The sequence below is a fragment of the Chiroxiphia lanceolata genome, chromosome 3, assembly GCF_009829145.1.
Source record: "Chiroxiphia lanceolata isolate bChiLan1 chromosome 3, bChiLan1.pri, whole genome shotgun sequence".
Classification (NCBI taxonomy): Eukaryota; Metazoa; Chordata; class Aves; order Passeriformes; family Pipridae; genus Chiroxiphia; species Chiroxiphia lanceolata.
Genome location: NC_045639.1, coordinates 2,250,682 through 2,394,860, shown reverse-complemented (window position 1 = coordinate 2,394,860; position 144,179 = coordinate 2,250,682). Strand labels below are relative to the sequence as shown.

At 41.7% G+C, this 144,179-nt stretch overlaps 2 protein-coding genes and 2 long non-coding RNA genes across 11 annotated transcripts; 2 read left to right on the top strand and 2 right to left on the bottom strand.

Annotated features, from left to right (window-relative positions):
• Positions 1 to 31,870: 31,870 nt before the first annotated feature.
• LOC116783785 lies at positions 31,871 to 51,806 on the bottom strand. Its single transcript, XR_004355832.1, has 4 exons — positions 51,540 to 51,806; positions 48,561 to 51,218; positions 40,657 to 40,787; positions 31,871 to 32,017 (listed from the first exon to the last, which is right to left on the bottom strand). It is a non-coding gene; the product is annotated as an uncharacterized LOC116783785 (long non-coding RNA).
• A 415-nt stretch (positions 51,807 to 52,221) lies between these two features.
• On the top strand, positions 52,222 to 72,619 carry FANCL (FA complementation group L). Of its 3 annotated transcripts, none has more exons than XM_032681877.1 (14): positions 52,222 to 52,357; positions 54,523 to 54,581; positions 55,514 to 55,574; positions 56,146 to 56,202; positions 57,743 to 57,840; positions 60,970 to 61,066; positions 63,680 to 63,748; positions 69,122 to 69,272; positions 69,841 to 69,924; positions 70,023 to 70,068; positions 70,158 to 70,239; positions 71,013 to 71,129; positions 71,412 to 71,483; positions 71,969 to 72,619. In XM_032681877.1, exons 1-14 carry the CDS (start codon positions 52,265 to 52,267, stop codon positions 72,002 to 72,004), a joined length of 1,122 nt encoding a protein of 373 aa, XP_032537768.1. In that variant the 5' UTR covers positions 52,222 to 52,264; the 3' UTR covers positions 72,005 to 72,619. The 3 variants fall into 3 exon arrangements, with proteins under 3 accessions (XP_032537768.1, XP_032537769.1, XP_032537770.1); XM_032681879.1 differs by having other exon boundaries at positions 52,291 to 52,371; positions 56,084 to 56,202; XM_032681878.1 differs by lacking the exon at positions 63,680 to 63,748.
• VRK2 (VRK serine/threonine kinase 2) lies at positions 71,764 to 107,349 on the bottom strand. Of its 3 annotated transcripts, none has more exons than XM_032681875.1 (15): positions 107,127 to 107,349; positions 106,846 to 106,986; positions 97,305 to 97,360; positions 96,750 to 96,819; positions 96,231 to 96,318; positions 95,985 to 96,093; positions 94,805 to 94,897; positions 88,883 to 89,015; positions 80,304 to 80,424; positions 78,739 to 78,797; positions 77,428 to 77,609; positions 74,134 to 74,307; positions 73,660 to 73,836; positions 73,051 to 73,145; positions 72,191 to 72,304 (listed from the first exon to the last, which is right to left on the bottom strand). In XM_032681875.1, the coding sequence occupies exons 2-14, from the start codon at positions 106,979 to 106,981 to the stop codon at positions 73,071 to 73,073; spliced, it is 1,473 nt and encodes a 490-aa protein (XP_032537766.1). In that variant the 5' UTR covers positions 106,982 to 106,986; positions 107,127 to 107,349; the 3' UTR covers positions 72,191 to 72,304; positions 73,051 to 73,070. The 3 variants fall into 3 exon arrangements, with proteins under 3 accessions (XP_032537765.1, XP_032537766.1, XP_032537767.1); XM_032681876.1 differs by having other exon boundaries at positions 73,051 to 73,142; positions 107,127 to 107,348; XM_032681874.1 differs by lacking the exon at positions 73,051 to 73,145 and having other exon boundaries at positions 71,764 to 72,304; positions 107,127 to 107,348.
• Positions 107,350 to 107,848: 499 nt separating this feature from the next.
• Positions 107,849 to 131,699, top strand: LOC116783903. Of its 4 annotated transcripts, none has more exons than XR_004355891.1 (5): positions 107,849 to 108,478; positions 109,907 to 110,017; positions 110,766 to 110,852; positions 113,731 to 113,789; positions 116,124 to 116,985. It is a non-coding gene; the product is annotated as an uncharacterized LOC116783903 (long non-coding RNA). The 4 variants fall into 4 exon arrangements; XR_004355889.1 differs by having other exon boundaries at positions 109,802 to 110,017; XR_004355890.1 differs by lacking the exons at positions 107,849 to 108,478; positions 116,124 to 116,985 and adding exons at positions 128,143 to 128,235; positions 128,645 to 131,699 and having other exon boundaries at positions 108,485 to 110,017.
• The last annotated feature ends 12,480 nt before the right edge of the window (positions 131,700 to 144,179 follow it).

The following is a 144,179-nucleotide window of genomic DNA, read 5'->3' as shown; positions in this document are numbered from 1 at the left end:
CAGCAACCTACAAAAGAGAGTCAGGAATCCAGGGCAAAAAATTGTTAAGGTTGGAGATTTCAGCCTGGCTGGGCAGCCTGTTCCAGCATTGGCCAGCTCCCCAGGAGAAATTCTTCCTAAACCCTAATCAGAATTTCCCCTGTTGCAGCTCATGCCCGTTGCCTCTTCCCCTTTCCCTGAGCACTTCTGAATAAAGTCTGGCTCTGTCTCCTCAAAAGGACACATCCTCTCCCATCACACACTTGAAGACAGAAATAAAGTCTCACTTTAACCTCAAATCTAATTTTTCAAGAACAGTCCAAAATACCATGTGAGACAAATTACTCTGAACTAAATTTATGTATCTCTGAAGGAGAAAGTGTTGTGTCAATCCAACCGGGATTTTAACTTTTCCTAGAGACACTTCTGATAGAATTACTCATTGATAATTGATGAATTTAAATTACTTCTGACAATTAACAAAATTACAAGTGCAAAGTCCTGCTTATTGGCAAATATAATGTGCTGGAATCTGCCTTCCTTTTTCATGTAATATTCCCTGTGCTGGCTCCCCGGTGGGATTTTTCACAATAAAATGAGCTGGTTTGTGCCCAAAAAGCATATTATAATAAAGCTTTCCCTTTATAAAGCTTATGCTGTGCAACACATCCTCTTGAGTTGTGTAAATTTATATTGTGCACTTCTGGAGGTATCCAGCCTGCGGGCAGAATTATCAGAGAACTGCCACACTTAGAGGAACACAAAATCTTTCCTTAGCAGTAACAGGTCACAGAACTCCTGGCAGATAACGGGGGTGGATGGATACAAGGATGGATGCAAATCAAAAAGGGTGGGAGAAGGGAAGACTCTTCAACATCCACCTGGTGAAAAGCTGCAGATGGACAAAACCTTCCCAGAATCTGAGTAAGTCCCAGGCACAGGGTGCATATGTGAAAGATGACAACTGTGGGTGAACTCAAGTGTAAAGCTCGGAAGTGTTACAAACCCAGAGCGTGGTTCTGTGTGTGTGTTTTAATGGAAAACAGAGCAGAGAAATGACAGGCATCTGACCCTGACAGCTTCACAGGGATAGCACTTCCATGAGGAGGATTGGTTATTCCCACTGAGTGCCACAGGGCTGTCCAACAGGACAGGCAGCTCTTCCAATTTGTACTTCTCAAATGCAAGAATTCATTGTGGAGAATGCAAAACTGGAGATGCTTTTAAATTTAAACCGTTTAAATATGGTTTCTCCATAACCTGAAACTACCACTCTCCTGTTTGGTTCTCTAATCCCACATATCCTTTGTTTCCATTTCAGGGTTTCAAAAACTGACCAGCCAGGTAATGTGATTTCTCTGTTTCACACAGGTAAAAAGCACCTTTACAGAGGTAAAAAGCACCATGGAAGAGATAAGAATTAGGCTCCTGCTATTTAATAACTTCTTCCATTAGCTTTGTAATTTTAACAAAGGGTTGATTCTGACTTTCCCTTTGGCTTTGGAAGCACCAGGTTACTTAACCAAAGAGCCAAATGTGTGCAGTGGTGTCAGTAACAACATCTGGGGAGATACATAGTAAAAAATAGCAGAAATGTATCTTGCTGAGGCTTTTCTTTCCCTGTGTGAGTCATTTTCTGCATATTTCGCTTGACAAAAAGTCATCTTTATTTCTGACGAGATATTTCCTTGCCAAATTTGATGCTGTTGGTTGCCAAGGAAAGACAAAACCTTCTGCCCCTTTACCTGATGCTTTCAGTCAAAATATGTGACCAGCAACCGAACACCTGGACCTCAAGCCCCTGTTAAAACATACCTGCATTATTTCATCACCTTTATGGCAAGGCTTAAATGGGGCTCCCGACAGCTGAAATTCTCTCAACTCCAATGTTTTAATGAAACTACCAGTGGGGATCAAAGGTTTCTCTCATACTCTGCTTCCTTACTAAATGCATAAGGTCCGGCTGAGCTAAATGTCACATTCTGACTTGCTTGATTTAGCCCTGCTATTTAGTAGTAATTATGGACAGAAGTCTCATTTAGGGGTATTGATCCAGTCTTTAACATGAGGAATAAATTCAGCGGCTGAGCGATGGAAAACACCGGAGGAATTCTCAATTCCTGGATCTCTCCGAAGAACAAAGGAGCGGCGGCACGTTTGCCACGGCGCCGTTTCTCACACGCGTGTCTGGAGTTAAACACCCTCAAAAAGCTTTTCCTCAGGGAGGAGCCACATCCTTGGAACACATGAACCACATCATGAACCACAAAAAAAACCCCCGTGGCCCATCAGGAAGCCACGTGTGCAGGAGGTTCCAGTTCTGCCTTCCTGGAAGTCAGTAGCCCAATCCAGGAAAGCATTTAATCACATGTTTCGGTCCATCAGGATTCATGAGAGTCCTTAAGTATGTGCTTATTTTTAAAAGATGCTTAAGTGCCATTGATTTCAAGTACATGTTTAAGTGCTGTCCTCAATATAAATGATTTCTGAAACCAGGGTTGATGGGAGTTTTATCACTGATTTTAATAAGAGCAGAACAGGAACGAAGGAATTTTAAGAATCCCAACTGCTTATCCAAATTGAATGTCTACATGGCAGTAAGGGAAGTATAATCATATAACGTTGCATATTTATATTTCTGCTACCTAAGTAAAGACATTCTGAAATTAATGAAAAAGCCTAAGCTCCTCATACTAACAAAAGACATTTATTACTGAAGGGATAAGAACTTCTCTATCTCTATATCACTCTAAATTTTTACCTTTGTGCATATTTTCTTATTTTAGAGGTTTGTGGAGGACTTTTTTCAGACTAACAATACAATTTTCTGGTTAAATATACTTATTTTATAAGTTATAAAAAAATCCATAATATAATTCTATGAGAGTTACCATAATAGACTGTAACAGCTGCTATGGTCTATTGTGTAAATAAGTAATTACAGAATTTACAGACTATCATGTAAATATGTAATTATGGACTTTTTAAAATGTGCATTATTTCCTCGATAGTCTATCGCTTAAATATGTAATTATGGACTTTAAAACATGTATTATTTACTCAGACTGCAACAGCTCCTTGGGACAGAGCTGTTCTGGCCTATTGGGTAAACATGTAATTACAGAAATTTTAAAAATCTGTATTATTTATTTGTAGTGCTGCTGTCAATACATCATGGCAGCCATTTTTAAATGGGTATCATATAGTCAATATTCTGCCCATTTGGTCATTTGAAGTGAAGTGACTCTGCATGTTCTGGGCTGGTCCAATGGAAGAAATAGTCCCAAGGATGTGCACCCAGATAATAGACCTTCTTGGTTTAATCCAAGAGGAATCCAGTCGTTGTTCTGGGGGAATCACGGTGCTGGAAGTGGGCCTGACCCCTTCCAAACATTATTCTTGATCTCAGTAAAACATTAAGGTAGGAACATCCACAGAATAAACTCCCTCGTGCCACTTGCTTCCCAGTTTCTGGGCGTCTTAAGCAGGAGACAGGTTGGAGCAAACAGTTCTGCAATTTATGAAATGTGGCCTTTTTCAATGTACAGAACTATGAATTCCAGAAATGCTTCCAATGACAAGAGAATATTCTTCAAAGTGGTGAGGAAAAAAATTACTGAGGGGGTTTCACTCATCCAAGATGGAACTTCAAAGACATTTTTATCCTGGAAAAAGGGTAATTACCATTACCATTAAATATTTATGTGTCTAAACTACCCATAGGCCCCAACCAGAGAAGAATTCTAGGTGCTCTGCAAACATTTATGAATATCCCAACCTCAAAGACTTCACAATTTAAGAAATATTATCAAATATATTATACTTTCTAGAATGCCTTTTAGAAGCAAAATGAATGTGGTCTCAGGCCAAAATGTATGCACTGAGCTTATGATCTGCTGTGTCTGCATCTATTTGTCAATAATTCTAACATTTAGGCACTATTTTCCTAATAGACCACAGCAAAAAGCAGAACCAGAATAACTTATTCTTGTAAATATATAGGACAGTTATGCAGCGTGGGACTGTGTTACACTACAAACAATTCTATCCTTGCATTGGAAATGGGAGTGCAATTGTCATTTACCTAAAATTATCTCCTCAGCCAGAAAAGGAGAGAGAAGAAAGATAAAACTCATAAAGGGAAAAATATTTTACAGATCAGGTAGGTTGCCATATTAAGATATATTCATTATTCATTTTTACTAATGCTATTTCTCCATAGTCTACGAGCCTCAAGGAATAGTAAAGCCCTAAGAATTGAACCTGAAGAGAAAGCAGCACATTGGGATGTTTAAACAAGAATACTGACAAATCCACAACAATTTCCACCCTGATGAGAAATGTTGGAGTTAGACTGAGTCCAGCTGTCAGCTCAACCCTTCAGGATGGGCCTGGACTAACCAGAGGGAGTCTGGAACTTGACCTCTGAGGAACAAGCAAAGCAACTGGATTGCTTAGCCCTGAGAGGGAATAACTGGCAGGGACACGGTGATGTTCTTGGGATCCATGAAAAGACAGAGAGAAGTGAACAGACTCCTCTTTATGTCCAATTTAGACAGAACAAGTGGTAATGAAACTCAATATGTCAAGGGAGATTTAGGTCACTCGGGTGCCCAGACAGACTGAAAAATCTTTGTGGCAGAAGGTTCCTAAGAGTGGAGTGAACAAACTTTCCCCAGTAACGGCACAGTTGCCCTGCCCTTGAGAAAGGAAGATGGACTCTTGACATCTTTTATTGTCTGGTTTCTACAGGGCTTTGTGCTCCAGAACTAACCACAAGTCAGTAGGCTGTAAACCACAAGCGTAGAGTCAGTTTTATATCTAAAAAGCCAATGAAACCCACTGAAATTTTAAACAACAAAGAACTCAAAAATATACTAAATAATATGCATCTTTGATACAGTCTAAATAAATATCCTATTTCATATCAGTTCTCCCAAACAAGAATGTCCTGCCCCCTCCCCAGGGGTGCGGCTGCCCATGCTCGAGGACAGCTCTGATAAGGGGTCAGATTGCACCAGGTTGTTCTAAACTGTGAGAAAGAAAGGGGTGGGAAGACACTTTCTCATCTCTGCATATGTATCAGGAACAGAGATGTTATTTTCAACTTTAAAAAGGTCACAGTTTATTTCTGAAAGGCAGAAAAAAAAAATGTTTCATCCCAATCTATCGTTCATTTAGCAAGAGAAAAAACCTGGCAAGAAAAAAAGAGAGAGGAATGACAGCCCAAACAAGTGATCAGTACAGGCCCTGTTGCAACGAGATCCAACACTCCACATCTGGAATGCAGGAGCTTGGAAATCTGCAGCCAGGAAGAGGATCTTCAGCTCTCTGTGATGAGTTCCACTATCACGGATTTTATGTGATAATAACCCTGCCTTTCGAACAGCACTTGGAAATCTTTGTTCTCTGGGCCATGTAAAGCAGGTAAGTTTTAGGAACTTCTCGGAAGATCTGCATTGCTGCTCTCTGCAGGCTTGGAACCAACGATGGGATTTCCTTCCAGACCCTGGGAATCTGCTCCACTCCTTGCTCTTTTGAGCTGTTTATTCTGGAGCTCAGCCTGCATTTGCAAGGTCATGCCGGATACTACTCGTCACACTGTGCTGCTTATGCGTGAAATCCTCGTTTTGTGCAAAGCTCACAAATATATATTCATGTCACAGTACCTTTAATGTCCAGGGGTAGTGGGAGCGTGGCAAAGCCGGGGGGGTGCCACGTTACTGTGGCAAAATAAGGCCACGTGGAAAGTTGTCGCTTTGAGACTGGAAATCCTACAGGAGGGTCTCTGGTAAAATAAGATCATGCCTTCTGCGTCTGCAATTGGTTACGTGTGAAGTAGACACACCAAAATGGGAAGCAGTGTCCATTTTGGAAGAGCAATTACTGCTGTGAAGCCATTTTCCAGGTGGGATTATGGGCACTAAACCGCTGGGACCGACTGTGCTGCCCATGCGTTAAATTCTCATTTTGTGCAGACTTAATGAAAAAGATAGTTCCTTGTAATATGTCCTGGTTTGTCACTTGCTCCTACACAGCAGTATAGGGATGTTTTTTTCCTGCTTAATACATGCAGTGATAATTTTTTCCCATGCTCTTTCTGTAAATGTTCCACCACAAAACCTTCTGTTAAACTGGAATTAAGGTTGTAAATATGCATTAATAAGTTGGAGCAAATTCTGCACTAATTGCCTGCCCATGTGCCACCTCAGTGCCATCGATGGAGGAAAAGCTGCTGAGGAACACTGAGAGCTGGATTCTCATCCCAGAAATGTTGCTCTATCTCCACACACAGGAGTATGACAGAATCAAATCCTGTGCTGAAGTTTATAAGGGACACATTCTTGAGTATCAGGAACACAAGACTGAACTCCCACTTGACGAACATAAAGGCCAGGATTGCAAAAGCTGTTGTCAGTGGCCTAAACTTGCTCTCCTTGGAGTAAATGGCATTGTCCCCACTGTTAGTGACAGCAGAACCAAGCCAGCAATCAGCCCTTTTGGAAAGCCTGTCCTGTGTGATCTGAATGAAACAAATCCTCTCCTTTGTGATTCGAAATAAACAAAACACTTCGGGTTTCTTTTTGTTCCCTCAGCCTCATCAGCCTTTCACCTACAGTTACATCATGGCATGAACCACACATCACAGTGTTCCCAAATTTACTGTGTGTTCCAGCCACATAAGACACATCCTACTGGTAAAATCCCTGTTAATTCCTTCAGAAATAAAGGCAGTATTAATTTCCCCCTTAGCCTGAACAGATCTGTCCATTCCTGTGGCTGAAATTAATTCTTCTTTTTCAGTTTCATAAGATCATATTTTATTGTTAACATATTAGGAGAGAGAACAGTATCAGACAGTAAGCAAATTAGATAATAATTAATAGAAAGTTAAATAACAATAATTAATAATGATACCTTCCAACTAATCTCTGAATGATAATAAAAAAATTCACAATGGTGTTGTGAAGCTTGGTTTATTCCTGCCTGTAATTTACTTTGAGGTCTTAGCATAAAAGGTGCTTAGAATTGAAAAATATCATTATTAGCATAAAAATGAGGTATGTTCTATTTATTTTGTGTATTAATTTAGCAGAATATATTATTACACAACTTTATACTGTAAGCACAAGGTCACACAGGATATGACTTGTCACACTGTGTTGCCTATGCATGAAATCCTCATTTTGTGCAGAGCTCTGAAATATATATTCATGTCAGAATATCTTACTGTCCAGCCACAGCCCCAGAGTTTCATTCTATTACAGACTGGGGAAACAGATTCAGCATCATTTGAGAGGTCTCTTCTTCTCTCAATACCCGAATGAACTCTCATTAATCAAAAACCTACAAACACTCACCGAGAGAGCCCCGGCCCCGGGAATGCTCCCTGCAGCCTGAGACACGACGAGATCCACCCCACAGCTTTGTTTTACCATTGCTGGGGGACTGAACACGGCACTGATCTCACAGTTACCAGAAAACAGAGCCTGATTTTACTAAATACAGCAAATTAAAGAAATTGGTTTAGGGATGGAATTTCTCTGGCACTGCCACTGTTGCATTGAACTGCAGAGATCTTGACACAGCCCTGGAGACAACATGCCCTTCTCCAAACTTGCAGTCAGCCTGGAAACACATTAGAAGTTCAAGCTCTGCTTGCACTGAACACACTGATGTTTGCAGTTTGAGAAGCAGGAGTTCCTATCGAACTGCGTTACCCACCCACCCATCAGCTCCTCATTCTTTTTACCAGCTTTAAATGTTTTTCTCCTCTAAACACATCCATATTGGAGAACAAGAAACTACAAAAGTCTCTGATTACTAAGTCTCAGAGATTTTTTTTTTTTACCAGCCATAAAATGGAGATTTTTGTATAAGCAGTTTCAAGTGGGACACCTTGCTCAACAAAATCCTTAAACCTAAGGAAATGTCGGTTTGCATTAAGAAAAGAAATATTACCTTGGTCTTCAATAGCACAGCAGAAAGCAGCAGCAGTTTAGAGATCAGAGCAGATCACCAGTGTAGCCTCCAGACCAGAGCTGCGGGTTTGACATGATACTCAAGCAAATAGCCAGAACTGAACAGCAATTAACAGTTAACAGGCCACTTAAATTAAGAGCTTTCCTTGAAAAAACAGCCTCGGACCTTCAGAGACTCTAGGAAGTAAAGATCGAAGTGTGGGGGGAATTTTCTCACCAGGCCTTTTATCCCCAGAATGTACAAAGCCAGAAATGCCTGGCCAAAATGCAGATGGAGGGGAATGTGGCTGCAGAGAGGAGGGAATAACCAGAGGAAAGGAAACAAGAGATTTTGAGTAATGACCTTCTAAGCAACGAAAACATAACTTTCTTTGTTGATGTCTCCAGAGCCAAAATTTTGTAAGGTGTCACACTTGGTACTAAGCTGTGCTTTTTACCCTTGTCATGCAACTTGCACCAAAACACCTGGGAATGCAAGACAGATATGAAGGGTTTGCAGCCAGCCACAGACCTTGCTTGGGCCACTGCCCCTCCCTGAGTGTCCTGTGCCTCCCAGACCCGGCAAAAGGGACCCACACACCCAGAACTGAACCCACAGTCCCTGGACAAGCACACCCAGCCATGGCACCCACAGGCACCTCGACATTTCTGTATCCCTCACTGTTTCAGTGCCCCACCACCACGTGGATCTGAACGCAGGTTTCTCACCATCACACAGCACACGGCTGTAAAACCCACTCCCAGGGACAAACATGAAAGTGGAGATGTCTCAAAGTCCCAGTCCCACACCCTTTTTGCTCACAGCGCCTCATAACTCCACGATATTTTTCTTTCATTCATGAATTTGACCTCCATGAACTCTTTAAGTCAAGCAGTTCAAAGAGTTAATAAAGAAAGATGTATCTTTGCTCCCTCTCTCAATCTCACATAGCTCAATGCACTCGGAATTTGGGACATGTGGGAGCACAGCCGCAGAAATATTCCCAGGTACAGCACTGTGACAGAAAAAGCCTGGCACCAGCCAGCTGCCTTCCCCAGCCCCTCCGTCCTACTACCTCAGGAGTTGTTTTGCTGGTCCTCCTGCTGCCAGAACAAAACAGCCTGCAAAGCCCTGGAAGCAACACACGCACGGTGCCACCTCCCAGACACTGGGATACAGGGCTGAGTGTGGTCCAGCAGGACACACAGCCCCTGTGCTCGGGTCACAGCACCAGGGGGAGGCCACTGCCCGTTAGCCGGATCCGGGAGGGCAGAGGTGCCAAATTAGTTTTACAGCTTTCCAGCACTGAGATGTGTCTGGGGCCGGGGGACTTTTTGATGGACGCAAGGGAGCAACACTTGCAGTCTGCTTGAAAGGGTCATTTCCACATTTCACAGCAGTGGCCTGTGGAGGGGGGGCAGTGTCAGATCAGCATCTGGGGGCTGCTGTTGGCAGGGGGAGGGACCCAGCCGCCTTTCTGGCTGTTTCTGGGGAGGTTTGGGGTGGGGGGGAACACACATGACACCGTTTGGAGCAACACCAAAAGCAGCTAAACCCTTTACTTGATTGAGGGAGACTGGGGGCAAGAGGATTTGCAGGTGAAAAGATTTAGGAGCACGGATGTTTTAGTGCAAGGAAGATCGGGGTTGGTGCTGTTTGGAGGTGAAGCTGCTCGCAAACAAGGGCGTTTGGGAGCGAGGGAAACTAAACAAAAGCATTGGGGGCAAGGATGTTTGGGATCAAGGGCAAGGACCACTGAAGGTGAGGGTGTTGGAGGCTGAAGGCACTAGGGGGGCAAAAGAGATAACAGCGTTTGCAGATTAAAAGCATTTGAGGGAGAGGGCATTTGGGCCAAGGGTATTTGGCAGGTGTTTTGGGGAGAGGGGTTCTGCGCTGCTGCCAGCTCCCGACCGCCTCCGCCGGTGCCCACGCTCGCTCTGCGCTGCGGCTCTCGGACACCGGGCGCAGGAGCCGCATCGAGCCCCCCCTCCCTCCTCTCCCCCCCCGCTCTGCCCATGCCGGGGCCTCTGTCTCCCCGGGAGCGGAGCCCCCCCGGCCCGTGCGGGCAGCTCCCCGCGCCCGGCGGGGCACGGCGGCGGCGGCGGGCGGGGGGCGCGGGGGGCGGCCGCGGGGGCGGAGCCGCCAGTCAGCGCCGGGCGCCGTGACCCCGGGGCGGGGACGGGCACAGGGACAGCGACAGCGGCGGGGACGGGCAGAGGCGGCGAGCGCAGCTCGTGTTCCCCCCCGCGACACCGACACACAGACACGCACACAGACACGCTCCGGGCGGGGGCGGCCGCTCGCCCCCGCCCCAGCGCCCGCCCGGTCCGGCCGCCGCTCGCCCCGCACTTACCCGGGCCGCGGAGAGGTGTCGGCGGGCGGGCTCCGGCGAGCACCGACTGCGGGGGACCGGGGGGGCCGCCGGGGTTTGGGGGGGGCTCCGTAATCCAGCAGGCTTTGGGCTGCCAAATGTAAACACTCCGCCATGATTTCTTTGTTTAGATAATTGAACCTGCCTCCCTCTCCCTCGCCGACTCCCGCTCGCTCTTATTTATTTATTTATTTCCCCCCCCCCTCCCGTCATCATCATCATCATCGTTATGGCTTGTGTGGGGTGTTTTTCTTTTCTTTCTTTCTTTTTTTTTTTTTTAAGGGTTGTTATTTAGTAGCTGCATTTACCCACTGCTGGTTTTACAAATATTTATATATATATATATACATATATATATATATTTATCTGTAAATATATATCCCTCTGCAGGGGAGGCGATGGGAGGATTTAAGGAGGGGGAGTTGTTCCCGCAGGTTTCGGGGGTTTGCTGCTGTTCCCCCTTCCTTTGCTGCCGGGGCCGGCGGGATCGGGGGCAGCGGCCCCTTCCCGCAGCGCCCGGCGCTCCCCGGGAAACGGCAGCGTTTCCAAACGGGAAGGGAAGGGAGCAGCGTGCAACGGGGGAGACGGATGGAAACTTCCAGACTTAAGTTTTATCCCTGCATTTCCTGAAAAGTCAAGCTCGACGTGAATGCAACCTTGTTATTATTTTCTGTTATAATAATAATAATAATTACTATTATTATTATTATTATTATGCGGGAATTCCCTGTCAGGAAATAGAGTTTTGTTATAGGAAATGTACAGGAAGCGTTAACATGACTCAAACACGTTCCACCTGCATTCCTGCTTTGGCAGCAAGTTTCTCCATTTGGAAACACAAATGTATTTCCTGTCAGTACTACTTGAAAAAGACTGCAGTGCACTTCATCAATGTCCATAAATCCCTTTTCACAGACCTGATCCTATCAGATCCTAGCTTCCCAGGAATCCGGTGGAAGTGCCCAGGGAGGAAGCAGGAGGCTGAGTTGCAGTGCCAGACATGTCAACCACCCAGCAGGGACCTGGCTCCCCACAGTTCCCGTGGGACATTTGAGGAGTTTTAGGCACCACTTCACTCAGGAATTGTGTCAAAGACTAGAAATTGTCTCGGACTTGTATTTTGTTGCTTTTTGCACTAAGTAAGAGCACTGCCTCCTGATTTCTCCTTGCTTAACCCTCACTCCTTTCAAATGCCACAGAACACACAGCATTTGCAGAGGTACCTTTGCAACTGATGTGTAGAACGAGTAATACTGCAAAGACAATATTAAAAAATCATTATATACAAAACCAAGGTGATTTATGGAGCAGTAAAGATAAAATGCTCTGTGGCAACATTCCAGTCATCAAACAGATTCCCGATCCACTGTGCCCTGAGACTGTTAGTACAACAATAATCACCATTCCCAGAGCCAACCACGCTGGCTTTGAGAATACACCTACAGCTTGTGCCCTACTGCAACTTAACTCTTGTGTCTGCCTAATTGGCAGAGGTCCTAGTTCTGCAAAGGGGTCACCACTTTGGACCCCCAAACCTTCCCTAAGTGTCATTAATCCCTTGTAAAACCAATATTAGTTCTCTCAGGCCACCCCTTATGGGTTGACATCACTCCTGAATTCCAGGCACCAAAACAAACACCATCACTTAGTTTTTCGCAGTGACCTTATCTCTGCTGTCCTACTTTTTTCTAGTTCTTTTAAAGAGAAGTTTGAGAATATTTCCCAGTTTCTGCTTTCTCTTCTTCCTTCTTTAAGGTTATGCTATTTGCTTATGATGCTATTTTTATTTCCCTGCTAGGATTTCATTGCAATCTCCCCTTTGTGGAATTTTTACTTGTGGCCATTTAAATTCATTTCAGGCTAGAACTTGGCATAAAGGTTTGCAGCTTCTCAGCCAGATTTGAATTACTATATTTAATCCATACTCAGCTCTTAGGCTTTTTTTTTTTTTTTCTAAATGAGAGTGAAGATAGAAATAATTTTGTTGTGGTTCCAAATGGTGGCATCATGCTGTACTGCTTTCAGATCTTGTCTTCATTCCACTAGCTTTTCAAAAGGACATGCCAGAGCATTTGAGACGTGACTTTAGAAACATGTTGCTTTGCAATCCTTTAGAAACGGGCCATTTCAGCATCAAACTTCATGAAAATGAAGCTTTGTAGGTGCAAAAGGGTATTTTTATTGCACTCTTAGGTATGGCTCGCTGAACAGCAAAGCCAGTTTTCATGTGGGCAAAAAGAGGGCAAAAGTCTTTGTTATGCTTTGAAAGACAGTTTTGCACAATTGTGGGGTTTTTATCAATTTTTGTGAATATTCAGGCTGTGCTCTGTTGGCCTCTGCAGCCATGAAGAAGAGATAATGACACAGAGATTTTTATTAAACTAGATTACATTGGATAGCTTAAATTTCCTTCCTCTATTCACCAATTTAAAAAACAAATGCAGTATGTAATCCAAGATGAATTCCATTGTATAAGTCCAGCTGAGTAATGGCTTGGGAAATATTTCTGCCAAGTCAAACTTTAGTTTGCTTTGGGGTTTTTTATTTTTTAACTTTTATATTGCAGTGCCCAGCATGGTAGACAATGGCAGGGCTACTGGTAATATCATGACTGAGTAGGATCAAGAGATCTTAAAAGAGGATGGCAGATCTTAAGGAGGGGACTAATTAGTGGCCCAGGTGGGGCTGGAAGTAGAGGGATGGGTTGTGATGTGAAGGATCATAGGAGAAAGTGGGCAAAGATCTGTACCAATATGATCCTACTCGAGTATCTTTATGATCTCTGGTACTATAATGTAATATCTCATGCTGGAAATGGGCACTCTAAAAGTCAGGTTTTCAAAGTTTGAAAGAATGCTGCAGTTTTGTAAAACTACCAAGAAAAGCTCAAATAAAGAGAATATGCCCTTTTTTCCTCCGTTCTTCTCACTTGAGGGTTAAGTATTTATGCTAAAGTAACCAGTTCCTTTGCAAAGCTGTTTTCTGTATTAGTTTACCTTGCCTGAGATTGCATTTGAAATGTGTGGAGAAAAGCAGTGATGTGTAGACTGGGAGTATTTTAATCAATGCAATATGACAATGGATCCCCCAGTCAGAAAATGGTTGCAATGTGAGAGCTGTGTAATAAGCTGCACTGTTGTAGAAGGGAGTAGGAAAAAAACTCTTTAAAACAGCAATACAAGTCTGTTGCCTAAAAAGATAACGTCCAGATCCTAAAATAAGGTTGAGATTAAATGTGTTAGTCTAAGAACATGCATCTACTGGGCCAAAAAGAAAAGATCCAGGTGCCGACTTTCTTTTTTGCAAGCAGGTATTTCCATTGTAAACATGGGTAAAAGCAATTATGGAAGAAAATATGAAAAATAAAGTTTTCTTTGAGTGCTTTGCACTGAGTTAACAAATTGCTATTGCACAATAGTAACACTGCATTAATTATGTCACTATTTTTCCTTCGTGATAGATTATTGTTAGTAATTCATCACTGTAACATATTAATAGTGGTATTAGTTTTTAAACAGAACAATCATATTAGTAGCATACTTGTCATATTAGTGAAAATTAACAAAATGATGAAAAATTGCTACCAAGGCTCTGGGGCTCTACCACTGCAAGGAAATCACTTTTTTCCCAATCCAGCAGTTTTTCAATGAGCATGTATTTTCTTGCAAAGATAAAAAGGTTGTTTTACAGAGTTCTCTGTCCAAGCCTCAGGAGCCATTTCAAAATACTTGTGCCACCCTTTTAATGCCAAATGTGTGTATTCTTGTATGATTCTAATACTGTATATTCTGCATTTTTAAAAGCCTGAGTGCTGTCGTTCACAACCCCTGGCACGAGGTTTGAGGCCGTTAACTCCCTTTTTGTTGGGCACTGGGAGTCTGTAGTGTCTGGTGAACTTCTGCAACCCAATATCTCTAAGAGAAGCCACCTGAATTAGGTAACAGGGTTATAGAGTGGATTTCCTGCTCCCTCACTTGCGAACATCCTGTGCCTCAGAATCAAAAAAAGATAAAACTTTGCCCAAATCCCAAGAATCCAGTTTGGAACTGGAGTCACTGGTTTTACCCAGTGCTTTGTGAAACTAAGAGGCAAATCTCCAACCTCTCCTCTGTTTAGAAGCCAGCAAAACACAACATTTATGCATCTACTTTGCATTGGCTGTTTTCTCATTTCCTGAGCAGTTTCTTTGGCTTAAATCTGCTAATTTAATGGAAGACGTGAATAGCTTTCATTTGATTAACAACAGCATGTCACACAGGAAAAACAGGTATTTATGGCCAAGCAATAGGCCACAATGAAGTCAAGGGTCAAATTGGAGGTACCTTGCATTCAATAACGTGTTGAACCCAGTCATTCAAATGCAAATGAAATGATAAACATATTGAGTTTTCAGAATGACCAAAAAATGCCTTTATATTCAAGGCTTGTCCCTGTGCAAGATTTCTTCCTTTAACCACATGATTCCCCAATGAAAGTATTTTGGGAGTTTAGAAGCCCAATTAGAAGCAGAATTCCCAATATTTTTCCAACAATCCTCGGTCTGTTTTTTGCTAAACTCTCTCTAGACAAAATCCCTACTGCCTTAAGCTGGAGCTGTCCTGGGGGAGTCAGACCCTCAGACCCCTGAAGGAGACTGCAACCAACCACAGATGTGACCCACACACGAGTGGGCTAATGACAACGACCTCATTGCAAAGATTAATTAATGCTTATAAAAAGCTTTTTTTCTCAAAACTGCTCTTGGATTAGCCAGGCCACAGCATCTCTGTGAGCAAAAGTGTGTGCAACTGTGACACCCAGGCTGTGCTTGGCTGGAAAAAATTCCTCAGGAAACATCCATGCTGATGTTGGCACCAGCTTTACAGTGACCCCAAAGACCATGTGTGCTGCCCATCTGCCCTGAAAGCCTCTCAGCTTCTCCCTTGGCAGCAAGTGTGTCTAGGATTGGAAGTGCTGCCGAGCTCCGAGCTCTCAGCTGGGGCTGCCCCTCTGCCCACCTTTCCCACTCCTGTGTGCAGAACTCCCCCAGGCAGGCACGGGTCACACGGGGGGCACGGTGGCAATGCCAGGGCCCCCTGCTCTGCAGTCCCTGCTTTGGGAAATCACTTTGCTCTGTGTTTTTCTGAACAGCACACGAGCCATGGGGAGAAGCAGTGGCTTAGCTGACCTCCCCCTGCTATGTGACTAACAACAGAGAAGTAGAGTTGGCATTTTACTGTCCTTTTTCTGAATTTTAATTTTCTAAGTAACTCTAAGCTCTTCAGGTGTTATGCAAAAGGCAGCTGCAAGCAGCTGCAGCACTTTAAAAATGAAAACCTCCCCAGTGATGTTTATGAAGTTGTGCACATTTTGTGGCACTGATTTTAATACAAAACATTAGATTGACACCCGATCTACACGTAACGTGCATTTGACTGACACAGGCATTTTTTATACATTGATGTGACATATGCCAAGCATAACAACAGCTCTGAGTGACAACACAGCAAAAGAGGACTTGTGTTATCCATGTTCCATTCAGAATGTTTCCAGCCTTCCCTGTTTAGTGGTAATAAGTGTGCTACTCATACGAGGAGATATTTTTGGAGTAATACAGCACTGCAAATTGGCCCGAGTGGCACTGAAGTCCACGGCAGAAAGAGCAAGAGGTCTTTTTAGTCTCTAAGCATTTAGAAAAGATAACATAACTAGGGCTCCAGTGAATTGGAGTTGTCAAAATTCACACCTAAGAGAAAGGGGGTGTTGGGCCTGTTGCCAGGAAACAGCATCTGGTATCACATTTCTAAGAGGATCCATGCATATGAATGCAAGTGGGAGCTGCAGCATGATAAATCTATCACAGAAATTGCACCTCCTCACTCTGCGCTGTGGCACCCGCCCATACCGACTGCCTTGCCCTCATTCCTCAACAGTCCTTTACTCAACAGCCAGAGACATGCAGGCTGTGTGTCTGCAGGACCAGGTCAGCTGCAGGACCAGCTACAAGTTCATCTCCAGGGTGGCCAGAGCCTCAGAATGTGCCCTGGGCCAGAGAGAAGCTTGGCTGCTCTCCATAACATGAACTGCTTGCTCAATACCTAACTTGCTCCTGACTCACCTCTGAGGCCACACTTGGACATGATTTGAGGGACAGCACATGGAAGGAGCCATTCCCAGCAGGTTGTGTGGACAGGACTGCTCTGAGCTTCCCTCCCACCACCCTTCAGTCCTCCAGCACTGTCCCACCTCTAATTTTTCTGTGCCCTGATGCCATTCTTCGTGATACGGCAACAAACTCCCAAAGTGTTCCAGTTCCTGTGAGCAAGGACACACTCACACAAGGATGACTCTGTTGTGTGGACGTGGGGACATCACACAGAGCTCAGAGGGGATCCAGCATCAAGGGCTAAGCACCATGGTCATGGTCTGCCAGGCAGAAGGTGTGTCTGCCCCTTGCTTTATCCAAGGGGGATGGATACAGCCCTAGCAAATGGAAGAAAACAAAGGGAGGAATACTGGAAGTATCCAGGGCACTGGATAGCTCAGTAGCAGAGATTAGAAATATTCACTCTAATTTTATCAAACCTGTGGAGTTTCTTTGTAGGACAGAAATCTCCAAAATATATTAAGGTTATGAGGGCAAAATCTTTACTGGAAACTCCGGTCCCTGAGCAGGCTCTCCACTCCCACTGTGAGAGACAACCAAGGACTGTGGGAACATCTGGTGTCTTGATAAAGTTCCCAGGACAGTTTTATGATGTGATAATGTAATTGTAATAGCTAATATTGAATGGACAGCATATTTACTGAGTTGTCATAGGTTTACAGATTTACAGGTATTTTGTAGTTCAACAAATTGGTTAGTCCGGGGTAAGAGAGGAAAAGCTGGCTGAGGAAGGTATACAATTAGTTGTATTACTAATTTTAATAATATTATCCTTTTATGTTTATAATCTCCTAAACTGTGCTTTGTAATAAAGCATCCAGGTACTCCTTGGGCAGCAGCTTGTACAGGCACATTTTCTGAACAGAGAATTCATCATATATTGTGATTATTTACATCACATCTGAAGTTTGTCAAGTTATTAGAGTTTTCTGGTCTTATTTACACTATTATTAACAGGAAGAGTCAAGGATTTTTGAGTGGAGAATCATTGCTTTATTTTAGAATCTATCCATAGCAGGCCAGTATTGCATTCCAAGTTGGAATTCCTGTCACTACCATGACTGTCACAGAACAGGTGAGCAAGCAAACAATAATGTGGGGCAGCAAAATCTGCCTGGAAAGATGCCTTGAATTTCTGCAGAGAAAGGCAAGAGAACTTCTGGAAATATTTTTGAAAGGAGAAGTTTTAGCTGAAGGTAAAAAGACAGCAAATACATTTTTATGGTAAGATTCCAATTCTTCCTCACAGCAGCCCACTGATTTCTTGGCCAAGAAAATCTGTTCTAATATAAATCTAGTGCATTCAAAAGGGTTACAGACCAATCAATTTTGATTTAATTTTATAGCGTTCCCAAGCCAACTTTGCTGTAAAGAATAAATAATATACATTGAGAGCATCAATTGGGATGTGTTTTTGAGGGCTTATTCTATTCTATTGAAGTCTGCTAAGACCTTTTTTCACTATTTCTGGACATAAAAGTTTAAACTGGATCATACAGAAGATTTTTCAACTACAGAGGCAAAGTAATTTCTTTGCTTGGTACTTCTGTTCAGTTGTTTTAGGATTCAGTCCTGTAAGGACTGATTTATTTGAATCTTATTTTCTGTGCCATTCATGGAGCTCTTGTCACATGATGCCAATTTATTGTGGCTGTTAAATACTTTCTGTTGATGCTGAATATTTGCCCACAGTAAAATTCTGCAGATACAAAGATCTCATATCAGCTGAAGGAATTTGTGAAGTTTTCAATTTTAAGTATGTATTGCAAAATAACAGGTGTGTTGCAATTATTAAAAATGTCCAATGTTCAGTTTCCATAATGCATTTCATGAAATATTTGAAAGTAATTAGTAACTGATACTTTTGAAATATACTGCTTTGTTGGTAATTGCCAGCAATGATCCCTATCACTTACTATGGAGAAGTGGGTCAGTTTTTAGTGCATATGAAAATTGCAAATTAGAACAGAAGTTTTATGTTGTTATGGTGAGTAAATACATTTCCTTGTAGGTCTGTTGAATGAAAACAATAGCGGAGTGAAGTTTATATATCTTATTTCACTTAGATTTTTTTTTTTAAATTGTGCCTACAATAATATTATTTAGCAAGAGCCTTTTAATTAATTAGTATAATTCAAATTAATTATGGACTTTTTTTTCTTCAAACCAGCCTTACAAGTCTGTTGCTTTAAATTTTCTGAGTTCTGGATGGACAAGCCATATTTCCATATTTTCCAGATTTTTCCCCAGATTTTCCCTCCATTTTGTGTTATTTGGGCTGTTTTTTTCTTCCAGAGGGCACAGAAGAGTTTTGAATTTCAGAAAGAGATGCTGGGAAGCAAGAATATCCCAAAGTGGGCAAGGCAGTGTGCTCAATCCCACAGGCTCCCTCAGCTCTCATATCAGCACAGCTAAAAGAATACAGGCCTGCTAAGATTTTATATTGATGTGGAGCTCATGAAAAATAGAGATTAACAACAGCACTGCGTGGTGACCCCTCAAATAAATGCCGTGTTTGGAGAGGTTTTAGTGTGTCTTGTGTGGCTTCTCTAAAACTGTAAATTAGCTGATGTGTGAAAACCCAAAAACCTGCTGGTGAGTGGGTTGCAAGAGGCCACAAATAAATGCAAGGTTTGCTCTGCAATTACCTTGATTTCTTTTGGAAAACATGCAAAAAAAAATCAGTTCTCCGAAGAAACTTCTTACACTTGTCAGCAAAAACTGCCTTTTGGATAATACTTTGGGAACTCAAATTGTCAGAACATGTTTGGAATTGAGAACCTAAGTCTCTGGTTTAGTTGTAGAAACTTCTTTTTGTTTTAAGTTTGTCCAGTGTTTAACTGAAGTTCAGGTCACTCTCACAACTTGAATGTGATCTTATTGAGGAAGATTTATTAATACTGAAAAAATGTGCATATAAAGACAATTTTTTGAGTCTCTGTTGTGCAAGAGAAATACAAGAGCTAGAATCTCCTCCAGGTTGTGCCTGCCTTGACCAGAGGCAGGAAGGTATTAAGTGGTTTGTGTTAAATACAAACTGGTAAGGGACAGCCTACAATTCAGCTTTTGCAGTCTGAGATGCAGAATATTATTTAAAGTCTCACTCACAGCTCTCAGCAAACTTCTGTCCCTTTGCAGTGCTCAGAAGATCCTATTATATGGTTATCCCTGCACAAAATAATTGCACATGGTGTGGAAATTCACTGTGGTTGTGGTGTGTGTCCAAAAGGGGACTCATTGGGCAATCAGAGTTAATTTAATGTAGAACTTCAGGTAGGGTTTAGCTTTTCTGTTTGGAAATCCTAATTACTCTAATCTACATGTTACAGTCAGATACTTAATCAAAAGTAGTTTTATATCCAGCCACAGACTGCACAGAGCACACCAGAAACACTGTCCTGTGGTTGGCACTGTCAAATAAATTCAGTCATTTGGAAAGGAGCATTTGGGAGGGTGGTAAACTTTGCAGATAACACAGAATTATTTCAGTTAGTCAGCACTACAGAGACGTTCAGTGAGACCTAATAAGCCTGCATGGTGGCAGCCAAATTCAGCATTGACAAATATGAAAATACATATTGGAGGGAACAGATTGAATTGCTCATGCACATTGCTGGGTTCTAAATTAACTGTAACAACTTGGGAAAAGGACCTGAGGGTCACTGCGGGCAGCTCAATTAAACATCTGATCAATGAGCAGTGGAGGTTAAAAAAGCAAACAAAATGTGAGGATGTGGAAAGAATGGGATGGAAAACAATGACAATATTGTAATTGTGCAATTATACACATTGTTGGCACCCTCTCCCCCAGTACAATATTTATTTCTGGTCACGCCATCTTAAAATACGTGGTGGAAGTAGAGGAAGCCCAAAGTTAGGCAACAGAAGGGAACAGGAACAAGGGGAAACCTCCATATTGAGAGAGATTTAAAAGATGAGAAGTGTTCAGCTGGAAGAGGAAATTAATAAGTGGGGACATGATAGAGAGATATAAAATAATTAATGGTATGGAGAAGGTCAATTGGATGCTCCTATTTACTCTTCCCCATAATGTAAGAACAAAGTGACATCCATTAAACTGAAAAGAAACAAATTTAAAACTGATAAGAAGAAATACTTTTTTACACAATGCATAATTAGCCTGTTGAACTCACTGCAACAAGCTATCATTATGCCCAAGAGCTTAGTAGGATTCAAAAAGGATTATACACTTATTTGGATAATGAGAGCGCCCAGGGATACCTTAGATAGGATAAAAATGGTTGGGGGTGGAGATGTATGAACCCTCATGCTTCAGGGCATAAACCAATCATTAGCTGTCTGGGATTAGGGAGAAACTTCCCCTATGAGAAAATTATTCAATAATTGTCCATTATGGGGTTTCTTGCAAATTCCACTGAAGCATCTGGGCCCGGGCACTCACTGTAGGGCCGGGGCATTGGGCCCCTGGCGTGATCCAGGGTGGGATTTACGCTTCCCAAATCTCCACGTGAGCTGGGAAAGCCCCTCTGCACCAAGAGGAACAGTTCTCTCTGCTCTGTGACCTCCTGCTGCCCAGCAGTCACTGAGCAGTTCCTTGTGGGTTTATTTGGGAAACACCAGGACAGGATCAGGTTCCATTTGAAATGCATCCCGCCCAGCTGGCTCTGACGCCAACACGGGAGAGCATTTTACCTTTCTAAGTTCTCCAGAGCCTTTTGTGAGATTCCCTGATAGTCAAAAGAGCAGGTGATTTCACTGAAGTGTTATTATCTCTATTTTGTTTGTTATTTCGTTCCTTTTGATAGTTCACTTGACAGATTTTTCTCCTCCTTGCACTTTCTCCACGAGTGGGAAACGCATCCTGAAACAATGTCTTAAGGAAACAGTATTCCAGTCTTTTATTGTACTAGTCTTGTGACAGTCTAGGTTAGATTATCCAAGGAAAGAACCTCAATTTACCTGTCCTGGAAAATCAGTCAGATACACAAAGTTACTTTCTAGGGGTGCTTTGCCCATAGCAAAGTAAAACCTGCCAAATTTTCCTGCTGTGTAATATATTAAAAATGAGATGCCATTGAGATACTTTTGCATCTATTTTCATTTTATGGTTTGTTCTCTGCCATTTACCCTGTTTTTAATTCATTCACTGCATCTTATGATCAAGTTTTACTATTACTATCTAATTTTACTATTTTACTATTACCATCTAGGCTTTTTTACTATCCCTTTTTCCCCCTACTATTACTATCTACTATTTTACTATTACTATATAGTTTTACTATTACTGTTATTTACTATCAAGTTTTACTGTACCATTTTACTACATGAAATTCTGCAACAAAGAGAGTGTCAGATGAAAGTAGAATTTCTGCATTAAACCAGCCAGAAGAACGTTGGAGTACAAAACACAGAACTGGCACCATCCTTCTGGAATATCCCTTTCCTGCATTTGGGACTTCCCAGTGAACCTCTGGAACTGCTGATAAGATCCAGTTGAGTCAAGTGATGACTAAATGCAACCTTACAACTTTGTCAGGTTTTTTATGGTACTGTGACCTGACAATATTGAAAACAAAAGGATAAAGATGTTTCAAAGACAAACTGTTTGTGGAGGTGCAGGGAATAAAACAAGGTAGATTAATTTGAGGGAGTAAATTCTTAAACTCAACAGAAAAACAACCTAAAAACATGTAATTGTTTCATTATGCTGCATAAAAATCATCCTTCAACCACACAATTATAATACCATGTTCCACACAAGAACTATGTAAATGTATTTAAAATCCAGCTTATGGAAAACAGACACGATGAGTCCTTGTAATGGTGAAATAGCTTTTATGTTTTAAACCCAATAGAATGAAAGTTTTGTAAGTTTGCTTAGAGTTTTGAAAATTTGGAATCAGGTTTTCATGCAGGAAAAAAAAAATGTTTTCCCCATATGTAACTTATTAGTCTGCACTATTTATGTGTGTATTTTAATGATACATTTTCCTTAAATAATAATAGCAACCAATCTGACTTTGAAACTTTAGGAGCCCTTAGGAGATATATCCAGTGTTTATCAATCTACAAGTAGCAGATGCAATTTTAGATGGAGTATAATGGAGAAAATGGATGATGAGGTTAAGTGCAAGGATCAGCACTTCCAGAAAGCCTCATGAATAATGACAACTAGGTTGGAAGTATAGTTTGAGAAAACTATATCCAGGGAGAGCAGCTGGATTGAGTTAATACTTTACAAGATGAATATAGAAAGTTTGTAAGCCTTGGGGTTGAACTCAGCCACATTTAGCAGTGACCAGGAGGAGTTACCATCTAACAACTGTCCCAAACCCAGATGAGTGAGTTTTCTGGTTTTGGTCCCCTTCCTATCCCCCAGGTGTTCCCACTGCAGGAGTGGGAGTGCATTTGGAGTGATCCTGGTTGGCATCCTTGCTGGGCAGTCTCCCATGGGGAGGGATTGACTGGGCATGGAGAATGAGCAGTGCTGGAGCCCCACGTGGGCTCCTCTGGGTCGTGCTGGGGGCTCTGCAGGGCAAACAAAGGGAGCTGCTGCCTGTGCTCTGTCACTCAGGTAAATGGGGGTCACCAGCCTCCAGGAATGCCAATCAGAGCCTTTCTCAGTGGGGATTGCACACTGACAGCTGTGTTTCCTGGCTCCTAAAGGCCTGGAGGACTTCAGGTATTCCTGTGAGCAAAGTATGGCAGAAAGCAATACAACCAGTATGAAATAAGGAAACATTTCCTCTCTGTTTCCTTGAGAAAGGCTTTGTAACACTGTTGAATGGCCTTTGTTGCAATTGCTGGAGCATCAGTCAATACAGGCCTCAGAGGGGTTTCTGCTGTGGAGTCTCAGGTCTGTGCCTGTTCTGGGGCACAAACAGTGCTGATGTTGAAACTGCTTTCACAGCAGGGATGTGGTGAGTGACTGTCACTTCGTTGGACTTTGAGAACACTGCTTTTCAAACTTCACCCTTCAGGTGAGTCCTCACAGAAGTTCAGGCCATCCTTTAGTGCTCACTTGCACCAGTCCAATGCTGTTGGCATTGGCAAAGATTTTCCTTGGAGAAGCTCCACCCCCTGATGACTCTCATGCAGGCCTGAGAGCTCTCCTGTGACAGCTGAGAATCAGGGCCATTGAATGGTGGTGGTGTTTAGAATCTTTCCCAACAGCTTTTGTATCAAAAGAAAATACACAATTAAATGTATTAGAATGGATATATAGAGAGAATCACATATAAGGGACCTAAAAATGCACTGCTCAAGACTCTATTAAAAAAGTAGTCACATAAAGACTCATTGCTACAGCATATTTTCTTCATTATTTCTGCCTCATTGTATGTGAGACTATATTAGTATAATGAAGTGAGAAATAGTAGGACATTGGATATTATATTTCCTGCCTAGCAGCTTTGGAGAATTTAGCTCAAGGCAAGAGAAAATGCAGCCTTTCTGCCCCGAAGAATAAACAAAAACCTGTTAGAGAAATAAAAGTGTCAGTAAGAACTCAGATGGTCTCTCCACGTGCATCGGTGCATTTCTTACTGTGGCTTTATAGAGACCTGCTTAGAGTTTAGTTTGGGTTGATTTGGTTTGGTTTAGACACACTCTTGTTTCTTACACAGTGATGTGTAACTTTCTTCTTTATAAAGAGTGGGAACATTTGGGATGTGGAGTAATCAAGCTGCCATTTATCAAGCTTGAATGTCAGAGGAGCCTGTGCTGTCAGGGAGAGGAGGATCTCAAAGCCACAGATACCAACAGTTGTATTTAACAGTAGAAAATACAGGTATCCAACCTTAAACTTACACTCCTTTTAGGGTAACAGAACTAGATGTCACTTACAGAGGTTTCTGGATTTCCTGATGATTAAAGTATTCCAGTTTTACAGGATCACCACAGCAGATTTATTTAAAAGGATTTTATGATAGTTAAAGCCTTATTCAAGCATTTGGGGATCTACACAGAGCTGCTGATGGGTGATTTAGTAAACAGGCAGAGCTATTTATAGGAAGTTAAGGGAACTCTTCAGAAGGATGGAGCAGGCAGTGTAACAGAATACACATATGTGCACTTAAATTACATGTATATGGCATGAGATAAAGCATCCCAGACACCAGAGTAGCCATTCACCTGCATCATAACCAAGAGGAACCGAATCACCAAACTATTGATAACAGCACAACTCTAGAAAATGACATAATAAGAAAAATTAAAGTTACAAAATAGCAGAGGATCAGTGCTGCTGGATGACTATTAGTGAACAGAAGTCCTGCTTCTAGCAAAGACATCTTGCATTCTTTTTACATAAGCTGTTTTTAATGTATAGCACTGGTGCACACTTTGTTCAGCAGAATTTCACTCAATAGGTTCAGGTCAGAGTTACTGTATTCCAGCAGCTGGTTTTCAGAGATTTTGTAATTTATGAAGCTTATTAATTTACCAGGTGTTTGTTTAAAATGTCACTTTACCAGGTCTTAACAATAAAACAAAAATATCTTCTCAAAACAGCGGATCTTCCAGAACTTTCCACATTATTCAGCAAAATCCGTAAAATTGGACAAAATTCTCTAGACAAAAAAGTTGCTCCTGGTGTTGTGCAAAAAGAATTGAAAAGACCTGATACTGAAACAGCCTTTGAGGGCAGTATGTCCTAAAGGAGGCAGGCAGAGGGCATAATTCCAGCAAGGACTCAGCATCTCATGCCCTTGGAGACAGGGCTGCTGCACTCCTGAGGAAGGTGTGACTCCCATTAGCTTGAGGAGCACAGTGGGTTTCATTGTAAAGCTCCTGCTTCAACATTCCCCCCTCAAGGCAAAGCAGCTCCTGCTGTTCCAGCAGACAGGGCTGTACCTCCCAGGAAGGATCTAACACCTCAGCTGTGGCCTCGTAAAGAAGGATGGTGCTGAGCAGAACATGAATGCTCTTGGGTTTAACCTTCCTTCAGGAAGAATTCTGATATTCTTAAATGTCAAATGCACTGACTTTCTGCTGGATCTTGGGCTTGGGCAAGTGAAGACAGTGCACCTATAAAGGGATAAGTATCCCTTTCATTTGAGAGCTCACAGCTGTAAATAATAAATATCACCCTCCCAGGAGGAAGGGAACAGAAACTGGTTGCAGCTTAGACAAAACTTCATTCTGGTTTTGTCTCTGGACCATGATGTCCTCCCAAGCTGCTCTATGAGCCTGGACCCCTTCAGAATTGCCTGCTGATCTCTGGAAGTTCCTTCTCCTTCCTTTCCAGCCCTCTTAGCCCTTCAAATAGAGATCCAGTGGTTGCTGGATCTCCCTGCACATCTCACTTCATTAATTCACATTAAAACAATTGCAAAGCTTACAAACTGTAATTTCTTTTCACCCTGTTACAGTTTCCTCTATAGCAGTTACTTCACTGTCTGGATCTGTCACTGGCAGTTCCTTGGTGACACAACTTGTACCAAAATCACTTTGTTTTACCTTATAGCCCAAACTAAATCACTTTAAATGAAGTTCCCAGTACAGATACCAGCCTGTTCTATTCTTTAAGGGTGACCAAAGGACAGTACTACTTCAGCAGCTGCCTCCAAACTCCATGCTTTGCATATATCCCAGAAAGGAAACTTATCCTGGGGTCAGATGATCAGTTTGGCTGGAAAAAGACATTCAGCCTTCAGCTAAGGCTTTCTTTTCTATCAAGAGCTCTGCTATGAACCGAGTTTTCTTTCTGATAACTTTTCACATTGTTTTATATGAGATTTCTATGTTTTCCTCCCAACACAATCATTCTGTCTGTGTTTCAGGGATAAGGGGGGTAATGTATTCTCATGTTTGCCACAGAGCAAGCACAGATTCATCTCAGATATGACAACCAGCACACTCTCTTATCTACAGAGAGGGTCATCTCTTGGGCTTGAGAATATGGTGCAAATGATTGCACCAGTATATTGCTAATGCTTAAATCTACATTTCTATGTAAAATAATTTTCTCTTTTGTCTGTAGTTGCAACTTGGAACGCTTTCCTTATATGTACTATAAAATGTTAATAGCAAAATTTAGTGTGACTTTATGACTGTGGTGTCATTTTTCTCAGCTTGATCAGCTCTTTCAAATGGCATCATTATGATGGAAGTTGTTTACAGTAATAAAGCAAGAATAGTTCCAATAAAATAGTAGGTGCCTTTACAGTTAAAGAGTAGCTGGCACTTAAGAACACAGCAGCTACTCATTCTGGGGGTGCAGAATCCCACGAGCCCACAATATAATGGAGTTAATGCAGGTAATTACAAGATTGCCCCCCTCAGGACTTGGGGGTGTTGAGAGAGACAACAGGAAATACATTATGGATTGGAAAGGGGGAAAAGTAGCAAAATGGTATATATTGACAATGGAAGGAGAAACAACTATGTACTGAAGCTTTGAAGTCTCCAGAATTGTGGATTATTCTATTGCAATGTTATTCTTCACTAGTAATTTGTCACCAGTTATTGACTTATGAGAATAAAGTGGTGATACTTTAAGATTCATTTATAAGGATTTTGCTAATGCTACATGATTAATAGAAATTACTTTAAAACTAACTTATTGTAGGTATGCTTTAACATCTGGGAATACATATGGATGATGCTTCAAAAGATGTTTAATAAATGATGTTCTAACTACCAGCCATAAACACTAAAGCTGTGGGACATGGGAAATAATTTATAAACCATAGGTCTCTATAAACACCTTAAAGAAAACTTTGTAGCAATACGAAAATAATCAGTGATGGTGATTTACACCTACTTCACCCCCTGTAAAGCATAATGCTGAATAAGACCTTCAGCTCAAGGATTCAGTGTCCAGTCTGTAAAATGAGGTTACAGTGCAACTGTGTAACCTGACGGGAAAACAGCTCAGCTGGGAGGAAAAGCTGCAAGAAACCTCACAGAGGCTTTGAAAGCTGCATCAGGCCAAAAATAGAAATTGGTGTTTGCTTGGTTAACAGTGATAACTGGCAAAGTCTGGGTCAAGGTTAAACAAGTGAAACCTCCTGTGGAATGCTCATCCCCTTGGCAATAATTTATTAGCAAAGGTTTTACCCGGGACAGCAACAAGTAAATCCCAGACTGGTCGTTGCTGTCCTACAATGAAATCTGGTAACAGCACTGATTCCATTTGAAGGCTGTACTTCAAGATTGCAGTTCCCTGCCAGAGAACTGAGGGTGTGATTGATTTACATGACAGTGTTTTAACTGAGAACCCTGTAAAATAATTCAAACCCAGTTTGACATCCTGCAAGACAACCTTATATTAAGAAACGCCAGGATTGTAGAGCACAGAAAGAGAAGGCTGTGATATATTTTTTCAATGACTACCAGAAGTGGTGGGGATACACACCTATAAAACTCCCCAACAATGTGTTGCAGCACATTGTATCCTTGGAAAGGCCAATCAAGTAGCACATTATGTGGTACTTGTGAAATGTTGCAAGTCTTGGAATGAGGAGCAGAAATTTGAAACAGGCACATAAATCTGAGTCAGGCTGTTAGGGCTGAAGAATTTTCTTTTATCTGGATTACCCTGCTGTTCTTATTTGATGTTGAAAGGTGTTTATAACTGTTAAACTGGGAATGAAAAATAAAAGCCAAGATAATGTGGTGCCACATTCACCCAGGAAGAAGGATCATTGAGGAAATCAAAGTTACCTTTGACTCATGGGATAAGGAAAGGAGATTTGTGCCTGGACAGGGGCAGATCCTGTGTGTTCACGGGAAGAACAGCCTTGCTAAAATGATTGCCTAATGTTTTCTGTTGGTAAACTACACCCTTGTTACATAATTGATTTTTGAAAATGTACAGGGCTGCATTCTCCTCTTTTAATCTTACAGATGTTTAGTGACTCTGCCTTTTAGAGCAGTTTTAATCACTAGGGATTCGTGTCTATGGGGTGCATAACACTGTGGTTGTAACACACTACGCCACACAAACAGCATTTTTTTGGCTTCATCCTTCCTGTGCACAGAGAGAACAAATTCAGGTCTGAGCCTTTAGATGCTCATTATCAGACAGATTTGTACAAATGATTGTCTGTACATGTGGTTGGCAGTTCTACCAAAATGGAATGCAGTGCAGGAAGGTAAATCTGTCCATAAATCTATGCAAGATTTGGGTCATAATAACAAACTCACATGTAAGGTTTTTTTTGAACAAAACCCCCTCATTTCATCAGGAGAATTTTCTCCACATCCATTTCACCCATATGTTCCCCTTAATTCAGCATTATTTGGAATGGTAGGGGTGTTATTCTTCCCCCTCTCCTGGCTTGCACAAGGGTGGAGCAAAGGGGCGTAATCTGATTAATTCTTTTCAAACTGGAGGGCTTTGCAATTTTATTCCAGGACCAAATTATTATGAACAGCTCAACCTGGAAATACTCTTTGATAGGGAGAAAAGTATTTCAAAGTTTGCCTGCACTGCCTGGTAAGGCCAGAGCTGGACTATTTGAATGATCCCTTTGAAGCTTGCAGCTCCCTGGGCTCATTGTCATCCAGAGCTGCAGTCCCAGAGGACTGGAGCTGCTCCAGGCTTTGCAAACTTATTACAAGCACAGGTGAGTTGCTGTCATCAAATTGGAGTGTCCATTAAAACGTCAAAGGAGAAGCTTGATCTAAGTTTTCCTTGACATAATGTGTAATACTTATTACAGAGAGATTTATTAAGCTTCTCTCATTTTATAGGTTGAATCTAGTGGAGGGTCATGGAACATATTAAGGTTTTGACCAACAGTAAAGAGCTGAAATTTTCATATTTTGCTATTCATGACCTTGGGACTACCTAAAATGGCAGCCACCTGTAATTCAGTGCAATTGTGCCTAAGCACATCTGTACTTTCCCCTCCACTGATGTTTCAAGAGACAAAAAACCCATGAAAAGATGAATGTTGGGTGGGTTTAGGAGGCATTTGAAAAGCCAGGCACTGTGCTGGGCCAGAAATGAGGGACCTTGCCATGTAAAATAGTCTTACACTCAGCTGGCAATGCTATAAATGGAGGGGGAAAAAAATACATGCTTTAGTAAATTAAGTGTGAGTGCTCTGTCCTATCCTGAGCTAAGCCACTGGAGTTATTCTGGGTTTACAATAATGTAACTATGAGCAGAATATGAGCATGAATTTGTGCCTTATTCCATTTTTATATGCACTTCTCACTGTTTTGTTTTGACATTATTTGCCAGACTGGGAGGGCCAATGGGATCAATGTGGCAGGCAAGAGGGAAATATTCATCTTCCTGGTATCTGACAGTACACTGAGAATGTGGTCCCAGTGAGGAGGTCAGACTCCAAAAGCTTCCTGTAAAATCCATGCTGGAAGAAAAGCTCCTGCAGAGAGAGCACCTGAACTGGGGTTCTGCTCTGACCTGCTGTGTGGAGGGTCCTTTCCCTCTCTTCTCATGCAGGGATATTGCCTTTCCCCCAGTACACACATATATCAGGAGCCTGAATTTACATGGAGGTGAAGGACCTCCCTGGAAAATCTATTTTGTGTGTGTATTTTTGTGCACAGACTACATGACTAGGTGGAGGAAGCTTTTTATTTGAGGGGGTTAATTTGGACTGCTGTACAACTGTATTTAAATCTTTTTGCAAAGAACAACCTTTTGCCTACTGTCCTAAAGAATTTATTTGTTTTCATGAGTTTGCCTCAGCCTTCAAGTTATTGTAACAGTTTTGTGTATTTAATATACAGTGTGTGTTAATATCACAGACAGTTTTATAACAGCATTATAACTTACACCATTCCCTCCAGCTTTTTATGGACATCTACGCTCCTGCATTAAACTACTGTAGCTTGTGGAATTTACAGTAGAAATCAAGAATGAAGCCCGATGAAAAGCCTTTTAAATTGTGTTGTAGACATCCACTGCATCCACCTTGCAAAAGGACTCAAATGAAGAGAACTCTCAGGTGGTAATTTCTAGCAAGAGTCCAGGATTACCATCCTGCCAGCCAAGCCATAAAGGAAAAATGATTGGAGTACAGTAGGAAGGCTAACTTCATCTTTTTACTTGAAGTCAAGTTTAATTATTTATGTTTCCCGAGGAAAATAAAACCAGAATGGTAACTATGCATTCTTAGTTTAATAGAGGACTCATTTCAGATTCTGCAGCATTAAAATACAACCAGTATATCCTGTCTAGAAAAATAAAAGCAGGAGAGACCCACTAGATAGATAGAAGCACAGAGAGACAGATAAATACATCTCTCCCTACCTCTGCAAAAAAAGGAGCTAAATAATGAGGAATTTTATAATTACAAAGAGGTCTAATTATTTATTGTACTTTGAAGATAGATTAATTCTTAATTTAAGAATTGCTATATAGTTTTTAATGCAAGCTGTATGGAAGTGATAGAAGTTCTTATTATGTTATCAACCAAAAAGACAAGACAGGAAAAAACTGGGCTGTTCTTTTAAAGGTAGAAATGCTCTGAATTTCTACTGCAAAATCTAATAGGTGACACAAGTTATACTTCACATTATCAGTAAATACTACCGTAAACTCACCATGAGGCAACACAGGTTGTCATATCTAGTTACTATTTTCTTAAGAAATAAATGACTTCTGGTTATCATGGGCCGATGTGACATGACAGTGTAAAATCCTATTGCAGTCTGTGGTGAGCAGGATGATAACATATGTCACCACTCTACTAAACCTGTGAAAATCCCTTGGAATTCCTATTTATTAAACCTCATGTTTGCCACTCTGTGCAGTGCAGGGCTCCTTCTCTGGTTGCAGTGCAGAGCTGCTGACTGTTAATTGCTTCTGTGGGTTCCATTTCAATAGCAATCAACCTTAAACAGACCAGTGCAAACTCTCTTCCAAGAAATGCTGGGAGCATTTTTCGGAAGGAGAAGTGTGCTGCTGAATTACCTCAAGGACAGCTCTTTAGCCAGCTGTGTCACCTGCTTGCAGTCTCCTAATTCAACTAAATTTAGCTCACAATTACAGCACAGCTGACCCATGCTAAAAGTCCATTACCTGCATTTAGGCTCTATTTACCTAACAGTTCTTATCCTTTCTATCACTCTATCTCTCAGTTTTAGTCTTCTTTTTCTTACTGCAGATGTTCTTACTGGGGAATTATCCTGAAGAAATACTGTGAGGAAAATTATGATTAACCAGAAGCAATGGAAGCAATTCCTGCAGAACTGTCTTTGCAAAGCAAAGCAAAAGGCAAACTGAAAAATTCAACTCCAGAGTTAAAAACCTCTGAGTTCATACAAATGTCCAATCCCTTTTTTCACCTTTGCCAGAGTGATGTCCCACAGCAACAAGCTCCACAGTGTTTGAGGAGGATGTGTCCTGCTTAAAATTTCCCTGGGTGTTCTTATCATCCATGACAAGATCCCAACCATCCTTATCAAGGTGTTATTTCGTTTTTGTATCATATATATCATATATTATGTTTGTATCTCATCTACCCTGCAGCCTTTCTGGGAAGCTGGTGATACCAATTGGCCCAATCTTTTCTCCTTATCCTTTGCATTCTTTTGCATGGAGCTGCTTCTACTTTTGCAAACCTTCTGCCTGGAGCTGGTGACCAGGATGGCATTTGCTGTTTGAAATGCAGAGGACAATCAATTTAATGACTTTAAAGAGGTTTTCGTATTATTCTTCCTTCCTGTACTAAAATTTTCTCCTATAGCTGCATGCCAAGTGGAGGCCACTGTTGCACTCTTGACAATGCTCTCTGGGTCCTTTGCCTTTGATACAATTAATTTAGAACACACCAAGGTGTAAAAATAGATTTTTAAAAACCCCAACCTTGTAAATTACATTAATTTGTATATATCAACACGGAACTTAACCTGCCATCAGACTGATCATTCACCTAACTTGTTTATTTTCTTCTGAAGTTTCTTATTACCCTCTCCAGATTTGATTAACCTGAATAATTTTGTGTCACCTGCAAATTTTATCACCTCAATGCTCATCCCTTTTTCCAGTTCATTAAAAAAATATATTAAACTGTGACAGTCCTGCTGCAGAAAAGGACACACTTGATGTCAAATTCTACTGTAGTGAAAACTGAGAAGTCATTCTTGCCTCCTCCTTTTTATAGCTCTGGGTTGGACTGATCCATGACAAAATCTAAGTGAAAGCTTTTTGGTCTGATAGCTATGGGAAGTTTGCTGGGCATGGAGTTTCTGGTTTTGTTTCCAGCTTTGTGACTGCTTAATTTCTTTACATTTTGGGAGGGTTAGAAAGGCTAGACTTAAATGATTAAGCAGCTTATCCATATTTTTATGACATATCCAATGAGTTCCAATAGCTAAATTGAAAAGGGGATGTCCTGATGTACATGGAAAATCAGAAAGACAATTTTTATTTACCAGATCAGGTTCATTTAAAAGTAGTGCTTCTGTTATCCCAGCTTTGGGAGTATTGTTCTGAGACTTTTGGACATTTCAAAATGCATCTTTATGTAGAATATTCATCTGAAGGGGCTAATTTAGTTCCTTCAGAATATTTGTCATTTGTGTTTGAGAGGACACTCAGCACACTTGGAGCCTCTTTTATCCCTTTCAGAAACAAGCAACTTGGGGATTTAGTAGATGGAAGCTAAACAAGTTTCACTGATGCTTCCCTAAAAGTGGAAAGTAATCCTCTAAGTTATATTAATCTTTAACTCCACATCTTGATGCTCTGTAATTCCTTTAAAAGGAAACTGTGTTATTATTTTCCCAAGAACATGGGTCACATTGTATCACACACAGAATTAGTATGTCTGCCTGATAATTACGTAACCTCACCTCACCTTACATCTGCCTGGAACCCACGTTACAGAATTTTTTCCATGTGTTAGATTTTCGGAGCTCTTTGAACTCTGAGAGCTCAATATGAAGAGTGGAAGTATTTTTACACAAAGGAGTCCTTTCACAAGAAGGAGTCTGAACCTCTTTGCTGGATTATCTGCCTTATACACGATCACTGACAGAAAAATTCCCAGCCGAGGGTTGCACATACCATGTTTTGGGTTCTAAATCCCTTGAAAATGTACATTGCTTTATGCAAATGGTTTCAAGATACCTACACTGAAATTCTTTTGGTGAGCTGATGACTTAAGGACATCTGTTCATATGGGAAGAGAAGGTTTGGGGAGGGGAATCTCAATGTGCATAAACATGTGATCAGAGGGAATGAAGAATAAAGAGCCAGACTTTTCCCAGCAGTGCCCACTGCCAGGACAAAAGTGTGATAATGGATGCAAAAAGTGTAATGTGCAGTCTGAACACAAGAAAACCTTTGCCCTGTGAGGATGCACAAACACTAGAACAGGCTGCTGAGAGGTTGGGGAGTTCATTGGTGGAGACTGGGAACAGTCCTGGGCAACCAGCTCCTGCCAACCCTGTCTGAGCCAAGGACTTGGACTAGATGATCCAAGAGGTCCCTTCCAACCTCCACAATCCTGTGGAACTGCATACAGAACATTGAAAGATTATTATTTAAAATGATTTCATGATAGCTATGACTACCAGTGGACAGTCTAAACACAGAAACTAATTAACAATTCAAACAGAATTCACAACCAGCCAAGCCAAACACTAGAAGGGAGTAACTGAGTCTTTGGTGAAGCTCTGAATTTCCAAACCACTTAACTCTCTTTGAAGATGGTCCTTCAAAACCTCTGAGATGCTTCTACACATTTACAAAGTTTATACCTAGTACCTCTTCTCTGTGCATAGATTGAGTCCGATCTTACAGGTCCAGTGAGGAATACGAACTGTCAGAATTTCAAAACATTTCTCTCTCAAGCAGTGAGAGAGGTGATAAATCCACCATTTACTGGTTCCATCAGCAACAATTCAGTTCCTTGTCTCGGTGTAGTTACATCCCCGAGACATGATTTTGTGGGTGAGAATGTGAGAAACCCTTTAATAAGAGCTAATGCCTCATTATTTTTCCCAGTAAAATCATAGACTAGTCCTAATTAAATCATTAAACCCTCGTGCTCTTTTGTACAGACTACCTTTTTCAGAGTACAAATGATGAAAATGTTTCAACAATGGGACTTGAAATATTTTTGAAGGAATCTTTCTCCCATTGTTGCACATTAGACACGTTTTATGAACTATTAGTGCTCAGGGTGTGAAGAAGAGACTTCTCACTTCTTCCAAAGCAACAAAAGTGACATCTGGAAGCAGAACACAACAGAGAGGAAATGTTTATGAGTTAGAGGAGCACGTGCTACCAGCACCAACTTAAATAAGAGGTATCAGACATTTCTGATGAGGAAAATCTTTGTGTAAGGTGAAATGGGCTCCATTCTGTTCCTTTTGTTCCAAAGATGAGATGGATTTGAAAAACCTACCTGGCTCCTTGATGCAAGGACTCGCCACATGAGATAATCTCCAGCACATTCCTATTGGCAAGTAGATCTTTCACCCTTTTTTCTCCATGCATTACAGAAAATATTAAATCAGTTTGGTGTCCATAAAAACTTTTGATCCTAGGAACAGCCTAGGGTACTATCATTATCTTCAGGAGAACCATTTGTAGATCTTCAGTAGGTAGCACTAATTTAATTTCTTTGCTAGAGAAAAAGTGGCTGATTTTCTAGATCAATATTTGATTGAATATGTTTGAAATGGCAGCAGATAAAGGCCCCTTTTTCTGGCCCAAAGAGTTTTTGAACCACAGAGGTATACTGTTCTAGCTCCCCTGGGATCTGACTGCAAGGAGGTCTCAAAGATCTGTTAGAAACCTTCCTGCTGTTCCTTGTGTTCTTCCAGCAAGACTTTCTAAGGGTTGAGATGAGAAGAAAGAAGATCAAGAACCAAAATGTCTTTATATCCATTTTTTAATCTTTCCTGGTGCTTCTCTTAACTAAAAATAATCGTTTATAACACCAGTTTACAAAAAAACTCCTCTAATAGGATCATGTGAAAGGAAGGAAAAAAGTGAGGGCCAGGCCTTCAGATTTGCTTTAAGAAGATGCTCCAACAACTTTTGCAAGCCATTGACATTTGAGGGCCTTTTTCTCTTTCATGACACTAATTAAAGCAGAATATCAATGTATCATCACCTTGAAAGTGATCTATTAAAGAGACGTGCTCAAGGCTGGAAAACCAGGGCGATGGACACATGTTTTAGAACTTCAGAAGAAAAGTTGCCCAGTTATGTTAAATAACTAGAGAAAAGCATGAAAGCGAAAAGATATTCTTAAACAATGATAAGAGGTGCTGTTGAAAAGGGTGGCACGATGTGAGACCCTGCACCAGTACATTCCACAGGAATTCCTGCCAAACCCGTGCACACACAGGCCTCCCCCTCCCTCAGCCCCACAGAGAGCAGTGCTCGTGCTCGTGCTGTGCACACGGAGAGGTTTCTTTAAATCTTCAGGACCCGGAGGAACATTCCTCAGAACGAGACAATGAAATATTGTGGATGGAAACTTCTTGTACAATTGAGATAAGAAATGCAGCCAAAGAGTAAACCATATTGCCTGTCTTGACTACACGGATGGCTTGATGTTACATGATTAACAGCCTGTGTACCTCCACGTAATAAAATCCATTCGTCTTAACACTAAAATGTAATTTTTGCTTCGTAATACTTTACTTAGAGCGTTGATTTTGCTTTTAAAATAAGTATGTTTAACTTGCTAATAGTGTGGATGGACTCTCTTAATATACAAATTAGAAAGAAAACTGTATCAAAGATAGTGAAAGCATGTGGTGCCCTATCAGTCCTGATGATAGAGGTTCTTACTCATCTGCTGCAGCGTCTAATATCAGTTTTTCTGTGAGCTTTATAAATATTATATTATTTGCAGGGATCCAAAGTCCCCTGGTTTAAAAATGCCTTTTCAATTACTCAGTATTTGAGCAACATTGAATACTACTTTAATTTATTTCACTGTGAAGTAAAACCCATCCCCATAAGTCAAAACTGTGTAAGATGCACCAGTAGCTGTTCTGTATGTCATTTCAGTGACCCTGGCAAAGACTTTCAGTCTTTTAATTTCTTTTAGAAGCAGCAAAAATGCACCAACATTTCTGTTAATCTCTTGGGAAATAAAAGGAGAAAAAAAAATCACCACCAGTCTCGTATCTACCCTGTAATTTAGAAAGGTAGCTCTGGTAACTCCAGTGCTTTGTACGTAAATAAATTGTTGGTTGCTCATTACTTCGCAAAAAAAAAAAAATAAAAATTAGCAGCTTTGCCACCCACTATTTCTGCATCAGAGCTGAATGAATAGATAATATCAGAAACACCTCATCCAGTTGCTGTACCAGGTTCTGCTAACCGAAACCATAAGCCTCCAGCAGCGAAGTCAGATACCCAATAGTCTCTGCATGGATCAAAGTAAGCCAAACAAAATCTATGTTTTGTACCTGCTCCCAATACGTCTGGGAAGCACTGTTAATGAAAAATGAGGTTGATGTACCTATTGCACACTTTTGGATTATTGTTCACTGCCATCAATCTGAAACCTAATGAAACAGAGACCACCTACAGTGGAGGGATATTGTGTCCATCTGACAAACTGCATCCAATTTACGAAGTGATGGGATGGCATAAGCTGCCACTGGTCAGATGATTTCCAGCTCCTGATTGGTCATACATTAAGCGTTGGGAACAGGGCAGTGCCATTTCCACTCTCGTTCTCTGGCAAGAGTAAAAGCATCACACAGTCCCCCATAACTCTGGGATAATGATGGCACGCAAAGTGCCCGTTTCTCCCCGCTGCGGACACAGAAATCGTAGGAGACTTGGCTTCTCCAGCCTGTCTTTACGGAATTAACAAAGAAATACGCTCGCCATGGCATATATTGAACCTTCGCAGCGCCTTTCCGGGGAACTTTACGGGCACATGTGTTATGTGTGTCACAACCAAACTCTGCAGGAAGAGATAAAATAGTGCACACATCACACAATGGGTATAAGCAATGGGCAACCCAGGCTCCAACCTGCACAGCATACAGAGGTTTTTCCAAAGAAAAATGCTGACTCTCTAAATGGAAGGCGTTTTAGTTTCTGCACCTGTTCTGCTCGGTATCTTGTTAGGCTGCTTCTACTTCTACTATATGTCATACTAATAGGGAGAAGCAAAACAGGGAGAAATTATGATGGATATTAGTTGATCCTCTTGTTATTGCTAGATGTGATTATTGCTTTTTCCTGCTTGGGCTCCCTCAGTGTACTCCTAACAGAGTGCAGCTTATTAAAAAGCTCTGCTGTTTAAGTTTTACTGGCATAATAACCAGCTCTCTCTTTATGGTTGTTCTGAAGTCGATTCACTGGCCACCTGTCAGTTTGTGAAATAAATGCTAGGTTTTCCTAATGACTATTAAGATTTTTCATGGCTTTTTCTCCCGTCCTATCTCTCTGAACTTGTCCAGTGCTGTGCTCCTGCTCGTGATTTATGCTTAGCAGGTGTTTGTTTGCTATGGGTTTCTAAATGTTGGCTTCCTACTGCAAGAAAGGAATGGGAAGGTGGGAATGGCTTTATTATATTCTGTATATTGTTCCACAACTCTGCAATGGATTTCCAGCTGACACTCTCTGTGCTGCCTCGTATTAAGCCACAAAACCCTGTCTGTATCAGCAATATACCAACTAATGCAAGGGAATTCACAGTTAAGACTGAAGCTCTGTTATTAACTTGCTATATTGTGCCTGGGTATTGCTGCACAGATTGTTTGGTACATCCCAGGATTGCTGCAGTAGGTAAACAGAAGCAGGTGAACCCACAATACAGCTTCAGTCTTCTCCAGGAGATTCTGTGCCCGACTGTTTCAAACAGACCTTTTATCTTTCGCTGAATTTTGGAAACCTGAATTTTATCTATTTCAATTTCAGTTTTTCAGCTTTAAAATGTTTGTTTTGTGATCCGGTACAAAATATCCTTAGTGATCTCTTGTGCAAATACATAAAAGGTTTAGCTAACTTGTTTTAATTTACATAATTCACATAATAGTTTAGATCTACAATGCTAAAAATCACTGCAATTAGTTAATTAGAGCAACCCAATTTTAAAATCATATTACTTACCTGATAAAGTGTAAAAATTCTTGTCAGGAAACATTCTAGTGTTTGGCATAAGTGCTTTTTGCCCCTAATTCTCACAGGCATTATTCACTCTAGAGAGGATAATTGCTGCTGTGAAGTTGTGGATTGTTCAGCAGTACTACTTGTTTTCGATCCTGTACCTTTACAAACGGTGCAATACTGTAAAAAACTTACCTTTCCTTAGGCTGCAAAAGCTTCTGAGGCTGCTGCTGTCACCTGTGGGTTCATTCTCCGACGCCTCCCGAATCAGCAGAAACAAATTTTATAGCCTTCACTGGGCTTTGGGTTATTCTGCATTTTAATACACCTTTCCCAGCTGGGGTTGACACATGCACAGCTCCCCCTTTTCCCCAGACAGGTCCTCCTTAGCCAGCAGTCATCATTTTTTTCTGTCCTGCAGGGGCTCTGTGGCATTTTGGTCACCTTTTTCCCCCAAGTCAGGTTTTGTTTTTTCCCAGTGCTGCTGACTGAGCATGATTTGGGGCCTCCTCTTATTATGACATTCTCCTGTTGTTGCTCGTGTTACCTCAGCAGTCACTGGCATGGTCTGTAGTTGACTCCTACAGTTTTATAAAGTTTTGACTTTTTTCCTGGTGACTTGCAGTGCCTACAAGTTTATTTACCATCTAACTTCCCTTCATATCATTGAGATATACACTAGAGCCAAGACTGGCTGTCATTTACCAGCAAAAGGTTGTTATTTTCGTTGTTAAGTGTGTGCCTGCTGTTTTGACAATAACTCTTCTGTTTCCTTGTCTCCTCTGCTTAAACTTCAGAGCATAATTTAGAAGGTCTTCTGAAGACTGCTGCTTATCAATATTTGTTAGCTCCATTTTGTAACTCTCGTTTGAGGGAGGTGTCATTTGATTTATTTCTTTATTTGGATATTTACTGCTCTCTAATAAGAGTACCCAGTCAATGCTCTGGGCTCCACTGACAACCTTTTAAACATGCACATAAATAAATAGAATTTCCAGTTGTCACAGGATCCATCAGAGAGTCCAACAACAAAATGGATGTAACAAAAATAATTTGTCCCTACAAAGTGACTGATAGTTCCAGTGACCCCAATGGAACAGGAGCTGTATATCATCACCATGGAACCACAATGACATCACCAAACCCTTCCACTTCTTACAGGACAGGGAGAAGGAATGGGCTGGAGGTGACAAAATGTGATTTTATAACCTGAGGGAAGGCACCTTGCAACAGTTCTAAGAGGGATGTTCCTAATATCTGTAGGAAAACTTGAGAAAGAAATCTGAATGTGAGAGACCCTGATTGTGTCACTTTAATCATTAGTCTTCACGTGCTGCATCAATTTAGGTGGATTTTCCCATAATTTTATTGGTTTGAAAAGAGGACAGCTAAGCTTATAACAGGCCTAGTTGGTGTTATAACAACAGATGTAACAAACCACAGCCAGACACAATCACACACACGTGTGGGTTTGTAAAACCTGAGCTCTGGTGTTGTACCACAGTGGAATCCTATTTTTCTCCCAAAGTTTGCAACGATGCTGAATTGAGCAGAGAGACTGCACTGAGAGAGGGACTTTTTTATATAGTGTTTGAATCACCTCCCTTTTAAAATGCTGCTAAGTGTGAAATTAGTGTTGTCCCTCAAAGTGCATCAGAATAATTGTCAGTAATTGAACACAGTTTGGGGGCTAATTACACAAAAATTGATATTAAAAGAATACTACAGGATTGATTGAGTTTTGCAGTTCATATTTAGTTTGCAAATTACTAGAGTTGAAAGGCTGTGGTAAGAAACAATAAAAATCCATTCAAAGCTGCTAAAGCAAATTAAGGTTTACTACTCCTTTGAAAGACAAATGATCCAAGTGAGGTAATGTAGGGAGAACACTAAAAATGTTCCTGAAATTTACCATAGATTTTAAATATCAGGTGTTTTAGGATGGTGTTGTTGAACACATTTAATTTTCCCGACGAATTTCTGTTTAAATGGTTGGGGGTTTTGCTTTGGGTTGTCTTTAAAATGGGAAGAAATACTTTCTTTATGTGTTTTGTTGAGGATCTGTGAGTCAGAACATGCCAAGATGTGAGACATCAGTTTGGGGAAGAATTTTTGAACACCAGTTGATCAAATTATATACGAAGTGTCATAAATAAATGGGATTTTGACAAAAGTAGAGCTTTTCAAGTACGAACTTACCACTGTTCCTCGTGCTGGAAGGAATTTTGTGACCCCAGAAGCAGTTGAGGCGCTCCCAAATTTTCCTGGAAGAAGTCAGAAGCACGGAGGGTTTCGAGGTCTGTTGAGTATTTCGTTGCAACCAGAAATTGCTGGAGAGTTAGGGGAAAAAAGGAAGTCAAATAAAACATTCATCTACCCCAAAAATTTATTGAAACAGAAACATTTTCTTTTTAAACTGGAAGCATGGGAAAACCACTATTTTGAGCATACGTGTGACAGTGCAGAATGTTTAAGATGTGAATATCTCACTCATGGAACGTTTGAAAGGCTGGAACAAAACCATTTATTTCTGTTTTGTTTTTTTTAATTGAGGCTTATAAATATTGTAAAGAAGATAATAACCTTTTCAGATTTATTTTCCTATAAAAATGTTATTTGCTCTTTATAAAAATATCTAGAGGAAGTTTGTCAGAATGATTGCTGATATTTTTCTCTTACTGAAAAATGGTAACTCTAGAAAAGAAATTATTACAATAACATTTTAAATAAATACAGTCTAGAGAAGTATAAAATAAATATTATTGTAAAATATTTTAAAAATCTAGTAAATTTTGTGGTGCATGTAATTGTGTGGAGGGTGAATATCTTGGTATAATTACTTATCATTTTACAGGGTTATTGTATCAAGTAATTTGGATATTACAAAAACAGTGAATATTTACATTAAGAACAGCAATATTTCTAAATGAAATAGCAAGTTTTGGGAAAATAACTGGAAAGCATCTGAGTTAAAAAAAAACCCAAAACATTTCTCTTAATAAATACAAAGTTCTAGGCTAAACAATTAAAAAAAAAAAAAAGCAAAGAGAAATAATCCTATCAGGATGAAGAGATATGGGGAAAGACTGCATAATACTTGCAACCTCTAAATGAGCATAAATAAGGAATTCAGAAATAGTTTGTGATGTTATAAATAAAGGCAACATGATAATAGTTTTACAAGTGGTGTGAAATGTCACAGTGGTAAATACACGCAGCAAATCTAACAGCCACTCACTGCTCAGATACTCAGCTACTAAATACTAAGGTAACAGAATTCTCAAACTTCTTTTAGTTCAGACAAGTTTCTTGCCTAATGCCCAAGAAATCAGGATTATTTTAAAACAAAGAACATCCCCTATACAAATGATTATTTTGACAAATCCCGCTGTCCTCGCCGAAACCTTATTTTATGTTAACGCTTCTGTTTCGAGAAATTGGTAAGTTATTGTGAGTGTTCTATTTATCACTGCCATTTTAAAACAGGCTTAACTGAGATTTGAATGTTACATTCCTGGCAGCAATTTGCACTGCTGTGAATGTTGCCTTCTCTTCAGCTGCCTTAGAAATACGAATCCAAGGTCAAGCTGAAAACAGATTTTCCTTAAAAATAATCCTTCCTTACAAACAGCTCACACAGATCACTGACTAGTACAACATAACTGTAAAATTACACAGTTTCACCAGGAAAATCTTTCAAGCTTTCAATAGCTTCAAGGCCATGTGGTTTGAAGAAGGAAACTTCAAAGATCATCCCCAAATCCTAGTCCCTCTATATGACTGCACTCATAGCAAAGCCCCTCCCTGTTTTCTTCGTGGTCTTTCATGATTTAATTAGAAACATCTTTAAAAAATGACTTTTTTTTTTTTTTTTTTTACTGTAGTAGTATAACATCTGCATTTTCAGCAGTATGTTGTTTAATCACATTGGGTTATAAAGTGAAATTCTTAGTGCTCAGTGTAATATCTTGTAGAACCCAAGCGTTTGGTCTTTTAGTGTCCCTGACTCATCATCTTACAGTCTTTCATCAACATTTTAATAGCCATTCTTAAAAGTGTAATTTGATGGATAATTCTCTAAACCTGTTTCAGTTTTGTTGTTTCTGTATAAAGTTATATCCCTGCACGTGTTTTCTTTCTGTGATTACTGCACCTCAAACTAATTTCAAGCGCGGACTTAAACCCAGGGCCAGAACAAGCTCAGAAGGTGATAGAGCTGTGTTGGGTTGTTGTGTTCTGAGTCCTGGGCAAGAAAATTTTGTCACTGTCAAGAATTTGACTTTTAGCTCTGATTGAAATGTGCTTTTTTATTATATACCTCTAATATTATATATCCAATGCATTGTATGTAGTGTCATTCGAGTATAAAGGAGTGAACCCTGGTTTAACCCCATGCTCAGTCCCTTTGTGCTTTGCTGGATGTGGCTCTTGCTGTTGACAGTTTCTGTCTCTGTTCCCTTGTAGACTCTGAAGATCAACTGCCAGCACATGATCTGGGGAGAGCATTTATTCACTTACTTCACCTCTTCCTAGGTAATGGGATTGAAATAAAAATCCCTGCAGTAAAGTGAGGTATCTACGAATTTTGGATCAAAGTTTCTCTGAGGATAGCACCTACTTAAACCTGTACCTGATCTGGGCAGCTCTGAAATAAATATTTTTTACATGTTTACTTAAATATTTTGCTTGGATGTAGGGAAGGGTAAATAGCCATGGTAATGGGCTCCTTAACACAAGCAAGTTAAATATAAGAATAATTATTTCCTTATTCTCAATTCACAAGTAGTTGTCATAAAAACCAGGGGACTGACTGAGGAAGTCCAAAAGAGTATCACTACCATTTTTTTCTTTTGCCCAGTCTTTAAAATTTTTTTGTTTGTTTTGTTTCTTTTTCCCTAGGGAAATTTGAACTGGACTCCCTGAAAAATACCAATAAGGAGGGGGGGAAAAAAAAAAGACAAAAGAGAACTAGCACTGAATTATTTGTGAGATCTAACATTACTGAACTGCAAAAAGTTTTAAAAATCTGAAAAAATCCCCCCAAAATCAAAACCCTCAACCACATAAAAACATTTGATGTTGAACCTAAAACTTGCAAACGTACTTTAAGTTCTGATTTGAAAAGTGACTATGAAGTACTGACTTTTTCAGTAGCTGTGTGCACTATGGAAGCCATGTGTGCCTACTTGGGTTTTTTAACCACATTCTGCAAAAAGGCCAAAAAATGAGAGGGTGTTTTCTTCCTAAGTGTTAAAAAAAAAAACAACAAACCAACCCAACCCAAACTGCATATAGATTTCTATTACATATTTAATGACACAAATACGTTGCCATAAGAATAAAGGAATGTACTGGGAAAGGAAAAACCAAAATCAAAATTTTTGTCCTTATTTTCACATGGTGTTGCTGAAATCTTCATGTCTTGGCGTGCTCACCTTTCACTTTCTTGAGTAAAATCTTTAAAGCACTTTGGTCCTTGAAGCACTGTTGGACTGAATATATGCTTTTGACCCACAAGTGACAATTATGAAGCCTTGTTTCAGAGGTGGAAGGACTGTATTGCAGCTTACATTACTAGTTAATTCTTTGAAAAGTAATAATCAGAGCCATTGTCTGAACTCAATTTCATTACACATGAGGAAATCTGGAATAAAGCTACTGCAGGCAGGTTAAAGGCAATGAACTAGATCAGATTTATATTGGCTTGGCTGAGATCATAAATTGGACCTGTAATTGGACCTTTAGTTTTAAATAAAACATTTGCAATTGGCTGTTCTGCCCAGGGAACAGACAACTGTATCTTGCCAGAGTTCTGAACCTGTTAGAATTAGCTGGGAGAGAGTGGCTAGGTGATGAACAAGGAATTCCAGAAAAGAGAGAGAAGAAAAACTGGAAATAGGAAAGTGATGAATTTGAAGTAGATCATCCTTAAACTTGCATCTGCATTAACAGTGTTTATGGACCAGGAGGAGTGTGAATTTAAAGTAAAATATGTGTTGATGAGGGTGTGATGTCCATGTCACATTTTTCCTCTTTTTGCTTTAAAAAAGCTGTAGTTGGGTTCATTTGACTGAATGGCCATTTGCAGCTGGACTGCATTAGGTGCATTTCAGCATTTTCCACTTCAGTTTAATCCAAAAGGAATTTGGTTCATGTGCTTCAATACCACATGATGATGTGAATCAAAGTACAGGACACCAGGACAATCAGAGATTCACTTCAAAAGCACAATGCTGATGTGAACTGAAATGGCTCTAAAATGAGAAGAACTCTCAGGTACAGAGAGGTGTTTGTAGGCTTTGTTGAAGGTTGTTTATACTCTCGGTGGAAACTCTTAGAAAAAGGCCTTGAGTGAACCTTTTCTGTCTTCCTTAGAAGAAGACAGGGCAAGACAGCCTGTAAATGTACTGCTTTAAACAAAGAAATAAAATTATCTTGTCAAGATCAAACTGTGCTTGCTGGTTTTTATCCAGCCAATGTAAGAACGGTGTATAAGACATCTCTTAGGACTGAATTTCTCCTAAAGGAATTTTTTTTTTTTAAGAAACAAGGACTATGTGAAATAACATTCATTCTCCTGCTGCCCTTGAAGAGAAAACATCAATTGCAGTGCAGATACTTTTGGCCCAAACCAGCTAACCTGGTTAAGGGCTGACAGAGAGGCTTTTGCTCCCTTTCACAAGACATTTTCCATGTGCAGGGCAGTTGAAAGCCCTGATGTGCTGATGCTGCTCTTACACCCAGACGGGCCAGCAAGTCGACTTGCAGAAGAATCCCAAGTTGGTTGATAACAGGTCATCTCCAGGGCAAGGCAGGAACCAAGGAATCCTTCAAAGAGAGAAGGCTTGATAGGATGCTCACGTGGTGACCGGACTGTCTTGCCCATGCACCTGCTGCAGGCACCTCAGCTCTGGATTTGTGCTTCCAGAGCTTGTCTGGAAAAGGCCACGTCATCTGTTTGAAGTGCCTTCATCAAGTATTTAAATCAGCCTGCATGGCTTTGGCAGAAGCAGGAAGATCTACTGTGTTCTGAAGAAGAAGGGGTTTGGGCACAGAAGGCACAGCTGAGCCAACAGTGTCCTCAGCACTTCCACCAGTGCAGCTCTGCATGGAAGGGGTGTCTGTCTGTCCTGGTCTGACACGGGAGCACAAATCTGGGAGTTAACTGTGCCCTGCAGAGACAGCCTAGATGGAATTAGTTCTTTTGTTTAAGAATAAACTGAGTCTAACCTCTGCCTGGGGATGTGGTTCCTTCAAGACAAAAAGGCAAATAACTCAGTTACATTTAGAAAAATGGCTTTAATGAAGAGGAAAATGGCATTTAATCTTTCGGTGCATCCTGCATTTTATGAGTAAATTTCATGGGAAACTGTGTAAATGGAACATAATTATTTTTAAAATAGAATCCTTTCTTATTAGCTACATAACTGTCGTGTGTACATAAAGCACCCTGCTGAACAGACAAAAGACTGGAAAAGTTTCCTGGAGAGTTTCTGCTATTGAAAGAATAAAAATTGAAGCAGTGGGATGAACTTTTGGTTCACAGACTCAAATACTGAATGTTAAACCTGGCTGAGAGAAAATCACTTTATTCTGATAACCGGATTAGTTAGAACAAAAATAGAGAAAATTAAGAACTGAAGAGCAGAAAATTAAGGTGAAATGCAATTTAAAGAGTAAGTAGATGATGTAGGCTTTCATTTTCATCCCCCCTAGTGTCCAGCTAATTAAAATTACAATCAAAATGAAAGTCTAAACTTGTAAATATCTTTAGCTAATGATTTTGTCTTTTTAATCATCTTCACATTCAAAGACTTTATTTTATTCATTTAGAGCTTTACAATAAAATGAAATTGTTTTCCTCCAGTAAAATCCTTTTAATTTTCGTTATCTGTTTCTTTTTTACATCATACATTATGTATTTTTCTCCTTTCTAATTTCTGCACAGTATTCTCTGCTCTTATAGTCTGTGCTCCTCTTAGGCACTTACTTAAAACAGTTATAGCACTTTATTACATTTAACTTTATAATATAAACTCTTTGCTTAGTGTAAAATCACTGGAGTTGCATGTTCTGGCTTTCTTAATTTAGACAAAGAGTAACTTTCTTCATAAGGTGCATATACAGTGAATTTTTAAGCCATAATCCCATAATATTATTTTTCTGTCTACATTTAAAATTTCTTTGTTTCTGAGGCAAATAAAATGGATTTTCCCCAATTTATCAATGGCTATTTGTCAATAATGGCTGGTTTTTTTCTGTGAGTTTTGAGGCAACTCTTTAAAATGGTTCAAGAGTTAAAAGTAGTTAAAGATAATCTTAATGGGCTGGGTAGCAAGGACTTACCTTTCTGCCCTTGATGTTCTAAAAATCCTGACCTTAGTGTTCTGAAAATTAGTGTGTGCTGAGAGGATACTTAGCACTTCCCAACAATCTGGGAATAGGGAGTAGTTTTATCCTTTAAAAATGTAAAGTTAGGTCCTTTTAGTTTTGCGTGCTTATTTCACCGTGCAGTTTATAAAAACATACTTTGTTTCGCTTCTAAATTTGTTTTTATTATGTAAGTTTTCTAAATTGTGGTGAAGAAACCTGGGAAATGATGCTCAGTTTTTTTACTTATCTGGGAAGATTTACACTGTCAGTCATCACTCTGGTATCTGAATTATCTCCAGGTAAAACCTATTAAGCAGCACGGAAGACCCTCAGAATTGTTATGGAGTGTCTGACAAATGTTTTTGGGGTTACAACATCTCTAGCTTTTCATTTGTTGATCTGTGCTTTGATTTTCTTGGGAATTAACAGGAAGGCGTGTTAGCATCACAGACCCTTTTGTGAGATAATGATCAGTTTTATGTTGGTGTATGAACACACATCTCTCCCGAAACAGTCCCACTTTACACTGGTAAAAGCAAGGCCAGATTTTGGCCCAGCATGTTTTGGAATCTCTAACAACACACATTCCCTGGTTCTGAAAGGCAACTTTCATCTGGCTGCTTGGAAGATCTCCAAGAGTTTGTGCTCTGCAAGGTTTGAGAGGGATTAACTGCAGACTCTTGTGCCTTTAGAATCAATATAACATATGGATTGGCCTCGTCTTCTTGAGTTGCCACTGACTGCAAAGGGAGTATTTGCACAATTGGGAAAGATGTAATTGGGCTTAAAGGCTGTGTTTTTTTATGTGCAGAGTTAATTTATGTGAATGCATTAATGCTCATGCATCACTCATTTTGCTGGGTCATCTGCCAAAAACAGTTCCAAGATTTTGCCTGTATGTACAAAGACGAACACGAGCCTTGAGAGCCCTCTAGCCCCAAAACAGTTTAAAATAGCCAGTGCTTACTTAATTAGTTCATGCTGTTAATAGGTAATCGGTGTTCTTGGTTTGGTCACCTGCATATGTTCTCTAATGCTAAACTTCTCAAATACAGAAGAATAATTGCATTCAGAATCATCACAACAGAGGCATTTGCTGCTTCAGACACATTTGTGAGCAGCTGCACTGTTTTGTACCAAGGTGTTATGATGGACATGTCCAGAGCCTCCGAGTCTGGGAATTCTTAATGATGCAAAATGGTTTTAAAACAGTCAGAAATAAAAGCACAGCCAGAAATAAAAGCACAGTGTAGACAACTCAATGCAAATGGAATCAGAATGGTTTGAGTTGGAAGGGGCCTTAAAGACCATCCAGTTCCAACCCCTGCTATGGGCAGGGACACCTTCCACTAGCCCAGGTTGCTCCATGCTCTGCCCAATCTAAGTCTGGAACACTTCCAGGGGTGGGACAGCCACAGCTTCTCTGGGCAACCTGTACCAGGGCCTCCCCACCCTCACAGGGAGGAATTTCTTCCTAACACCTAACCTAAACCTACTCTGTCTCAGTTTGAAGACAATCCCCCTTGTCCTCTCACTACACTTCCTGATGAAGGATCCCTCTCCAGCTTCCTTTAGGCACCCTTCAGGTACTGGAAGGCCGCTGGGAGATCCCCATGGAAATTCATCAAGAAGTACTTTGTAGCAAGAATTTCTTGGATAAACAAAGGAAGCAGTACATACAAAAACTGTGCCAGTGACAGGCTGTGGCCTGGCAGGGTGGTGGTTCTCACCTGTGTGCTCTTGCAGCGTCTGATCTCACATCTTGTCTCCAAAAGGGGTGGTTTGCTGTGTGGATGTGCTCTCCTGATGCTTTCTTCGTGTCAGCTCTGGTGCTCGTGTCACGGTTTCAGCAAGTCAGGCCAGCCTAAAATGAACTCAGCAAAAAAAAACCCAATTAGATTTTCATCAGTGAATGAACTGTCCCATGGTACAAGGGGATTGGTTGGGAACCAGAGCTGGGATAAGAGAGAAGAGGCTGCAGGGCCAGGACCAGGGTGAAGGGAAGAGCACAACTACCCTTGGCAGCAGCACTGAGCCCTTCAGGGGGAGTGGGAGTACAAGAAAATCTTTTCCAGGTAACAACTGCTGGTTCAGTCACAGAAAACTCCACAGAAAACACCCAGTGGCTGTTGGTGTGTCTGAGCTGCGTTTTAAAACAGTGGAAAGCTGAAACCCAAAGAGAGGGGGAAACTCCTTAATTAGCTGAGGACATGGTTTAAGTGCTTGTTTTTGGTTGATTTTGGTTTTTTTTTTTTTTATCTAGGACCTCAATGAAGTTTCAGTGTTTTTCTGTATGTACAGCTTTGGTGTTCTTTTTAGGCATAAGCAAGCAAATTTACCTCTAGTAGAAAAAGGTACAGCTGCATAATGTTGAAAGGAGTATTTTGATATATTTATTGATGAGATTTTACATATGTTTTTACCTTTAAGAATTACTAAGGGCTGGAGTTCTTAAATTGTGGCCTGTGGTGCATTTTGTAGAGGCCTTGTGAAGTTGTTCTGTGCTTTTTAGGTCTGTAGAAAAATACTGAGTATATTTTTTCCTTACAAACAACCACTGGCTTTAACACCAGGTTTTGTGGTCACTAGGTAGATGAGGAATCGCCTCAGAAGAGAGGTGCTGCTCTCTGAAATAGAGATGTTTTGTGTTAAAAATTAACCTAAACTGGGAAACTTTAAGCACACTTGATCAATGGCTTTTTGCTCTTAGTAACATTGACCTTCGGTGGCTTGAAATGCTATTGTAATTTTTCAATTTGCTATTATAAAATCCAGATTTCATAAACATATTATTATCCTTCCATTATGATTACTTATTCCCTCGAAGGTCTGCAGTGCTTTCCTGCAACATCTAAATGGAAATGGGATTAGGATGAGATTCTGTCACTCAGGGGATTTGTGGAAAAAGGTGGGGATACGCACAGAAAAGGTCATTTCTTAGGGGCAAGATGAATAAAATGACACTGAGTTATGAAAAAGGACAGCAATAACAGTATTAGCCATTTTGCATGGCTTTAAATTGATTGTTTTATGCTGGAGACACTAGTGCTGGAGAACAATGCACTGTTATTTTCTTGCCTTTCATAATATCCTTACGTAAATAAAAAAAAAAAACCCAACTCTTAAAAAAAATCCACAGTATTTCAATGTGGTTCCATGTGAATTCTGTGTTCAGTGAACGTATTTGCTGTCTGGCTGTTTGTGGGATAACTTTACTAACAACATCTAGCCCAGAAATGGATGCTCTCAAGTGTTTGCTCTGCACATTGTTTGTTTTGCCACTCAAGCCATGACTTTATTGATGACTTAACCGGCTGAATGTGATATTTGAATGGACAAATAATTAATAACACACTCCATTATGATTCTTCTGGCAAACAGTAATTGTAATTAAATTGGTAAATGTGGCCTGTGGCTGAAAGATCAGATCAGTACTCCTTTCCCTTGAGAAGCAGACCTGTCCAACCTCTCTCTTGCTCTTGTTTTGTTGCTTTTCTGCTTTAAAAATGCTGAAGTCTGTGTGCCTGCTCAAAGTAACATGATGTTTCAAGTAATTGCATTTTTATACAAAGTTTAGAAGTGTGCAGCATGTACAGTGTAAGATAATGATTAATGTTTTCTGGGGCCCAGTACTAAAATGTTTTATGGTTCTGATATATTGCAGTATTTTCATTTAGATACATTGCTCCATAATTGCACTTGGCTAAAGTGACTTGACATTCTTTTTATGACAGAGACTACGATAAACATGGCCAAAAGAAGAACAAAAAAACCCCTTTTCAGTGTTGCATTTGATGCAATTAAGAAATAATCAGTGTACTCGGTAAAGTACAGAGATAGTTCACAACTAAATAAAGGGATTTCTAGTGTACTGCATACTGAGAGAAAACAGCTCAAGAGCAGAAATGTTTTGGTCAAAACTAAATTAATAGATAACGTGAAGGATGCAATTCGCTGTGAAGCATTGGATTAACTGCTCATGGCTGTGTAGTGAAAGGTACATGGACAACTGTGGGCGTAGGAGTTGAACACGGGTATTTAAAATTTTTTTTGTGCATATATTTAGAAAATGTTTCTTGGATTGGTAACAGTCTTGCATTGTCCAAGGTTTCCCGGACCAAAAGGGTGCCTGGAGCAACATTCTTGCAAAGAACTGACCTGCTACAATGTGTCTTTCTGGGTATGCTGGTGATTTTCAACTTTTTTGTTGTTGTTTTCTTTGCAAATCCACCTATCCCTTTGTAAAACTGTGTTTTCTGTTTCAAACCTGTCTAATTAGGCAGAAAGCTGTGTTTTCTTTCCCAAACACGTCTCTTTAGGCAAAAACTGACTCTTGACAGATCTTGCACGATGCTCAGCCTCAGTGATATGCGAAGTCTTAATGCTTTCTGAAAAATACACAATAAATACCAGTGTTTAAGTTTTCTCCTCAGGCTTCCTCAAACACAGTGTCTGTCAGGTCCTGGCAGCAGCCCACCCTGAAAAAATAGGGAGGTTTTTATCCCAGCGCCTGTGTGAGGGGGCAGAAGAGCTTTTACGACCCTCGACATTCTGTGGCGGGAAACAGCATATGATATTTAAAAAAGAACGCATAAATCGAGCCAGAAGTAACCCCTTGCCTTGGGTGGCACCGCAACCTGCTTGGCGCAGCCAGCTGGCTGCTGCGAGCTTGGCTTAATAGCTAGCCTTACTTAATAGTCACTCCTTACTTAATCCAGGGCGCGCGTCCCCTCAGGATGCGCTGAAGCGCGAGGAAAAACCCCCGTCCCGGCTCTGCTCCAGGGAAAGCCGCGCTCCTGAGCGCTCTGGAAAAGCCGCTCCTCGCTGTGGGGAGGGAAGCCGGGGCTGCTCCTCGGGGTTCTGTGGGAGCTTCGCCTCACGAGCTCTGGGAGGGGCGAGGTGTGTGGGTATGGGTGGGGGTGTGTGTGTGTGGGTGTGGGTGTCGGTCTCTCCCTCACGGTTTCCCGCCCTCGGCACGCGCGCGCCGCCCCTCAGCCGCACGCGCTCTCCCCCTCAGCGGCACGCGCAGGCCCCTCAGCGCGGCGCGCGCGCCTCCCCTCAGCGGCACGCGCTCTTCCCCCACCCCGCCCTCAGGTGCGCTCTCCTCCCCTCAGCGGCACGCGCGCCTCCCCCCCCCTTGCCCCCCCCTCAGGTGCGCCTCCCCCCCCCCCTTGCCCCCCCTCAGGTGCGCCTCCCCCCCCCTTGCCCCCCCTCAGGTGCGCCTCCCCTCAGGTGCCGCCCTTTTAGGCGCGCTCCCCTCAGGTGCGCTCCTCCCCTCAGGTGCGCTCCTTTCACTCTTCGCTCTCCCTCAGGTTCCGGCTCCTCCCCTCACGGGCCCGCCCCGCCCTCCCGTCCCCTCAGGCGCGTGCGCCGCCCGCCGCCGCGGGCGGGGCCTCGCATTCGAACGGAGGCGGCGGCGGCGCCGGGCGGGAAGATGGCGGGATCGCGGGCGCTGCTCCGGCAATTCCCGCTGCTGCTGCCTCAGAACCGCCGGGGAACCGCCTACGAGGGCTTCGTCACCGCCCAGGTACCGCGGCCCAGGTGTGAGGCGGGGGGGCGGGGGGGGTGGCGCTTCCCACCCTGCCGCGTCTGAGGGAGCAGCGCTTCCCGCCGCGCCAGGGCTGGCGGCTTCTCGGCGGAGCCGCTGGGAATGTGGGTCTGGAAATGCCGTTTCCCTGCCGTGAGGGACCCTGCCGCCGTCCCTGATAGTACAGTATTTTTACTTAAGATAGATTCCCGCGTTTGCCCGGAAAATGTCTCCCTGGTACCTCCCGGGCTGGGTTTGTTGCGCTGCCAGAAGATGCTTTTGGGGCACGTTGAATGTGCCCGCGCCCGCGGCCTGTGGTAAAAGTTGACGCAAATGACTGACTGGGGGTGTTTTGCTTTCACTTAACTTGTGAGGCTTCAGCTGAAGCGGCGGCATCGTCCCTCAGGATGTGGTAAACGCGGTGCAGGGAGCAGAACAGCTCCTGAGGCAGGGGCAGAGGGGTGCTCTCAGCACAGCTCTGCCATCACAGGCACTGTGCGGTGACCCGGCAGCCCTGGAGCACTGAAATATCACACAGACACAGCTCTGAACAGGCGTGTTTTAGTTTAGAAGTAGTGTGGTTTTCTCTTCCTCTAAAAATAAGTGAAAGTCGAAAGGTGTGGGCTGTGTCACGCTCGCGTGGTCAGAATTGTAGTTTTGTGGTCAAAATCCAAAGGGGTTTGGGTGATTTTTTTTATTCAAGTTTCACTAGACATGTGCAAAGGTGTGCTTATGTTTGCAATACTTTAACAACTGCGGCTTTGGAAGTGCTCTGTGTGTTACAATTCATCCTGGAATTAATGGGAAGGTTAAGATACGGGTGTGAGTGTCCGTTCTCAGAGGTGATTTTTAATGATTTTTAAAGGCCGTAATGTCTGAGGTTATATACTTAAATTAGGCTTACACTAAACATCACCTTTGGAAGCAACTGGTGTTATTGGTGAGTGGGCTCTGTTCAGCCCTGAAACAGGGACCTTGCTTTTTTCCTCCTGAGCATCACAGAAACACTGAGGTTGAAAGGAACCTCTGGAGTTCCTCTGCCAGGATCACCTGGAGCTCAAGAGCGTTTGCAATCAGGTTGTGAAGATCTCCAAGCACAGAGACTGTGCAGCCTCTTGGATGGCCTGCTCTAGTCTTTGACTCCTCTCATTGTTACTGAGGTTTTTCCATTGCATTTGGGTGAAATCTCCTGTATTTCAGCTTATATCCATCGCCTCTCATCCTGTCAATGTGTGTCACTCAGATCTGGCTATACCTTTTTTATTGCTCCTCCACTAGGTATTTGTGCTCGCTGACAGGATCCTTCCCTGATCCTTCTTTTCTCCAGACTAACCAGTCCCAGCTCCCTCAGGCTCTGCTGGTGTCAGAGGTGCTTTGAGCTTTAAATCACCTTCATATCTCCTCACTGAACTTACTCCAGTATGTCCAAACCTTTCTTGTGCTGGGGACCCAGCACTCCATCCTTCAAAGTGTGCTGAGCTGGAACAGCATCTGGAATTAAAGTTTTGACATGTGTTATCCGCCCTCTTCGCTTCAGGGAGGAGCTGAACCTGCTCACAAACCTTCTTGATGCCAGTTTTAGTTTGATACTGACAGCACAAGTGGGTGGCATTTGGGAGCTGCCCCCTATGGACTGAACTAAAAGGAAAAAAAATTTCATTCGTGTGCTTGGGACTGTTTTTATTTACAGTTTCTAAAACCTCGCTGGAATGTGCTGTGGATCAGTGCCCAAGTTTCTTTTTAGTGTAGTACTCTTATGACATGAGTCTGTTTTGTCTTTTAGTTGAGTTGAAGACAGACTTTCATGTACTGCAGCATGACTTGGATTAAATTATGGTTTTTGGTTTTGTCCAGATTTAGATAATGTTTATTTTTCTTCTGAAAGGTGTTATTTTTGCTTTATGAGATGTGATGTCCTGAAGAGTTTTTACTGAATATTGTGAATTAAACATCAAGAGTGTTTCAACTTCAGAATTAAAGCCTGCATTACTTGTACCTGTCATTCATGCTGCTTTTTATCCCTAAATAAAGAAATTCTGAATAATGTTCCTGAAAATCAGCTAAGACAAAGTTTCTTTCTTAGTAGCTGATCTGATGGGGAACACTTCCCAGAAGCCTCTAATATTTTTCTTTGCTGACCTTCCTATTGACTGTTTCTTTTCAAGGGTCGAGATTTCCACATCAGGGTGTTGTTACCAGAGGATTTGCAACTGAAAAATGCAAGGTGAGAGACTTTTACAAAAGCAATTTGTAAGTGTGATATGACAAAGTTTATTTTGATAAAAGCAATGATGGACAGGCACACGAATCATTCTTTCCTCCAGTATCAGTGTTATTAATTAATTCTTACTGGTTTCAGCTTAGCTTTGCAACAAAACTGCATGGCATCAGTCTTAGTAAATGCTGACAATAAACATTGCATGTATCAATATATTTTGTTGTTAATTAACTTTGAAACTTGTTGCAATTAGTTGGTTGTATTGACATATGAAGCAACGTATTCGGGGAAAAAAAAAGTTACTTAGATTGTTTATATGTCACAGTTTGGGAAACAGAGAATCCAGTGCAAAATTGTACTTACTTTCTCTTTCCTGGTCGTGTGTTAATTTGCACTACCCAGCTTTTCTCTCAAAGCTCTGCCCTTATTACTGTGTTTATCACAGCAGCGTGTGGGAAGGGGGGGTGGAAGGGGCTCATCCACATCCATGGATTAGCCTTTAACTTTGTATTGCACACTTCTGCCTGGGCCAGCCCGCAGAACTGTGAGCAGATGGGGTGTTCCATGGCTTTATTACAGTCGAGGCTGGGTAATTAAAACTGCATTATAGGTAACTTTGACATTTCCAGGTTATCACTTTTAAATATTAGTGTATTTCATGACGGCACAGTAGCTTGCAAGAATTATGTTGTTGTCTCCAGCAAAGAACAGGCTTTTGCAGGTAAATGCTTAATTTTTAATGGGCTCTGGGACAGTGACATTTGGAAGTTTTAAGTAACTTTGAACAAGAAACTCAAAGCAGTTTTGAAGTATTGTTTACTTCCTGTGGTTTTTTTTGAGGAAAGCTGTTGTGCTGTTTGTGTGCAACAGGTTTTCTGCTCTCTTTTAAAAATCCTGTACTGTGAATTTAAGATTTATATAAATTACTGTTTGTCCAGGATAGAGTGCAGCTGGAGTCTGAAGAAGATCCTGCATCGATATCAGCATATTTTAAAGCAGGTATACAAGTTTAAAACCATTTCTTTCAAATACATTCTTAAATGTATATTTATAATATTTCTGAAGAGGTTATGCTCATACAGCTATTCTAAAAGCGTTAAAGAACCCTCCTTTCATTGTGTAGCCAAGATTTATTTTCAAATGCCTGAGAATTTAGTAAATATTTATTTTTATTCAAGTTTTATCCTTTTTTTCAAGATTGAGCTAGAACAATTTTTAATAAATGACTGCTGACATTTTACTGGAATTTTTCCTTTAACCTCTCAATTAGAAACAGAGTTTGTCTTTTTTATATATTTATTTTTTTACAAGTTGTTCATAATGCAAAGAAGAGAATTCATGTTAATTATTGATAGGCCTAGTTTACCCTGTGTTGTATACAGTCAAGTAAAGTTTTTCTCAGTAAAGTTTCCCGTGCTCTGGGAGATCTGCTCTGTAACTGAAATATTTAAACTTGTGATATACAGTTGGAGGTTTTTTATCTTTGTTGATTTGACAATACTACAAAGTTGGACTGAACTACTACAACTTATGAGTTGAAGAAAATGAACTAATGCTGTGTTTCCTCCAGAGGCTCCACAGCTGCCCAGATCTTGTCAGTTTTATGGTGGAGCTGAGAACTGTTTTGGTAGGTGACAAAATATATTTGTGGGAGATGGGATGTTCTGAGAGCTTTGGGTTTCACTCTCATTGGTTTACAGGTTACTGTTTGATAGATTTATGGCTATGGATAGATTTTTTTAAGAAGAGGTGATTTTGTATGTGTGCTGTTCATGTAATATTTGTATAAATATCATTTAAGTGACTGTATTCTTGGGAAATTTTTATAGAAAAATTGAAATCCCAGCAAGGAATCTCAGTGTAGAGCCATCCTCTTTACAGTGATTTTCTTGGAATTCCTGGTATTGTCCAGATGGTAAAGCTTGCAGTCATACAAAGGCTTATGCAGTCAGTGGATTGCTGAAGGTGCTTTCACCTGTGACAACTCAACCAGTAAATGCAGAGAGCTTTTTTTTATAGTTCAGGGGCTGCATTTGATTCTTTTAAAAGATTTTCAAGTCTGGGGCTGAAGAGCAGCAAAATCTTTGGTTGACAGCATCACACAGACAATTCTTGTCTGGTAGTAAAACATTCTTGGTGAGCAATTCTTCATCCAACCAGCTTAACTTTAGGAATAAAGCACAAGAAGTATTCTTCCAAATGGTAACACAACTCCCTCCTGGTGCTGCTGCTCTGCTGTGCTTGGAATAGGACTGAGTGAGGATGTTTACTTTGGAATATTTCACAAGAGTTGTTCCGATCCATTTGCCTGGATACACAACCACTCAGAAAACGAGAATGCAGTGAAAGTATAATTCATTCAAAATGATGATCCTGAGACAGTGCAGAGAGTAAAAACATAGTGTAGGAGAACTGGACAGAAATGATTGTTGAACTTGTTTTATTATATTTTAATTTAAATTCAGTTTATTTAAAATTAATAATTTTATTCTAAATTTCATCAATTTACTTCTCCTGTAAGCATAATTTTAACTTAAGAACACTTTTAAAGAACAAATATCACAACGCAAATGTGAAACATGATTTGATTTTATTTTTCTCTATAATGTGAAATTACCTTTTTGATAAAAACTTTTTGAGACATTGCAACATGCTGGATGACTGTCTGCACCAAAACTTATTCTTTGGGATTCTATGGCATTAAAACTGAGAAATGGATTTTGTTTTTTGATTGCTGTATGAAGTTTATATATATATTATGGGGGATTTCATAGATGTATCTTCTTTTGTGGCTGTGGAGCCCAGGAGGCAGCTGTGGGCTTAATAGAACCTTCTTTTGAAATGTTCATTCAGTTGAGATGCTTGACTTGAAATTTATTTAGCTGAAAAAGAGGCACATTTGATATTTGCATCTGAAGACTGTGCTGTCAACATCTGTGGGGTTTTTTTTTTTAAATTGCAGATGTTTTCATTACCAGTATCTGAAGTAATTTCCCAAACAGCCTCTTTGTCTGCTTTAGCTGGAGGCTATAACAAAACAAATGCAGTGTACAGTTAATTTTACATAAGCTTAATATTTTTGATTGAATTGCAAAAATCACATGGCTAAATAGATGCAAAAATATTGAAATCTCTCTTAATGATGTTTTTAATGTTCTTTTAAACAGGAAATTGCTTTAAAGAACACACAAGACCTGCACATACCACGGCCACCAGAATACTACTCCTGTCTTGTCAGAGATCTGGAAATACTGGGCTGGAACAAGTATGTTTATTTTATTTCTTCACAAACGTTACCTTTAGCATATCCATTCCTTTTTGGTGAGTTGAACACATCAAATGTACTCGTTCTGTTAATTTACCCTGTTCAGAAACTGATTTTTGCTTTAAAAACTCCGTTGATTTGTTTTTAATTAAAAACAAATACAACAAACCTGTATCAACTGAAGGTGTATTTTCTGTCTCAAATAACTGAGCTGAAAGGTGAGATGCTAGTGCTAAGAAATCAATTCTTCTTGACCTATAAACTATTGATATAGTAAATATATTTACTGTTAGTGTTTGTAGTTCTCTTTTTTCCCCTTCTTTTCCTTTCTTTGTAAGGCTTTTTTTTTGACTCTTCCCACAGGCAATGGTTGATCATCGTGTACCTTTGTGCTTTCATAAAATCAGTTCATGCATTTTTTAGAACTGGAACAGTTATTTTTAAAGAACAGTTCTATTTTGCTCTGCATAGCAAAAGGATCTCCTTAGGCAAAAATATGATATATTTAACCCACAGAAAGGTAAATCTACCAAAAAAAAAAATGTGAGTGGAGGGGAGAATTTGGAAAGCTGTAAATCCAGAACTTCATAAGAGCATTCCAGTAACATATACTCTCAGGTGAGCTCATAGAGCAAATTTAATTCACCCTCCTACAGAGGAAAACAAGGTTTTTCCCCTCAAACCTTCTCTAGGAATGTGAAGATGTTGCAGAGCTTTGAATGAGAAGCTACTTTTTTGTTTCAGTAAAATAAAAGTTAAATAAAAGCCTGTATTTGTGCTTTTCCATGAGGCAAATCCGCTTTCCCCTTAGTCCTGTGTGGTAATTTACCTGTAACAGGTGTATATTTTGCTAAATGAAATCCAGAAGCCTTAGGTGTGAGAACACTTTTGAGTTTTCCCACCTGATTTGCATATAAATAACGTGATAAAGGTGTTAATCACAAATAACATGTGATTAACATGAAGTAGGAATTTGCTTTGAAGGCCCACTTTCATTTATAGAGTTAAAACATCCTTGTTTCTTTATAGAGCTGAAAACATCCCGAAGTTTCTTTCAGTGATTTCCATTGTTCATATGTAGTTGTGCCATACTCAACTCGAATTTCACTGGTGTCAAGTGATGAAATGATGGATCCTACAGAGGAACAAAAGTTTGTATAACTGAAATATCACCTGTGTCAACAACTCCTTATGTGTTTATACAAGCATGGGAAGAAGTTTGTAGGACTTTTACAGCATTGTCCAACTTTCTCCAGTCCTACAGAACTGGAATTTTAAACCGATAAATAAGTTAAAAATTGGAAAATGGACAGAACTTTGATGCATCCCTCTATAAATAATTAACCAGGCAGCCATTATTAGTGCTCTGAGCACCTTCTCCAAATGCTTGCTTTTTTTTTTTTTAAAGTTTGCCTACTGTCAATAAAACTGAATTTGAAGATTCTTTACAAATATGAGTGAACATATTCTCACTATATTTTAAAATATATACATGTGCACACTAGTACATATATTTATTCTAGAGGTTGTCAGGTTGCTAAACTAATTATGAAAGTACTGAACCCTTAAGGATTTCAGAAATATTAGGATATGTATGTCCATTGCTGGCTAAGAAATAAAACCAATTTTTAATCTGGTTCCCTCCCACCTGATGCAGAATAAGAAACTACAAAATGTTTGATTTTTAAACTAAAATAATCTATACTTTTCTTATAAATAAAGAATGGAGTGGGCCAAACAAGATGAATGGCAGAAGAGATAACTTAAAATCCCAAACACTTTGACAGCATTCTAAACCTCTGTGATTCAATTTGGAGGTAAAGTTGGAGCAAAGGGGGAGTAATGATTTTTTTTTCCCAGTTAGAGGAAGAATGCTCTAATATCAAGTTTGGCTACAGTTGAGTTACACTTCTGTCAGACTTGTCTTTCTTTCCACACAAATACAGAAATCTGTAGGACTCTAATATTGCATTAATCAGGATTAAACATGAAATAATATCTCTCCTTCCCCTCTTACTACTACTATTGCTTTTTCCATCTGGATTTTTCAGTTCCCTCATCCTGAGGAATTTTCTTTTCACTTCCTTCTAGGGCTGTACCCCACCCTTTGGTGTACATCTACTTGTTTTTATACAAGCTTCTACAACTCCTTTCCAGTTTCACTGGAGAGAATTGTGTGACTGGTCTATAATAGGTAATGGTTGAAAAAAATAAATGTTACTTAGGCCAGCAAGAAATGTTCTCTTTGAACTCTGATAGGCCTTGCCATCAGTCTGGGTGATAAGTTGGGCAATTATCTTGCACTGCTTTTTGTCTTTACACAAGAATGACATAGTATAAATGCCAAAATACCCACATGTCCAGTTTACTGGTAAGTATATGGAGAAATCTGAACCTTTCTGGCAGTCGCTGAAGCTACTCAGCAGAATCCATTTCTAGAGAAGAGTGTATTTTACAGTTGTATCCATCTTCATTGTGGTGGGAAGCACAAATCAGCACCATCCTAAGCAAAGACTCAGTGATTATGGCAGAAGTTTTAAAACTTATTTACATTTAGTGTCTGCTTGCTGCTTGCTGGGGTACATGAATACAGTGTAAAGCTGTCATGAAACGAAGGCAAATCATCATAAATAACTCATTTTGTACCTGTTTGGGCCCTATTTCCTGCGGAAAATCAATTTCAGAATATGAACCAATGCCCACTGAATTTCCCCCAGTAACAGTATTGATAATAAAAGAGAACTCCGTGGAGGAGCAAAGCAAATCAAGAGCATAAAAGTCTCCTGGAGTAAGAAAGTGCAGAAATGGATCAAAGAGTTGACAGGAAGTTTAATGTGTACATAAGTAGAGGCTGACAGGAACATGCTGTGTGTGTCAAAGGTTCCAGTGATGGAAAACTGCAACGCGGTGTTCACTGACCACAGCGTGAGCCTGACACTGCCTGTAAATAACCCCCAGATATATGACTGCATTAAGCACCAGCCTGGTGCATTAACAGCAGTAAATCTGCAGCAGCACAACTGCCTGGCATGGAGGACTTCTCTGATTAATATTTGGAACACACTAATCACTGCACACCTCTCAAACTGCACTTCTGCCCAGGCTCCAAGAGTTTCCTTTCTCTTCCAGAGTTGCATACGTGGACACTGGGCTTACCACAGTCAAGTTAAAAGCTGAAGACTCTTGTGGTCGACAGCATCTCATCACTCTCAAGTTAAATGCAAAGGTAAATTTATGTGGGAGAAACACCTTCAGGCTTCCTTGAAATTTTCTTAATTCTCAACTGTTTTAGAGAGTTGATTTGTTTGTTAATGTCTGTTCTCCAAAGTAATAGTTGAAAAATTTTTTTATAGAGAGTTTTCAGACTTTAACTATATTTAAAATTAATGTTGCATTATGGTTGTCTGCAAGATGCAACTGTGCATCCCATGAAAAACACTTTATGATATTGCAATCAAAGCCATCTGGGAGACTTTCCTTCATTATCACTCCACCCAGAGACTGTGCACAGCGCATGAATTAGAGGATGTTGAGTTGTTCATTAACAAGTCCTACTTTTAAAGCTGTAGGTGTAAAGATTTATGGAAAACTGACTGCAGAATTCAGTCAGAAAAATGATTTCTTTTTAGTCTAAATAATTGCCTAATTTTGACAGCACTTGCAAATCAAATCCGCAGTGGGTGCAGAGACAGAAAGATCTTAATTCTTCCTGGTACTTAGCACTGAACTCGAATTGCAACGTTTCTTCATAGAATGTCTCATTTCAAGGCACAGATCTCTCATCTGAGGCTGTGACTGTCCAGGCTGTGTGGTGACAATTGCATGGCAAGTGCTGTTGTCTGTTTTCAGGAAATCAGTCCAGGGGAAAAAGTGGATCCAAAAGTGTCTGAATGTTGTTGTTTGGGACTATCCTCTGGTTTGATACATCCTCTGGAGTAATAATCTTGGAGGCATGAGGAGTGCCCATTGTAGGATTATAGCTTTCACTTTCACAAGCATCCCATATTTCTTTAAATACCATGAGTTTTTTACTCTTACATAAGATGAGCTAATCCCTTGGAGGGGGAAAAGGAGCCTATGGAAAAAGAACTGTTTGGGAATCGAGGGTTGCTCAAGTGGATTTTTAAAAAGAGTAAAATTATCCTACATGCACAGGGTAATGAATGCATAATTAATTTGCTAGTCAGTCCATTATTAAATACATGGATGGAAAAAAACCATCAGAAAGTACAATTATGGTCTATTTAGTGTTCAACAAGAGTCACCAACCTGTGTTGTTTATAGGGGAGCTGCTCTCCCACACTGAATGTGACATTAGGAATTAGGTGCAGCCTGTTGCCTCAAAGGTTTATCTGCTCTTGGGACAACAGGAATAAAGTGTTTTAACTATTTTGGAAGTAAAAAAGTGCAGAAAAAAAATACAGTGCAATGCTCCTTTTTACCAAGCCATGGTCAAACACTGCGACACTTAGGTTGGTTCTGTTCAGCCTTAACTTATCCCTGTCCTCAGGGAGAATGGAGATTCCCATTTTATGTCCTTGTAAAAACTGGTGTTTTCTTTATTGTTGTAAAATATCTACTCCTCATAGCAGAAGAAAGGATCATCTAACAGCTAAGGATATGTGTAATAAAAGGACCAGATTATCTGACTTGTCTGTTTAAACAAGTAATCATCCATCTCTTTTCTCTTTCCTTGTTTTTGTTTTGTTTCCAAGTGTTTGTTGTGATGAGGGATCGATCTCTTGTCCTTTTTAAACCATGTCTGGCATTTCAACTTGCCAGACAAAATTTGTATGTGAAATGTGGGTTTGGTGACCTGGGGGTTTGATTTTTCCTTCATGCACGTATCTAACACGTTTGAAAAGACTCGGCTGAAGTATTTATTTTCAGGAATTTCTTTTGATAACCTGCTTTAATGAAAGTATGGGTATTTTTGTTATTCTCTTTCTTTGATTAAGGTTAGTGTGGGAGCGTTTCAGACCCCAAGGATTCAAACAGGCCACTGCAAGGATTTGCATGTCATGTAGTAATTAAGACACTTTGGTAATTATCTGAATGATTTGGCAAGGGTTCTGAAAATGCTTTCTCTAGATGAAGTTAGTTGCATGCTTAGAAATCCAGTATAAGTATTTTGTTTATTAATAGCTTAAATTGTTCTGAAGAATAGTAGTATGATTTCTGACATACACATTTGATTGTAACCTAAGATGTCATTGATGTGCTCTGATTGGAGTTATCAAACCTTTTATAACTTAAGGGTTTTTAATACAGCTTTTTTTTTTTTTCTCAGATATATTTTAATTTGGACTGAGGGCTTGTTTTAATTTCAGGTGTGTGTTCACTTATCTCTTTTTAAATAGTTTTGTGCTTACTCAGATTACTTTCAGTTTCAAAAAATAAAATTTTGCCAATCAGAGCAAATAGTTTTGTTTAAATGGAAATTAGTTGTTGATTCGTGAAAGGGTTTTTTGGGTTTCTGTATTTTCCTATCCCAGTACAGGTAATTGAGGAGAAATTAAAAAAAAAAAATTGATGTTTTTTGCCTTAAGGTTTTTTGAATATGTCCTTGTGACCACTGAACCCAGAAAACTGGGATTCTCTTGCCTTTACTACTAAAAGCATTTACATGTAGAGTTCTTCTTTAAATGATAATTAACATTCCTAATTATTTCTGAAAATGCTTCACATACTGTTTCCTCTCAAAGCCAGGTCCTCAAGATGCTTGAAGTGCTTGTATTTTGTTATCAAATTTGGCAGCTGAGTATCGGTCTGACTTTAAATCACTAAGGAAAAAAAAAAAAAAGAAACGAAAAAACTGTATTTTCTTTCCCTCCCTCAGTATCCCACAGAACCACCAGACTGCCTCGTGGATTTTCCTGTTCAGTTTGCCATTTCCTGGATGCCACAGGTACCTGCTGGACTGGGCAGCTTTTCTTTACTGACATGTGCAGTGGGGAGGTGGTGACGAGGGGTTGGGCTTTATTTTTTAACTCCAGCTTTTCTCCCCATGGGCGTTTTATTTCTGTGCATACCCAGGAAAGTGTAAGAACACTGAACTCTGCATTCCTGATCACAGCATCTGAAATCTCTTCCTTGCCATGGAGATACACTTTGCACGTTGTATCTTTGCACTCACACTGGCTGGGTTTTTTTTTTTTAAGCTGTTCATATGGCTGAAATTTCTTTAGGAATTACATTGGGAAAGGGAAAATGAAATGAAATGCATGAAAAATTATTGTCTTCTAGGAAAGAAGCACCCTCTAAAGTTGACAGACATTAAAAAAAGGGCAGTCCCCCACTTGGTTATCCTGTAGAGTTCTCATAACATAATAAAACTTATAATCCAGTTATAATCAAAGCAGGGAATTATTTAGTGGAATTCTGATTTCTTATTTTGACTTATATTGTTACTATAAAGAATCACGAGCCATTGTCTTTTTTTAGTCTCTCACATTATTTCACGTGCCTTTTTTCCTGAATAAATCATGTGTACTTTATTAAATGAATTTTATGTGACCACTTAGATGTAAGTTAATTTGAATTACCTCTAGAAAATAGTTGATGTTTAATTTCACTTAATTCGGGAAAATAGATTTTACATAAATGATTGCATCTGCTAATTCCAGCTCTCACAAGGGTTTCTCCCCAGCAATAAAGCCTGTCTTGGTACTAAATTTCCTGGCTTGGAAGGTTGCAGCAGGAGGGGTCTAAGCTGGGCATATAATTTTGACTGCAAAGCTCAAGGCTCTGTGTGTCCCCCTCTAATATTGGGAGCTTGAGCAAATAGCTGCAAGAATCAGGCTTTGCAAATGAAAATATATTTAGTTGCACGTGCAAATTTAAGGTTTTGGTTCTCTGGGGTGGTTTGGAACAGTTTAAGTAGATGTTGGTTTTCCCTTAAATTCTACTGGAGTCCATAAACTATGGGCAGGATTTCAAGTGCCGTTTCTAACTTCGAACTTTATACATAGTTTTAACAGTGTTTTATTAATTTTACAGCCTTGCGATTTATGTTGCCTCAAATTAACAACACTTCAAACATCCCTGACAGTCACTGCTTCTCCATGTTTACTGCTAGTAATTTTAAAGCTACTGGCAGGACTTGTAATTTAATAAAATGTTCTATAAGAACATGACACGGAGCAGCCTTTGACAAGTTAAGAACGGGGCCGGATATATTAATATTGGCACTACAACCAAGGAAAATCCAGTGTTAAAAATACGACATTCTGATGCTTAAACTCTTTTTGCAGTTAGAATTACCTGGGGGCTGTTTGAAAACATGAACAATAGATGTTTGTGTGTAACTGAAGAGCCTGTTTTGAAATCGCGAGACAGTAATTCCAGCTGCAGAGAGCTGCTCTAATCCTGCCCCAAATCCCAGCAGCCCGCGTTCTGTGCTGACAGAAGGGCTTGAGCTGTGCAGGAGGTTTGGAACGTTGACCTTGTCTGCGTGGGTGACATGAACCCAACAAATGGCTCTGGTAATTGTGGAAATTGTGTTTATTTTCCAAATGTGTGGAAATCATTGCAGTGAGCAGCCTTCACACCGTGCTAAAATATGGGTTAAGCTTAGATAATGCTGAAACACCCCTGGCAGCAGAATTCAGCTGGTACTCAAGTGGCTGGTTCCTAAAAGGGAAAAAGAACACATGATACCTGTTCTCTAATAAAATAACGGGATGTTTTGGCACCCACAGGTCTTACATTTTACTCTTTATTGGTCTTCTTTAATGTATAAACTGACAGGGCTTAACTAAAACGGGGCAATTGCACCATTAGAATATAAACTCCTATGAGAGAAAATATAAATAGATTTCAGGTAATTGATTTTTCTTTCCACCCCCTGCGTGTGCTGCTGCCTATTTCAGGCTCATGGACTTTAAACTTGAGGGGTTGTTGGGTGGTTGTTTTTTTTTTTTCTTTTCATTTCTTTTTTTTTTTCCCCTTCTGTATAATAATAGACATGGCTTTATGGCATCCATATTAAAAATGGGTAATTTTCCTTATGGTCCCTGTCTTCCTGCTGGGTTGATAATGTTTTGATGTATTTTTCTTTTGCGCTGATGAGAGGTCTGCTGCTGCTGCTCTGACATATTCATTTGGATGAATAATTATAACTTGCACAATGTCAAGCTGAAGATGGTGGGGTTTTGTGCGTCATGACAAGCCCAGTAGCCAGTGCAGGTGTCTCACAGCATGAGCAGCAACAGCCAGTGGATTCTGGCTCGGAGGAGACGTTTTAGAGTGGTAAGAAATCAGCACCAAGGGCAATGCTGCTGCTGCTGCTCCTGCTCTAAGTGCCAAATAAATGCAGAGTGCTTCTCAATGACAAGTGCAAGAACATCTACTTATTTCTGTTCTCTCCTTTTCCTGGAGAACCACACGGATGTGCTGGCTCCAATTTTAGCCCCCGCCGCACGGGTGGTGCTGCAGGCTCAGGGTGTCTGTCCCGCTGCCCTCGCGGCAGGGGGGGCTTTCTGTGCTGCCCACTGCCCACCTGGGTGGCTACATGAAGGTCAGGAGAGTGGGAATTAATGACTAATGAGGTCGTGCAGCAGCAGGCAAGGAAACAGTGAGACAAGGTTCAGGAGGTGTAGTGTATGTACGAGAATATTCTTTGGCTATTTTGATGAAAACACAATAAAACACTTCATAATTTTGCTTTTTCTTGGCAAAGGAGCTTCACAGACACCAGCTGTAAATAGGAGGTGGCTGACAAGACACTTTATAAAGATTTCAGTGCTGTCTCAGTTTGATTTGTGTTAAGGAGGGGGGAGATTGTTAAACTACTGTTCATGGAGAAACAGTTTCCTGACAAATCTGAAGAATCACAAATTTTTTAGGTGATACAAGTGATCCCTTTCCCAGCCAACAGCTGTTGGCTTTGTTAAATTGTATTTTATTTGTGAATTCCTGAAGGGCAAGCAGGTGTCAGCACCTTCAGTTTAGGCTACTTCACCTTTTCCATTAGGGGGCTTTTGCAGTTGTTTTAATTTTGGATAAGCAAATTGCACGCTAGGAAGAATTTTAGCTAAAAGATCACATTTTTAGCTTTTTAAGAAAAATAGTTCGGAATCAATTGTGCTGTATTTACCTTAATTAGAACTTTTTTACTAATATTTGATTTAATATTTCCCTGGACAAACTGAGTGCTCCATCCCTTACCAGTGGTTGAAAGGGATGAGGGATGCAGGGAGTCATAACACAGAGGTAACTTTGGCCTCACAGTTGGCTGAGGAACAATTAAAATCAATGTTTAGGAAGGAACCAGTTTGGTTTTGTAAGTGCTTTTTGGGTCAGGGTGAGCAGCATTGACAGTCTGATTTATCACTGTCTTATTTTCCAGAGAATTTGGACATATTTCACACAAATTCCAACACATTTGTACAAAAGGGACCACGAAACAAAGAGTTGGTCCTGCTTGACATTATTAACAACCATCTTGGTGTAGCTGAGACCAAAGAAAAGCACAGTCAGGCTGCTCTAAAAGTGTTGGGCAACGACCAAAAATTAGTTGTTAATCAAATAAAAAGGAATGTTGGGGTTTTCATGGCTTGCATGACAAGCAGGTGATATATTTAAATAGCTATAGATGCATTTATGTCTATAGCAGGAGACAGCTGGCAACATCAATGAAGCATGCAAATAAGATCAAATGAACAGTGTATAAAAAAAAAAAGATTTAACTACCTTTTTAAGGAACATCATTGAAAAATTACAATTAGTATTAAAATTAATTGGATTTTAAAACTTATCTGTGGGTTATAATCCCTTGATGTTTCTTTTTTCTAGTGAAACCCTTTGAATTCCCGGAAGATAAAGATAAAAATGATTATTAGAGGATTTATCTGTATGTGATATAGAAAAATGTAAAAAATCAAAATGGAAAGCAACTGTTGCAAGTACCAGAAAATTATGCTATTAATTTAAGTGTCATCAGAGCACAAAAGATCACATTTCAGGACTGTGTGAAAATTATTAAAATACTGGAAATAATAGTACTTAAGATGAAGATACCATACTCTAAGATGTGGTTAAGTGACTGACACTATTATATCACTTCAGGTATTATAAAAGTAACAAAATGCTTTTAAAGATAATAAGCGTTACATTTGGAGATTGGCAGTGTTCACACTTTTCTGCTTAGGTGCTTTCCTACTCTAATATAATTTAATAACAGCAGGAAAAAATGTAGCATTTTATTTCTAAGCTGTGCCATTTCTTTCTAAAACATGTATCACCAAATATAAAAAGTTATTACAGAGAAAAAGCCTATTTCTTCATCTCAGAACACTCAGATAATTTGCTTCTCTTTGTCCAGGTGAGAAAGAAAGAACATAATCACTGCAGATTAAAGGAAACCATTCCCTCTGTATTTTGTTTTATTTATAGAAAAATACCTCTCTGAGAGCAGAACATTTAATTTGCTTTTTCTTTTTGCTATCTGAAATCCGGCTCTCTCTGGGCACCTGCAAAGGGCTTCACTTGACCACCAAGTGTTTTGTCCCCTTGCAGAAGCCTTTCCTTGTAGAAATGGTTACTTCTTTTTTATAATTTAAAGGATTTCTTTTGCATTGTCCTATATATTGTCCTGTCTAATGAAAGATTTTTCTGATTCCATGTAATCCACTCTCAAATACTGAAATCCCCCAAGTATAATCCTCTGATTATTAGATGGTTTCTCCTCCTCTTGCCATATTTACATGGTTTGAAATCTGATGTTAAGCACCTGGTTTTTTATACTGCTTGATTTTGAGATAATTATGATGATGGTAAGTGATATTTTTTAAAAAAAGTAAATAAGCTCCCTTGGTTCTGTGGATATTTCTTTGTAGTTCTGTTGGGTAACACCGTTGTGGTGCTCAGCTCAAGTAGAGACTAAATATCAGAATGTCAAAGTTAATAATAATACAGTGATGATAATGAGGATAAAGGATGATTTTACTTTAATTTTAGAGTTGTTTTTTTAAAGTTACAATGTAAATTAATAGCTCCTCCCAGCTTTTTAAAAAAGGAGTATAAACCACTATCTAATCCAGGTATGATGTATGTATAGCACATGTTAGAACTATCAGGAGTAAAGTGTTTGTGCTCAGGGTACAGCTTTCCCTGTGTTGTTTCAGCTAAAAACCCAGTGAGCTTCCATGTTTTCTGCTCCCAGGATACACTGGGACACACACATGGATTTGAACACTCCTTCAACGACCTACAGTCTGGTTTTTAAATATTCTCTCTGGCCATAGGTGGAAACCATAGGAAATTTGTTTTCTTTCCTTAGAACTCCTTACTAGACATTTACAACCAGTTCCTGGCAGCACTGGAGTCACTGAAAGAATTCTGGGATGCGCTGGATGAAATCGATGGGAAGACGTGGGTGCTTGAGCCGGAGAATCCCACCCGGAGCGCCACAGCCAGGAGGATTGCAATAGGTAGGGAAAGGTTGGAAGGGATACAGTGGATTGGAGAGGTAAAAACCCAAAGACACAACTCTTATTTTGTGTATTAAAAAGATTCACTTTTGCACTTTGCTGTTTGAAAACCCACCGCTGTTGGCTCAGCCCAGGTGTGCTGGGCAGGGGACTGACTGTCACTGCTTAATAGTGTCCTTAGGCTTCTCTTTTTGGCTATAAAAGATAATGATGAATTAATAAGTTATATCTCTGCTACCTTTAAAGTGCTGCTACGATTTCCAATGGGTTTAGTCATCTAGCTTGAGTCTGATTATTCAGAAATGTTAAGACTAGTCTAAAAGAAATGCAAGCCTGGCAGGTTTTTTTAATCAGTTGCTATTTTGAATTACAGTCCATTGAAATGCAAATATTTCATATACACTGATATTTTGTACAATTCATTTGGATACCTCCCAACTTTTTTATTATTTGTCATAGTGAAACCCAGGCTGATTTAACCAATTTTAAACAGCCTTTAAAAATGTTTCCATTTTCTAATATTTGACTGCAAAGCTTCCCCATGGCCTTCCCTGCTTTCTCATTGCAGGGAACAACGTCTCTGTGAACGTGGAGGTAGATCCTCGCCATCCAAACATGCTTCCGGAGTGTTATTTCCTCGGAGCAGATCATGGTAAGGCAGCAGACCCCACTTGTTTCGTCAATCCAGCCCCTGCCTGAAATCTGGGATGTTCACTGGGGTGATGTGATTGTTCTGTCCCTGGTTTGCAGCAGTGGCCCCTCTGAGGACTAAGCTCAACAACAACATGCACTTGTGGTGAGTGTCTGTAGTGAAGCAGGCTTGGAGCTTAAATGGGGTTTGCCATTCCTGGTCTGGAACTTTTTCTCCCTCTCTCCCACCCACAGGGATCCAGAAGTCAGTTTGTTACAAAACTTGAAAGACCTCCTAGAAATTGAGTTTCCATCTCCTGCGGTGTTGGAAAAAAGCGTGAGTTGCTTTTCTTTAATGATCAGTTGTTATTTCTGAATAAGGGACATTTAAATGGTCACTTTGTAACAGCCAGGAAAAATAAGGGACTTAGAAGAGGGGTAATTGGATTAATATATTGTCACAAGGACTTCTGAACTTCAAGCAACAGTTGTCAGAGCTTGTTAACCTTTGATTAGAGGTGCACACTTCCCTGTGGCCTTCCTAGCACAGAGGCCATTAATAACAGGCTCCACTATTAAAAGGGAAAGAGGAAGTTCCAGAGTAGCTAATGAGATGTGGACAATCCACACATTCTGTTATGGATGTTGATGACCTTGGTTCTAATTAGGTAGAGCTGCCTAGAGGGGACAAGAGGCCATCCAAATACTGGTGCATTTCAAACAAAACTGGGAATTAATTTTTGACAGTGCTTTAACACTGGATTATGAGCTTGGCTTTCACTTGTGAAACTTCTAAATTAAGATCTGACTGAGGACTTGTGTCTAATGGTGAAGTGCAATGACAAATCATTGTGGTTGATAAAAAAAATGGGCCCAAAGGTATGAAAAAGCTTGTTGAACTAGATATAAAATATAACCCAGTAAAGTCTTGTGCGTCTGGGAACCAGTGTTACTCTCCGCCGTTATGGCACAACCATTTCTATACTGAAGGCAGGAACAGTGGTTCTGGCTAACAGAGAAGGCAAAAGCAAGGACAGAGATGAGCCTGTTTGCTGTGTTAGCAGCCCCTGGTCCCTTCCAGCTGCTGTGACAAACCCTGCTGTGTTGCAGGACTTTGCCAGGGACTGTGGGATCTGCTATGCCTATCGCCTGGACGGCGCCGCTCCCGACCAAGTGTGTGACGAGCCCCGCTGTGGACAGCCCTTCCACCAGGCTTGTCTCTATGAGGTAAAGCAGCTAGTGGCACCAACTGCTCAGGAACTGGCAGGGCCTAGAAAACAACCATTGCCCACTTCAATTCCAGATGAAGCAAAATCCCATCAGGGATGTTACCACAGTCACTGTGCTTCTGCTTGCCCTCTCACCCCCAGTTCCTACATAGGCTCTGCCCCCTCTGACTTTCAGTGCACTGTGTCAGATGTTCATCAGCTGAACCCTGGTAATAAATAGATGGTTCTTAAATCTGATGTGAAACCAATGTGCATTTTAACCCCCTTCCTTGTGTTGCAGTGGCTACAAGGCCTTCCTACCAGCAGGCAGAGCTTTAATGTCATCTTTGGCGAATGTCCCTACTGCAATAAGGTAAGGAAATCCAAGGAATAGGAGTGAACTAAAGGGTATGTGAGAGCTCAGGAAAAGGCAAAACCAGTAGCAAAGTTAATCTTTCATCAAAGTTAACCTTCCATTCTCTTTTTTAAAATAGTAGCCACAAATTCTGTCTTCTCTTTGCACATCGGAGTAAACTAAATTCCCATGCATTTAATGCATCAGTGTTTAACAAAAGGTTTTCTCACACAGTATAAAGGCAGCTCCACACCAGTCACAACACACTAGTGCCAGAGTGATTAAAGATCACACTCAGTTGTACTTTATGATATTTTTACTGTTGCTGTAACAAAGGTCCAGGTTAAAAAAAAACACACTGAAAAGAATCCCAACATTTGCAACAGAAAGCAGCACAAATAGTTCAGTGCATCCATAACTACTAGTGCAGATCTGGCAGGTTTAAGAGAACGTGCCTGCACAAGGTATGTACTGACTGCATTATTTAAAACTTCTTTTTCAAGCCCCTGACGCTGAAATCTTCAACGAAGAAACACTGAGGAAAAACTGCGTGGTGGGAACCCCGCTGCACTTACAGTGGAGACACCAAAGCAGCAACATCACAGCAGATACAAGGACAGTACAATGAGCAGCAGGAGCACCAGCACAGCTGCAGTGTAGGGGTACGTTTGGTCAGTAAAGGCCAACCTAAATACAACAGCCATGGAAGGGCGAGTGGTGTCAGGGCCGGCCTGGGATGGCACCGCACGGACTGCACTGAGCAGGTGATCGTATTTCTTTCGGGACTCTGAGAATATCCTGTAGGGGTCAAATGGTGACACATCTCTTGCAGTGTCTTTCTGCAGAGGAAAAGGAGAGTAATAATAAAGTCGTTAACATTAAGTGAGATGTGAGTCAGAAAGAACTCTGGGGTATTTAAGTTATCCCAGAGAAAGCAATACAGTTCTTAGAGAGCCTTACCTCTGGAATTTGTGATGTATGGGTATTGTATAGTAAGTGTGTAACATAAGGTATGGGTAAAGATACATAGTCTATATTTACTACTGAGGTCCAGAGCTGAAATTTTATTCTCTCTTTAACTTGTTTCCAAAAAACTTTAATATATTCAGTCTTCCTTGGTTTTGGGCTAATAAAGGTTTACCCTGGGAACCTGAGACATGAAGTTGGATTTGCTGTTTTGATTTGTGTAAGTTTTGCATTTCACAGTGAAGCTGAACTTCTCCCGACCTATCACAGAGAGTACAGACCTGCTGACAGGGCTTGTCCTCCCTGGCCAGGGTGGTGGCTGTTGGTTTTGGGCTCTCCAGCAGCCAAACTCCACCCTTGCACTTCTCACTTACCAAGACTTGACTGTCTTTTCCACTGGCCCTTAGCACAAGGGCCAACCCTTCAGCTGTGCTTTCCTAGACAGCTTTCCTTTACCAAGCTCCTGAATTACATGAGAGGAATTCTGCAAAATGAAACCAATAGAATCCTGCCTTTTTTTTCTTCTCATGCTTTTTTTCTTCAATGAGAAAAGTTTGACTTTTCAGACTCTACCTCCCCTGCTGGCAGCCAAAACATCTCCCCAGATGGTTCTGCTCACCACTGTCTTGCCTGGTGCTCTCAGGTACAGCTGTGCTTTTTCTGCTTCCCTCTCCCAGCTTGTACCGGAGTCTCCAGGCAGTGATGATCAGACTGCTTGAAGCAAAGAATTTCAGATTAATAATAAAGCTACCTTTCAAGTTGCATTTTTGTGCCTGTTAGAAACCGTCCTCATTTAACCAAGTTATTTTTTTATAGGGAGGTAAAACAGGGTGGAATCCCTTCACTAAAATATACTGAAGCTCCAGAGAAAAGGAGCACAGGGTGATCACTGAGATATAAATTATTCTGCATTATTTGTACTAAAACTTTGATTAATTTTTTCATTTCTTTTTTCCTGTAGAGTTGAAGAGTAAGACTGAAAGCATTCATTCAGCCCTTTTATGCACTAAATTAGCAATATTATTTAAGGTGAGTTAGTTAACTACTGAAATCCTCAGATTTAACAACTTAATTAATTGAGTGCTATGACCTTTAGTGTTTGTGGCAAACGCTGAGTTGGCACACACGTAGTTTAGGCTTTGTGGGATTTTGAACCCTTATTTTAAGAAGAGCTGACCTTTCCTTCTCAGGACACCAAGACTGTTGTAAGGAGAGCCCAGCCCCTCACCTTCAGTGGGTGCTCGGGCTCCGCAGTTGTGCTGTAACATCTCAGTGGCTTCTCCTCCGCCTGGCACTGCCGGCGCGTCCCGCGGGCGTGGGGCCTGCTCGGGCAGCTGGAGCTGTCCTCCTGCCCCCTGCCTTCCTTCACTTCCACAGCTCTTGCTGAAGGCTTGGCTAAGGGAGCCTGGGGAGGTACAGACAGTAACTCTGGGAGCTGAAAGGAACTCGGGAACATTCAGAGTTATCCCAGGTTTGGGCCAGGTGAGGTACTGCCCTCCTGGCTCTCATCGCCTGGGCTACAAGAGACTGAGGTTCATGTTTGGAATACTGGAAACCACTAAAAATCTGCCAGCTAACTGGGGTTTCTGACAGAGCACTTGGCCTTTTTCAAGCCCTTTTCCTCCTTGCCCACCCCAAAAGCTGGACATGGAGCTCAGGGAGCAGGCAAACTCCTGGGAGAGCTGTGTGCCCAAATCCTCACCTGCTGAGGCTCTGCTTGCTGAGGCCTCCTGTTCAGTTTAATTGGCTTTTCTTCACCCGGGAGTTGTGTCCCTGTTCCCCCAGCACAGGCTTTGTTCTGACAGGTGTTTTCTCCACCTTCCACCTTTTTTCCCTTGGGCTGAGCTGGTTTTGGTGGAGGCTTTGGTAGGCGAACCTGGGATGCACAGTGAGCATTTTATATAGTGAAAAAAGCCTGCATTTCACACCAAACTGTTCCATCTCCAGTACGAGAACACAGAATGAGAGTGATCCTTTCTCAAAAGAATATTTCCCAGCATTTTAAATATCAAGAAATGTTTTCCTCAAACCAGTACCAAGGTAGAGTTGTGCTGTATTTGGGAAGGATGCTAGAAAATAAACTTCAGGTCAGCATTTCCACAGATTCCCCAAACAATCATCTTCACCACACAGACACACCTTAAACAACTGCATCACTTTCCAAAAAGAACTTAAAGCGCTTAAAAAAATACGTATTTTACACCTAAAAATGACCGTATTCCCCACTAATGGAATTACAGGTTGGTACTGATGTAATTCATTTTTAATCTGGTATCTACAAGCTCAGTCAAGCAGGGAGCTGGTGTCACCACACTTCCTTTGGTCTCAACACCAGCACTTTCACCAGAGGGGGAAAGCTGAAAATATTTATCCAGAGCCAAAACTATGGTGAACAAATTTGAGAATTAATGCAATTAGTGTTTTATCACCTGTGTTTGGTGTGCAATCAGAACAAAGAACCAGGATGTAGCCACTGCTTTTAATGTCATCTCAGGATTAGGTTCAGATAACTATCCAGGGAGCTGTATCCTAAAATCCATGCTCTGAAACAATCCTGTTCAAGGAGCTGCTGCTCCAGGATCCCCTGACTGGTACTTACAGGTGTTTACTGGTCTTCAGAAGGGAATTAACCCCCAGCCACCTCCTTTCCTGTACCAGACTGGTACAGGTGCAATCACACGGGTCACTGGAGCCAGATTCTGCTCACAAGCAGCAAGTGAGGCAACAGTGGTTGTTTGTAGTGGCTCCCACTGTTCTTAGGCTGCCTCTTTAATGGGAGAGGTGTTTGGTGAACGGGAGAAGTCCAAAGGGAATGCTGAGATGAAGAGTCAGACCTGGGATCACTCCAGACAGTGCCATGAAGAGATGCAGTGGGAAGAGCCTGCCTGTCATGCAGCACTTTGTCAGGACTGCAGCACCAAGTGCACCAGGCCCCTGAAATGCAGCATTTTCTGAAAAGGGCAATACATGTGGAGAGAGTTCAGTTTTCTGCCCTCTCTACTTGCAATAAGTCCTCCTTAAATCCTTTGAATAACCCTAAAATTGCCTTTCTGCAGCTGTTGTGCAGTGACTGTTAGAGGAAACTGGCTCGTGTCAGCAGCAGAACTGCAGGAACACACTCCAGTACAACCCAGGTGATCCTGGCATTCCTGCTATTCCAAGAAGTGAGAGGCAGCATTACAGAATTCTCTGAAAAAGTGGTGACAGGTGCCAAGATTTAGTAATACACAGACATTCTGCTCTTGTTCCTGGCCATCAGAACCAATTCCACTTAGTCCTGTGGCACGGGAGTGGTGAGAACTGACACTCCTCATCCAGGGATTTTCCAGGGGGGTTGTGCACTTGCAAATAGCAAATTGCAGCGGCTCCTGCAGCCTGGAAGGTCAGGCTCATCTTTTATGCTGCTGACTGTCAAGTCTTAGGCCAGGCAATAAGAAGGAAATAAGATTTACTATTCAGTATCTGACTAAGAAATCAAAGGCTCCTGTGAAACAGAGATCCAACAGGATCAGCTGGAGATCAGCTAACAGCTACCTGATGCTTCCAGTCACTTCAGAAAACAGTGCAAACTTAAAACAAGCTGCTTAAATGAGCGAGGACAAAGTGGTCACCACGTCCTAGCCTTCAAGTCCTGTCACCAAAGTAGCTTTTGGTTTTGTTAACAAAAAAAAAAAAAAAATGTGATAAAACCAGAAAAGTCAATAAAATTGCTAAAATAAGTATCTGTAATTACCAAGATCAAAACCCAGTGCCTTTTCATTAAACATGAACTTTTGTTCTGCCTTCCCCAATACGTAAATAGTGCTGACAATTGGTTTGTGAGGCACTAGCTACAATAAAATGTAATTGTATCATGAGAGAAAGGTGACAATCAGGAGATCATGAAAAAATTACATATTCTCACTGGTGGTTAATTAGCCATGCAAAACCCCCTCAAACAGATATTCTCTTCTATTAGGAATGATTACTATGCAGGCCTACAGATGTCAATACCACAGTCATTCAAATACTTCTTTCCCTACTAATTGAAGGTTGTAAAGCTCTGGTGCCAAGGTTTTGCTTCCAAAGAGCTAATTTATGACTAGAAGGATATTTTATGTCTTCAGTTGCAGCAGCTACAAAACTCAGCAAATCAGAACCATCTGTGCACTGATACTTGAATCACCATTCATCTCGCAGCCTATCAGTCACATTAGTTTGCATCCTGCATTCTTGGCTCACGTGCACTTGTGATGGTCCAAAGTTCACCAGGAATATTAAAAATGGCTGGTGCCCTGACCCTGCCTTATTGCACACACAGAGCCCCACTCGGGGCCGCCGCATCCGGGGATTTCGCGGCGCAGGAGCGGCGGGACTGACATTTCCCAGCACGACTTTCTAATTACCTCACCCTCCTCTCTTAGTAAGGCTGGGCTTTATTAACTTGCAGCTTCAGACTTTACTAGAGGAAAACAGCACAGGACAGCTGCCACTTCTAAAATCCCGTGTCAGTGCAGATCATGGCCCCACACACCAGGAACGTTTCTGTCCCACAGTCGTTCCTCCTCCACACTGGGGCTGCAGGAGTGGGAAGGCAAATGACAAAGGACAGTTTGAAAGCGAGAAAATGAATTAAATGCTTTCACTAATAAAGGTAACTTTGCTTTTAATCTGGGGCGAAGGAAAAACCTGGCATTCAGGCTTGTCTTCAAGATGTTAGTGAACAAAGTCCTTGACTTCCCCATTATCCTGAAAGTAAATCATTCTGCACAGACCTCCTGCTTTGATGTGAGAGCCCGTGGGTCAAAAGGACTCATGGCAGCTCTTCCTCCTTGAGGGTTGACATTCCACTTTTTAGCAAAGCCAGGGGAAACAGGAATTAACAAGCACGGTGTATTTAAGGCAAAAGAACTGCTGTGTCAGTCTCATTTTGGGATCCGAAACCATTTCCTCCCCTGCCAAAGGAAAGGCGAGGAGCAGGAGATGTCAGAGATAATCCCAGGGCTGTCTCACTTACTTTGGAAGCTTTAGCAGCGCAGTGATTCCCTGAGCAGGCTGCCGTGGAAAATTCCAGGGGGCCATCGTAGCGCATCCCTCTGGACTCCAGGCCATCCACCAGGATTTTCTTCAGCGCTTGATACTTGGGCTTCTCATCGTAAGCTAAGCCACAAACACAGGCCAAAAACTTGGCTACTTCACCTGCGGAGAGGATTGGAGGGTAAATTCCACCCAGAACTTCAGAGAGGGTTCATCCCAACACGCCGCCAATCCCACAGCGCCAAACAAGGAGCCACAATTCCAGCGGAACACACGCTCCCGACACAGGACTGACAATATCTTGTCTTTCTGAGATGAGAAAAGGAAGGGACAGACATGGATAATAAACAAGCCAGCCCTCCACCTCTAAATCCTACAGCACCGAAAGCTATCCAAGGATAAAAAAATACCAACAAATATTGATAGTTCTATGTAAAAAAAAAAAAGTCTTTTACATTTGATGGATCATAATACTCCTTTAAATATTAACTACTGTCACCTATATTATTTATCTGCTTAGATATTACACTGGGAATGCTTTGGAAAAAATGCAACTTTTTTTAAACTTCAAATACAACTGTTGTTTTTGTGATTGCATCCTAGAAAAGTAAAGCAGCAATACTTTATCATCAAGTGGTCCAAAAAACAGGGAAACCACTGAATGGGCAGAAGTAATGCTGGTAGGAAAAACATATGGGGGGATCAAACTTTTCCTTCAGTTGAAGACCCAAGTGTATCCTAAAGCTGGAGTGCTACACCAGATATTAGGATCTGGTCAAATCCCAGCAGGAAAGATTTATTAAATACGTATACACGCCATGAATATATTTTATCTGATACACAATGCATTCCAATAATTCCAATACAAAATGCTAGGAAAACAAGGGAAGAAATCAAAAATAGATACTGGCCTTTGTTTTCCCTGGGTTACTTTTATATTTCAGTGAAGGAAGAAACAACATGACACAAACTGTCCATTCTTTTGCTCTTTGAAACTCTGAGCACTAAACCTTTGGTAGACAGTTCCTTCCTATTTCCATACTAACAGCTACTCCTGATTCCAGGACAGTCACTGCTTCCCAACACCTTGGATTACAAATGGCCAAGATCCCTTATGTCACTCCATGGGCTAATCACAGATGAGACTGAGCAAGATTATTTATTTTTGAAGACTCTGTTAAATTTTTGTTCCTTCCACTTCTCTTCTGCTTCCCCCCCCCCCCGAGTGAGACACTGAGCGTGTTCAGTGCCAGGCTGAGGAGCACCCGGTGCACAGTGCCAGGACACTTACTGCAGCTTCTGCCAGAGGAACCCCACTTCAGCACCGAGTCGGGGAGCTCATCCATGAGTCTGAAACAACACCAGAGTGCAACAACTGAATGTGGGTTTGGAGCAGGTGATTCTTCATTTGGGATTTAGGAAGACAGCAAGTCTCAGTTCCAAAGGGAGCAGACCTCCGGGATAGCTAATGATTCACAGCACTGCTTTTGAACCCACATCTCCCCTCAGCTCTGTTTTTAACCCTTTGCACACTGCTGGTTTCACCAAGTTACCTAAGTTACCTAATTCCAGGCTGGCAGCTAAAACTGCACTTTCTTTGCAAATGTTTTAAGCTTTCTAGAAGGAAAAAGAAAAGCCCTTTGAGCCGAAAAGGCTTGTTCTGATTTCAGACTGATGACTCCTGTTTATATTTTATAAATTCAGGCAGCAGTTCTGCTCTGCCTTCTGGTCATTGAGCATCAGGTTCGTTCTGCCCTGTAGCAGTGGCTGTCAAAATTCCACACAGGCAGGGCCAAAGGGGAGAGGGACTCCCACAAACTTCCTTGTGCACATCCTTGAAGCCTGTGTTTGCTATGAATGCCAGCAATGCAAGGGTTAACAAAGGAAGAATTATCGAAGCAGCTCGATTGATTAAATTGATTTCCCATTGAACTGTAGGAGTGTTCCCCTTGCAGGGGGCTGTGCAGCGCTCAGAACTTCCCCAGGAGGAATATTGGACGTGGCAGAGGAGTCAACATTTACAGCTGCAATCGGCCCGGAGCCGGTGCCACCCGGAATGTGCACATTGATTTCCATGGATCAGCCATCCCCGTCGGGCACCTCTGGGGTGACTTGCCCTACTTAAAAGTTTGCTGCCTCCTGCCACTGTGATGCTCCCTTTCTGGGTAACTGCAGGCTGCAGGTACCACGAGCAGTTCACTCTCTCAAGCCCCAACTGTGCCGGCAGAGGAAGAAAACACCACCACGCTCTGTTGCTTCAGTGAGCTCTGAGTGGGTCATGCTGGGGAAAAAAGGAAAGATTTCCACCGAGTTCCTCAGTGTTTTGGCATTTAATTGTTTGTAATGGCACTAGGCTTATATAACATTAAAAACCTACAGAAAAACATCTGAAAAATAGTATCATAGAGAAAGTTAAATAAATTGAATGCACGTGTGGAAAAACCTCCAAGAGATGTTTGTCCTTCAGAACCTATAAAGCACCCGTGAAGCTTAATGGGAACACACAACAACCTTCTGTATGTGCACCAGGGCCTGGGCTAATTTACAAATGTTTTCTTTGAAAAAAAAAAGAGTATTAGAAAAATACAGAGCAGACAAAATGCCTGTGTACTGTGCACTGGAATTCATCCTCTCTCTGCAGCAGCACAGACATAAACATGCAAAGGAGGGGAGACACGCACATAAAGTTCACATTTTAACTGCTTCCAACATCTCTCTTAATTAAGGAAAATGGTTGGAGCTTTCTCCTAAGGTGCTGTACAGCACGGAGAGCTGTCTTTTCCAGACCTGGGGAGTGCTGAGGATGCTGCAGGGTTACAGGGTGGGGTGCGTACACGTGTGGGGGTTTGTTCTTACTTGGTTTTCGCAGCCTGGACAGCCACAGGGTCCTTCAGGTTCTGCTCCCAGGGCAGCTTCCCACAGAGCCATTGCAGCATGCAGTAGCCAAGGATTTCAAGGTCACCTCTTCTGGATGGGGCTAAAATGTGGGAAAGGAGAGGGGGAGAGAAAAAAAAATACAAGTAAGAATAAGAACCTCGTCTTAGAAATAGAAAGACTTTGACTGAACTACTGCTGATGAAATATGAAAAAGCCAACTGGGCAAAGTGTTTTGTTTATTCAGCTGTACCAGCCCCAAACCGCCCCGGCACTTGGCCACAGGCCACAGACAGGCAGGGACTTGTTACTGCTGGAGTGAGGGTCAGCTTCCTCACCTCCTCCAACTCCATCCTTCCTCAGTCTGGCCTGTCACAGGGACTTGATCCCCATGGCCTCTGACATGATCCAGACAGCCCATAACCGAGTACCAACACTTTCTCAAAGAGCCAAGCAGTAAAACAAAGAAATAAATGTCTGCTGCTAAATTGCTAACACATGTTCCAGGAAGTCCATGGGGTCCACATTGGTCATGCAGGGACTCCGTGAGAGCAGACTAAACACTGATGGCCTTTCCTGTTCTCCCGCGGAGCCGTTTGAACTCGGATGCTGGGACAAAAGTGCCATCTAGTGAGCACTGACTCACCCGAGCCCGCGGCTCCGGCACCGGGAAGCGCTGGTTACTTGTAGCACAACCCAAAATGCACCGGCTGTTTAGCAAAGTCCTGGGTGAGCTTCCCACTGCTGCTTCCAAAAGGGAAGGTATTCCACTAACAACTTACTCCCACTCTGCTCAGCCCCAGCAGAACAAAAAGACAGGAGATAAATTCAACCAAAAATTAACCCCAACATCATCTACACAGGAAAACAGGTAACTGAAGTTAATCCATGGATTGACTCTTCCAAGGGAAAGAAGTGGAAATAGTGCAATATTCATAGAATTGCTACTGCTTTGCTGCTCCTCAGAGGAAACCAAACCTGAAAAAACTGAGCCAAGCAGGATGACTGCAGGATTTCTCTGTACAGTTTGCATGTCAAGGCCAGAAACTGCTCGGCGTGATTAAAGACAGACACATGCACCAGTTAAATTTATGCTTTTCCAAAATGAGTTTGTGCTTTCCAGGAAGGAAAGAAGAGCTCACGCTTGTTTGGTGCTTTCTATCCACTGTAAAGCCCAGTAGCTGAGCAGTGTGCTGCTAATCCAGCTGTAAACAGATATCATATTTTATGGGCCTTCATTAAATAAATTCCAGAAAGTCACTCAGCAAACTTATCTTTTAATTTAAGGAGTCATCTGCTAAAAGCTGCGGTGCCAACACATCATAACTGCTCCTTGTTACCCTCCACACATTATTGTAAGAGCACAAGATTAGTTTTTATACGTTCCCTATCTTAGCTGCTCTTAGGCCCAGCATTACTGAAGGCCCTGGATCCCACAGAACTCCGCTCTGTCCCTTGGGCACCGTTTATTTTCTGCACTGGATTCAGCGCCGTCCTAACGCAAGACTTGGCTCCCATATTAAAATAAAAACACAATCTCCACCACTTGCTGCTCTGTAGTGATTTCTCCAGCCATAAATCTCCCCTTAACTGTGGAACAATTCCATTCATACACGTGTTCACAACTCCTTTTTCCATTATGGCAATTCCAGATTATATCCATATAAGCCAGTGGTTTTGCCTGCAGAGCCCCTCATTTTCACACCAGGCTTTTCTGGCACCTGTTTGTGTAAGAGGGGCTACAGAAAGTGGCCCTTGGAGGAAAATTGTGAGAATTACCATGGATGGCTTTTTTCCACAGGGGATTAATGGCTGTGCATCTGTAAATAACCCCAAACCAGTCAGATTTCGCAAGGCAACCCAAAATAACTCATTTTCTCACCAAACAAGACTAAAGGTGATTTCCCAGTGACTAACGACCTTCTCCTCACCTGCAGCTCTTCCAGCCCTTCCTGCCTAACCCCGGGACAAAGGCACCCCAAACCAGGAGCTGGGAGCAAGGAAGCCTTGGATAACACCAGCCCAAAGCCACAGGAAAAAGAGGTACATGGAGCTGAACCAAACTTCCCCAGAAATCCAAGGGGAAATGTTTCACAGAGACAGTAACTCCCACATCCCTTTATCTCCCAGGTCACCACAAGTGCTGCTAAATAAAGACATTTACATGTGTTTTTCATAGAACCACATGGAAATGTCAGTGTTGGATTCTTTGGCTGTGCTTATTTCTCTCTGCTCCATCATCAGCTCACCATAAACTAAATTCCTCAAATTTTTAAATCATTCAGATTCTTGTTAAAAAGTATTTGACTAATCTTTAATGAATTAATATTGTCTATGAACAGTGGAATTATTAGATTTTCCCTTCCAAATAGATAAATTTCAATGATATGTTTACTTGGAAAAATAAATCTGCTCACACAATTGAAGATTACAGGAATTCTTGATAAACATCAACAGAGAGAAATCAATCTGCTTTCATTTTAAATACGACAGCCAGGCAAAAATAAAACAATTCTGCTTGATAACTTGTCACTGTTATGAGAGTGTACACTCAAAACAGGGCTTATTTAAATCAAATTCTCTTCTCTGCAGACTAAAAACTTGCTGGTTTTTTTTTTCCCTTCTTTTTTTAGTAGATGTTTGATTTCTGCTTTTCTACTCACAGGAATTTTTGACTATTATTTTAGTCTCACAAAATACTATTTGATGGGAACATATTGGTGGTATTTTATTTCACAATAATTTGAGAGTTTAATTTTTTAATTTGAGGAGTTAAGGCCTGATTCTGCCCTCGGTCCTGCCAAGATAAGTCAGGACCAACTCCACCAAAATGAATGAACTCACAACCACATCACTGAAATCAGAGTTTTATGTGCACCACAAACACACTCAACACACAGGCACAGGGTTCAAAAATAACTCAGAGTAACAAAACTAAAGCAACTCACCTTGAGAAGAAAATACACTGGATTTACAACTACCTGAGCTCTAAATTATATTCAGATTATTATTTCAAAATAGATCATAAAAGATATCACAGCAGCCACAATATGCTTTGAAAACTAAACTGCTCCCAAGAACTCATCTGCAACCCACACAAAAATTGGAGTTTTCCTCCACAGCCCCTATTTAGCTGATTTTCTCTAGCCTTTTGTAAAGACCTGGGAGGCCAAGGAGTGCCAGATGAACTCTGCTCGTTGTTAATTAGCACTGTTACATCAGAATTTTCACTATTAGTGATTTTTCCCATTAGAAGCTTTTTGTAAAAAGGATCATTTTGGTTGCTCTTGTTTCATCCTCGTGCAGAGGCACCTCCAGTTCTCCCTGGCAGCACACAACACAAATGCCTGTAGTTCACAGACAGACCTCACACCAGAACTGTTAACCATGGAGGAAAGGAGGGTTCACATGACCACAGTGAAATATAACTCTGATAAAAATGTATCATCACCAAGTGATATAACTCAAGGGTGAGATGATTAAAAAACCAGGCAAATACAAGACTTGCCAAAAATCCGTGGCTCTGCTGGGGGCAGGAGAAAGGAAAAGACCCCAAAAAAAGGTGATGATGAAGTAGTGCCTCCCCCCAGTCCTGGTCAGTGTGAGGAGCTCACTGCAGCAGGAGGGACCAGCTGATGGTGGGTGGCTGCAGGAGAAAGGTCAGAGAAATACAGTTCCATTTACAACACACTGCAGTGCTTGGAAGCCATTCTGTAGAGTTATCCAGTCTCAGGGCAAGTGCCAGCTGGGAACGATCCCTCCTCTCCTCATGTGCAGCCCTGCACCCTCAGCCTGGCATGGTGAAGTACTCACTGACAATAACCACCACCATGGAAAGCTGAAAGGAAAATCCAGTGCAAACATGGCACCAGCACAGCTGGAGCACTGCTCTTCCACATGGCAAAGAGGGACTTTTCCTGTGCCAGCCGTGGGCTCTCTCTCTCTCTCCTAAGCTGGGATCCTACGGCTCCACACTGGACGGGCCGAATGGCTCACGGGCGCGGAACACGGAGCAGAGCTGGCAGGAGGGAATGATCAGGACTGGTGGAATGGGATGGGCTGACAGAAAGAGGGCTGGGGTCCTGATCCAGAGGGGAGGATGGAAGATGCAAGGGAAGTTCACCACGAGGTGTGGGCGGGACAGAAAACGGTGGTGGCAGGAGATGAGGTACCTGGTCGGAAGCAAAAGGTTCCAAGCTTGCAGTGAGGAGAACGTGTGGCAGGAGAGGGGACGGGGAGTTTTACTCTTCTCTCACATCTGTGTGGCAGAAAAAGAGAGTCACAAAGGTGAGGGCCTGACAAGTAGGTGTGGGGGAACACGTCTCTGAAGTTCTGGTGTGGAGAACAGCCAAAATGAAACAGCCCCTTCCCAGCCACACTCCTCAGCCGTGACAGAAAGTTGTAACACCCCTCTTATTTTTGCTGCTTCTGGACTTTCCTGGCAGGACAGAATAAGCTTGGAGAGGTGGTTGTAGGACTATCCAATCTTCTCCTTGTTAAAACCTGACTCTTCTTTCCCTTACAGCCACCTCCTGCTCTTTCTTGTGCTGGGCACACATTTCTAATCCAACTCTCAGGAACTAAACCATCTCTTTATTTATTTCACACTGTAAAGTTCCACCCATTTTTTTGCCAGACCGGTTATATTTTCCTTTTATTATTTAGGATTTACAGTTTGTCCTGCACACAGTCTTTGGGAAACACATATCAAACTGCAGCAAATCAATAATTCATTTGACCAACAACAAAAAAAATCCTGCAGGCTCCCTGTGAATCCTAACTATGCATGGACAGGTGCCAAATAAACCTCTTGATCCAGAGCCATTTAGAGCTCTGTTCTCTGGAAGCAGGCTCAGAAGGAATGTGTTTCCATAGGTGTTTATATTCCTGCACATCCTTCCTCACAAAATGAACCCTGCATACATTCCAGTCAATCCCTGCATGTAACAGAACAGGAACAATGGCCAGGCAGAGCTGTGTCTTTAATATCAAACAGCAGCAGCTCTGTCAGAGCAGGGGGAGAACAGGAAGAACTGCAGAGCTTTCCCTGCCCTCACCCAGTGCCAGCACTGCCCTGGACAAACAGTGCCCAAGCGTTCTGACGGATCTCGAGGAGCACATGTTGGAATAACCCCGTGTGAGGGGCACAGAGAAGCCTGTCAGAAGTCCCCACTGCTGCATGAAGCAGCTTTCCTGTTCCAGATGTACATACAAGTCCTGCCTGGATTTTGGTGGAGCTCCCGATGTGGTGGGTGGCAACTCTGCTCTGAGTCGCTGCAGAACACTGAGAAGGAGGAGCAGAATCATCTCAGAATCAATGGCAAACACAAATATCTGCTGGAGGGAATTCAGCACAGACAGTTCATACTCTTATGTTCATCAATGGTAGCAAATTAAAACTGGTCTTACACACTCAATGCCCGGGCCTGGAGTATTTAAAAGCCCTCAATATGTGAAGCGTGGTGCATCTCCAGAGAAATTAGGTATTGACTGCACGCCTCAGTGAGCAGGGAATCTGCAAAAATCCATAGCAGCCATTGATCCAAATATTACTTTTTAACACTAACTATGTAACAATTTTTTAAATGTACACTGGGTACAGTTATAATTCTCTTTAATTATCAATCAACAAGCCAAAGTGTAACACTGTTTATACAGCATGGTCTTTAAAAATGGATCCAGTGAATACACTCCGACCCGATGCCCGAACTATCAATGCAGTTGTGCTACAGGAAATTGGTATCAAAATAGACAGGGTTTCAATTTAAAACACCCACACAGTGGTTGGGATGGGATCCTGCCACCAGATACTGGCTTCATGAAAGGAGGTTATATCAGCTCCAAGCATTGCCAAGAGGCACTTTTGAAAGCAACAGACTCATAATTTTGTTAAAGTTTCAGCGTGTACCTCAAATTTCTGTATATATTCAGTAGCTGCTTCATGAGCAAGTCAAAATGTGCTCATTTGTCTGGCTCAGTGCTGCTCAGGGAGGTTGAGATATTTATGTTGCTACACACATCTGGGAAATGCCCCCTGGAAAGGATCTCATTTATATAAAATAACATTTAAAAATTAGAACTACATTCCTGGAGCATCGAAATTAAAAAAAAAACCTCCTCTGTGAAAAGCTGGGTACCACCAGAATGAGGGCTGTCCTTATTTGCCAACAGTGTTTCAACACTTCCCAGAAGAACACCTGAATGTCCTGAAACTTCTCCACAACTCCAAACCTCACAACAAGGGATGAGGGAAACCAGTCACTGTGTTCTGCCCTCTGGACCTGTGCACTCTCCAAAAGACATGGCTGCAGATGCACCTTTTCCCTGGGATGTTGAGAGATCTGCTGCAACTGGGAAAACTGGTAATTTGACCTTAATGGGTTCAGGCTGTTTGTCGTGGTTTAACCCCAGCCAGCAGATAAAGCACCACAGAGCCACTCGCTCACCCCCTGCCCTCCCTGGTGGGATGGGAAGCAAAACTGGGGAAAAAAAAAGGAAAAATTGAGGGGTTGAGATAAGTACAGTTTAATACTTGAAATAAAATTTAAAAAAATAATAATTAAAAGGGGCATAACAAAGAGAGAGGGGAATAAAATCCAGGAGAGACAGGTGGTGCACAATACAGTTGCTCAGCACCCACCTGAGCAGCGTTGGGCCCCTCCCAGCACACCCCCCAGATTATCCACTGCCCAGGTCATTCCACGTTTTGGAAAAGCCCTTTGGCCAGCTCAGCTCAGCTCCCTCCCAGCTCCTTGTGCAGCTCCTCACCTGCAGGGCATGGGAACTCCACAGTCCTGGATTCAGGGAAAGCACAGCTCAGCAACAACCAAACCATCCTGTGTTATCAGTGCTGTTCTCACCCTAAACCCAAACCACAGCACTGCACCAGCTGCTGCGATGAAAATTAACTCTCTTTTGGTTTCTGGAGTCCTCCACTTTTAACCACTTCCATCCTGGCTTTAGCCACTTGAAATGGTTTATCTAAGCCACAGATTGCAAAACTTACACTTCCACCTGCACCCAAGTCTGTAAGACTTCCCTGCACTTTCAAACAAAAGGAATTACCTGTCCAGTAATCACACACTGTGACCAAACATCTACCAAACTAGATGTTATAACCATCCAACTGCCAAATCCCAAACACTCCAGCTTCCACTATTCTTCAAACAGCATCCACATCAAACACACAGCCACAGTGCTCACACCACCAGGCAAAGCAGAGTCAGAGCTCCAGAAAACACCCTGTGTGCTTGGCAGGGCCAGAAGAGCCCAGAACAGATCCCTCCTCACCACAAAATACTTTTTAGCAGGTGAAAAGGTGCAATTGTCTCAGCAGGAAATACTTGACAGTCTTATTTCATTTTTCCTAATGACCAGAGTTAAACGACTGCAGGTTTTAACAGCTCCGGCAAATTATCAGGCCCCTCTACATTACATGGTCAATGGGCCTTTTAATAGAAAAAGCAATAATATACAGTTGTTTGTGCCAACTAAAACTCGTTAGAAAGTATTAGTTTAAGGTAACAGTTCAGCAGCTATTAACAAGCACAAATTTCTGCACTTATCCCTCGTGCCAGGCTGGCAGCAGCAAACCAGTCCTTTTTAGAAGATCTTCGGGGTGGGGAGGGGGAGAGGGGAAAGGAAAGTTAACAAAAAGACACTTTCATAGCAAGAGTCAAACTTTTTCAATAATGACCATTTTTTTCACTAGCATAACATTAGAATTGACTTTTTGTCTTGCTGACATAGCAACTAAGAAAGTTGTGTTGCATTGACCATATTGATTGTGAACAATGCAGCCATCAGTGGGACTTTACACCATATATTTTCAATATTGACCTCCCAGTCCCTTTTCCATGGCTCCATGGGTCTGCTATTGGATTTGGACTGCAGTGTAATAAACAGCTAAGGTTTAATTAATGGTAAATGAATACAAGACATAGGTTATGACTTTAACTAATTAGGGAATTGTTGAATTAAGTCTGCCTTGGAATGCAAGGCAGTACAATCAATATCCAATAAAAGGACTATGTATGTAATTTACCTGCAAATGTGTTTCCAATACCATCAAAGTGAGTTTAAATAAGTAAGATATATGAAAGGCTACTGGAAAAAGATTTCAAAAAGTTAACGCTTTATGGCTTCAAAAAAGGTTTTTCTCCTTGCAGAAGGAATGTCATCCTTGAAATATCCTCCCATAACACAGATGGTGACACTCAGGCACAGCTCTCCCTAAAGGACAGTGCACACTGGAAATGTTTTCCCTTCCCAATACAACATTAGCAAACAGTGCAGCAAACACCAACCAGTGCTCCCAACATGGACCAATTCAATGTAATGGTGAGCTCTTCTCAGGGGGTCTTGGTCTGCAGAGCCTTCCAGGGTCCATCCTGCCACCCCCCCCTTCCCTCCCAGCCCTGGAGAAACATTCCCAGGAACAGGAGGAGGTCACCACCCGAGGGGCAGAGCAGCCCCCAGCCTGCTCCTGCTGTGTACATCAGCTCCCACGGCCCGATTACTCATTCTGTAATCACTCATCTGAAATAAAAAAAGAGACCTACCTACTCCCTTGTGGGCATCTATGCTGGTAAACTCTATTGTCCCATTATGGCCCTTCCTAGGATTTTCCTGATACTGTTTGTGGTTCCCATTGGGACAATATCTGTAGGCAAGTCCATAATCTGCAAGATAAACCTGGAAGACATGAACAGACAAATGAATAATGCCTTTGTCCTTTGAAAGTATAACCTTTATAATTAAGTCTTAAGAAACTGATAGGTTAAGGACAGCCTTAGATCTAAATTTTATTAAACCAAATGGTGCCTCAGGATAAAATACGTACAACTGGGGGCTATAACAGCTGCCCTCCCCATTTAAATCCTTCCACTACTATTCTCTTCTCTTACTCCAGAGTGGAGCGGAATTTCAGTCATTTTATTTTGTTCCTAAGCTCTCTGCTCTCCAGGTGGGCATCCAGACATCATAAACTGCAATATGCCTTTTATGCAGCCTCACGTTGCTTATGGGACCCCTTCCTGTCCTCACTCAGGCAGGCACAGACACACAGCCCTGGCATTTGAAGCTGAAAAAGAACAGCTCAGGAGAGCTGAGTTTCACTTTGTGTTCTGCTGCTGCCTGTCAAGACAAACTGCATGTGCCAGGTGGCTCCTACACCTCTATTTCTCTGTGGGCATAGGGCACCCAGCACTGCATCGACTCTGCCACTCACACAATTTACAGGAAGGGCACAAACCCACCCTGTGAAGTTCAGATTAACGTGTTCCACCCTCCAACAGGGCTGGACTTAATGCATGCACATGGTCAGTCAGTGCAGCACAGCTGACAGGCAGCAACTTGTTGAAAGCAGCTGGAATTTAATCACAGTCTGTCCCCCCCAGTATTCCATAGGTTATTTTCTCAGTCATTTCCACACTCCCACCTGGCCTTTACCCTGTACATCGACCAGTTCTCACAATAGGTAATTGCTTTTTTAAATAAATATCCAAGGATGGTATTTTCCCTTCAAAAAATAATGCTACAGACATTTATATTGCCAATGGAACCGATTTCTGGGGCAAAAGCTAAATCATCTGAAGGCACATAGAGATCACTTCTACTAAATCTTACTATATGATAAAGAAAATCTTTTTCTTAGTCGAACCTTAGCTTTGTTTCCTCTTTACCTAAAAACTAGTTTATGCTATCAAAGTCTAAAATAAACTCTTCTGTCCCTCAGTTGTAATTTAATTATGTCACTCCTGGCAGAGGCAAAACCAACAAACAAAAAACCCTCAAGAAAACGCATTATTTTGTAGCACGTTCTGCTGAACTGCTGATTCCTCTTTGTGCTCCAGGCAGCTTCCAATGCTGGGATTGCTGCTCTCTTGGTTTTACTGTTCCTGCTGCAGCATCTGAGCTTATCTGGAGCGTGTGAGCCGGGCTGCAGCGCTCACTTCCTGCAGGGAGAGGGCTTTTAAGATTATCCAGGCTGTGTTTCACCTGACAGACCACACAAACTGGGATACGAGACGAAAGACCGGAGGCACCTTTTGAAAATCTGGGACAAGGTATAAACTGTGTTGGGTTGACTGGTTTGATTTTCTCCTGCATCTGTTCTCCAGCGTATTCCTGGTGCTCTGGTACCTGTCCCAGTTGAGCCCCCAGTCAGTTAGGCAGAGAACTAACTTAAACTACACTAATATCAACTTTTGTGAGGCTTCTGCATCCTCTGTGGGCTGGGAAGGAGAGAGGAGCCTAGAAAGGAATATTCTTCTCAGGCCAAGTGGTATCTTTTGGATTTCACTTGGCTAGACATTTCTGACATGTACAGTAAGATAAAACACCTTTAAAAATTAAGGCTGTGCCTTATATTAAAATGAGGGGAAAACCACACCCAAAGCACCTCTGGCAGCTCTCTTGGTTTGGGCTTATGTGACAGACACTCCCCTGTGACAGCCCAGCCCTGGTGCTCTTTCAAACTACCTCAACAACAGGCCAGCCAGAAAGCAGCCACAAATATTTGCTAGTCAGATTTGAAGTATGCAAAAAAAAAAATAATCATAGAATCATAAATAAATCACAGTAACTATGAACTCTTTCTTTTAAAGCAACTCCATTAATGTACTCCATTTTTAAGCAATGCATTTGCTTAAAATACCTTCAGTAGTAGTATCAGCAGAGAGGTTTTCAATCTATACTGAGAGTGAGAAGTAGTTTTTCCACAAACATGTGACAAAAGCCTCCTGGCCACCACCAAAAATCAATCCCCTTCAGCTTGTACCAAACCAGCACTGCCCCGTTACAACCTTGCCATGGCCATTATCACAATGACTGTGTTATTTTAAATTACCATTAATTTCATTTCATCAATTCTCATTATAACCCTTTCATCATTAAAGAGATATATAGTTCTTTATAGCTGGTTGTCACTTTTTGATAATGTAACACTTTGTGACCTTCCAAATTTGCTCAGAGCACAGTAGAGGTAGTTAATGAATTCAGAGTTGTTGCAGGTTTTTTTAAGGTATAGGGATGGAGAAAAGCAGATGAATAATGAGGAATATTGAGAAAAATTAAGCCAGTGTTAGTAAGTGTTTCGATACCATAAATATTTTTCACCTGCATGCTTTTTATAGGAACAACAAAACAAATAAGAACAAAAAGAGAACAAAACAGAGCAGAGCAAGACAAACAAGACACTGGAATAAGGAATGGGAAGGTGGATGGTGAAGGTGCAGCAGGGACACTAGCATGGAACAGCTGGGTTTGGCTGTTACATTGTACACTCCTTCCCACTCACTCACTTATTTTAGAGTCCTGTTTTTGTTCCAGTTTCTCTCCTTTACACATCCCAGTCTGCACCAGGCTCTGCTCTGTCATTAACAGATGTTGTTACAGACTAAAAGCCAGATTCCTGAAGTCTTTGCACTGGATTTCAAGCAAACAGGAGTGTGCCCACCTCATCCCAGTGCACAACCACGCAGGCACAAACAATTACCTGTGGGCACGAGCAGCCAACCAGAGTTTGAGCTGCCCCCCTGCCCTTCCTGTGCACGACTCCCCCCCAGGGCTGGAAGTCCTGGATATCTGCTAAACATGGACAATTCCTACAGCCTGTACACGTTCTGATACACAACTGCACTCAGCTGGGGGGTTATCACCCTGCCCCTTGGGATTCTCCTGGTATTCCCTTTATCTTGAAGTACCCAGGGCAGATTTAGTGCTGAAAGGATGACAATATGGTGATTTTCTCTGTACATTTTCTTTCCAGTGGTTCCATTACCAGGCTTGTGTCATGTCTGTAAATAATTAAGTAGATACCTACTAATCAGAGACAGATTGGTTGCTAATGGCCACGGTGCTGTCAAGTTCAGTTGGACACAACTACAAACAGGGCAAAGACCCTGGACAGGAAGTGTGAAGTTTAGTGTTTGGGACAGAAATAGCATCTCTCACAAAGCAGAAGCCAAGGAGAGAGGAAAGCAGGTTGACAAAGAGACAGGGGAAGGGGCACGGGGTGTCTCTGCATTCCTAAAAACACCTGAAGGAGAACAGAAAAGATTTTCATTTTTTTCATTTCACCTGCTCTTTAGCAAGTCTGTCATAGTGGGCTAAAGAGCAGGAATCACAATGATTCTGCTCACAATGAAAAACAGCTCCAAGTTGGAATTGTTTTCATACAAGTTTTCCCCATATGATCAGTGTGTGATCTCTCTATTTCCTGTGCTGGTCCAATGAAAGCTGGTCTTAATAGTTATATTTTGAAATCCCTTTGTATTCTATCTCTGATAATCAAGTCTGAGAGCTCTGTTCTGTAACTATCTTGTCTAAGAAACGCTTAAAATTAAAATCAGAACTGAGGTGTGAATGCAACTAAAATCTACATCTTAAAAATCCAAATAGGCAACTTCTGGAACAGACTTGAGTCTGCAACACTGTAGGATGTCTGCCCATATATTCCATAGGGGAAAAATACTACAGGGTGATTGTTTTGAAGAGGTGTTCTCCTAAACTTCATTTCATTTATTTAAAACTCAGGGTTTAAACTCTTGTCTAGTGACCACTTGTCCCTTTTAATAGTATCACCATTTAAATGAGCCTAATAGATTTGAGAGTCTATATCAATAATACTTATTTCTGCTTCATCACACCAACGGTCCCTGCTACAACCCCAATTCCCTTTCACTCGGCCCAGCCCCGAGCCAGTGCTTCACTTGGGCTCTAATTTATGGCCCTGATCACTGCAAGTTTCCTTTCAGGCCCCTCAGATTCATGGGCTGTGCAGCTCCCTCAGTCCATCACTCCTGCTCTGGCAGTGCCTGTGCTGGGGCCGAGCTCCCGAACGTATCGACTGGAGAATTGATCCCGTGACCTGTAACTGGCTGAACGGCCCTGCTGCCCCTGTGCAGCACATCTGCAGCAGCTGCTCTTGGAGGGCACTTGATTCTGATCTTCCAACCATTTCTAACCATCATTTGGAGGTCACAGAGTGACAGGACCTCTGCTTTATTTGTCTCTCTGCCTCGCCACAGAAGGCAGGGGCTGGCAGTATGGATTTCACACGTGCTCGCAGAAAGGGGATTGTGTTATTTATTGGCTGTGCTGTAAATTCACCAGGTTAATTTACACAACAGACAGAGACCAGCAGCACAAAGTTGAAAATAGAAAAATTATCTTTTTTGGAACTGCAGGAAGCCAGTGACAAATTCACACGTAAGAATGCACATCAACAGCCACTAAATGACAGAAAAATGCAAAGTTGAGTATAAAGGTACATGTGCTTTTCTGAACAGGGATTTATGTCTCTTCACCAGAATAGGGAAATACATCTTCAATAGAGATATATATTATTTTTAAGAGATAAGTTATGGGTTTGTTTCAAAAACAAATTTTGACAATTAAAGAACACTTACAATTTATTTTCCCTTAAAATCCCAGTTCCTAAAAGAGCAAGAACCCTGAGTATAAAATTCTTTCAACAAACTTCTCCACAGAAATTGTTAGGTAGACAGTTTTATTACACCAGCTCCCACTGGAGCCACAGGCTTGTGTTCCTGGCTTGGAATTGGCCACTGGCTGATGCTCTCACCCCCTATTTATGAGATCAGGTTGATCACTTCACCTTTTTTTTTTAAGAAAAAAGCAAGACCATTATCCACTGTGCTGGCAGAGAGAGAATGTTGGACAAAACCCTTCCCGGGCACTTTCTTACACATACAGAAATTAAAGTTTAATTCATAGCATAGAAATGCAAGTAAATATTAGAAACTGTTTCCTATCAGGTCTTCTGAATTAGTATGAGAATTTTCTAATACGTTTTTATAAAATAATTTCAGTGGAAAATAAATTTTGCTGAAAGAAAATTCTACACAAAACCTCCCAGCAGTAACATATAATTTGTACATGTTGAGTTAGAAGCTACTCAGACTGGAATAGCTATTGATTTATTTAACAAAACCTAAAAAATAAACCCTGAAACCTCTGTCCACTAATTCACAAGTACCTTATTTCCAGGGAACCTTTAGGCTTCAGAGTGTTGGAGAACAGCAGGTTTAACCCTCCTTACCTGTGATATCCACTGCAACGGGCAGGACAGGAGGGTCAGTGCATGGAAACACAAGTCATGGCAATATTAGAAAGCTGGAACTTCCCAAGAATGAAAATGCAGTGGGTCACACCCTTCATCTCCACTGATACACTTAAACTGGCATAACCTAGAGCAGCAATTAGGTCCTGCAGTTTACCCACCCTTAGCTACCCCTCCACACCCGTGTGCCAGTCAGCAGAACACAAAAGGAACAGAGCAGAGTTTTTCCTGCTGCTTTCTCAGGCCTTAAGCTGCACTGTCAGATTTGTCATGAGAGGATGTGAATGTTCATGCATGAACTCCTTCTAACAAAGGAATTTTTACTGCAGAACCTACAGAACTTAAAAACCTGTAAACGGTTCTAAAACACCGAAGTGCAGACGAGTAACATGCTCACCTCGTGGGGGTTGGTGTAGCCCAAAAGCAGATTTGCTGCTTTAATGTCACCATGGACATACTCATTTTCATGGATGTATTCCAAAGTATCCAGCTAGGAAAGAGCGTAGAACAGAGGAGAAAACATCATCATCTTTTCCACTTTGCCCTTAACCCTATCAAGAAATATTTCTTACTTATGCAGTGAAATCAAGGGCTACACAGACTGAGCTGGCAAATGTGGTTTGAGCTGGAGCACAGGGACCATCCAGTCTGTCACAGGGCCTGTTCCCACCAGGATTTGCCACCAGCCACCAGCTAAACAAGCCATACTTTTCCCTGAGGTGTCCCTGTGCAACTGCCTACGAGTACCAGCTTCTAAGACCACAAAGCAAGAATGAAACCAGCAGTTTATAAATGCCAGAGCGGATGTTGAGAACACCAGGCTCTTGAAAAGAACATATTCAATCAGTTCTGAAGATCTGGAATAAAACTCATCCTCCTTCAGCTCCTTACTGAGGTACAATATCTCTAATTATCATTATTAACAAACACATTTGCACTTTGCAGCTCATACAAAGGACAACCTAATCCTGACTTCTGGAGCGTATAAAGAGTGTTACAGATTTGTCAGTTGTGTGACTATGAAAGCCCTCCACATTTTTTTTTTTTAATATTTATTATTATTTAATTTAAAGGAAGTTTTGGATGTGTCCAGTGTAAATCCCTCCTTCAAAAGCAGGGGTAACATAAATTAGACCATCTTAATCCTGGTCTGCACGATCAGCAAACACCCTGAAAATGGGGCATCCAGGCATGCAACAAACTCTGACAAATATGGATGTCTAATACAACACCCCTCAGACACTGAAAAAAGAAATCAATACATGTTGAGGCACAAGAGAACAGGCTTACACATCTCTCTCTAGTGGTTTGAAGTACATGGTCTGTGTTTTAACCTATTAGAAAAGACATTTGGGTTGAGGTCACCAAATTCCAGTCTTGATTTTCTGCTAAAGGTTTTCGACTAAGGGCTCTTGATTTTCTACTAAATACTCACTTTATTTTAAAAGATATGAAAAATAAGAAAATACACAGTGTTTACACATGTTGAATTCTAACCTCAAGAGCCACCTACAGGAACTGTACTGGAAGGATAATTCTCTAGCTGAACTCAGCAATCTCCTCTCTTCTGTACGTACCATTCGTGCCCCAAGTTGCAGAACAGTCTCCTTCTTAAATCTGCTCCCACAGTCTTGAAAGATTCTCTGTAGGTCTTCCCCCAGTCTCTCCATGACCATGAATCTATAACTGCCAGGACATATATAAAAGGGAGCAATCCTTTTAGACAAGACTGCAAGTTTGTGCCAGATTGAAAGGACTTAATCTCCATTTTTGAAAATGGATCTTCAGTCAATTTGAGGTTTAATTACAATTTGTCTTATTACCTTTTTCCTTTGTACTCAGCCAAGCCTGATCCCCAAAACACTGGAATTCCTAAACATCTTATTTTTTTGAGATTCATCCATTTTCTTACTGCAATAATAAGATAACATGGGGTTAGAGGTAGCTGGGGAACTTCAGGTTTGGTGTGTTTTGTTCTGTTCCAAGGCTGGGCTGTCTCTGGAGTCCATTCATTGTTGTGCACATAATAAATTTGGCTCCTATTCACCCTTCAGATCAGAAACAACAAGGATAACACCCAAGTAACAAAACTACAGCAATCTAGAAATCCTGCAGCACCAACTAGGATTAGTTCAGTGGATATGAAATGAGTTGGATATGAAATGAGTTGGATATGAAATGAGTTGGATATGAAATGAGTTGGATATGAAATGAGTTGGATTCATATCAGTGGATATGAAATGAGTTGGCTGGGAAGCTCTAAAGCAACAGTTCTTGTTAGAAGGAGTCAAACCCAAACTTCTCCTTAAATCCACCCGAATCAGAAGTGATACATTACTTACTGTGCTCTTGTTTTGCAGCCCTCTGGTAAAATTTCAGCTCAGAAAATAAGGGGCCATTTTCAAGATATTCCTGTTGAGAAATAAATAAACTTGGTGTCATCAAAGGCATTAGAAAGACAACAATTTCTAAAGCAAAGCACGTAAGAAATTCCTAGAGGATGAAATCCCTTTTCCCCCCACATCCATGCCATCTGAACTGTAATTTTAATAAGTAGCTAAAAAGAAAAGTTGTTTGGCAACACATTTTCATAAGCAACACAGATTCTTTCAGGCATTATTTAAGACCCTATTTTCAGAAATATTGTAGATCAGGTGTGTGTAAGATCTAATTTTCCTTACTAAACTGTTAAGAGCTGCAATCAAGGAAAGGAAAGAATCATGTCCAGGAAATACTGTGTGTCATGGAAATGCCAAATATATCCCCAAGCGGGAAAGTAAGTTAAAAAAAAAAGCCACAAGCATGCAATACAGACCCAATGCTGCAAATAAGGAGAGATAATTAAGAGAAAGAACTGCATGCAAGTTAATAATTTAGAAATGAGAGCTAAACATTACCACTTTAATTACATGAACTGCATCATCTTGTACAGGAACACGAGTTTGAGGGGATGCTGCAAAGGAAGAAAGAGATGGAGATCAGGCTGTGTGCAACAAAATAGCATTGCAAACAAAGACTGTGCTCACACTAAGGCAACCCAAAAAGATACACAGCATTTTGTCTGAATTCCTGCTTTTAAAGGTCAGAGCTTTGCCAAGTTCAAAGCAAATAAAACTAAAAACAACACACACAGAGAAGTTTTAATCAACAAGTAGAGAAGCGATTTTAACCCACATTTTCAGGAGTCTCTCCTTGGCTGTTAATTAAGGAGTAAGCAGGATGTCCTTCCTCACTGCAGGTTTGCACCACAATGAGGGATTCCACTGTAACAGACTCTAAGTCATTCCAGTCAATTGGAAAACCTCTGTATTTGGTTGCTGTCAATCCACTGTCGTGACAAAGACACCCCTTAGAAGTTGTGACCTCCCCACGCTCAGCCAGGATTGTCAGCTCTCCTCCCTTCCACAGTCATTTGGCCCCAGAGGTGTGATTTCTGTGCTGACATTATTCAGACAGTGGCCTAAGCTGGGGACAGCACGGCCACCACCTCCTCCAGGGGAGTGAGGGATTGTGCTCTCGGAGCAAGTGGAGATTTCAAACCAATAATTGACCACAGGTGCCAATTACAGCCCAGGAGACAGAACCTCCCTGCACAGACAATGCACTCCTATTTTCTTCTGACCCTGAGAGAGCCATCAGTTCTCTCTGATATGACTGAAGCCACATCGAGCTACACTGGGATTAAAATTTAATGAGACTAAATCATCTTTTAGAATCATAGCTGAAAAAAAACTAAAAAGAATACAGTTCCTGGGAAATAAGTGTCCCTTTCAAACTCCTTGTAATGATCAAATACCAACAACAGCCCAGGTGTGAAACACTTCAGCTGGGAGCACACGCAAAACCAGACCACTTTTATCCACATAATAAAATCAAGTAAACTTGGATCTAATCAAACCACCCAAGCTTACTTTTTTTGATGGTCAGGGCATAAAAATATTTTTACAATGGTCAGACTCCTTCAGCTGCCATCTCCCTTCAATTCTATTCAGTATCTGGGTTGAATTTGGCACTGTACACGCTCCAAACACCCACAGGGTCCCCACTGCCTTCTGCTTGGCACTTCCCCACCTGAATGAAAACACCCTAAAACAGCAGCTCTGGAAGGTGTGAACCATCCATAGACTCAGACAAGTAGCAGGCATGGTCAGCACACAGATTAAAACTACAGCCAGGAAGGAAGTTTTGGTAAACTTTGTTCCTACCGTATTGTTGTACTGAACTAGGAACCAGGGAACAGGCACTTACATCTTTATCTTTCTTTGCCACATGTAGACTGTGTGTTAATAGCTGAAGACATCAGTTTAAAGGAGCACATCCCATGTGTTTTCATGGCATTCAACAACATCACATTCCCCAAAGAGAATTAGATGTGCTCCCTTACTGACACAGACCAGAGCAGAACCTCTGTATAAAGGTGTTTTAGCACCAAGTTACTTAACAGAGCTTTGATAGATATAGAGCAGTATCAAATTTAAATGAATTTGAAAGAGTCTGATCTAACTTCCCTGTAGACTTCTTGACATTTTCTAGAGAGGCCTCATTGCTGGTAATGTGGAGCAGGCAGCAGCAGCTGCCAGGGTAATGAAGAAGAGCAATTAACAGGAGGCAGCCCAGCAAAGGGGCCTGACCCCCACGGTTCTTACACTGGGCCACAGTGATGCTTTTTGGAGTCACACCGAAAGAACATCCTCAGGAAAAATCAAACCAAAACTAACTGGCAATTGTTACAATGTGAGAAGGGACAACAGTCAGACAAAGCTCAACAGGATCCCAGAACGGTGCCCCACAAAACGAGTTACACAACATTCAAACCTACAAGAGCAGAAATGGTATTTTACTGCACACACATGAAACAAGGCACAGCATTCCCCAGGAACAACACTCTAAACTTCTTACCCAGGCAGTGCTTAACCAATCCATCCCATACACACGGACAAGCAGAAGTAGTGTGCATACCTTTTGTCACATCAGTAAAATGAACCGTTCAGATCTCAGGCAGCAACACTTCAGCCACAGCTCAGAAAAGAGACAGACTATTTTTCTGTCCATAAACAAACATAACTGGTTTTTAAAAAATTGTCTCATTACTATGTATAGTTACTTAACAGACTGGAAAGGCTCCCAAGGTTTAACAAACAGTCTGATTACATACCTCATAGCCCACCGCCACATACTCTCCTGCGAGTTTAGCTCCTGGTTAATTACTGCACACCCGTAATTAGCCATGTGCTCGCCTCGTTCTGTGTGGTGGCTCATGGCTATTTATAATATTACAATCAGTGAAATGCCAGACTGCAGGACAGTGAGCACGGGCTCTGCAGGAGGCTGTGCTGACAGGCAGGAGGGCTCTGATGGCATAGAAGGACTAGATGGGGAGATTATGTCTGCAAAAAATCCTACAGCAGTTTACCAAGTGTGAGAGTTCCCCGTTTCTGTTGGTTTTATCACCTAGACAGGTGGGGGCACGATCAAAACCACCGTCTGCATAACTGCTAACTGGGAACACTGGTGCCAGCTGAAGCCGTGGAAGGGGCTGGGGCTGTTTCCACCTCATGCCAAGAGGGGTCTCACAAAACATTTGCAGAGGGCACTGCTCTGCCTTCCCTTCCTCCCTTCCATCCCACAATCACAGCCAGCTACACGAATTTAAAATGCCTCCTGAAATAAAGCAGTGCAGCAAGATCCACATCCTTGGCCATCATTTCCAACTGCTGAGCCTGCACAACACAGCAAATAACCTACCTCCAGTCATCCCACGTCCAGGATTCCCTGGCCTCACCCAGGCACAGCAGTTTTGGTCTCATCACCCATTTAAATCGTGGATTTCATCCGTTTTGTTGCCACCACCTTAGTTAAGGTGGCTTTCTAAATGTTAACAAGACACGGGAACAAAAGGGTGTTTGTGGATGAGCTGCATTTCCTCCAACCACCCAGCACAATTGCAGCCCGACAGAGCAACTGTGCCAGCTCCATTTGCCAGTTCAAACGTGCTTGTTGTAGTTTTAGCAGTTAATTTGTGGCAGCCACATTTGGAATATGGTGAAATATTTTCAATGGCTCTCACAGAACCAGTTTTGTTGACAAAGTTTACACAGTGGAAAAGAAAACAGCGTTGGTTTGGCAGTTTGGAAGAACATCCCTGCTCCTGTCCACAGCTGGTGTCTTTGCCACTGCTGGATATTTTCAGGATATATTTGTTTGGGAAACATGAGTAAAACTATTTTCATTAGTTCTGGGGTTGCTAGTATTTTATTTTTGCTTTGTTCCATTCATTAGCTAATCCTGAAGAGCGATTTACCAGCTTAGTTTTTGCAGAAATAGAAACAAATCTCAAAAATATCCCATTTTGGAGTTACAGGCGACCTATCAAAAAAGCTGGGAAAATTCAGACAGACCCCGTTTAAGTCAAGCCAAGAGTTGTTAAATTTAATGGGTAACAAACAGGGTGGAAGTGTTGCTAACAATAAAATAGATAAAATAGAGTGTTATCTAACAATAAAAAAGGATCCAAGTTGCAGCAATAGAATTACTAAGAACAAAATGTACTCAAGTAAATAAAAAGTAGCATTTAACACATCAATATTTCCTGCATGGAGGAGGGTACTAAGATAAAATATTTAAAGGCAAACAAATACATTGTTTCCCCCTCTCTGACATTGCAATATCCAATATTTCCCAAGAATTGAAACATTCAGTCCTTGAAGGGTGTTTAAACTCCACTTTTAATGCAACCTAAGGAAGATCTGCTTCTCTGTTACTTTATAGCTGCATCATCATTTCCTGGACAGGCTCTTTTCTGAGCAGTGTTTCTGAACAGGCTTTATTCTGGATTCTTCTCCCAGGAAGCTTTATAAATGTAGAGTTTTATTACACAAACTACACAGATATAGCTCTCCATACCCTGCTTGAGGAGCCGTCTTCCACAAGACCCAACCAAACTGATTTTGGGAGAAAATCGTGTTCAGCTGCTAAACTGTTTTGCAGATTACTCCAAATGCCTCCAAGTTCAGAGCATTCAGCACTGGTAGGAAATTTCAGAACGTTTCTGACTCATGTTTCTGGGAAACCTGAATCTTGACTCAGCAGAGCCAAAGTTTTGTATTGCACAGCAACGAAGCCACTGTTTGACTTTCAAAGTTAACTCCCCTGAGCTGGAATAGGTGTGACACATCCTTTAACCCCAGGCAGAACAGCTCTGCGTGCTCTGCTCTTACAGCACTCTCACATGGGAGTCCAGGCCTCTAATATTTAAAACTTGATGCACAAACTGTTTTCTGGCAAGGTTTTGCTCCAGCCCATCTGCTTGTCTGACATGGTGCCCACTCAGAAGATCCTATGCCAGTTCCAGCAGGGTCCAGGTGCCAAAGGCAGCTAAAGGAGTGCCCTCCATAAGGCAACAGGTTCCCTCCAAAGCTCCTCCTGCTCAAAAAAAACCACTCCCCACTGATCAAATAAATAAAATAGATAAGTCAAACCTGCTCTCTTGACTTTCTAGTATTAGTCAGCAAAGCGGGGTCCAAGTCCCTCTCAGAAGTCTCCAGAGCTGGACTAAGAAGAGCACAACAGCTCCCAGATCACAGGTCACTCATATGGGAAAAACCCCCCAGCACATCACATGGCAGAACACTGCAGTGGAACAGGAATGATCTCTGCACACTTTGTAACAGGCTTTAGAATACTGTGTAAAAATGAGTTACACTTGCAGCGTTGAGACTTGTAGCTCACAGAGGACCCAAACAAAAGAAAGGGGGAAGATTCAAAGGGAAGCAGTCGTGACCAGTTGAAGGAAGGAGTATTTTGTCTTTAACAGGTGGTGCAGACTGGTCCTGCACCCTGTGCTCAGCCCTAAGTACCCCCCGAGTAAGCAAAATCAGGATAAATTTATAATTTGTCTGCCTACAGACAGTGTGAAAAATTAGGTTATCTGCTTGCAATATCTGTATTTGTATAGTTTAATATTAGTGACTAGACAAAAACACTCCTTCCTGAAGTGCTGTTTGCCTGCTCACAAATTTATTTTCGCACTAAGGTTCACAATGAGACCTTTGATGAAATGCAGTTTAACATCTGAGGGTTAAGAAAAATCCACCCCTAAACCTGAGTTACCTGCCAGTGCTTTTAATTACAGAACTTTGCCATTAATATTCTTCTTTCCATTGAGCTAATAAAAATCGTGCTGAATTTATATCTTTTGCTCTCATCTTTACTGCATTTTTAATTCATTTGCTTCACTCTAATAAATATTTTCAGTGAAGTTAATTTAAGCAAACTGCTGAAGTACTTTGTTTCTCCAGAAACAATTGCTAAAACCAGCTTCCCGAGCAAACCAAGGAATGAACAGTAGGACAAGGACAGAGTGTGCTTCTGTCAATGTTTCTCTTCCTCTACACGTGTACACCCCCACTCAAAGCTATACAAACTATCCATGGAAATTAGTGGGTTTGAAATAGAAACAAACTGTCTTTCAATCTCTCAGCCTGATTCCCAGAACAGCGAGGGCAGAATGTACTATGATGAACACCATCTAACAACCCCCTGTGTATGTAAATATTAAAAAAAATACATTTTTTGCAGAACCACCAGTTTCCATGAGAGGGAAGCCTGCAAGGAGAGAGTGCTGTCTACAGCAGGTTCCACTGTGACAGAGGAATCTCAACAAAACATTGTGTGACCTTTCTGCATTTAAATTTTCAGTCCAAACTGTGCATTAATAGAGTGCTTGCAGCAGGACTAGAGAATGATTTATATAAAGACTGCTGTTAATTACTGACTGTGACAAATGAGAGAATGTAAGGCTCCTCAACTCTTGGTTCATTTTCCAGCGTGCTGCCACTGTACTCCACAGAGCTACAAACCAGCTGTGAGACCACCAACACGTCACGTTCTTCCTCAGCTGCTCCTCCCTCTGCTCCCCCTTATCCAAGGGACAACAGTTCTGAGGTGCCTGAAACCAAATCAACACCAGTTACATACATACAATAAAACTTCTCATGTACAATGGGGTAGTTAATTCCTGTTGATGATCCATATTGTTCTTGCTATGGCAAAAGCAAGGCTTCTGAGATCTAGAACATCTCTGAGAGGATTTTTGTTGCTTCTGTCAGCAGCTGGGAAGGATCAGTATTTGTAAGGCTTGTGCTGCTGGATCTGCTCTGGCTGAGGTGAAAACGCAAAGGGAATCCAAGGGAAGGAACAGGTCAACAAAGAAATAAACAAGTTGGCACAGATTGGAAAGAATAATCAGAAAACATTTGTGAGGCAGGACAGAACCTGCAGACAGTGGTAACTTCCATGCACATGGAACTATTTCCATCCTGGGTCTCAGGGTCAGTAAAGGGCTTTGAGCAGCTTTGATTTAGTGCACAGAACCTTCCTCCACAGAATGCACCCCTTGTAAATATATTTTGTAGAGATACTGTAAAATTCCCCAAGAACGTTGTTATGGATTAATGGAGTATGGAATAGTCTTAATGGGAAATTAAGCTATAACAACGCACATCAAAATCTTTACGCTGCCACTGTAAAAATACTTATTAAAAGCTATAGCTGGCAAAGTTAACCTTTACTTTCATAAAAGGGCTGTGCTCTTCATTCCTGGCAGGCAATCGAACCTGCCTCCACTCTCCTGTCTGCCCAGCTCTCCGCAGCTCTTTCTGGGTTATCTTACCCCTGAAAGTTAGTGCTTCTCTCACAACCTGCACCAAAAATTAGTCTGAACAGCACAGAGAAAGGTGTCTCCCAGCACCAAGCATTCCTGTCTTACTCTCAAAGGTTTGTCATCTACTTCACATCCCTTGGATCTCAAAGACAGCTGAACTGTTTTGTAGCATCAGGCCCCCAAACGCTACTGAATGAAATGATTTACATGATATAAACACGTATCAGAGATCAAGAGGGGGACAAAGAAAGACAACTTCAGTTGGGATTCTCAAACCATGACACAGTGTCAATACTTATGGATAAAATGTTGTCCATTTCCTTTTTAACTGTAGGATGAGCTACAAGGGGAACTGAGCCTTCAGTTCAGTGCTACAGGTAACACTCAGCGTCCCCTCTGACAGAAGAGATTAAATGAACACAAATACCATTACAAAAGTGGCAGCTGCATTTCCTCAGCCATTCTGTCACTTCTGAAAACACACAGAACACCAACAGTCCCAGACTGTATTCTCCTTCTGAACTAATCCACTGACTGCTTTCCACCTCAGTTCAGTGGGAGCCAAACTGCAACGAACACCACAATACATGAAATCACCTCAGTGATCTGTGGGATCAGGCAGAAAACTCATCAAATCTACGTGGAACTGACTGAATCCCACATGCTAAACCACCCACAAGGTCCAGTGTGACCTGACTGCAGCAGAAAATGACAGAGCTGTATGCTGAGTGATTCAGGAACACCGTGTTTTTTGGTTTATTACTCTTGGAGAACTACACCCACTGTGACCTTGCTTTCTGCACTGCACCCCCAGTTCCCTCAGACCCTTCTGTGGGAGACTTCTGCAAGTTTCCAACTTCCTTTCCTTTATCCTTGAATGGCAGTATCCAGAGACACTTTAACTTCATTTCTTATCTCATGCTAAGGCCAATTTTCTACGGTTACATCTAATATATGCTCTATGCACAGCACCTCTCAAATGTAACCAACTAATGTTTCAAAGAAGGTCATAATAAGATAACAGATATGAAAAGGAAAAAGAATGTAAATATTCTAACAGTGCCCTATCTTTTGACTCCTCTGTATCTGCACTGAGCTGAAACCCCCATCATTCCCACTGCTTCCATCTGCAGAGCAGTGAGATGTGTGTGAGCTACAGGAATTCCAGAGGAAACCAAACCAGAAACTCCTCTACAGGAACCTCTCAGGTGTGCTCCAACTACTGACAGCGACATCAGGATTCAAAGCAATTCCTTCAGCCTCAAACCATGCACTTGGTGAGGAAATTCAGTGCAGCAGGCCCCAACAAATCTAGCCCAAAGTAAAACAAGCCCTAGATTTCAGTAAAGGGGAGCTGTAGGGCCATACCCACTGATGGTTGCCATGTCCTCATTCCCTGGTTACACCAAACTACTCACAAGCACACACACAGCCTTAGTTTTCTCCGGGTTCCTCAGTGACCGAGTTTACTCTGTGGAAAAGCAGAAGCAGTGGAATTTAGGTCATTACGGAAACTGCTTTGCTCTGTTCGCACAAGCATTTGGTGGAACGAAGTGCCAGACTACTCCTTTTTCCCCCCTAGAAAGTTTCTTCACTCAAACCTGAAGCCCAGGTGCAACCTCAGTCCAGATGCACAGGTACTCTCTCATGGTTCACCCTCCTGTAGTTTTCAGCCACACGTTAATAATAGCTGGAAGAACAGCACAACTGGGAAGCCCTTTTCACAAGCAGCATCTGGGAAACAATCACAACTGTGTTTTCCATGGCAGAAACACACAAAAAGGAGAAGTTTAAACAAAGAGGATATAGCTGATTTATACATAAAAGGAAGTTGGTTTGTGTATAGGAGTGACTTGCTTATGAAGTTTTAAGCATTAATATTCCTAACAGAGTTAATAGTACTCTAACTTAAATAGATCATGTTTGGCTCCAGGGACAACGTACTGAACTGCTTCTAGGTAATTCTTTACTGCTGTCTCAATACTAGCTCAATTTATTTCAAGTTCAATTTCGACAAGTTCAAGTCCTGAACAGTCACTATGGACTAGTTTGTGTATGCAATGAAAAAAAAGAAAAACCAAACCGCCAAACTCATAATATTGCCTTGAACACAGGATTTGCTCTTTCAGAGAGCCCAGCAACAGTAATATGCATTATACAGTCTCCAGCGACCCAGAATGCTTTACAAACTGCCTTTCAGAACTACTCACTCCTCATAAAGCACAATCTCACTGAACTGCAGCAGCTGCTTCTGAAGAAAACACAGAAGCATATCTAGGCCAGAGCAAATAAAGAACAGCATTTCCACCTCTGGTGAAAAGGTTTGAATTGAGGGGCAACACCCAGCTAACTATTGTTCCTGTTACATAGCTTGGATGTTTTCTTGGCCAGAAAACAACATTTCCAACAGCCAAAAACTGAAAGAGTGCTACAGAGCATGGGACTGGCCTAAGCCCAAAGCAGTGCCTAACAAAAGCAACTTTTTCTTTGAAAAGCATCACCTGGCAGCGCTCTTTGACAGCGGCGCCGCGATTGCCCCACCCAAGATCCATAGAACAGTGCACTGGAATAACCAGAAACTGAGCCGGACAGCCCGTGGAGAACACGCTGCACCATCAGCAGGGACGGAACAGGAACAGCAGGGGAAAACCTCGGGAAACCACTCTTCAGCAAGGATCACCACCGGCATGTAAACAACAGTAACTTTTTAAATCCTTTCTGCTTTACCCAGCTCAGAAAGTTACAAGTCGCCCTCTTAATTACCACCGCTTTATTACCTAAATAGATCAAGCCAAATCCTCCCTGGCCGATCTGACTGCCCAGCCTCCAGGTTTTTCCTTCGGTGTCTTTCAGGATCATGTCTTTAGGGAGAGGGACTGGCAGCTTGCCTCTGCCAGGACCCTTGGGCGGCATCGTACCTTGAGAGGGGGAGAAAATGAAAGAGAAAGTTGGTTGAGAAAAAGCTGCCAGAAGATACACTCTACCCCGGTGGGCTTTGCCCGCAGAGCGGAGCAGGGGCGCGAGGCGCTGCCCCTCAGTCCCGCTCCCCCTCACGCACCTCCACAGAGCGCCCTCGGCTTCCCGCCGCCGCCGGCCGCTAACTTCCCGGCCGGGAACTTCCGCAGCAGCAGCAGGAGGAGGAGGAGCGGGCGGCGGGATGCCGTGTTCCTGCGGGGAAACCCTGGGCGGGGAGCGGGGCAGGGCCGGGACACCCCCAGGCCAGCCCCGGCCGGGACGGGACTCCCGCCTTCGCCTCAGGGCCCTCAGCGGGGCGGGGCGCGCGCCATTTCCCGCCTCCCCTCAGCCCGCCCGTGAGGCGCCAACGCCGCCCTCGCCTCAGGGCGACGGAGCAACGGGGAGATGAAGCGGGAAGAAGGAGCTGCTTGGGGGGAGTCAGAGCAGTGGGGAGATGGAGCGGGGCGTTGGAACTGGGAGTTGGGAGACGGAACGACAGGGGGATGGGGGACGGAGCAGGGAGATGGCGCCCGCGAAGCCGCCTCAGCCCCCAGGCGCTCCGGCTCCTCGCCTCGGGGAGGTGATGGAGGACGGAGATGGCACCTGCCAAGCCGCCTCAGCCCCAGAGGCTCCGGCTTCTCGCCTCAGGGGTGAGGAAAAAGGAGATGGAGAAGGGAGATGGGAGAGTGGAGACGGAGCAGCAGGGAGAGGGAGCAGGCAGAGAGGACACCCAAGGCCGCCTCAGCCTCGGGTGCTCCAGCTCTCTAGCTTTTTTAATCTGGGCTTTGCAAGTTAGAAACTTTTTCTTTTCTTTTTTTTTTTTTCTTTTAAAGTTACTTGGTGCTTAGCGAAGTAGGTGATCAGACTGTTTCCTGACTGAGGTGAAAAAAAAAAAGCTCAGCTCACAAGGGTTTTGGGTTGTAGCAAATCCCCTCAGGAGGTGCAGTGAGGTCACAGAGTTGACATGGTGCCACTCCTCAGGCCGCTTCGATTTTACCTCAGGATCTTCCTGGCAGAGGACAGGGATCACAATTTACACACAGAAACACAGGTACCCCAAAACAGCACAGGGAACGGGCAATGGCCACCTCAGGTGGGTCAGCCAGTGCTCCAGGAGACATAAATCTGACCCAGGGGTGGATCAGCCCCATCACCTTGGCAATAAAGGACACAGTGAGGTGGGGTTTAATTCCCCAAGATCCCAGGGAAACAAGCCGCCATCTTGAGCACAAGCCGCCATTTTGTGTCAGCTTTGCTTTGTTATCAGGGCCCATTCCCCCATGTGGAGCTCACTGTGGGCCACCACAACATAGTGACAAGTCCTTTTGAGAAAAAAAAAAAAAAAGAGAGGTTTAAAACTTAAACTTCTAAGTCATTTTTTAAAAAGAAAAGTTTTTTAAAAAGTTCCAGAATAATCAAAATCCAGAACGTCTTCAGCAACCCCATAATTTGCAGGTGAACTTAAAAGTAGTGACACAGATTATGACTGCAAAGTCTGTATTGCTATCAGTACATTAAGCCTTGATGTAACAACCCTTTCTGCTTCGTCAGTCTTGCAGGCTTTGTGGTTTTATCATCAGTGAAAGGACCAGCTGAAAAATTGCCAATAGAAAGCTCAGTCGTAAAGGGTAGAAATTCAAGATTGCCACAAAGCATTTCATAGGGTTTCCCCTTTTAGCAGCAGCTGTCAAAACAGACCGTAAGAGGGTGGTGCTGGGGTTTTGTTGTATATTTAAAAGAAACAAACAACCACAGATGCCCAGTCCAGCATCAAAGAAACCATCACCATTTATGGAGAGAATTCACATTTTTAGCTCAATTTGAGCAGTGCTTGAGGTATCTCTTACCTGGGGTGAAACTACGATTCTGCCAGGAGTGAAGAATATTTTCAGAAGTAAATTGTCTCTGAATACTTGCCTGGGAATCAGAGGATAAGCCTCTGTTTAAGGAAACAGCTTTTTTTGCTCAGCTATTGCAAAGAGGTGTCCACATAATTAAACTGAAACGGAAGTGTATTGGGGATCTTCCTGTTTCCGAGTTTTTTTTCCCTGCCCACAAAATTTCACCAGAATAAGGAAGTAAAACAAATCAGATGTGGTTTATTTTGTCATCCAGACATTTAGCAGATACCAGTGACGGTATTACATTGCAAGCAGACATCTACATTGTTACATATCTCAAGACAGTTTGTTGTTGGTTTGGTTTTTTTTTTTGATCCAGGAGAAAACACCATAAATTAAAAAACTCAAAATTTGTAGAAATTGTATGGAGAAAAAAAATAGAATGAGTGTGAATGAATAGTAAGAGACATGATCCTAAAGAAACAGAACTGATTAGATATTCCTGTTTTTGTTTTATTTGTAAGTATGTTAGAACTGGAATTGCCTTTTGTCCCCACAAAACCACTGAGGATACTTTAACATCAGCAAATTAGTAGGACACATTGATTTAATGAGAGGTTGGGGCTCAATGCAAAACTTCCCAGCTTGTAAATATGAGTTGTTTTGAGCTCATTTAGCTCTTTTTATTCATGAGCGAGATCACAAAAGAAGAAAACAAGTTCATGCAGTTCTGAGGAATAATGAAGTAATCAAAAAAAGGCTATTTCAAAAATAGCCATTATAAGCTAATAGCCAAACTAAAAGTAAAAATAGGTGCACAGGGGTCTATTTAATTGCTAATGGGTACAGTAGCATAATGCAATCTGTTACTGGTTTTGAAAACTGAAGTCTTTATCTATATTAATATTGTCCAGAAAGTTCTTTTCTTCCGTTTTAGGCAACAAGACCACATGACATCCCTTTGACTCCTACAACACACACCTGCAGAGGTAGTTAACATTTTTAAATAAAAGTTTTCTTGTACTAGTAAAAGAAACTACAGCTTCAACTTCATCCAGATGGAAGAATACCTGAAGCCTGAGCCATCCTTGATAACTTGCAGCTCCTCCACAGCTCACACAGTGTAACATTCTGTCATATAAAAGGGTTTAAGGTACGTATGCTACAAATCATGGAAAATAACTGTGGGTTTGTTGGGTTGTTTGTGGTTTGTTTGTGGTTTTTTTTGAAAGAGAATAGGTACAAAGTTAAAGATTTTCAAGCTTTTATCATTCATTACAAGAGTTTAAAGCCCTTAAAGGCAGTTGCACAGGAACGTAATAGAGAATAATAATATCACTCATTCAAAAAAAAAAAAAACTAAAAAGAAAAGTTTCTTGCACATACCAGGCCACTCCCGAAGAATCAGTTTATTATTTAAATCCAGATCTTTATTAATAAATAACAGCAACTAGTAGGCCCACAAAAAATAGTATGTGAACGTTACTAGCAAATTTTTTACAAGTCCGTTTTGGACACTGCAAAACACAAAATTCCCACATACATGTTTTTAAAAATCATCAGCCCCAAGGCTTTACCTGAGAAAGACTCTAACCAGATTAGAAGTTGGTAGCAGGCCCTTTGGCCCTATAAATAGCACATCCCTGTGTCTGTGGGTGGGACTAAGGAATCCTCTTTTCCTGTTGGGCTGAACTGGAGACAAGGCTTTTTTCTCCTACTCTGCTCAGCAGGGCATTAGCAACCCTCCCCCCAAAAAACGTGAGCCTCATTTAGGCACGTTAAAACCTCTGTTGCCTTCAAAGTTGCTACAAATTAGCAAATTAGGTGATGCAGGGGGCAAGAAGAGCCAAAATAATTATAGATACCAGGGTGGTTTTTTTGCTTGGTTTTGTTTCTTTCAGGAAAGCCTAATTATTACAGAAGCAATTTCCCTTCAAGGTGATACAGCCACCACTACTGCTATTTTCAAGAATCCTTACAAGAGAAAGGTGTGTATTCTAATAAGAGTGAAAGTGTACAAATCCTACCAGTATCAACCAGAAATACTATCAGATTGCTGTTATTTGACTTCCAGTTGGCACATTGCTGCAAACAGCTGAAGGCCACAGGCCCTGCCCTGGAGGATTTATCCTGGGTGCAGTTCAACTGCATTTGTTTCTGTCTTTGTTTTAAAGCACTCTGCGTTGAACATTCAGTCCATCTTCCCTTTATTTTAATCTTTTTTTCTTCTCACTGCTGAAACCCAAGCTTGAATATAGACTGTTGAAGTCAATTATATGAAATCTTGCAGTATCACTCAAAGCCCCTCAAATTTGCTGCAGGAGGTGAGCACTTGTAGCTTCTCTCACTGTTGCATTGTGATGCTCTTGTGGTATTTAACGCTGACATTTTAGCCCTTCCACATTTAATCCCCCCCCCCCCCCCTTTCTCCAGACCTCACTGTTGCTTAAAATATCATGGCTAAATTTACTCTAGAGATGTAACATCTCTGTATTAAGACCATTGACAGCAAGGCATCAAGTTTCCCAGTTTCTGCTGAGAAACCTATTTGTGTTAGTGCATCTGCTCAGAGTCCCCTGCTCTGGCTGTGCCTGTTCCGTTGTCACTGTGCTCGCTGCCCCTTCCTCAGCACTTTGGAAGTGATTACTTTTTGCAGTATCAGGGGATCTCCAACATCCAGGGGCCGTGTTGCTCAACTCAGTCATTGTCTGGGTGCGCTGACACCCATTTCAGAGACTCCTGACTCCATTTGGTGTGACTGGCCCCCCTGATTGAGATCACCTAATTACAATAATTAGGCAGCTCACCTCAGGATATTATGAGAGCAACCCACCCAAACCTAAGTCCATATGGTTTGCAATAGCTAATGAGTCAGTTAATGTGCTATGTCCAGGAGTAATGGACACTCAATATGGATGGCATGGAGACATCATTTACCAACTTCCTGACTGATTAAGGCTTTTCATGTAGGCACTTCTTGTAGTTTGCATCTCCTGGTAAGTTCAAAGTATTAAAGGCTTTTGCATGTTAAACAGAGCGGAGGAAAACAGCTGAGGCTTTTAAAAGGCAGGTAAGAAAATACTCCTCTCTTTAAAGAAAATACAGAAGATTGGAGATCTTGGGAATTTCATCTGAAATATAATACTGGGAATTATTTGTAAAGTGCTGCTAAAGTACAGGAGATGACAATGGCAATAGGTGACATGTGCTTTAATGTAAAGTAGCCTGAATGAATGACTCCCACACTTCTAGAGGGGCCGCTTTAGCCTCTGGAATTTGTGTACCCAGTCTCCTTCAACACTCCCCCTGCTGCCGATGCCATGGAATTGAGCCCCAGTTCTGAACTAACCAAATCAGGGCATCAATACAACAAGGGCAAACCTGGCAAGAGAAGCACCAAAAGCCCTGAAGCAAGTAAGGGATGTGTGGCTTTTGAAGGAGTTACAGAATCTATCCAGCCAGGACCGGGATTCCTGTCCCCGAGCCTGTTCCTACTCTCCTGTTTTTCATGGCTGTTGGGATGAGATGTGACTCCCTGTTCCTGTCACTGTAGCTGAAAAGACAGTCAGACCCTGGCTGTGTTCCTTATCTGTTGGGTGTCAGAGGTTTTCTTACTCGTGCCTTTAGAAAGCACTTATTTCTGAGCACTGAAGGAAAAGTGTTCTCTTTTCCATGTTTACTTTCAGAAATGTGTGAAGAGGTGATCTGAGTTTATTGCTGCTCTGGGAATGGCTTGTGTTTGCAGGGAGAGCAGGATATCTAGTGGCTGGAGCAGAGAGGGGGATCAGGAATGATTTCCCTTATGGGACTAATTCCTGGAGTCCTAATCCTGGCTCTGCTACTGACTGATTTTATACGAATAACTTCATTTTTGTGTCGTTTTATCCATTTGAAGCACTCTGGGTGGCTTGGTTGGAGGCACTGAGATTCTCAGCAACGGGATAAAGAGATTACAGGAGTATTAGTAGTAGCACACCGGTGTTCTTGGTCAACAAGAAGCAGTAACTTCTTTTGCAGTGTGTGTGAAAAGGTTTAGAGAAGCCAAGAGGAATTTGGCAAAGCACTCAGGGAGAAGGTGCATATAATCACTTCAGTCTTTCCATTTCTCAGATTAACCACATGAAGTTGTTCAAGAAGGGAAACTCATCTGTCATAGCATTCATTATTCACATATCAATGCTACTTTTTATGTATAAACTTAATTATGATGAGGGGATATATTAAATATGACTCGTTTTACTGCAAGATTGATTTTTTTTTCCCCCTGACCTCAGAATAAATATTGATCTTCATGATCTTTAAATGTAGTGCAAAGGTTGTTTTATTAATGGCATATTAATAGAAAGTAGCCCTGACCATGCAATATTAATATATTTGCATTGTTATTCTCAGATCCCATCCAGAAGGAAGGAGGCAGGGTGCCAATGCCTTCTTTCCCAGGAGAGATTGATTTTAATGACTGTTAAGACTCCTTTCAGTTTGTTGTTGTGTTTTGGTTTTTTGGTTTTGGGGTGTGTTTGGGAGTTTTTTCATTAAAAACAGCGGTGAAGTGACAAATCCAGTGTATGATATGCCTGATAAAATAGTGCTGTGTCATGTGTCCAGCATTCCCAGGAAAGCAAGGCACTGTCCTGACCTGATGGTGCTCCACTACCCACTGCCATGGGGTCCATTCCATGAGCAGAATCACAGTGGAGAGAAAACATGGGATAATTTGGTGGTTTGGGATTCAGTGTCTGGGGCTCTGATTTCTTCAATAATCAGGCTAGGAATTTTCTTAACAGCTGATTTTTAAAAGCAGTTGTCTTAGTCAAGTGAGGGTTCGCTTCAATTAATTTATTTTTCTCTTCTGATTTACATTTATAGTGACTCTTGAAAATCCAGGCTTGGAGCTGCTGTTCTAATGGTTGGCTGAACCAAGGCAGGTGTGTTGTTTTTAAATACTCCTCACAGAGGAACTGTATGTGATTTTTTCCTGAAGTCTGCTCTATAAAGAGCAGGGATACGAGACCACACACTGAAATAACCTTTAAATAGTTCCTATAATTCCTGAGAAAACAGTGCCCACTTAGCTAAAGGATGCCTTTTATAAACCCTGTTTTATCAGCAGTCTTTCTGTTTAATACATATTTTGAGTGGTTTGTGCCAGGTGACACCAGTCAAGAGACAAGATGACAACTTCCATTCCATAGTTTATTAGAACCAAAGGAAATATATATGTCCAGTATCACACATTGCCCTACAGGAAATACTTACAATTAAGAAAGGGCTGTGACATAAGCCACTAAAAATCTGGTAACCTGACTTCAAAACCGTGCAGCTTTAGAACTAATTTTGACAGAAAGAATAATCACAGTCCATCATGATAACTGGAAAGTGGAATAAAAGGCACTGCTGCTTTGCATCGTGCCAAAATAACTTGGTATCTATCTTTGCTAAGAAAACTGATTTGCTAGACAAGAGAAGTGTGATAGAACCAATTCATTTGGACTTCGAGGTGTTTAATGCAGAATTACATGGGAAACTATTAATTAAGCTGGAGAATGTGTGAATAAGTGCAAAAAGTGTGAAACAGTGGGCAAGGAGTAATAAACTGAAAGGGGAAATACCAAATGGCAGAGAGGTTACCAGTTTCCAAGGGATCTACCTCAGGACCTGTGTCATTCAGGATTACTGATTTCATGGGCAACAAAACCAAAATAGATGTGTCCTTAACCAATTTGCTGAAGAATAAAGTTGTGAGGCACTGGAGTATTGGTGTAAGAAACAAAACAGAATTTCATGACACAAAACTTAATGGCTTTGCTTCTTGAAACTGCTGGTATGGAGGAGGAAGAGGAGGACCATGAGCAGGTAACAGGACTTCAGATATCTGAAGAAAAGTCAGACCTGATTCTAGGTTGTATCAAATCAGATATTTTTATGCTGAAATTCAGAATACATTTTTGGTGGTCTTTCACTGAGAATTCACCTTTACAGCCCTGTCCACTCTGTAAGTGTTAAATCATGAAAGTTGTCTCAAACAATGCAGAGGGCAGTGATCACATCCAGTTTTTCTGTGAAAAGCAGAGCTGGATTATGGAGTGGAAGAGCGACTCTTCTGCTGGAGAGCAGTTCTTGTAAGAAACAGATTTGATGAGAAACTGTGAAGAAATTTCTTGCCAGAGGCAGAGTAAGCAGAATTCTGTGGTTTTTCAGATGTCAGGTGTGTCGAGGGGTAGGAACACAGGGAAACCCCTTTGAATAAACAGTAAGTGGTAGGGAATTAATTAACTTGATAGTTGGATGGAGAGCTGGGCAGAGAACAGAAACAGGATATTTGTTTTGTACCTTCAGAAAGGTAATAAGGAGGCTGAAGGTATTATGATGTGTATTATAGGTAGGTATGATAATATTTTAGGGTATTCAGGGCTAGATTTTGCAATCAACCCATCTTTCTCTGCTTCATGATGTGAACACCTATTACTTGCATATATTTTCATCCCTTGCACAGGAGAAAAGGGCAAGAACTGATGAGTTTTGAGATAATTTTGTTTTTTCCCCATAGGATTTTCTAGGAAAAGAAGTGATTTCAGCCAATTTAAGCACTGTTATTAGTTTGGTGCTTCCAAAGTGTAGAGATACAATAATGGCTATTCCAGTAAATTAAGACAATGGCATTTAACAAGTGTTCCAGTAACATCCTGGGCTCAGTTTGTCCCAGAAGTTTTCAAGGGAAAATTGGACCTGTTTACTCGTTGGCTTAATATTTTGATGAAAATGTAACTTTTTTGCACTTTTCTCTGACTTCAAAAATTAGTAACTAACTTCCATATTAGGGATATCAGCAGCCACAGTTAATGTATGCTACTGCAGAGGGTCCTGTGAATTTGCTTGTTTGTTTGTGTGTCTGCTCTTGCCTTCTCTGCTTCTGGGTTGTGATATTTTATTGGAGCACATGATTTAAAGGAGCTGATTGCCTGCTGGGGTATTTATCCTATATAAATTCTACATTAAGTGACAAATTTTAGACCCATCAGATCTGGGCAGAAGACTAAGTCCGTCCATTGAAATCGTATTTGTATCATTACTTTCTAATGAATTCTGTACTACAGCAGGTGTCAAATCATATCTGTTGTTTTGCAATCGAGGACGAATAGAAGATGTATTGCTGTTGCAAATGAATCTAATATGAATCTAATGAGCAGTAATGAGCAACTGTTTTGTCATTATTGAGGCAACCACTGTGATGCTAATAAACTCTCATTTCTGCTCTTTAGAAAAAAGCACTGACCAGGATTTATAACGTGGCCTTAATGTCCCAAAAGCCTGAGGCAAAAGAGAAGAGTGGAACCCCTAAACTGAGCATAATTTAGTAATTTTCTGTGTGGCAGGCTTCTTATTTTCTCTTATTAAACGAAACCTGGTTTAAGTTTTCAAGCTTTCTTACATTTGAAAGGAAAAAGATGAAGAATGAGTGTCTATTAAGGGAACATAAAGTTAAGGAGATGGGCATTCTGCCTTAATTTTCTTTAACATAAGTACACTAATTCCGTACTTCCACACTTGACAGTGCTTTTGTAGTGATAAAGGCAACTGTGTGCAACTGTTTTAAAAGCAGTCACTTTAAAAGTAACAGGCCATTAAATCAATATAGAACTGTAATATATTTTGGAGGAAATATCACAACTCTTTTAATTGAAGCTTCTTTTTTTTTTAATTTATTTGCATTCTCCATGGGTCCTAAGAGTGCTGAATAAACAGAAATACCTTTGACACAATAGCATCAATAGCTGTGTACCACGTAACTGAAATGTAAACGAGTTCTGACTCCTGTGTGGCTCTGCCTTTCCCTAGTTTCAATAATACATGGAATGATACATAAAGCTGTGGAAAAGGGACAGCTGGGTACACGGTGCTCACAAGTGGAGCACAGGAAAACCAGTCAGCACTGCTTCTCTAAAAGCTAAGTGCTATACTTCCATCAAAAAATAATGCTTCTGTGTATCCAGTCTTCATGGACTCATCTCTCTGTGCAATAAAGCTGGATGCACTGGAGAGATCATTCCAGTATTTCATTTGGAGCTCTGAACTGTTCTGTGTAGGGTGCAGCTGTTTGCTTTACTACAGTACACTGCAGACTTGCTTTAAGTGCTCAGTGGAGACTGCGTGGCCAATATTTAAGGTATTCTATAGCCACAGCAGTGGCACTGTGAATTCCTGAGCGAGCCAGGGGATGGGCAGTGGGGCACATCACAGCAGCCATCACTCAGATCTGCAAATAGGGCAGCAGAGGGGGTGTGAAACCAGAAACTCTTCCTTCAGTGCTGGGGCATCCAAAGGACTTTGGGCCCTCTGAGCAGGAGCTCAGTTAGCAACAGTTCTCATTCACTGGCATTCCAGTTCCATGTCCTGCTGCAGGAGGGAGGGGAGCAGAAGTCAGGCTTTCCTCAGTTGTCCTGCCGGTGCTGTGCTGTTGTCAGGATGGGTCATTGCATTCAGCTTCTCCTCCCAGCATCAGGAATACAGGGATCAGATTTACTCACCCTTCAGGGGCATCACAGGATTGGGTTTCAGTAATGCTTGATGTGCAGAGTTGAAAAAGGCAGCTCAGCCCAACAGCATCAGTGTTCTAGGACTCACCTTTCTAGATGTATCCACACTCATTCCAAAATTTACATGGCTTCTTTCACTCCTGAAGGAATTAGTTCTCATGCTCCTGAACTGTTTTGTACCACAAACCAAGGCATGGTGAGGGGAGACAATCAGGAGCTTTGCTTTGAAATTGTAACCCTGGTCTGAACTAAACCCCTGATGGAGATGCATCCATAGTCTGGAAGGAAAGGTAAAGCAAGAACAGGCCCAAGTCTAAGTCCAAACATTACTATTAAACTACCACCTTTAGTCAGGAGAGTCTGTGAGTTGCACATGATGTAAAAGGATTGTGATTGTAAGAAACATCTGATTTCTTTGTGCATTATGGTGTAATGTACTGTATTAATTTCTTCATTGGGGATTTGATTCCTTAGATGATACAGAAATTTTTGTGACACAGCACATCTAATGAGGGCTTTTACACTGGTCGAGGAATTAATTGTACCATACACAGAAGTTACAATTTGAAGGTGTAGATTAATATTGCATAAAAGTTCAAGACTATATATTTTGCTTTGGTATCTACAATTTCACAGAATCATAGAAATCAGGTGAGATCACTACAGTTTTTCTGCCTGTATGAGATGGAACTGCCCTGTGTGAGTGTCTGTCCCTCACACTGTCATTACATCACTCCAGTGACCTGCTGTAATTGAGTGGTTCATCCCATCGGGGCTTTATGGAAAGTAGATTGGCATGGGAAGGCATTTGAGGAAATCCCTTAAGGATGTAAATATCACTTGCAGGAATCCAGAGGCATGTCTTTAAGAAAAGAAAAAAAGATTTCCTTCCAAGAATCCCAGCCTTCATGTGCTACTGCTTTTTACATATATAATGAAACAGCTGTTTAGCATAACCACTGAAAGCACTGAAAACACCAAACCCAGCCAGTCTCCAGAGACAGCCTTCCCTTTGCTTTTGGCTCTCTCCTCTGTTCTGTTGCCTCCTCGGAGTAAATGTCAACAACAAATTAATCAAGGGGTCATTAAGCTCTAATAATCTATCCCAGTCCGTCCCCTTGTTCACACAGAATGGAATCACAGAGTCATTTAGGTTGGAAAAGACCCTTAAGATGATCAAGTCCGACTGTTAACCCAGCACTGCTGAGGCCACACTAAACCAGGTCCCTGAGTTCCAAATCTACTCCTCTTTTAAATCCCTCCAGGGATGGTGAATCCATGACTTCCTTGGGCAGCCTGTTCCAGTGCTTGACAACCCTTTCATGGAAAAAATTTTTCCTAATATCCGATCCAAACATGTTCTGGTGCAATTTAAGGATGATTCCTCTCGTCCTATCACTTGTTAGCTGGGAAAAGGGACTCCCCCACCCACTGTTCTCTGCCTGCCTCTGTGGGGCTGGAGCAGGGAAAAAACACACCTTCCAGGCTCCCCTGTTCCCCCCATGCCTGTGTCCATGCACAGGAAGGCAGTAGATCTTCTCTGTTGTATCCTTCTTGTTAATGTGGCTCACTTCAGCACCTGGGGGAGTCAATTCTTGGGGAAAGGAAGCTAGAAACCAGCTGACACCCTAGGAATTTTGGGGAGAGGTTTTGGTTGGCATGTGCTAAATTTCTGGCAGAGGTGGGCATGAAACATTGTAAGGAGAAAGAAGTAGCTTTAGCTGTACAACAGTTGTGTGCAACGTGGCTTTATAAAGTCATATAGAGTTGTATTTGCATTCTTATGAAACCATTATGAGCTCTACAAGGGCCATGTGTAATCCAGCAAGGATGACCACCTGGATCCGATCCCCTTTGGATTGGGAAGTACAGTCTTGCACTTTTCCTCTGTTCAAGAGCTGACCCCGCTCTTAAGGAGTGAAGGGCACCTGAATCCAAATGAGAGAGACAATATGCATAAAGCAAATGGAGTTACATTCCCTATTCTAATAGGTGGCAGAAAATCCATAAGGAAGGTCTGTGTGAATTTGTCCCCAAGGCAGGTAAAGAAGCAATAATGCAGCCAAGGGAAATGTTAGCCCCACAGCAGAGCAGCACTAACACCACAGAAGGGCTGTGTGTAAGGACATTGTATAAGGAGGCCATTCCACATGGATTTCAAGTCACAGGATTGGGAGAGAGGAAGCAAATCTGTACCTCAGCTTTCCAAACATGGCCTGACTTTAAAATGTCCAGAAACCATTTTGCTTTGCTTTGTGTACTGACCACAAAATATGAATTACAGAAGAGGAGAGAAAGATTTGCAGGGATCTTGTGAAATTAATTCTTCCTGACAGGCTATAAAAGTAATCTTTGTTACAAAATAAATTTCTATCAGCTCTTCCATCCCACCAAGTTATGACAGGCCACAAATTCAGCCCCTTTAACTGACTTGGGTGTGGAAATTACAGGGTGAAGTTTTATAGCTTGTGATTATTAGAACAGATGATCACAGAGGCTGTCACAGCCTTTACAGCTCTGGAATTTCTAGACCTTTCAACTGTATTGTTAGTCAGATATATGCATTATTTTTAGTTTCATAGCAGTTGTGCTCAGTAGTTTTACATAATTTTGTAATCCAAAAAGAAAGCAGTTCAGTCTGTATTAATGCCCTGCAGAAGGCACTTGTTCCCCCCAACTGGGTGAATTAGAATTGCTTAATTTTCACAACACTTTCTTTCTGTTTCTAAGTTCCCAAAGTTTCCCTCAAGCTATCAATGATCTTGTCATTCCGTAGCTCTCGTGTGCTTTGTTCCTTGACTCTTTAGTGGAGTTCCACTGTGGCTTTTAAATCTCTTTTTTTAATAGCTAAATGCACAAGGGAGTGAGGTTCATTTCTAGTTTTTGCAAGTTAGTTATTGTCCTCAGTTTTTCTGTACTGATACAGGCTTAGTTTTTGGCAAAAGGAAGAGCAAGGTAATTCCAAACACACTCTCTGTATTTGATTCCTCACTACCGTGATGCTTTTGTATTTGTCTAATGCAAGGCTTTAATTTCATCACTGTTCTTACTATTATTGCTGCCATAATAATAGCTTTTTAAAAGAAGAATGTTTAAGGGAAGAAAGAGTTTTATGGATTAGACAAAGAGGTCATTTCTAAACAGAGAAAGCTTAAAAGCCACCTTCCTATTGTAGCTGGGGACAAAACAGCCTAATGAGACCATTGCAAGCAATAATCATGGGGATAAAGCCACAGATGAGCCTCTGCAGAAGGTTCTGGTGACAGTCATCCAGCTCCTGATTCCTGCAGGGAAATCCAGGGAACACAAGGCAAAGGACATTCAGTGTAGTAAGTGGAAAAACGGTAATAAGACATTTTACATCCCAGGTTTAAAGAGATTTTAGAAAAAGAAGTAAAAGAGCATCAGGAAAAACACAATTACTTGTTCTTTTGGGTAGGAATGCTGGAGACTTCTGTAACTTCTAGGAACTTTGTTTTCAGTGCCTGGGATGGTTTTTCATTTATTTTCCTGAGGGCTCCCCAAGATGTATTTTTAAGGTGCAATGGATAAACAAAACCTTATTTGCAGTTTCTCCTTCCAACTTTACAGCGAAAACATTGTAATAAATGCAGAATGCATACAAAACATCTGTCAGAACCTGACATTATTTCCTCTTTATGGCTCAGAGTGGGCTTTCATTAATTGGTTGTAAAATGAAAATATCAAAAAGCTTGTTCAAAATGCACAGTAAAACCCACAAATGCTTAGAAGGCCGTGTTTATAAGGGTGATTTTCATACTGGCATTTGCATGAGTCGAGGAACACAAGCAGATGAAACAGAAATGTAGACAAAGCATTGGAAAGTCCAAGAGTGAATTATTCTTCTGCTGTTCTTCAGAATTTTGCTCTTGTTAGAACAGGCAAGTTTGTTGCATGGTTCTCTTTTATTTTAAAGCACTCCTGTGTTATAATGTGCTGTGAGCTGGTGTGGGAGGGACTGTCCCCAGTGACATATGATGCTCATACACAAGGGCATTTGAGGATTTGGCACTTTTGCAAAAAAAAAATCCAAAAGCTTTGTAGTTTATGCATCCATCTACTCACAAGTCTCTTGTCTGCACCAAGCTTTAGACTCTGGATTATCATAAAAGGGAGGGGGGAAACCTGTTAAAGAACTTGCACTGCTTTGAAAGGGCAGCAGGTGAAAGAGAACCAGCATGTGCTTTTAGCGGTGTGATCACAGCACTGAAGTCACTCCCAGCCTTTAAAGGTCACCTCAGGTCTCTGCTTCATCGAGGTACCACAGACAATTACTGTGACGACTTAATTAATGAAAATTTGGCAGTGTGGGTACCAAAGGGAGCCAAACAAACTCACCTGTATCAGTATTTAGGCTCTGATGAGAGTTGCATGTTTTGGAGGTGCCTGTCCAAGTTGGACAACAACCAGTCCCAAGAATGTGCATTCTTTCCCAGGATATCTCAATCCATGTGGAGTTTTGTTTGTTGTAGTTGGGTTTTTGTTTGGTTGCTTTCTTTTTAATAAAAGCATTGATTTCCAAGAGAAGCTCAGGAACATGGTGAAATACCAGATGATCTCTAGATTCCAAGGAATGTGTCTAAAACATATTTGAATGTTATATTTTTATATTTTAATCCGTAGAATTGTACCTTGTGTGAGAGACGTGTAGCATTCCAACTCACTACCAAAATAGCTTTTCACAGGTGCACTTTAATTTAAATCAAGCAAAAATTCTTTCAACTATTTTGCTCTCTCCTCTGGTTTTCCCCCCTTGTTAAAATTGTCGTTTAGGGATTATATTTACTAATGATTCATCATTTTTCTATAATTCTGAACAAATCCACTGAGTAAATTGCAACATAGAGAACAGCATATCTAGAATAACTTTAATTTAGTCAAGGTTTGTATAGCATTCTATTAGTGTTATGAAATCTTAGTTTATTAAAGGAAGATTTCCTGCACAAATGATTCTTGCAGAAAGTTTTCAAAGATTCTTCCAAGCAGTTCTGTCAACAAGACCTTTGTCATTATACAAAAACATCACAAAATATGGTCCATATCTCTTCTTCTTAAAAGTGTTTGGCTCTTCAATTCAGAAGGAAACTCAGCTGAGTCTTGGACACAGTTTTTTTGACAGGATTATCATCCCTGGGGCAGGTGTATTTACAGTCTGATTCAGTTTTTCATATTGCAGAATTTTCATTCTTGGAAACTGCTGTGGTGATGGAGCTGTTGTGTGTAATGGCAGCTAAAAATTGCATCCCAAATTCTCTGTGTTTCTGCTGCCTTCAGCCTGCTTTCTGAGAGCTTGCCTTAGAGCATCCTCTTTTATTTTAAAGGTTATGTTTGTGGGCAGTTTTGTTTGGGTCTTGGAGGTGGCTTGGTTGTTTGTTTTGCTTTAAAGAAAAGTTAATTTCTGAAAGCAGTTTATCCATTAGTACTTGTTAGTGTTTCACATGATAAGCAGCGACCTACAACCGCAGGTTGGAAAGTTGGAATTCTCAAGTTCTGATCCTGGCAGAAGTGTGGGCTGAAGGTGTCCACAGATTCTTGCTATGTTCAAGTATCTTCTTGTATTTGCTAGACTAAAGAAAGTCTATAAGGACCATGTCATAAACCTTATTACCTGTGTTATGGTCTTAAGGAATCTGAGCCAAAAAAGTGCTGAGTGTTGCCTCCTGTTGCTGGAGCAGAGCTGCAGTGAACCAGGGCTCAGGCTTAGAGCCTCCCCTGAGGAGCAGAGTGACAGCAGTGACAGGGGACAGCTCTGCCCAGGAGTGACACTGCAGCGTGAAGTCCTTAAATGTTGTAGAGACACAAAAGGAAAGCCTGACTTTGGGGCTCTTCTGAAACTAGAAAGCAAAACACCAACATAAACTCAACTGAACAAAAGCCCAGCCTATCCAAGTGTGTTAGTTCCAGGTTCTGTAAAAAGAAGCTGCTTTGGAGTAAACCTGACCTGACAGTGACCTTCAGAACAGCCTGATCTTCCCAGAGGAGCTTCCTAATTTGTACCTGTAATGAACACATCATCCATGCACCCCATTCCTGCATCGGAACACGCCGGGTTTGTTCCATTCTGTGATGAAATACAGATGTATTTCCAGACGCACCAGGAAGCTATTTCTAAATCATCTTTTGCCCCACTGCTGACTAAATAAAGTGATTCCAGGCTCTCAAGATTTAAACCAGGTTCCTCTCTAAACAGTTATTGAGGGTTGCTTTACAGTCCCCGTGACCACAGAGAGAGTCCTGCTATTTCCCAGGATCCTTGCCCAGCACATGCAGAAAATTACCAAGTTAATAGCTCACACTAACCATTTTCTCCCACAGCTTTCAGAAGCTTTACTCTGTGCTGCAGTGTGCACAGTCCTCACGCTGACAGAAAAGCTGAAGCCTGTCCCTTTCTAACCATATGGTCCTCGTGTTCTTCCTAGCAAGGCAAAAAACCCTCTTCCATATGCTTGTTTCCCAGGGCTGGCCTTTAAAAAGCTCAGGGAATGGAGCCACAACACCTCTGAAGGGAAAACTGGGACTAACTTCTCCTGTGGGTAGTTACCTAGAGCAACAGATTTCGGTGTTAGCAGAGGCTTCTGGCTCTGTGAGCTGTTGTGGCTGTGCAGAAATGTGTTGGTGACTTCTCCAGCCATCGTGTCAGGGGCTCACTGCTGATCATCCCATTCCCGTTATTTTTCCTTCCTTCACCCTTCAGACACAGACTTCCTGAGCCACCCCGCTGCAGTGAGGTGCCTGATGAGAACTTCTTTATGTTAAAATAAGAGAGAAAATAGTTTTCAGTATTTTTGATATTTAACGAATGTTTATGTGTCCCACCAATGCCGACAGAAATACCCAGAGCATCACCCAGGTGGCTGCATAGCAGCCTCTCCTCCTTTCCCACCATTTAGGTCCTGCTTTTATGAGAAGTGTTGCAAGAGGAACTGGAAAGATCCTCTGTTTCCAATACTGACTCTCTGCATTTGAATGATGCTGCATTTTGAAGTCCTGGACTCCATCCCCTTCAACTACAACCTTTCTTATGGAAAAATCCCTTTGCTCTGTGTAAAATCACTAACCATGACCCTTCTCAGGGCTGTGGCTGGCCATTGGTGTATTCTGGTTAGATTGGAAAAGCAAATTAGTTCTGGAGTGTCTAGGCCAGGTCTCCTAAACTGCTGCAAAGGGAGTTAAAAAGTTCCTTTCAGGAGTAGCAAGACTCTCTTCTCTCTCTCTCTCTGGCAGCAACAGAAGCAGGAGGGTGATTTTTCCTGACCTGAATCCATGTTTATTCTGTGCCATTCCTCTGTGTCTCCCCATTCTGGGACAGAGCAATAGCAGACAGTTTTCATGGCTCTGGTGACCTTCCTGATGCCTTTTGGCTTTCCGGAATCATTTGGCCTTATGTGGATGATGGCGATGAAAGGTTAGAAGAGTTAAGACACTGAACTGAAAAAAAGACAAAACTTAAAAGCAGTGAATTTATGGCTTGGTAGGCTTTTATTTTGCATGATTTTTACGTGATACATCAGGGAAATACATGAATGAAATATTAAAAATCTAATTAGGACAAATCCAAAAGGTTATATAATGATTTTCACTGTTCTCTGGAACAGTGACAGAAAAAGTCACACTTACAATAAGTGATACCCATATCAAGAGTTCTTAGACTAAACATTGTACAAGCACAAACTCAACTGACCCATTTTTGGTGCTGGCAGAGTTTCCTCTGGGAAAATTCCTTTTGGGGTACTTTCTCTTTCACCTGAAATTCTAAGTTAATTCAGCCTGACCGCACTGACAGTTTGGGGATCTTTTAAACCACTATTCAGAACTTTTTACTGATTAAAGCAGATACACAGACATCCTATTTCACATATATAAGAATGTACAAACTGTTTTCAAGGGGGTTTTTGTGTGGTAGCATTACAGGCATGTGAAGGTGAAAAATGAGGGGCCTATGACTCTTCAAACTGCCAATTCCAAAGCTCTCAATAAAAACAAACTGATCCCATTGCAGGGAGCACAAATGAAGTCTTCCTTTTATGTACTTAGGGACAGGCAAGAGTTTAAGACTTTTTGAGCTTAAACAACATTAAAGCTCAAGTCTCCTTCCCCCTGATGAGCCGAGACATCCCTTCAGCAAATTGTTGCAGGGAAATAACTCAGCGTCTGGTCATCAACTCCACCATATTTTCCTCACAACACCATCAGCAAGCAGATGCTTTGTGTAATCAGAAATTCCTGCTTACTAACAGAGAAATCACAAATATGACACATTGCCCAACATTTGGGTGTTGTGGTTTTTTTTTTTTTATTGTGGGATGGCTACAGGAATTTTAAATATGCAGTATAAAACTGGTGAGGGAGTCTGTCTTCTGTAACTTTCCTAAAAACATTGAGTCTCCCCAGTCACAATTTCCAGGCCCTTTCTCTTGTCTCATTAAGCCAATATCCCTTTAGAAATAAGGCAATAAATCCCTTTTTTTTTTGGAACCTGATGACTTTTTATTAGCCCACTGCTGTGGCCTTGTTCTCTGGGTCTTTATCCAAGTCGTCGGTGAGGTCTGGCCAACCCACCCTAGAGAGTTTTCTCTCTAGGCAGCTATCTTATTTTGGATATCCTGGTTTTCACAGATTTAAAATTCTGTTCCTTTCCTGTGGATAGGACATGCTTTTGGACAGCCATCCTTTCTTTCCAGAGGAACAAGATTTCCCCAGGACCTGAACCAGCTGCGGAGGAGCCTCTGAAACACATTTAAGAGAGCAGAAAAAGAGCATTAGAGTTGTTCATCCTCTTCCTCCTTTATCTCCTCAAGTTCTTTGCAGTCTTGTGACCTTCCCTCATTAGTTTCTCTGGCCTTCAAAGCAAGAATTCATGTGTGTAACTTGCTTTTTAAAAAATATTTTAATTGTATTTACCCCACATGATAAAATATGTCTTTGTTGTCGAAGGTTTTTGCATCACTGACAATACCAACCCAGTTGGTTTTCAGAATTCCTTTGCAGGATCAAAGGAAAACTGCCACCAGGCACAGAGTAGGTTAATTTTATACATCCTCTTGTACCCTCCAACTCATTTTAAAGCTGGTCAGTAAGGTGGAAGCCACTCTTGATCTCAGAATCCTGATATGTTCTGTAATCTCTCAGGGCTGGGAATTAGACACTGACCTTCTCAGGGTGCCAAATGCTGAATGTTAAGAACATCTAAACGTTGCATAAAGCTGTGGTTTGACCCACTAAGGATATGCAAGAATAGAAAAACCAGTTTATCAGCATTTTGTCACTCAGGAAAAGCTGTTTTTTCAGGCATATCTTGAAAAGCCCAGGCAAACATGCCCCTAAGCCTGTGAGTGTAACCTTGCCTGGGATCCCCAGAAGCACACCAAATTTCAAGGCAATTTGAGCAAGTGTGTGGATTTTAGGGCACTTACAGTGTCGACCTTTAAACAGAAATAGGTACTCAACCTTGGAGAGCCTGCACTCCTTGATAATTAACAGGAGGATTTAGTTCTTAAATTGTATTGTGGCGCTGTAAAACTCTTTGTTGATATTATTAAAATGGAATTTTGGAGGTGTGTCAGATTTAGATTTTGCTCTTACAGATTCTAATGAATAACACTGCTTGGAATATGCCAGAGCAGGGCTCTCCTTGAGGGTCCGTGCATCCTGTATAAGCACAAAAGAATATTGTGGCATTAACTACAAATGCTGTGATTGTTGTCACACACCCCACAGCTGGTCAGATGTTGCTGTGTTGTGGCACCACGTGATTCCAGTCAAGATCAGGTCCTTACAGTGGTAAATACTGCTAAACAATCTCAACCCCAAAACAGTAAAAACAAAAGTAAAAGGGCAGTATAGATAAAAAGATAATGTGACAGGAAAAACAGAAACGGAGGTAGAAAGGGAAAAAGAAAGTTCTTTTCATCCCTGAGCACCTCAGCACCTTTCCATGGACATACACGTGTATTCTGGAGTCAGAAATCTTCACTTATTTCATGATATTCGAGCAGTAATCATAAATCTTTCTTTTACATATCTCAGTCCAGTTTCAAGCTCTCCTAAGAACTGGGATAACATGTTTAGTAATGCTTCTTTTATCCTTCTTGATGTCACCAGTCTTGGACAGCCAGCTGGATTCTGTGGTCTTTCCAAGCGTGTTCTGGTTGGAGTCCAAGCTGGAAGGAAAGACTTCTAAAGCAGTAGGATGTTTTCTCAGATTCTGGAGACAGACTTGCAGTTGGTGTAAGTGGCCATAAAACTTCTTTTCTGTCACCTACTTATGTCTTTTTTTGTTGCCAATTCATCTGCAAACCCCTCTTCTCGTGGAGAGTGCAATGTGCTTGTACTGAAGATGGTTTTGCTCGTGTGAAACTGCCCTTTCCAGGGGGAAGTCCAAGTTCTTCATCCACAATGTTTATTTTTTCTTGCCTGTCATTAATACAAATGTGAGATGGACCCGTCCCAGACCCTCCTGGCTCCCCAGTAGGTAGGAAAACCCCAGGTTGGAATGTGTCAAGTGTCTGCCATCACCCTTTGCTTGCAGACCTTCAAGCAGCATCTTCCTCTCCCTCTAGCTCCCTACAAGCTATCCTGAAAAATTAATATCTAGTTCCTCAGACAGGGGGACTGTGACATAGATACATTAAATAATTCTGTCAAGGGCTTTTTGTGTGCCATTTTTCTGAATGTGTTGATACAAGAATCATAAATGTAGTCTGGCCTGCTTTTGCTTTTTTAGAATCCTCATTGCTTGTTGTTCAGCATTTTCATCATAAATTCCTGTGCCTTGAGTTGTTATTGAAGACGAAAATGTGGATTCAGAGCTGCACAGGTAATGTCACAAGTCTTCAAGTGTGTGTGTGAGTGTATGCAATGATCTGTGTGCACACACATAAAAATCAAACTTCAGATTTGATTTTATCTGCCTAATGTTCCTCAATTCACCACCAGAAACAGTAACAAAGCAGTGGAAAGGAAGTGGTGTCTGCCCTGCTTCCTCCAGGGAGAGTTCACTGTTCCCAAACAAAAGGGGCAGGTTTTCATCCATTAGAGGAAGTAAATAGAAACTGAGCAAGATACATTTACATGCTTTAATCGAAATAATACACATTAAAAACTAATGGAAATATAGTTAATATTTTAAAGTAGTTAATAGTATAAATAATTTACCTGAATTCACAGGCAGATTTCTATGTGCAAATTGCCAAGCCCCAGTGACTCGAATATTTTTTCTTTCTTAGTTGTTCTGTGCGTGTCTTAGAAGATTTCCTTAGCTTGAAAAGAGCTGTGGAAGGAAAAACCCTTCAGCCTGTTGGCCTGACATTGGAGACACAAATTTGAATATCACATCAGACAAGTTCACTTCTTACTGGTCTGTCACCCCTGGCAAGTTCTTTGTCTTCTAAAATGTAGGTGTTTTGGGATGTGGAAAATTACCTTGTCTGTACTTTTCATGGCCATGTGGTATTAAAAGACAGCAAAAGTAGACAACTAACAAGGGAACATCTTTACAAGAGGGCAAAGAAGCATTTAGACCTGTGGGAGATGACTCTTTCCCCCTCTCTCTTTTTTCCCTGCACACACACAGAGCCCAGGCCGTGAGTGATCAATGCTCTGCCGGGCCGGGCTCCTGCTGCACTCACCAGCTTCTAACAAAGCAGCTGCTTCCGTGGGCTCCTGGAGCAGCTCCTCAGGACAGGGCAACATCCTCCCAAACCCAGGCTTTGTTTGCATCCCGACTGCAACAGCACACGAGGGGGAAATGGGAATTCAGAGCTGCCAGCTACACTATCTCCGCTATCAGCTCACCAATAAGGCCCAGTACAGACCCGCAGAGCCTCTGGATAAATTGTATTTTCCAAGGGTTAATTAAGCTGTCTTGAGCTTCTGCATGAAGGGGAACAAACTGGCACTTGCAGCGTTTTCTGAAACCTGCTGTCGACATTGCAGTCCCTGCTGCTTTTAGCTGTATCGATCCGCTGCCTGACCTGTGAAATCCTTGATGGCTGCTAACACTGGAAGCTTACTGGAGCTTTCCAAGGGAGCTTCAGGACAGCTTGTGTAGTCAAGTACAATTACCTGTCCCTCCAGGAGAGCCAATTAGTTCACAAAGAGCTGGAGCAGAACAAATGTTTTGTGTGTGATTTAGAATCTTTAAAAAAAAAAAAAAAAAAAGGGCTTTGTTCTGTCTCATTCTTTTGTTTCTAATTTTATGATTATTGCTCCGCTCATGACAATCCGCACTGCGTTTCCTTACGTGTCTCATCAAGGACTACTTGGGCATGAGAAAACAGATTTACAGTTATTATTTTTCCAACAGCAAAAAAGCCTCCTGTGCGATGCAAAAAGCCAGCCTTAGCCATTTTAAATACCATGGACCTAAAAGTAGAATGCTCACACACTGGGTATTTTCAGAGCTGTAGATTAATGTGTTTAAAACACGCAGCATATGCAGATATTTGTGCTGTAGTTTTTATAGCACATATATACATATATGTATATATAGTTATACACAGATCTCACTTTAAATTCTGGGGCTTGATTTGCTGGGAGTGAAAAGGCAGCAACTGTTGTACCAAAACCAGACCATAAAAAGAGTGGAAATTAAAGAGATCACCGTCTATAACATAACCCAGTTAACGCAATATTTATAACTTTTAAAAATAAAAATTAAAGACAGTGAGCCAAAATTTCATCTCTGTTGCTCTGAAGAATGGTACTGTTTGGCTCAGGTTCTCTGGGGCTAAAAGAGCAGCACTGGCTTGGGAACAAACTTCTTCAATTAATCTGAACTAATAATTCAAATAAGTAAGGACCCAATAATTTAAGTGGTCAGTTACAGTGGACCGATTCCAAACTCCGCAATGTTCTACATATAAATCAGAATGCAGCAAAAGTGGTTGCCGTAGGAAAATGTGGAATGTCATCAGAGGTGTCCTGAGGTCAGTGATGATGAGTTTCGTAGGAATTGCACAGCTCAGCCCGTTGCTGAAAATGAAGTCCTTGAGGGTTTTGATTTTTTTGGGAGCTAGGTTGTTTGTTTTTAATCTTCCTTTAGAAGAGTGGTAGAGAGTAGTTGGGCAGATAACTGTAACTTTAACTGTAACTTTTTTTTCCTACCAAAGTAAATGGTAAAAAATCCTTACCTTTTATTAACCAGAGTAAATTATGATGTGATTTATGTTAGAAAATTGGGAGTAATTGAATTCCCAGCTGAAGAAAACTCTTGATTCAGTCCGTATGCGTAAGAAAAAAGGCTTCCATGCTCCTGTACTGGTGAGGACTTTGTGAGAGCTGGAGTTTGCAACCTTTCCCTAAAGCATGAGCTTATGCAGGAGATGGCTGCTGTTTACTCACTTCCAGAGGTTTTTTTTTTATTGTCACCCTGAATGTCACCAAATCATAGGCATCAGTTTGGGAGAAGAATATAAGTTTGGCTCAAGTGTTTTTGTGAGCTCCTTTTCATCAGGGATAGAGCAAGTTCCCACAACTAATTCAGCCTCTGCTGTGATCAAATGGTTGGTGAGGGAAGGAACCACTTGACCAAAGCTTGCCTGGCTTCCACTGAGTTGCCAACACGCTGCACCAAGTGTCAACAAGTGCCTGTTCCCCTCTGCATTCTGTGCTCTTGTGGTAACACTGCTGAGCCATAAAGCCATCAATTATTTATTTGGGAAGCGTTGCAACTGTGAGTGGCATTTCTGGAACCTGCAGCTTCACAATTAAGAAATAAAGCAATTTCTTCTGCTGTCAGTGGCCTGTATCTCTGCTTGCTGAGCTGCATGCTGGGCAGCCAGAGGAGGAATTGTAGGGGCACAATGCCATGGATTTGCTTTGCTGGTGTAATTACTTGGCAGCATTGTCAATATTGTCTACCTCACTTAGCAAAAAAAGGGATATTACTGTGAAAATCTCAACAATTATATTAAAGGAAGCCTTACTCAGGAAGCATCAAAATTGTATTGCAGCAAGCCTGCAGAACAATTCCTTTCCTTGGATTTCTCCCTCTCTTCCTTGCTGCTTTATCCTGAGTCCAGAAAAACCCCATGATGTGGTGGGCAGAAGTAAGGAGTGAGTGTTAACCAGCACAAAAGCTGCAGCATTCCTGGCAGGGCAGTGATTTTTGTCCTTTGGGTCAGGGTGAAGCCCAGCACAGCAGCACTTTCAAACTGACTTAGAGGAGGAGAAGCTGCAGAGGAGATGGGCTTGGGAAGGGTCAGCAAAAGCAAAGTGCTGAGGTGTAACTGTGTGGGGGAGGGAAATGTTACCATGTTGGTGGTACCAAATATCCTTGATAGCAACAGTCAGGGTCTGATTCTGGAGACTCATTTGTGCATCTTTGGGTTTCTGACTCACATCTCCCTTACAGAAGGGCAACTCGTTAAGGAAAGATAAGAAGCGATTCTTACCATCAAAATCTAGCAAATATTCACTGATTAGGTTTTACCCCTTGATGCCAGAGCAGGCTCAGATCTCTGGTTCAGGAAAATTTAGGCAGTGGCTGCGTGCAGGGTGAGAGAGGAGCTGGCAGTGGGCCAGGAGAAGCATCGAAAACATGGGCAGAAATGGTTTCTGTGGCTTCCAGGTGCAAAAGGCACCTTTTGTCCTGTACTGGGACAGTCACTCAAGAAGATGCCACATTCCTGTGAAATGGAGCCTTTGCCTGGCTACACCGTGGGATTGAAGGATTCTGGTACTGAGAGGTGCAAAAAGTCAAATTTGGGTTGGTTGAGTGACAGAGGCCTTTTGGGAAATTCTCATTCCCACACCAAGTGGTTGGAAATCAGCAGCAGAGTGGCCTGGAGCCTGAGCACTTCATCTTTTGGACTCTTTTTTTTCCATTCCTTTTTCCCCCAGACTGGGTTTCTCCCTGCAGGTCATACTTTCTTCTTCTATCGTTTAAGCAGTTCAGTCATCTTTTTATTCTTTTACTACAAGCAAGACACAGAAAAAAACAACCAACCCCAAAATTCTGTTTTTCTGTAATTGCAGCAGCAACTTTCATTTCAATATTTCAGCTGACTGAGGAAATTTGACTGAATAGCTCTCGTGGAAGAAAAGTATCTGTGCTCCACAGTTCAGTGAGCTACTGGAAGTGGTGCCTGGGGGATGTCCTGTCCACTGGTATTAAATTTGTAAAGCCTGGCACTACAGATCCATGTGCAGCTAAGTTAGAAAGAAAAAGTCCAGTTAAGGTGTAAGTGTAATATAAGCCAGGATGTTTATTAGTTAAACATTTCTGTTCATTCCTCAGCATTAAAATTGTTGGAGCTTTTCAAGTGCAGGGAATACTTCATTTCACTTATCCACAGTAAGCATGAGCTTCCTGGCCAGAGAGGTGGTCACAAAAAACCCCCCAGACTTAATGTGAAGTCTACAGTGTCCCCACCCACTGCTGCAGCTCTCCAGTGCTCTCCATAAAAAAAACCAAAACCAAAACCAAAACCAAAAACCAACAAAAAAAAAAGGATTTGGGCAGATTATAACCCTTCTCCCAACATCTGTGACATAGCACTGTCCACAGAACACTTGGGCTTTAATTGTCTGCAACAATTGTCTGGAAATGAACCTTCTCAAAGCGAGTTTGAATCTTCCCTTTTCCATGTAAGCAACATTTTTATGTTCTCAAGGAAAAAAAAAATCCCCCAGCACTGCGAGGAGTGCTGTGTTCCACTTTATGAACCCTGAGGTAATGGCTCTGCTCAAGTGTGTGCAGGAGCCTGTTAGTGCCTGGGAAGACATTTGGTACCGATTGACTGGGAACTAAAGCATCGTTTCCCCTCTCATCCCAGCATCAGGATAATATTCCATTGGAGCCCCTGGTTTGATTGATACATCTCAGCAGCAGGACACTTAGGCTTTTATGTCAGAAAATGAAAATGAAATATTTTCTGTCGCTGAGCACAACAGCCTGGCACGCAGTAGTTAAAATCCAATGAAGTTCCAATCAATCCTGTAGTTACTAAAATACCTAGAATGTTGCATTTTTGTTCTTCCAGGAAAATGCCATAAAGTTAAAATGGTGACTAGTCAGTATTTGGTCTTTTAAGGCTCTAAAATTTCCCAGCCTGCCAAGCTGCTAAATATAGACAAGCAGTAGCATAAAAAGCAGTTTGGAATACACAATATCCAACTCACCCTTTCTGCAAACTAAAAACTCTGTATTTTACAAGCAAATTTGACCTACTGATAGTCAGACAGATACATTTTGCCCCTTGCTCAACTAGGGCATCAAGTTCTAAAAAGCCTTTCCTAAAAATTCTAATAATCTAGAAAATATTTAACTTGAATAAATCCCCTCAGCGTTGGGATAATCTTGGATTTTTTTAAAGCAAAAAAAAAAAAAAAAAGTAAAGGTTGTTTCAACTTTTTATATGAACTGCCTGTCTTGACAAGTTCTTAACTTCATTATATTGTGCCTCATTAGTACTTTAAAACCTGCTGAAGCTAAACTGCATCTTACTTGCCTATTAGTTCAACCTTAGGCCCATCAGCAGAGCATTACCCAATGTCTTGGGAACAATTAAGGCAATGCCTTCCCTACCAAACAGTTCCTAAGTGGACAAAACATATTTAACAGTAGAGTTTGTGGCACATGGAATGGAAATGCAATGAAAGCTACTGGGAATATGCATTAATCCTAATGCTGAACAAGTTCCTAATAACTCACTTGAAACTCCTGGGGATATAGTATCAAGTATGTACTCTCTAAATGCTACTAATGAAACATTTACAGTCTGCAGTGATAAAAGGGAAATAGAGGAGTCTGTGGCCAGTTAAAGGGCTTCTTGAACAACACCCAGAATGCAAACGTAAGATGTATGTGATTATTGATCTTTTCAGCAGAAAGACTTTATGAATAATATTCATACCATACCATTAGAAGCTAAAGTAGCCTGGGAATGAAGCATCAGCAGGAGAGCAATTGATGGATTTAGACAGGTCAGACAATGTCATTCTGAAAGCAGCTAATCAATATGGACAAATGTGTCAGAAAGGTGATTTGAAAAATGACTTTATAATAAGGGAAGGAAAAAAAGGCAGGTTCCTTAGGTCCCCAATTTTTCCTCCCTCAGAATTGCATATTATTGAAACAAGGTTGTTAACTGTTTCACGTTCCCAGAAGCAGCAAAAAGAAAAAAAAATTAAGCTAAAAAACCCCCCAGGGACAAAGCTCCAGTTTCACCCACTGACAAGAAGTGACTGGGCTGAGCCCTGGGGAGTTTTGCCCAGTGCAGCCACCGTGGTGTCCCTGCTGCCCAGTTTTACAGCTGGGCCACACATTATCCCACCTCCTGCTGAATCCTCTCTGAAGCCGCAAACTTACCTCCAGGATCTGGGCAGCATTTTGTTGGAAAGGGTTGTTCCAGCACTCCTGAGGAGACACAGCTTCCTGAGCTGGGTTCTTTTTTGGTCTGATGGCTTTACCTTGCTGGCCTGGGAAGCTTGGTTCTCATTCCAGCGGTGCGAAGTGGCCAGAGAGATGTGCTTGGTTTCCAGTTGGACGTTTTCAGGAGCCAACTGCCAGCCTTTGGATATTGTTAAGCTTTTGTCTTCTAAATTAAGAAGTGCACATCCCACTTTAGTGTGATGTTCTTTGCTCTTTCAGTTCCCCATGGCCCATCAGCTGCCTGAACAGCACCTGCTTGTCAGGGCTTGTTTGATTTCATACTCTGTTGGCCAAACTTCTGCACTGGCACCTCTTCTCTCCAAACCCCAAAGAACATCCAGTGATGTTCTCACTATGTTGAGGGCTCCAGGTTAATGCTGAGGAACTGTTTCTACTTCTGACAAAAACTTCCTCTGTGACCTATTGGATAAGTAGCCAAACCTGTTCTTTGCTACCATTTTCACCTCAGTAAAATAAGTAGAAATGTACTTCACCACTTGAGAAGTTCATAGTTACAAAACTCCCCTGAGACATTCCAATGGAAGGGGTAAAAGAAAAGGTTTTAAGTACTTAGAGGATTGTTGTTATTCCTGCTTTTGTCAAAAACATGGCTACCCTCAATTTATTTAAATCTCAAAAAGTAGGAAAAGTAGATCATTGAAAAGCAAGGGATGTGGAAGTTTGGCACCAGTTCCTTGTTCCTTTTAGGCCCTGCTGTGTCAGAGAGCACTGTTAACTGCTTCAGCCCCTCTCAAATTCTTCTCTATCATCCTTCCCTGTGTGACTCCCCTCCCTTTGATCCGGTAGTTAAATGTGTCAGCTGAGGAATGATGTTTTCTTCCGCAGAATGGCCTTTCTTTTTGAGGCCCATCTGTGCCATGTCACCTGAGCTGGAGTTTTGGTTTCAGTATCCTGGAAGTATTGTACCGCATCCAAGATGACTCTCCCCGTGTCCCTGGAAGAAGGAATACTGACTTGGGTACCATCAGTAACCTCTTGACAGAGTTTTTATTACCCTTTGCAAACATTCCCGTGTCAGGACTGGGGATGAATGTGATGAGGATGAATGTGGTCCCTTCCAGGCCTGCAGGAACGAGGGCTCTGGGGGAAGGTTGTCCGTTGCCACCCTCTGGGCCTTCCAGGGAGGAATGAATGGAGCCATTGTAGCACGGTGCCATCTGGAAGCAATCGAGGCAGGGAAAAGATTGAGGAACAATGGAGGCACATCCAATATTCCCTGGCTTGTTTAGGTGCTGCGTCAAGAGATGGCAAATGCATTGCAGTGTGAAAAATAACCGGGGGCTGAGAAGTGCAGTCGGGATTACTCACTAAGCAGGACATTTCCACAGCTGCTGAGGAGGAGAAGGGCTTTGCAGGTTGCAGTGGGGCAAAGTAAATAGAACTCGGCCAAGCCCTAATGTATGGGAATGCTGGTGCCACTGTACTTAGAGGAGCGGAGATTTGCTCAAAGCTTTCCTTTTGCTGCTGGTTACAGGCTTATTAGACATGGACTTGTTTGCTCAGTGCTGAGTCTTGGTTTAAGGACTGAACAGATTTACCTGTGGTGAAGTGCAGCTCAGGCATGGCCTTGATGTCAGCCTGGAGAGCAGACCTTTAGCTCTGGAGCTAAACCTGGGTCAGCCACAGAGCTCATAACCAAAACCTGATCCCTTCCCCTCCTCTTCTCTCCTTCCCTCCCGATGACAGAGTTCCAGAGGTTTGGCATCAAGGTTCCTGTTTCTCCTGTTACTGTTGGTAATTATTTAAATAACACAAACTCCCCAGAACGTGCATTACAAGAACATCAGTTGTTAGTTCTGTGATCGGGTTCAGAGGAAAAGCCTTCAGGAATATCAGTTTTTCCTTCCCTCCACAGTCCTGCCTCTTTGGCTTGGGTGCTCACAGCAATTCCCACTGGTAGCAGCAGGTATTGAATAGGGGGTTTTCTCTCCCCCTGACGCTGCTCCAGCAGCGTGAGGTCAGTGCTGCTTTCCCTCTGGTGTTCCCACCTCAGGAGAATAACAGTGTTGAACTGCAATCCCCAGTGTTTAGAGCCGCCAAGTCCCCACTCCTGAAGCTCCTCTTTGCTCCTGAGAACAAAACCATATTCTCCACAGTGCAACGTGCCCGTGCTATTAACCCTGGCACCCGCTGACCCCCCGGCCCCATCTGCCAAACCAGACCTGGAGTCTGTTTACAAATCCTCCTGATGCTCCCAGGAACGCTGGGGTGTAAAACAACAGTTTGCCTTGAATGCATTTTGATTTTTCAGAACAGTTTTATCTTGAAAGCAATCCTGTAAAGCCTTATCAAGCAAAGCCCTGGCTCCACTGTCGCCGTTTGCTGAATTAAACAGCGCCAAACATTTAACATTCTAAATGAATTAGGCTGGGAGATGTGAAGAAAGCTGAGCTTTAAGATGAAATGTAGGACAAACTCAAAAGGATGTTTTGCCTGTTTCATTCAGCATTAGTATCTTGCCTATAGGCCTTCCTTTGAAATAATCTGTGAACATGGTTCCCATATAATTAGCTGAGCAGTGAGTTAGGTGTTTAAAAATATTTTTTCAGGTGCTTTTTTGTATTCATGATAGCTTCTCAACACCAAAAATCAATCTCAATCAAAGCTGCTACCGAGTTTATCATAAATTATCATGAAAAGGTTTTCTACTGAGTAGATGGTTAATTACTATCTAATTTGAATAATTTTGCATATTAATGAGAAATGAATGAAAATCATTTTTAGATTTTTAACTTCAGCTGAGAAACCCATGGAGATAATGGCCCCCTTTTAAGATGCATGTGATCCTCTTACTAAAGGAGACTGAGAATTTTTTTTCATTTACCAACTTGTTTTAAATTGATTAATGGATTAGTGTTTTTGTCATTAATAAACTATATCCAAATGAAAGACAAGTTCATTATTTGACTGCGTGGCCTTATATCTGCTGCCAGGAAAGAAAAAAAGTGACTGACTGAAAACAGATTAAGGCTTTGCTTCGGGAGGATGGAGCCTGGCACGATCCTTTGTAAATGCCAGAACGCTGGAAAATGGGGAAGTTACGCAGGGCTGGTTGGAGGAAGGGAGCAATTCCTGTGCTCTGGTATGTGACACATGGAAAGGTATCCCAAATTTGGGAAGGTATCCCAAACATGGAAAGGTAACCCAAACATGGAAAGGTATCCCAAACACAACCCCCTTTCTTCTCCTCAGCCCCCACAGCTGACTGTGAGTGGGTGAGAGCCCTGCCCCTGGAAAATGGGGGTGCAGCCTTTGTGCTTCCAGTGGGAAGGACCAGAGGAGCCTCGCTGGGAGCTCACTCAGAATTCCTCTGCCTTCGGGCTTCCTTGAGCACCAGTTTGCAGGGAAATTTTCTGAATTACTGTTGCCTCACTGAATCAAACCAGTTCAGCATCTGCAGCGAGAGACGTGAGACCCGAAATACAGATTGACACAGCAATGGGACTGTAAGGCCATTGGAAGCTGGGATCTGTAAATGACACCTGGAAAACCTCCTGGATTTTCTGTTGTCCTTTCCTGTGGCCTTTAGGGAGGTGCCAGGCTCTTTGCAGAGTGCCTGGAACAACCCAGCCCCGATTCACGGTTGTTGTTCTCTGCCTGCTGCAGCCACACGAACAGTAAATAAGGATAAAATACACCACTGTATGAAACCACACACTTGTTCAGGGATGTTAACATTGCATCTATCAGGATTTGGGTTTCTGGGATTCTTCCCTGCTGATTTTCAACCATGCAGTGTTTATAATATGAGCAAAAGGAACTTGCAATGAAAGTGAAGGGCTGTGTGTTAAAAACGAGTATACAGTGTGCTCTTAGAATAAATAATTCATTGCCAGAAGATATCAGGGAAGTCTAAGGAGTGGCATTTATATAAATATAACAAGACTATCCAGATTTCTAATGGCAAATATTTAAAGACAGGAGGAAAAAATTTTGTAGGGAAATAAACCATCCTGCTTCAAAGCATATGCCAGACATTACCTAACCGAGCTGGGGAGAAGGGCACGTGCTCATTGCAGGAGGTGTCTGACTGCTCCTCTGCCTGCAGCAACTGGGCAGAGATAACCTTTGTCCAGAACAGATTAGGAAATCTTAAGCACACCAAACCCATGATCTGCCCAGTCATACATAATTTTTTTTAATTATTTTTCTTTACTTTGATAAATGGAAAGGAAAAATTACAGAATCACAGAGTCACTGAGGTTGGAAAAGACCTCAAGATCATCAAATCCTGATCACCACCTCATCAACTAGACCAGAGCACCAGACCATGTCCAGTCGTTCCTTGGACACAAGAATTTTATGCATTTATTGACATGCATTCTATAATAATTCTATAATCCTGGGGCTCTTTAGGGCTGTGATCCTTAGTCCTGATTGCAAAGCAAGTGGTGCCGTGTTTGGTGGGAATCTGAACTTTTCTGGGAAGAGGCTTCTTAAAATACAATGTTGTGATTGCTGAATCTGCACAAAATAAGAGGTTGGAATTCTCGAGGTGGAACAGGGTATTTAGCACACACTTTCCATTCTGGATAATGATAAACAGACAGGTCAATCTGCTTAAAGGTTTGGAAGGTATAGATTAATGTGAAATGCACCCCAGATTGTAGGGAGGTGAGAGACTATTTTGAAGTTCTGCCACTGAAGGATTTCATGAACCATTATTTTCAGGTTTTCTGGTTTCTTGCACTGTAGAGGAGACTCTACAGCTTGTACATTTTCTGGTGACTAAAGTATTTACCATCATCAGAAGCATCAGCAGAAGGTCAGACTGATTGCATGAGATTGTGTGAATGTTTTTGCAGCTTTCATTAGCAAAATTATTTTAATTAGTGAAGACCAAAGTAATTGAAGGAGAAGGTCATTTTATTTGTTTGGGATCAATGCCTCCACCACCAGCCTGGTAGAATAGATATTTCCAGTTGTGAGGACTAATTCTGACCTGGTGTAAATCAAGAATAACTCCACTGAGGCAAAATAGAGCCCCTCCACTATGACACTTGAGTCCTAAACCCTGCTTTGGTGGTGAGGAGTGCAGCTGGGGGGTCTCTTTACATTTGATCCTTTCCAGAAGTACTTTGTCTCTCCAACAGTCTGTGGACTAATTAGACTTATAGGATCATCTACAAAAGCATAGTAAACTTTTAAATACAAAATGTTGAGAGGTGTCTTTCCATTATATCCAAGATATTGTAAGAATGTAGCAGGACACTGACCTTGCTCCAGGTGGAAGTTGCTCCCCCTGTGACCACAGGCTGACAAATCATCCTAGAAGTTGTAATAAGGTGGAAGGGTATTGCAGGTTCCTTCATGCTGCACCCAAAAGTAAATGTTTGCTCATCTACTTTTCAAATACCCAGTTCTTTTTCCAAGAAGACCACACATAGGGAAAGTGAGAGGAGTAAAGGCAGCCAAAAGTTAAGAGCTCTGCTGGCATTACATTTTCTTTAATTTTGTGATGTTTTCACCTCTCCACTTTGTACATTGGTTCATGCACAAATTTCCAGTGCACCTTTTTCTGAACTCCTCTCCTGAATGGCACAGCTCTGGCTCCAGAAGCAGTCAGAGGAAAGGGGATATTCCTAGAAGGCAGTGAGAATTGTAAGATCCAAATGCTTCAAACACCATTTGAAATGATCAAGGGCAGGGACCACTCCTGAAAATTACCACGCTCCAAGAAGCCAGGCATTTAAAATAAAAACACCACAAATAATTGCTGGGCTTGTTCTGTAGCATAGGAATGGCCAAACTGTGGCACAGTTCCAGTGCCACTTATGCTGAGGGTAAATTTACAGTAGTTGCAGTGAAGTCAATAGCATTTCTTTGGACTTCCAAAGGTTACTGAATGTCAAAATCTGCTTCCATGCTGGGAACAAAATAATTCTAAAGATATACCGAGAGCACGATCCTAATTTGCTTCAGCAGCCCTTGGCCTCTTTGTCATATAGAAACCCAGGAAATTACAGAAACTTGAGGTTTGTGTTCCTTTTGGAGCCTGGGTGACGCTCCCAAGGCCGTGTGAGGAAGCAGAGTGAGGCCCTGGCCTGGTTTTGGAGGCCTGGTGGATTGGCACGCCCTCGTCTGGAACGGGGAGCGTTCCCTTGCTCCACTGGAACTGGGTGATCCTCATTTCCTTGGCTAGAACTGCCAACCTCAGGGCAGGCAAAGCCCTCCCTCTGCTCCCTGCTGTGCCCTGGAGTGCACAGGCTTGACATACTTTAAAATGATAAAAACTTCCTGAACTCCAGGCACGGCTCAGCCCAGGGCGAGCTGTTGAGGAGCCGTGGAGATGTTCCGCCTCATTTCAACAATTAGTGGATTATCCTTTTGCTGTTTGATTATCTTTGTTATAGCCTTGTGTGTGTTACTGAAGTCTAATTCCCACTGATTTCGATGGGTGAGATGTGCTTTTTGTTTTAATGATAACTCTGGAATCTGGAATTAACTGTGCCAAATGAGGTTGCATATGGAGGTCTGAGTTAATTCCTGTTTAATAGAAATAAATACAGGTGACTCTCCCTCAGGAAAACAGAGGCTGCAAGGTCGTTTGGCTCACTGAGCCATGGGGATGATGCTTTTAAGCCAAGCCCGAATGGTGGGCACAATTAGAGAAGTTTCAGAAGGGCATTTTGGATTTGCATACGTGCAGATGAGGTGGCCTAAAACAAAGCACCTTGAGGAATGAGAGGGATGTAGCTCCCATATCGGAGCATTCCTGGGACAGCTGGGGCAAAACCAAGGTAACCCACACCGTGTTCTGCTTTTTGTGGAGATGCAGTGACCAATCACACTACTCTGTTGGCTGAATTCTGTGTTGACAGTGATCCAGGTGAAGCAGCAGAGATGACAGGGAGTTTGGCAGGAGGGGTGCAGTCAGCATATGAAAGGGTCTCTCTAACATATGGGCATCAGTGTATATTTGTGGATTAATACATAGCTACTCTCCTGAAAAATAGCTTTTAAAATTGTCCTTTCTGCTTAAAATGTCAATGAAGATTTAATTATCAACCCAAACATACCTAATACATATGTAAGAGAGATCCTGGGGAAAAAAATGTTAGAGGACACAGAAAGAAATCACAGCCAAAACTTGTCAGTGTAACCATTAACTACAGTGGATCAGTGCCAGTTTACACCACCGGAGAATCTGGCCACAGTATCTATTTAGAACACACTGTCCTACATCTCCTGTGATATTTATTTTCAGTCATTAGGATACCTTTGGCAAAATCAGCTCCAGCTTTATTCCAGGGGCAAGTCTTGAATGAACTCTAATGCTTAATGTTCTTTTTCAGATTTCTTTTATTCGTGTGTGTAGAATAATCCAGCTATACACAGGACCTTAGAAACTCTGTATTTCCACGGGTTACAGATTTTCTGATATATTTATAGTCTAATTATGGAACTAGTTTTGTAAACTTGTACTTCTTAGGTAAGATATTCCAGAAATCAAAATAGTCAACATTAAACACCACAAGTACAGCTGCAGTTTTAAATATTTTATAATCCAATCAAATTGTTTGAGTAGTAATGCATTTAAATGTTGTTATGGAATCCCCTCTAGACTTTTTAAAATGGTTACTCTGTTCTTGGCTTTGCTATTTATGAAATTCATATGGGATGACATTTTTAATAATAGAGCATTTGACTTACAGAGTAGCAATTCCTGGAGTGTCTCGGTATAATCTATAATTTTCTGACTGAACTTTCAGAGGGACACAAACACATATCACACTTTTATTAATGAACATATACATCTGTTGATGTTGCCATAATTGAAATGACCTTAAGTGAGAAGACCTACATAAGTCATTTAGCATTTTTTATGATGCTCGGGTGAAGATGCTGTACAGATGCAGCTTTAGGATGCTGAAGCAGGAGCTGTGGTTTGATTTGGAAAGAGGCACAAAGCAAAGCACATAATTAAGCAGCATCCGGTGCTCCCGAGCGGGACAGAGGAAAGCTATCAGGGAGTCTGAATTACCTCTCCTCCCTGGAGAGGGTGGCACTGGCAGGTCAGGGCTGTGCTAAATGCTGGGTAACACCAGGCTGTGTGATTGCAGCTGCTTTCGCTGGGCAGGGGTTGGGGATAAACTGAGGACATCATTTCTCAGAGGCAGAAGTTCCTTGACCTCCTCAAGCACGAGTGTGTGTCAGAAGGGCAGTTCTAAAACAGCAGCCGGGCTTAGGAGAGGGAAAAACAACCAAACAAAAAGGGAAGCCCTAGTTCCTTCGCAGAGTTAGGCTCTCTTCCACTGAAAGGCACGGACAGAAGCTAAAACACTGCATCAAACTGGGGCAAAAAGTTGCAAAAAGTCTGGTGGGAGGCAGGAATCCTCTGGGCCCCATCCAGCAGCGCCCGATTCGCCCAGCAGCCTGGGCTGGTGGCAGGAGTGAAGGAAGGCTGCAGGCAGGGAGCCTTCTCTGCCTGTAAAACCTGAGAGTTCAGCTTCCCCTTCCTTAAAGGCTGGGAATTCTCCTTGCTGTGCTCTCCCAGGTGTCTCCTGAGTGAGAGCCTGTGCTGTGAGATCCCATGGCTGGGGCTGCAGTGCTTCCAGCGAGGGAAGGGTGATCCAGGGCATCCACATAAGCCTCCAGGATGAACATCCTGAGATCCCAAAAAATCTAGCCTGGGTTCCCTGTTTCGTTTTAGGAGCCTTCTGCCCTTCCTGCATATTTCTTCCTCTGCTTGAGCACGTGGAATGATTCGCTAATGGCTGTGACCAAACTGGAGGCTCCCCTGGTGAAAATCAGCACATGGAGCTCCACGGGCTTCAGAAACCTAAGCTAACATAGTGCTGCTGATGGTTTGCATTTGCTCAGCACCGAGGGAGGATTTGATCTGGAGTTTAGACCAGAAAAACTTCCAAGAAAGAGCCTGCAGGTGAAGGGATAGATCCTGCTCCCCTCCGAGCTGTAGATCCCGCCACATGAAAGCTCTGGAGCTACTCCAGATGAACTTCACAAAAACGAGCCTGGAATGGGGCCCTGTGGTGCCTGAGTTACCTCAGACTGTTATTAATTTGAAGGGAGAAAATGAATTCTTGTTAAGGGGAAATAAGCAGTCTTTATTAATAATAATTAGAGAAGGAAGACATTAGTCTTGATATATTGGCTTAATTTCGTAAGTAGATCAGTAAAACCCGGAATTAATAATTTTACAAACTGGTAAACATTTTCTGTAGTTTAATATTAATTGTGTTTAAATGTTTCCTTAAATTCCACCAGAAGCCATCCACTAATGTCCCAGGATTATTGTGTTCTTCATAGTCAGAGGGATTGTATGTAATTTTACATGTAATGTTCTTTGAACATATGGTTCATAACATAAAACCCCCTTCATTTTAATTGACACAATAGGCTGG

Coding starts and splice junctions, on each gene's coding strand:
- VRK2 (XM_032681874.1), bottom strand. CDS start 106,981: ATGCCGCCCAAGGGTCCTGGCAGAGGCAAGCTGCCAGTCCCTCTCCCT. Junction 96,820..97,304: donor CAGTTCATGTAATTAAAGTG/GTAATGTTTAGC, acceptor ATTTCTCAACAG/GAATATCTTGAAAATGGCCC. Junction 80,425..88,882: donor AGATGCCCACAAGGGAGTAG/GTAGGTCTCTTT, acceptor CCCACATTTTAG/CCCCATCCAGAAGAGGTGAC.
- FANCL (XM_032681877.1), top strand. CDS start 52,265: ATGGCGGGATCGCGGGCGCTGCTCCGGCAATTCCCGCTGCTGCTGCCT. Junction 52,358..54,522: donor AGGGCTTCGTCACCGCCCAG/GTACCGCGGCCC, acceptor TTTCTTTTCAAG/GGTCGAGATTTCCACATCAG. Junction 69,273..69,840: donor AGCCAGGAGGATTGCAATAG/GTAGGGAAAGGT, acceptor TTCTCATTGCAG/GGAACAACGTCTCTGTGAAC.